Raw genomic sequence first — 144,179 nt, forward strand, 5'->3', positions numbered from 1 at the left:
TGTGGCGGAGGGATTGTTAATGGAGTACGAGAAGGAGGTGGCGGAGAAGGTGTGGAGAGGCAGGAGGTCTGGGCGGTGTCACCTGGCAGTGGTGGAGATGTTTATGCGAGAAGGAGCCAGAGTGGAAGGAGAGGTCACAATTGGAAAGAATCGCAAAAAAGAAAAACATAACCCGGAGATCTCAGTTCAAAAAATGCTAATATCGATGGAGGGGTGATTTCCTTCAATAGGTGGAAAACATAGGAAATATTGGTTGTTATCGAGGAAAGGTAAAAAATTAGGAAAGTTAGGATTTTTGAACTGATTTCTATGCAAATGAGGTTTTATTGTTTGGTAACGTGATATCAGTACCTGCCCATTTGTGACGTGTCTGATTAGAAAAGTTTGCAAATGTTAAGAAACTATTTATTGGGAGGAAAGTTGTGACGTGTCTGTTATTTGTTTTCTAAAACAAATTTCACTAATAAGAGAAATCGATTGATTTAGATAAGTTAGGAAAGTTAGATTAAAATGTATTATTTGTTTCTTGAAAATTTGTTATTTGTTTCCTAAGACAAATTGAACCAATAAAAGGAATCGATTGATTTGCATAATTTAAGAAAGTTAGATTAAAATGTATTATTTGTTTCCTGAAAATCTGTTATTTGTTTCCTAAGACAAATTGAACCAATAAAAAGAATTGATTGATTTGCATAAATTAAGGAAGTTAGATTAAAATGTATTATTTGTTTCCTGAGAATCTGTTATTTGTTTCTTAAGACAAATTGAACTAATAAAAGAAATCGATTGATTTGCATAATTTAAGAAAGTTAGATCCGTGATTTGTTATACGTTAGGAAAGTTCTGGTTGTAATAAAGAGTGAAGAGAAAAATAAACCGATGGACCAGGGTGGGAGGGGGTGGTAGGAGGAGAGACAAAAAAACCAGCGAAAATAAACCGCGGCCCAATGTGGGAGGGGGTGGTGGGAGGAGAGACGAAAAAAAACCAACGAAAATAAACCGCGGAGACGATTCACCAACTCGTCCATTAGGAGTAGAGATTAATGCCGACGACAATAGACGGTTGTGATGTCGTTTGAACGCGGAGCAGCCGCGTGCACCGAGAAATGGTGTGGGTGACGCTCTCTCGGCTGGCGTGCCACTTCAATGTCGGTGCCAGTGAGAGGACTTGTCTGGACATGAATACGGCACTGGCGCTCTGCAATGGCGCTGACAGTTCCAGGCAGGAAGCACTCGCGGGCGAGGGAGGGGGTTTGAGTGTGCCAGGGTGATCAGAAGAGGGTGTGGCAGCTGTCCGGACACCAGTAAAATCCCCTAATTTTTCTCATATTTGTGAGAGAATGTGCGTTTGAATCGTTTGGTGAATCCATACAAACTCGTGTTGAATAGCACAAACGTCTGAAACATACGGTCCGGATGTATACAAACAGTTTGAGGGTAGAGATGCCCTTGGACACCTGCAGCATCAAAGGGGTAGACTGTATCTGCATTAATTATACTTGCACAATTCTGAACTGAACAGGAAAACGACTCGTATGTACGTGTGGCTCTCTATTGCCGTCGCGTCCGCATCGAAAAATTAAAATTTGAACGGGCAGTCCGCATCAATAGTGGAGTGATTAGGTTATGTAGCCCACTTTTCGTTTTATCCCAGCCAGGTCCAATCGTTCTCCGTCTAGCGGATCGACACAGAGCCATGTACCAATGGCATAACATATGACATAACTGTTTGGATCGCGCGGTTCGAACTTATGCGGGTGGTTCAAGGATCGGTGTTGAAGGTGTCCGTACACAACTGCAGAGTTTGTATCTGCATTGGTTATGCTTACACAAATCTGAACTGAAGGGGGAAAACGACTCGTATGTATATGCGGCACTCATTGTGGCCGTCCCGATCAATAGTGGAGGAATTGGGTAAGACCTATCCTCTTCCTCTCTTTTTTTTGCCCAGCCAGGTCCAATGGCGCTCCACTATTGAGATGCTGAGACGATTCCGCAACAGGCACGTCTGGACCGGCTCTACCGCATATGCAAAAGCACAAAGCAGCAGGAGGATAGGATAGAGAGAATAATGGAAAGACGTCCGGGAAGTGCCGCCTTTAGAAAAAAGAGAGAGGGCGAGGTAGTACGCAGAACAGATCCGAGTATCTGGGATGGGATGGATGGATGGATGCGTAGAGCAGAGCAGAAACTTACTCGGTTGTGGACCGACCGGGACGAGGAGGCCGGTGCCTGCCTGCCTGCCTCCCACGATGTATTTGTTGGAGACGTGGTTGGTGTGGGGAAGGCGATGGGGCTACTCCACCTGGTTGCCGCGACGTGTCCCAGAGAAAAGAAATGAAAGGGGTGTGCGGTGCGCTCTCCGGCCCGTCCGTAGTAACAACACGATGATGATGGCCCGGTTGATGATAACATCCGTCTCGTTTTCCATCACGATCCCCGCTGCGCACTGTGTCCGTGTGTGCCACGTTTTTCTGCCCTGTGCCATGTTTTTGAAATAGCTCAGAAAAACTGCTGGAATTTAGTCTATTTTGGGCAGCCCAATAACTATTTCAGAAATTCCTAATAAATCCTAGAGGCCCACTTAGCCCATTTGTGCAAGGCAAGAAATATTACTAAAATTTAGTCCCACATTGCTAGTTTAGTCGGAGTTGGACCTCCTTATAAGGGAGGTTCTTTCCCCACTTGTACGAGCATGAGAACAAGAGGGATATCCACGCGCGCTCCTCCGCCGCCCGCCTCGCCGCGGGTTGCGGGAATGAGCCAATATCTAAATTTTTGCCACGCACTACGGGTATACGAAAGGTCACTCGGGAGCTGGAAAGTTTTGTCCCGGCGCAGCCTCTCGCCTCCTTCTCTTCGCCTAAAAGGGAGGTCGCTCCTCTCAGAGAGACGCACCAGAATCTCTTCCTCCTCTCGCCACAAGTTCCTGAGCATTGCGCTGCTGCTACGTTCTTCCCCATCCCGTCTTGCGGCGTGCACCGCAGGTCGGGACAGTAGGCCTCCGAAACCGCACCTTTTGAGTCCTGTACGGGAGAAGGGTGATAAGATTTTTGGGGAGCGCTCAGCGCGACTACTGGCTGCTTCATCACGGACAATCCGGTCGCCGACGACTACTTCCCCGACGAAGACTTCTTCCCCGACGTCCACGACCTCCTCGACGACATGGCAGGCGAGGACGCTGACCCCAAGTCCAGCGCTTCTGCTGCTGCTGTCCCGTACGTGTTCTTGTACGCATGACTTGTTTTATCTCTACTATATTAGTCATGTGTTATCTAGTATTTCTGTTAATAAAATTATTTGATAAATTGCTCATATTTCCAACAATCCAAAAACCTTATTATAGGCAATTTACCCCAAGTGGTTTTGCTGCTTCCATGAGACCTCCTATGTTTGAGGGTATCCACTATAAGAGGTGGCGCGTGAGAGCAGTCTTATGGTTTCAAACCATGAGTTGCTATGACGCCACTCTCGGCAAACCTGAAGGAGAGCTTGATGCTCAACAGGCACAAGCTTTTCAGAAAATGGATACTCTGTTTAAGGCTGCTCTCTTGAGTGTTCTTGGTGAGAACATAGTTGATGCTTATGCGTCAATTGATAATGGAAAAGATATGTGGGATGCACTCGAGGCCAAGTTTGGGGTCTCGGATGCTGGCACTGAGCTGTACATCATGGAGCAATTCTATGATTACAGGATGACTGAAGAGCGCTCCGTGGTTGAGCAAGCTCATGAGATACAGTCATTTGCTAGAGAACTTGAACACTTTAGTTGTATGCTACCGGACAAGTTTGTTGTCGGAGGTATCGTCACTAAGCTTCCTCCTTCATGGAGGAACTTTGCTACCTTGCTGAAGCATAAAAGGCAGGAGTTTTCCGTCCCGGATCTCATTGGCACTCTTGATGTGGAAGAAAAGGCGAGAGCAAAGGACACACATGCTCGAGGTATTGAGGGAGGATCTAGTGCCAATGTGGTACAGAAGCAGAACTTTCAGCCCCACAAGTTCAAGAATAAGGGCAAGTTTGATGGAAAAGCAAGTTTGATGGGAAGAACAAGGCTGTGCAACACACAAACTTCAAGAAGAAGAATGGCAAGAAGAAAGGTGCTTGTCATGTGTGTGGGGTGGCCGAAAGAAAGAACCATACTCTAACTGATTTGGTTAATGCCATGTTAGATACATCGGGTCTCTCCAAGGCATGGTGGGGGGAGACGATATTGACAGCATGTCATGTCCTGAACCGAGTCCCCACTAAGAACAAAGAGATAACTCCATTCGAGGAATGGGAGAAGAAAAGATTAAAACTCTCTTATCTACGAACATGGGGTTGTTTGGCGAAAGTCAATGTTCCAATTCCAAAGAAGCGGAAACTTGGACCAAAGACTGTGGATTGTGTTTTCCTGGGATATGCTTTTCATAGCATTGGCTATAGATTCTTGGTTGTAAAATCTGAGGTACCTGACATACATGTCGGTACGATCATGAAGTCGAATGATGCGACTTTCTTTAAAGATATCTTTCCCATGAAGGATATGTCTACCTTATCTAATCAGGAGATGCCTAGTTCATCGAATCAGGAACCAGTTACAATTACCGAACCTACAATTTCGATGGAACACTTTGAAAGTCCTGTGGAGTAGAACAATGAAGTTCCTATTAGGAGCAAGAGACAGAGGACTGCAAAGTCCTTTGGTGATGATTTTCTTGTGTACCTCATAGATGACACTCCCAGTTCTATTTCAGAGGCATATGCATCTGAAGATGCTGACTACTGGAAGGAAGCGGTTCGTAGCGAGATGGATTCCATCTTGACAAATGAAACTTGGGAGATAACTGATTGTCCTTATGGGTGCAAACCTATAGGATGCAAATGGGTATTCAAGAAGAAGCTTAGGCCTGATGGTACTATTGAAAAGTACAAGGCTCGGCTCGTGGCTAAGGGTTATACCCAAAAGGAAGGTTAAGACTTCTTTGATACTTACTCACCCGTGGCTCGACTGACCACTATTCGAGTTCTACTTTCACTAGCTGCCTCACATGGTCTTCTCGTTCATCAAATGGATGTTAAGACTGCTTTCCTAAATGAAGAGTTGGACGAGGAAATTTATATGGAACAACCAGATGGGTTTGTACTAGATGGTCAGGAAGGGAAAGTGTGCAAGTTGCTGAAGTCTTTGTACGGACTTAAGCAAGCACCCAAACAGTGGCATGAGAAGTTTGAAAGAACTTTAACAGCTGCAGGCTTTGTTGTGAACGAAGCTGACAAATGTGTGTACTATCGCCATGGTGGGGGCGAGGGAGTTATCCTGTGCTTGTATGTTGATGACATACTGATTTTCGGAACCAATCTGAATGTTATTAAGGAGGTCAAGGATTTTCTATCTCGTTGTTTTGAGATGAAGGATTTAGGAGTGGCTGATGTCATTCTGAACATCAAGTTGTTGAGAGACGATGATGGTGGGATTACATTGCTTCAATCTCACTATGTGGAAAAGATCTTGAGTCTCTTTGGCTATAGTGACTGCAAGCCCTCTCCAACACCATATGATGCTAGTGTGTTGCTTCGAAAGAATCGAAGAATTGCTAGAGACCAATTGAAGTATTCTCAGATTATTGGCTCGCTTATGTACTTAACCAGTGCTACAAGACCTGACATCTATTTTGCTGTTAGCAAACTGAGTCGGTTTGTTTCAAAACCAGGAGATGTGCATTGGAAAGTTCTAGAAAGAGTTTTGCGTTATTTGAAAGGCACTTAAAATTATGGAATTCACTACACCGGGCATCCAAAGATGCTTGAAGGGTATAGTGACTCAAACTGGATCTCAGATGCTGATGAGATAAAGGCCACGAACGGTTATGTATTCATTCATGAAGGTGGCGCTGTTTCTTGGAAGTCTTGCAAGCAGACCATCTTAACGAGGTCAACAATGGAAGCAGAACTCACAGCACTAGATACAGCTACGGTTGAAGCAGATTGGCTTCGCCGGCTCTTGAATGACTTGCCGATTGTTGAGAAACCTGTACCGGGTGTCCTTATGAACTGCGACAATCAAACTGTGATCACGAAAGTGAGCAGTTCAAAGGATAACATGAAGTCATCAAGACACGTTCAGAGAAGGTTAAAGTCTGTTAGGAAAATGAAAAACTCCGGAGTTATTGCGTTGGATTATATCCAAACGTCTAAAAATCTGACAGATCCTTTTACTAAGGGTCTATTACGTAATGTAATAGATAATGCATCGAGGGAGATGGGTATGAGACCCACAATATGAGTTGTTCACAGTGGTAACCTATTCTTTGTGATCGGAGATCCCATGAATTAGATGTGGAAGACAAGCTGTTGGTCAACTGAGAGGAGAGTATCCTTACTATTTATAATACCACTCCATGAAGATGCAATACTCTCCTAATCTGCATGGCAGGTTGATGTATATCTTAATGTGTTCTAAGTGTCTTATTTAAGCAGAGATGTTATCCTGCATAACATCTTTTGAAGAACACACCTATATGAGTCTGATTGTCAAACGTCGCAATCTATGAGAGTAGGGTTCTCTCTAGTAAACTCATGAAAGGTCACGAGTATGACGCATAAGCTCCACCCGCGGGGAAGATCCACGGTAGCCACGTATCAGTCAAGGCTTTATGTGAAGCTAGATTCGCAAAAAACTTGCAGTTCAAGGCCCAGTCCACTGTTCAAGTTGCTTACTAGTGTAGCATAGAGTTCTAGGTGGAAGTTCAACTTAACAGTCTCCACTGCAGTACCGGTATATAAAACAGTGTTTTGGAACTAAAGGCAAATTTCTGTGTGCCTCTGGGATCTGGTGGGGGATTGCTGGAATTTAGTCTATTTTGGGCAGCCCAATAACTATTTCAGAAAATTCTAATAAATCCTAGAGGCCCACTTAGCCCATTTGTGCAAGGCAAGGGATATTACTAAAATTTAGTCCCACATTGCTAGTTTAGTGGGAGTTGGACCTCCTTATAAGGGAGGTTCTTTCCCCACTTGTACGAGCATGAGAACAAGAGGGATATCCACGCGCGCTCCTCCTCCGCCGCCCGCCTCGCCACGCCACGCCTCGCCTCGTCACGACGCGCCTCGCCTCGCCTCGCCTCGTCTCGTCTCGTCTCGTCTTGTCACGACGCGCCGGGGGTTGCGGGTTGCGGGAATGAGCCGAGCCGATATCTAAATTTTTGCCACGCACTACGGGTATACGAAAGGTCACTCGGGAGCTGGAAGTTTTGCTGTAGTGGATATTGAATACGAACGCTGCACCCTTCGGTTGCTGTCTGTTCGTTTTAATTCCCGCGTTCCCTTCAGCTCCCGGCGCAGCCTCTCGCCTCCTTCTCTTCGCCTATAAAAGGGAGGTCGCTCCTCTCAGAGAGACGCACCAGAATCTCTTCCTCATCTCGCCACAAGTTCCTGAGCACTGCGCTGCTGCTACGTTCTTCCCCATCCCGTCTTGCGGCGTGCACCGTAGGTCGGGACAGTAGGCCTTCGAAACCGCACCTTTTGAGTCCTGTACGGGCTACTGACTGCTTCACCACAGACGATCCAGTCGCCGACGACTACTTCCCCGACGACGACTTCTTCCCCGACGTCCACGACCTCCTCGACGACATGGCAGGCGAGGACACCGACCCCAAGTCCACCGCTTCTGCTGCTGCTGTCCCGTACATGTTCTTGTCTTTCCTGTTAAAGGTTCTGCCGCAGTTCCTTGTTCTAGTCCTTGTCCTACACATGATAGGTTCTACTTCATATATGCTACTTGCTATACTGTCTGGTTTAGATATGATAGGCTACGGTTCATATATGCAGAAGCTATTTACCTTCTCTCTGTCAGAACGCATGACTTGTTTTATCTCTACTATATTAGTCATGTTTTATCTAGTATTTCTGTTAATAAAATCATTTGGTAAATTGCTCATATTTCCAACAAAAACTTGGTACAAGGCAAAAAAGCTACTACTTTTTTCTTTCTGCCTTGTACTAAGATTCCTTTTGAAATAGCTTCCCTAGAAAAGGGTTTTTCACACAGCTCATCATTCATGTCGAATGGTTGCCATGTGGTTCTGTAGTTTGTTGGAGGGGTGGTTCCGTGATGTCAAAGTGATCGTCATACCTCAGTTTTTTAAACTCAATGTGAAACAATTTCATGCCAAGACTATTCGCATTCACTTATATCACCTAGAATTCAAAATGTGAGCACAGTCGAGGCCTCCTTTGGTTCAATGGAAAAGCGGAGGAAACAATAGGAATAGGAAAATTTCCTACGGTGACATTATTCAGGCATTTGCCTTTGGTTCAAAGGAATGTAAGACCCTTTATATCGGACTTAGTATACTTTCTTCGTTTCTTTTTAGTCCGCATATAAGGTTTGACCAAAGTCAAACTTTATAAAGTTTGGTCAATTTTGTAGGAAAACATATCAACATCTATAATACTAAACCTATATGGTATGAAAATTAATTTCATGATGGGTCTAACAATATCGATTTCATATTGTGAATCTTGATATTTTTTCTATATAAACCTGGTCAAAGTTAACCAAGTTTGACTTTGACCAAATCTTATACGCAGACTAAAAAGAAACAGAGGGAGTACGTCCGAAAGGATGGCCCGATCAGTGACCGATCAAGAAATTGTGATCCAGCCAGTACCCTCATACCGGTGATATACATCTGGGCTAACCGGCACCATGTCGGACCTGACAGACCAGACCCACCCCAAATTCTACCAAATCACCCTCGTCGTAGCCGGACTTGCCCTTTCCCCTCCCCTCTCCCCCTCGCCAGCATCGTACCGGCCCCACAGCGCCGCCACCAACACCATGAAACTCCTCACCATTCTTGCCGCCGTAGTATGCCACACTACTTCGATCATACACATGTCCTCTCTGTGTTCGACAAAATGTCTAAGATTTTTCTTTAAAAAATTCTTTAGTAGGCAAAACAATGGATTCGCCAGGTTCGTCGGATGAGGAGTACAAAAACAAGGAGCTTGATGAATTCATTCAAAAACAGTTCCACCAATTTATTGGATTCGAATGACAAAGATGATGAGTTCTTGATGATGATCAACATCCATGAGGAAATGGAGAGGGAAGTGAAGAACATTCTGATCTAAAAAGGTTTGATCAAAGGGAGGACAGTTCTAAATCGGGACATGATCGTTGGCGCACACCTGCTCTAAAGGACTACTTCCAACCCGGACTAACATTCCGTGATATGTTTTTCCGTCGACGCATCCATATGCGCAAACCCTTGTTCTTGCATGTGGTGGAGGGAGTGTAGCCACATGATCCTTACTTCGGTCTCGGGAAGGATGTTGCAGACAACTGTCATTCTCTACTTTGTAGAAATACATGGCTACTTTGAGGTCACACCAAACAGGCCACTACCATACTCGAAGAAGTGGCATCAAGGGACATGTGGATTTGACATGCTTTATTTGGCAATGCCAAGTTCTCACAACGACATCAATATGCTCCAGCGATCTTGGCTGTTCAGGAGACTTTGTGATGAGGATGCTCCATCGTGCAATTACACAATCAACGGGCACAACTACAACATGGGGTACTACCTTATCGATGGTATCTATCCTCAGTGAGCGGCGTTTATGAAGACCATATCTAGTCCCCATGGCAACAAAGCAATGCCACTTTGCAACAATGCAAGAAGTAGATAGAAAAGGATGTGGAAAGGGCATTTCAGAGTGCTCCAAGCTCAATGGGGTATTGTTTGTGGATCTGCAATGATATGGGGATCAGAGACTTCATAGCAGCTGATGACAATGTTGTGTCATTTTTCACAATATGGTTGTCGAGGACGAGGGTGAAGGGACATTCTGAACGCATCATTTTGAGAAGCCCGGAGTACAAGCTTGCCTCGCGGAACAAGAAGCAGAGCATGTTATGAACTTTTTTAGATGCACCAGAATCTCCGAGGTCAAAGCATGCACGTGCAACTACTCAATTATCTCGTGGAGCATATGTGGACTCACAATGAAAGGGGGAGTTTAACATTTTAATTGTGCACTTGGAATTAATTTTATGTTTGAACTATGTATAGTTTTTTGCATGAACAAATGTTATTTCCGTGTGATATTCAAGTGTATAATTGACGTGCGTCGATTTGAGGTTTTAATATGAGTAGTGTCTTTGTCTAGAAATTTGAGGGGACGTCCGGTGCTATCTAGGGTCATATCCGGACACGTTCATGGACGTTTAGTGAAGGAATTTGCCCAGTACGACTGTAGATGCTCTAACAATGGAAAATTTCCCTTAGTCTCAATTTGTAGCAATTCTATAGGACAGGCCTAATTTTTTCTCTCTTTAGAGCCCTTTGATCTGTAGTAATGGATTCCTATCTTTCACATTTCAAAGGGGAAAAACATGAGCTTAGACCTAATGGACAATTTCTATCCCATGAAACCAACGATATCTCTTTTCCAACATGAAGTGAGATACATGCCACCTTATTCTTATGATTTTTCTTTTCCTGTTATATTACTATCCTATGAACCAAAAAAGGCCTCAAAGGAATAACATGGAAACTTTAGAATCTCGCTTGGAATTTAGGTGCGATTTAGCGGGTGCTTTAGCACTAGGCATTGGTTGAGCATGCGCTACACGCCTATATGCACTTAGACAAGGGACAATCACTGGATGCGGAAGGGGTGTAAAGTCATTGGCTGAAATTGGTTGTTCGGCTAGGGTTATTGCAGCAGCGAGCTCCTCTTCTTTGATTCCAGTGACGATAGGCATGTGGCAATCCTCATCCTCCTCGACAGTCGGCGAGTGAGGATTGATTCCTTCTCTCTTCTCCTTCTCATATTCTCCACTGTGATTTGCTTCCTCCTCTGTTACTCTGTCTTCACATATCCAGCGGTCCTCTTCCCGTTTGCAAATGAGGAGTCTGGATGAAGGAGTTCATATCCAATCTAGGTGTCATACCTAGTGCATCGGGTCCAATGAAAATCTTTTGTGACAATACGGGTGCAATTGCCTTGGCGAAGGAATCCAGATTTCACAAGAGAACCAAGCACATCAAGAGACGCTTTAATTCCATTCGGGATTTAGTCTAGGTGGGAGACATAGAAATTTGCAAGATACATACGGATCTGAATGTTGCAGACCCGTTGACTAAGCCTCTTCCACGAGCAAAACATGATCAGCACCAAGGTTCCATGGGTGTTAGAATCATTACTGTGTAATCTAGATTATTGACTCTAGTGCAAGTGGGAGACTGAAGAAAATATGCCCTAGAGGCAATAATAAAATTACTATTTATTTCCTTATTTCATGATAAATGTTTATTATTCATGCTAGAATTGTATTAAACGGAAACATAATACATGTGTGAATACATAGACAAACAGAGTGTCACTAGTATGCCTCTACTTGACTAGCTCGTTGATCAAAGATGGTTAAGTTTCCTAACCATAGACATGAGTTGTCATTTGATTAACGGGATCACATCATTAGGAGAATGATGTGATTGACTTGACCCATTCCGTTAGCTTAGCACTTGATCGTTTAGTTTGTTGCTATTGCTTTCTTCATGACTTATACATGTTCCTATGACTATGAGATTATGCAACTCCCGTTTACCGGAGGAACACTTTGTGTGCCACCAAATGTCACAACATAACTGGGTGATTATAAAGGTGCTCTACAGGTGTCTCCAAAGGTACTTGTTGGGTTGGCGTATTTCGAGATTAGGATTTGTCACTCCGATTGTCGGAGAGGTATCTCTGGGCCCACTCAGTAATGCACATCACTATAAGCCTTGCAAGCATTGCAACTAATGAGTTAGTTGCGGGATGATGTATTACGGAACGAGTAAAGAGACTTGTCGGTAACAAGATTGAACTAGGTATTGAGATACCGGCGATCGAATCTCGGGCAAGTAACATACCGATGACAAAGGGAACAACGTATGTTGTTATGCGGCCTGACCGATAAAGATCTTCGTAGAATATGTAGGAGCCAATATGGGCATCCAGGTCCCGCTATTGGTTATTGACCAGAGAGGTGTCTCGGTCATGTCTACATAGTTCTCGAACCCGTAGGGTCCGCACGCTTAATGTTCGTTGACAATATTGTACTATATGAGTTATGTATGTTGGTGACCGAATGTTGTTCGGATTTCGGGATGAGATCACGGACATGACGAGGAACTCCGAAATGGTCCAGAGATAAAGTTTGATATATGGGATAATAGTGTTTGGTCATCGGAAGGGTTCCGGAATTCACCGGAAGGGGTTCCGGATGTTTCCCGAAATGTTTGGGTACGAGAACACTTTATTTGGGCCAAAAGGGAAAGCCCACAAGGTTTTTGGAAAGCGCAAAAGAAGTTTTGCGGAGTCCAGGGGCCAGACGCCAGGGTCCCTGGCGTCTGGGTCCAGACGCCGGGAACCCTGGCGTCTGGCCCTGGAGTCCGAGAAGGACTCTTGCCTTTCGGGTGAAACCGACTTTGTGGAGGCTTTTACTCCAAGTTTCGACCCCAAGGCTCAACATATAAATAGAGCGATAGGGCTAGCACCAAGACACATCAAGAAACACCAAGCCGTGTGCCGGCAACCCCGTCCCCTCTAGTTTATCCTCCGTCCTAGTTTTCGTAGTGCTTAGGCGAAGCCCTGCGGAAATTGTTCTTCACCAATGATACGTCTCCAACGTATCTATAATTTTTGATTGCTCCATACTATATTATATACTGTTTTGAATGTTTATGGGCTTTATTATACACTTTTATATCATTTTTGGGACTGGGACTAACCTATTAACCCAGAGCCCAGTGCCAGTTTCTGTTTTTACCCTGTTTTAGGGTTTCGAAGAAAAGGAAAATCAAACGGAGTCCAATTGACCTGAAACTTCACGGAACTCTTTTTTGGAAGGAAAGAAGCCTAGAAAACTTGGAGTGCACATCGGGGGATCTGCGAGGAGGTCACGAGGCAGGGGGGCGCGCCCACCCCCTGGGCGCGCCCTCCACCCTTGTGAGCCCCTCGTGGCCCCCCTGACGTACTTCTTCCGCCTATATATCTCCATGTACCCTAAAAACATCCGAGGACACAATAGATCAGGAGTTCCGCCGCCAGAAGCCTTCGTAGCCACCGAAAACCAATCTAGACCCGTTCCGACACCCTGCCGGAGGGGGAATCCTTCTCCGGTGGCCATCTTCATCATCCCGGTGCTCTCCATGACGAGGAGGGAGTAGTTCTCCCTCGGGGCTGAGGGTATGTACCAGTAGCTATGTGTTTGATCCCTCTCTCTCTCGTGTTCTTGATTTGGCATGATCTTGATGTATCGCGAGCTTTGCTATTATAGTTGGATCCTATGATGTTTTCTCCCCCCTCTACTCTCTTGTAATGAATTGAGTTTCCCCTTTGAAGTAATCTTATCGGATTGAGTCTTTAAAGATTTGAAAACACTTGATGTATGTCTTGCCGTGCGTATCTGTGGTGACAATGGGATACCACGTGATTCACTTGATGTATGTTTTGGTGATCAACTTGCGGGTTCCACCCATGAACCTATGCATAGGGGTTGGCACACGTTTTCGTCGTGATTCTCCGGTAGAAACTTTGGGGCACTCTTTGAGGTTCTATGTGTTGGTTGAATAGATGAATCTGAGATTGTGTGATGCATATCGTATAATCATACCCACAGATACTTGAGGTGACATTGGAGTATCTAGGTGACATTAGGGTTTTGGTTAATTTGTGTCTTAAGGTGTTATTCTAGTACGAACTCTGGGGCTATTTGTGACACTTATAGGAATAGCCCAACGGATTGATTGGAAAGAATAACTTTGAGGTGGTTTCGTACCCTACCATAATCTCTTCGTTTGTTCTCTGCTATTAGTGACTTTGGAGTGACTCTTTGTTGCATGTTGAGGGATAGTTATGTGATCCAATTATGCTATTATTGTTGAGGGGACTTGCACTAGTGAAAGTATGAACCCTAGGCCTTGTTTCAACGCATTGCAATACCGTTTACGCTCACTTTTATCATTAGTTACCTTGCTGTTTTTATATTTTCAGATTACAAAAACTATTATCTACTATCCATATACCACTTGTATCACCATCTCTTCGCCGAACTAGTGCACCTATACAATTTACCATTGTATTGGGTGTGTTGGGGACACAAGAGACTCTTTGTTATTTGGTTGCAGGGTTGCTTGAGAGAGACCATCTTCATTTTACGCCTCCTACGGATTGATAAACCTTAGGTCATTCACTTGAGGGAAATTTCCTACTGTCCTACAAAACTCTGCACTTGGAGGCCCGACAACGTCTACAAGAAGAAGGTTGTGTAGTAGACTTCAACCAACACCGTCACTACGCCGTCGTGCTGCCGGAACTCATCTACTACTTCGCCCCTCTTGCTGGATCGAGAAGGCGAGGACGTAACCGAGCCGAACGTGTGTAGAACTCGGAGGTACCGTGCTTTCGGTACTTGGATCGGTCGGATCGTGAAGACGTACGACTACATCAACCGCGTTGATATAACGCTTCCGCGAACGGTCTACGAGGGTACATAGAAAACACTCTCCCCTCTCGTTGCTATGCATCACCATGATCTTGCGTGTGCGTAGGAAAATTTTGAATTACTACGTTCCCCTTCACTCACCATGTCGGTTGCTGGCCTGGTGGCACTAGTAGAAAAAGGGCCTTTTATCCCGGAACCGGGACTAAAGGGTCGTCACTAAAGGTCCCCCCTTTAGTCCCGGTTCTTATACGAACCGGGACTAAAAGCCCTTCACATGGCTGCTGCCTGGAGGTCCACCTTTAGTCCCGGTTGGTAACACCAACCGGTACTAAAGGATTTTTTTGATTTTTTTGAAATCTTTTTTTGAAACCTTTTTTTGAAACCTTTTTTTGAAAAAAGTTTTTTGAATTTTTTCTGGATTTTCCAATTTCTGAATTATTTTAACCTCTAATCTCTAATCACCCCTCATCACTGCTCAATTTAATTTCTAATCACCCCTCATCATTTCAAATAATCTAACTTCCCGAACGGTCACCCATCCTCCCACTCCCCCAGCCTGAGCACGATTAACTTCCGGATTCTATTCTCCCTCGTTTCCAAGTCTGCACTTGTTATTTTCCTGACAATAGTAAGATGTCAATCCTATTAACCCTCAGGAGTTTAGCTTGAGCATGAAGTCACACATTTCACTGTTTGAGTTTGAAACTATTGTTCTAAAAAATAATAATTATTTAGTAACACTACTATTTCTTGAATAAGTAATTTGACCATTGTTTGACCACAGTTTGACCAGATTTGACCAAAATTCAAAAAAACTGAAATAATTATTTAGTAACACTAATATTCTTGAATAATTATTTAGTAACACTAATACTTCTTGAATAAGTAGTTTGACCATAGTTTGACCAGATTTAACGAAAATTTAAAAAAAACTAAAATTTGAGCATAACTTTTTTTCCTTTTGGAATTTGAGGATTCTAAAAATTTGCAAACAGGCCGTAGGCGGTCAAAATTGAATGCGGATTTTCATGCTGAACATTTTGATATATTATACCTTTTTTCTGACATCGTATGCAAAAGTTATAGCCGTTTCACATTTTCCCTACACTTTTTGCAAAACATGTCCAAATTTAAGTTTCAAAATTTTCCTAACTAATAGATGTGGTAACATAACTACATCTCGAAGGATTTTAACTTTTAAAGTTTTTTTTATTTTCTTTTGCTTTTTACAAAACTGAAAAGGCGATACACCGGGGGGGGGGGGGTAGGATTTGAAAATTGCACCATTAGTATCGGTTCGTGGCACGAACCGGTACTAAAGGTCTCAACCCCATTAGTACCAGTTCGTGGCACGAACCGGTACTAAAGGGACCTTTATTACCGGTTCGTGCCACGAACCGGTACTAATGGGCATCGCACCCTTTAGTACCGGTTCGTGGCACGAACCAGGACTAAAGGTCCCATTTGAACCGGGAGTAATGCCTGTACCGTGCCCTCGCTGCTTGAACCGGGACTAATGCTCACATTAGTCCCGGTTCGTAATGTAACCGGTATTAGTGCTCTTTTCTAGCCGAACCAAAACCCCCTTTTCTACTAGTGTGGGCCGAACTGAGGACCCCGAAGTCGGTTTCGTCCTGAGCCACCATGTCGGCCGACGACTAACTACGAAGAAGACTGTGTAAGCCTTGCCAAGACAATGAGGCTAGATCCATGGAGGACTCCCCTCCACCGACGTAGCCGAGTAGAACTCTTGTAAACCTAGGGCCTCAGTGTCTTATATAAGCAGGGGCCTGGCTAGTCCATACAACTTAACAACAACACAATCCTTTGGTTCATACCTGTAATTTGTACACCCCAAACGCAATATACACAAGCAGAAGTAGGGTATTACATCAATCGTGAGGGCTCGAACTTGGGTAAACTTTGTGTCATGTTTCCTCGTCATATGGTAGTCCTAGAAGCAGTGGCATAGCCACATTTGGGCCACGCCCCAGGCTAACATTCTTAGCTACAATAATTATGGTTGCTGCAGTGGCAAATTTATCTACGGTATACAAAGGACTTCCTAAGCCACGCCCCAGGCCATGGCCCTTCTAGCCTGGAGCCTGGCTACACTCCTGCCCATAAGCAAAAGGTGGTGGCCACTTGGTCATGTGAGGCGGAGTAAATTGCTGCCGCTACTACTCTACATCGACAACAAGTCAACAATCTCGCTCTACAAGAACCAAGTTCTCCGTGATCGCAACAATCACATTGATATCCACTATCACTTCAACAGGGATTGTGTTGATGAATGGTACTGTGATCGTGGATTTCATGGGCAAGAGCAAGCAGAAGGCCCTTATCCTGACGAAGTCACTTGGGTGTGTGCGATTCCACGAGTTTCGAGCCTCGATCAACATCGTCATCCTCTCGCGACAGGGTTGAAGGGGGAGATTGTAGCATGTTAAGACCCGACGCTCACATTGCAGGCAAATAAGCCTGCCATGGCAGCGTTTTTGACCCAGCCCAAAAACCGCTGCCAGGGCCGCCCTTTTCCGGTTCTGTTTTTTCAGGTAGTGTTCTTTCCCATTTTGTAAGGTCACGGCTGGAGTGCAGCGACTTTGTAGGCGTCTAGCCCTAGGTGTTTGTTGGGGTGGCATTGCCGTTTTTGGCGTCCTTGTATCCAGCCTTGGGTGTGTGTGCGGTGTGTGTGTGTGTGTTTGTATCGGCCGGTTTCAACTTGTTCGGTGATGGTGCTTTATATATAAAGCGGGGGGGGGGGGGGGGAGCTTTTTTCTTAAGAAACTAGTAATAATGTACGTGCAATGCACGTTTATATTAGATAGGATATTAGTTGCACGTTATATTAGGTAAGATATATTTGTTGCACGTTGGTATTTGGTAAGATATCAATTTCTTTTTTCGCGGGAATGGTAGGATATTAATTACATGCCAGATTTCATGGGATAGCGTTGAGTCAAAACGTGTTTATAACCAATGGCAGTGATGGGTAATTAGAGCGCTAAACGTGTTTGGTGCTCAACAATGGAGCGATTTGAACCGCTAGATGACATGATTTGACGGTCGAGATGGTTTGGATCTGCCGATTTGAATCTTTTTATATTGGTATCTATATTTATACCAATATAAAAAGACCCAAAGGGGCAGATCCAACTGATATCGGCCATCGAACTAAGTTAATCCAACGATCTAGACCGCTCCAATGGCGAGCGTTAAACGTGCTTAACGTGCAATTAATATCATACCAAATATTACACTAATCACATAATTAACACACAAATAATAGTATACCTAATATCCGTGTGTAATTAATATATTGCCTAAATATAACGTGCGTTGCACGTGCATATTTATTAGTAGATATAGATATAGATAGAAGATGAAACAGGAAAAGTTACAAAGGGTTACATAGCGCAAAATTTGATTCAGACAAAATGAGCAGACCACCGGCTAAATGGTGTACTCCGCAGGAAAACTGGGCAAAGCTGAATGTGGATGGATCCTATATGGAGGCCGACGGCACTGCTGGGACAGGTATGGTGCTCCGCGATGCACATGGTGAGATTATCTTCACTGCATGTCGAGCTTTGAACACATGTGCTGAAGCACTAGAGGCAGAACTGGAGGCATGTAGGGAGGGCCTGCACCTTGCGTTCCAATGGACAGACTTGTCCATCATTCTTGAAACTGATAGCCTTGAAGCCAAATCCATGATCACAGGGAGTAGTGTGGATCGTTCAAAGCATGCTATGCTAGTAGCTGAAATCAAGCGTAGGCTCCAGGAAGATAGGGAGGTTGAAGTAACGCATGTGATCCGAGATCAAAATGTAGTTAGTCACTACATGGCTGCTTTTGGTAGGAAGGAAAATTGTACTGCAGTTCGGTTACGGTCGGGGCCGGACGATATACCCCGCCTTTGTAATATGGACAATCCCTTTTCTCTACTACCTAAAAGATTTGTAAGGTTCCCTCTCCCCTCTTACGTCGAATTTCTTGTCCGCCCTCGCACGTTCATTGTCCCGCCTCCCGTCCTTCCTTTTTCTGCCGACCTGCCACATGCATGGTTCATTTTTGTTTCCAAAAATCCTCTCCCACAGTCCCACTAATCCCACAATTCACGGCCCTGAAAAATCTACATTAACCACCGTCAAATCCCACCTTCCTACCTCATGCCCACATGCATGGTTCGTTTTTGTTTCCAAAAATCCTCTCCCACAGTTCCCACTAATCCCACAATTCACGGCCCTGAAAAATCACCATTAACCTTCCTACCTCTTGGCGACATAGATTCTCTCAACCAACAATTATGTTATTGTTTCGTCCGGCCCTAGTATCGCTGGAGGCGGCCGGCTTTCCTTCGTGACACCAGTGCCCTGCGAGGACTCCCTACGCGACGCCGCTTTCCCACATGCTCTGCCGCCGCGACGCACTCTCCATCGCCGGCTTCCATCATCAGCGTTGAGGACGCTGCAGAAGCGGCGGGATGGAGGCGCTGAGCCGCGGACTGCCCTGCCCCCACACCGACCTTCGGCATGCCGATACCCCGGCGCCCAACCGTCGCGTCCACGAACTTCAGTGGCCTTGATTCAAGGTTAAAAAAATTGATTCTCATGTTGTTTGCGCCAACTGAATCCTTCACTCTTCTACTCTTAGTTTTCTTGTAATTTTCAGAGAATTGTCTGATCCTGATTGACAAGATGATATGTGGATTATGAAGATCACAAGTTCATATTAAAGGCTGACACCGGCGTCTCCAAGACATATATACATGCATGCATCTGACTGGCACCAACGTCAAGAACGATTACTTCATTTGTCATGAATCACACTTGTAAGGTATCCAATCAGTCGTTCACTTGCTTGGTTGATCTCTTAGGTTTGGAAGCTGATATGTACGTAGTTCTCATAGATCTGTGGGTTCGTTGCATTATCTCAGATTGTTGTTGCATGCATGCAGGCAATCTTTTTATTTTCCTGAGAGCTTCGGTGACATTCTTGGAGCGAAACGGCTGGGGGCCAGGAAACGGACAACCACTATTTTCCTCCTCAAATCTCTTTATTTTCTAGCTTCGATTAACTAGAAAAGGCTTGATTCTGGTATATATTTATCAGGGCAGAGACTAGAAGCACCGTGATATTTTTTTTCTTGCCACATACACAAAGGATTGTGCATACAACTTGCACTGTGAAATCAACATATGGTTTCTTCAGGGCCTTGTGAACATAACATCGGCATTTAGATATATATTTTAGCATTCTTCAGTGTCTTGATGAACAGTACCAATTAATAATACCAGGAAAGGAGAGCAGAAGTTTACTGCATGTTCAGCTCCATCCCACCGATGGATATGTTTGCAAGGAAAATATTACTTTTTTGGTGAGAAAGATTTAACAGCGACGAACTTTATATTTTTCTAAACTTGATCTGTTCTCTTAATATGGACCGTTAATCTTCTCTTCTATATTTTACAAGGTTCACATTATCCGGGGGATATGGATATGTAGAGCTTGGTAGAAAGAAGAATAAAATAAGAGTGATTTAACATTAATAGAGTGGATTTTCTACGAAACAACATCCAAAAAATCTGAAATTTTGCAACATCAATCTCTACGATATGTTTGAAGTTCTTGCAAAGTTTCATCCAAAAATAACATCTGAGAAGCTCCCACAAAAAAAATCGCTGCTCAAAAAGTGCACAAAACTGTGAGCAGCGATTTTGTTATTTTTTGTGAGAGCTCAAGGGATGTTATTTTTTGATGAAAGTTTGCAACAACATCAAACATTTTATATAGTTTGCTGTAGCAAATTTTCATATTTTGCAAGAATATCCATGTAAGAAAAAGGACTATGTTGGTTTAATTATTAATTTAACCCTGAATACTTAGATCCCGTTGCAACGCACGAGCAATTTAAATTCCTTTTTATCCCACAATTTTTTTTTGATTCAGCAGATGGAATTCTAGGATTACTAGTAGGATGCCCGTGCGTTGCTACGGGTTATAATGAAATGAAATGAAAAGAAACCTGGGCAACGAACGGGCCAAACGCGAAACAAAAAATAAATAGCAGGCCCAGCTAGGCCTAACCGCCGGCCCTGCGCATTTGAGTATGTATAACAATGGCAAAGCCTGCTAACTAACACAGCTGCGGCTCTGGCCAGGCGGCTAGCGCGCGCAGCCTTTGCCCAGCGTGTCGCAGGTTCGAATCCTGTGAGACATTTTTTTTCGTTTATATTTAATTTTAGTTACCAAGGAAACTTTCTAAAAAGTCCGATTCAATGTTGTAAAGTTGCGAACGAAAAAATCTCTTACCGGAGCCTGTTTTCCGGCAAAATAAATGGGCGTTTATGTGATTATACGTAAAGTAAGGGGATTTTCTGCAAAAAACATGCCACGTCAGCACGTGACAGGTGGCCCCTGTCATTCAAATACTGATGAAGCTATGTACTTAGGGTAGGGGCACGAACCTGTCCTAAGAGCCTTGCCTAAGGACGTCCTTAGAAGAAGTCATCTTTCAATCGACTTGAAGGTACCCACTCGACAGGTTCAAGACACTCGACCAAGAAGCTACCATTCGACCACGAAGTCAACCACTCGACTGCCAGAAGATCTAAAGCCACTCCGCAGGCAAAAGGTCGGTCATTAAATAGTCTTTATGGTCATCATAGCACTTTATTAGGGGCGTTACCAGTAACGCCCAACCTTAATGTACCTTAAACCCTGCATTACTGAGGGCAGGAGAGGGCTGGCGAACTCTATATAAGCCACCCCCTCCTCAGTATCAAGGGTTGGCACCCCCTGTTATTCACATGCCTATAATCCAATCGTCCGCCTCCAGGCACCAATACGTAGGGCTGTTACTTCCTCCGCGAAGGGCCTGAACTCGTACATCCTGGTGTGTTTACATCCTCTCCATAGCTGAGATCTAGCCTCTCCATACACACACCCCTGCATCACTGTCAGAGTTAGAACCACGACAGTTGGCGCCCACCGTGGGGCAGGAATCTTAGCGCCTAGTTGGAGAAGTTGCGATTTTTCCGATCCCTTTGATCATGGTTTCGTGCGAAGTTTTGGTGGAGGGCCGCGAGATCCGTCTCGGCGCGCTCACGTTCATCGCCGACGACTCCGCTTGGCTTCAGGAGGCTCCACTCGACGTCGACGCGCTCCCCGTCCGCGGTGCGACGCACTTCCGCGCATGCGTTCGTGGCGTCCTCCTGCGGCAGCCGTCGACCCAGTATCTGTCGGCCCCCGTGTCGTCTCCCCGCCCTGTCTCCCACCAGCGCAAGCGCTCCGGTTGGTCGAGACTTCAGAGGTGGGTGAGGCATGTCGTGGCTCGCCAGTCGGCCGCCCCACAAGTCACGGCAATCGAGCCCGATGAATCCCTCTACGGCCTGTTCGACCTGTCGACTGGCTCCGCGGAGACCGCATCCGAGTGCGACAGCAGCGACCCAGCGGCTGAGGTTCTGGCGGTCGATGGAACACATAGTCCTCCCGTTTTCCCTCGCGCTGATGGAGGCGCGGGTGGAGGCGACCCATCGCATCCCCATGATGAGTATCTCCCCGAACCTCTCACGTCATTGCAGCGAGAGGAGCTTCGCCGCCGGAACATGGACGCACTCCACACTCCTATCGTCGGAGAAACCCCCGAGGCCCGGGCCTTGGAGGACGCGCGCTTGGCTAACTTGGCCGAGCGCACTCGACTGGAGAATCTCTAGCGAATACTCGACGAGCAAGCGCGTCAGCGAGCTCCCGAGTCCAATCGACGTCAGCTCTTCCCGCCGACACAGGTATATCGAACCCCAGTTCAGAATTTGGCCGCCGCGGCCCGTATAGCAGAATCGATTCAGCCCTCCCAGTCAGAGGCTGGCAGGGGCTTGTTGCAGATCAGAGCATTGCTCCGGGCGGCGGGAAACCAGAATTCCGCTGTTTCTCAGTCACGGAATAGGATCCACAGTCGATCCGTTGCAACGGATACAGTCCAGTCGGCTCACAGCCCGAGATCGCCCCCGAGGCGTGAGGGACGTGGAGACCGGCACGATCAGTACAGAAGAAATGAGCAGTATGATCACCGATTCGATCGTGATGATCGACGTCGAGTGCCAACCCCTCCCCCGAGGAGTGGGTCGTATGCGCCTCGACAACGAGATGACAGACGCCCTCATAGTGTTGGGCGGAGGATTCCAGTCGACCCCAGGGACCCAGGCTTTGATGCGAGATCCATCCTCGTTCAAGGTTTGGTTGACAGAAACAGAGCTCATCGAGAAGGCCACGACAGAGATGCGCCTGCCAGCAGCAGAGTACATGCTTCGGGGCCAGAGTGTTTCAGTCGAGCCATCAGAGCCGCAGTGATTCCTCCCAACTTCAGGTTGGCGACGGGAGTTAGCAAGTTCACCGGTGAGTCTAAACCTGACACTTGGCTTGAAGATTACAGAGTGGCTGTACAGATTGGCGGTGGCAATGATGAGGTGGCTATGAAGCATTTGCCTCTCATGTTAGAGGGCTCAGCCAGAGCGTGGCTAAATCAGTTGGCACCCAGCAGCATCTACACTTGGGAGGACCTCTTCCGAGTGTTTGTCACAACCTTTGAGGGAACATGCAAGCGACCTGCAGGCCTTACAGAATTGCGGTCTTGCATGCATAAACCGAATGAAACTCTAAGGGATTACATCCAGAGATGGATCACATTGCATCACACAGTTGAGAATGTACCAGATCATCAAGCAATTTGTGCCTTTAAAGAAGACGTTAAGTACAGAGAATTGAATCTGAAGTTCGGTCGAACTGGAGAGATGTCTCTGAATCGGATGATGGAGATTGCCACCAAATACGCTAATGGTGAAGACGAAGATCGACTCTGGAGTGGCAAGCACAAGGCAGTCGCCCAAGAAACCGGAGAAAACTCCAGTCGGAAACAGAAGCGGAAGGCCGAGCCAGCCGCCCCTGGGGAGGCCCTGGCCGTAACCCAGGGAAAATTCAAGGAAAAACCCAAGGGGCCCTGGAAGCCCAAGAAAGTCAAAGATCAAGATGGAAATGATGTTTTGGATCTGCCATATCATATCCACACCAAGAAAGATGAAGAGGGTAATCTTATTTACCCAAAGCATACCACTCGACAGTGTCGGCTCCTGATCCAGCAGTTTTAGGGCAAGCAGTCCAAAGATAAGGAAAAAGAGTCGGACAGAGTTGAGGACAAGGAAGATAGTGACGATGGATACCCCCAAGTCAATTCCACCCTGATGATTTTTGCTGATGTCGAAAGCAAAAGTCGACTGAAAGTCATTAACCGTGAGGTGAATATGGTTGCTCCGGCAACACCCAGTTATCTGAAGTGGTCTCAGACTGCCATCACATTCGACCAGTCTGATCACCCTACGCACATTGCCACCCCTGGGAGGCAAGCTTTGGTGGTCGACCCAGTTGTCGAAGGCACTCGACTGACCAAAGTCCTGATGGATGGTGGCAGTGGACTGAACATACTATACGCAGAAACATTGAAAGGGATGGGCATTCCGATGTCCAGGCTCAGTACCAGTAACATGAGCTTCCACGGAGTCATTCCCGGGAAGAAAGCCGAATCACTCGGCCAGATTGCTCTTGATGTGGTTTTAGGTGATTCGAAGAATTACCGCAAGGAAAAGTTGACATTCGAGGTCGTGGACTTCCAAAGCGCTTATCATGCCATTTTGGGCAGGCCAGCTTATGCACGCTTCATGGCTCGACCGTGTTACGTGTACCTCAAACTGAAGATGCCTGGCCCCAGAGGTGTGATCACTGTTACAGGCAATCGAAAGAAAGCAGAAGAGTGTTTTCAGAAAGGCTCAAAGATTGCTGATGCTCAGATGGCAGTGGTCGAGTTGCAAGAGTACCAGAAGACCGCCGATCCGAGTGAATTGTTGCGAGCCAAGAAGCCTGCTTCAGAATCAGCTTTTCAGTCGTCCGGCGAAACAAAGCCAGCCCACATTCACCCGACTGACCCCAATGCTGCCCTGACTCACATCTCAACGACGCTCGACTCCAAATAGGAAGAAGCGCTCGTCCAGCTCCTCCGTGAGAACTGGGACATCTTCGCATGGAAACCCTCTGACATGCCTGGAGTTCCCAGAGAGCTGGCTGAGCACCGTCTACGAGTCGACCCAAAATTCAAGCCTGTGAAAGAACATCTTCGACGGTCCGCCGTCCAGAAGAAGAAAGCTATTGGCAAGGAGGTGGCTCGGCTCTTAGCAGCGGAGTTCATCCGAGAGATTTACCACTCCGAGTGGCTCGCCAATGTCGTCATGGTCCCCAAGAAGGTCAAGTCACTTCGCATGTGCATTGCTTTTAAACATATCAATCGGGCCTGCCCGAAAGATCATTTTCCTCTCCCTCGCATCGACCAAATAGTCGACTCCACCGCGGGGTGCGAGAGATCAAAACGGCTTTCATCACTCCATTCGGATGCTTCTGTTACGTCACAATGCCGTTCGGCCTCAAGAATGCCGGAGCCACGTTCATGAGGATGATTCAGAAGTGTTTACTCACTCAAATCAGTCGGAATGTGGAGGCATACATGGATGATATTGTGGTCAAGTCACGGAAAGGTTCCGACCTGCGGACTGACCTTGCTGAAACCTTTGCCAACCTCAGGAGGTATGATATCAAACTCAATCCATCAAAGTGCACATTCGGAGTTCCAGGTGGAAAGTTACTCAGTTTTCTCGTTTCCGAACGGGGGATCGACGCCAATCCTGAAAAAGTTGGTACCATACTCCGGATGAAGCGTCCTGTGCGTGTGCACGATGTCCAAAAGCTTACAGGCTGCTTGGCCGCTCTAAGTCGATTCATTTCTCGTCTCGGTGAAAAGGCGTTGCCTCTTTACCGACTGATGAAGAAGTCTGACAAGTTCGAGTGGACTCCAGAAGCTGATGCAGCATTTGCAGAGCTCAAAACTCTACTCTCCACCCAGCCGGTGCTTGCTGCCCCAATCAGCAAAGAGCCTCTACTGCTTTACATTGCAGCCACATGACAAGTTGTCAGTACAGTACTTACGGTCGAGCGGGAAGAAGAAGGAAATGCCTTCAGAGTCCAGCGCCCAGTATATTATGTGTCTGAAGTTTTGACCCCTTCAAAACAAAGATATCCTCATTACCAGAAGCTTGTATATGGGATTTATATGACCACGAAGAAGGTTGCACATCCCCCGACTGAAAAATCAGGCGACTGACGATTTGGCAAAGATAGGCTCCAAGAGAGAAGCCATTCCCAGCAACGTGTTCCTGGAGCACATCCACTCGCCGTCAGTCCAAGAAGATCATTTTACAGAAGAAGCCCCACAGCCGAAAAGTGCCACAGATCCGACTGAAGTCGAAGTCCCTGCTGTGGTCGACCTAATCATGGAAGTCTTGGCAATCACTCCCGACTGGACGATACCGTACATCGCGTATATCCTAAGGAAAGAACTCCCAGAGGACGAGGAAGAGGCTCGACAGATCGTCTGTTGATCCAAGGCCTTCACAGTCATAAAGGGACAGTTGTATAGAGAAAGCGCGACTGGAATCGGTCAGAAGTGCATAACACCAGAAGAAGGTCAGATAATCCTTGATGATATCCACTCGGGAACCTGTGGTCACCATGCGTCTTCTCGGACCATTGTGGCTAAAGCATACCAAGCGGGATTTTACTGGCCAAGAGCAAATGAAATGGCAAAGGAGATAGTCGACAAGTGTGGAGGGTGCCAGTTCTACTCCAACATGTCACACAAGCCTGCGTCAGCCCTGAAGACCATTCCACTCGTCTGGCCCTTTGCTGTTTGGGGACTGGACATGGTTGGTCCACTGAGAACAGGCAGGAGCGGTTTCACACATGTGCTTGTGGCAGTCGACAAGTTTACCAAATGGATTGAAGCTAAGCCTATCAAGAATCTTGATGCTTGCACTGCTATCAGTTTCGTCAGGGGGCTAACATTCAGATATGGAGTCCCGCATAGCATCATCACTGACAATGGGTCAAACTTTGATTCGGACAAGTTCAGAGCTTTTTGCGCCTCTCAAGGCACACGAGTCGACTACGCATCGGTCGCCCATCCCCAGTCGAACGGACAAGCTGAGAGGGCAAATGGTCTGATTCTCAAAGGGCTAAAGCCCCGGCTGATGCGTGATCTCAAGCACGCAGCGGGCGCATGGGTCGACGAGCTTCCATCAGTTCTGTGGGGATTGAGGACCACCCCAAATCGGTCGACTGGAAGAACTCCGTTCTTTCTGGTTTATGGAGCCGAAGCAGTTCTGCCAAGTGATCTTCTTCACAACGCACCCCGAGTCGAACTTTATACCGAAGATGAAGCAGAACAAGCCCGGCAAGACGCAGTCGACCTCCTAGAAGAAGAGAGGGAGATGGCCATGATCAGATCGACCATTTATCAGCAAGACTTGCGTCGATTCCACGCCAGAAATGTGAAGAGTCGAGCCTTCCAAGAAGGAGATTTGGTCCTCCGAGTGGATCAACAGAAACCACACAAGCTTGCTCCTACTTGGGAAGGCCCCTTCATCGTCACCAGAGTCCTCCACAATGGAGCGTATCACCTCTACAATGTTGATCGCCAGATCAACGAGCCGCGAGCTTGGAATGCGGAACTGCTCCGCCCCTTTTACACTTGAGTTCTCCCTCGGACGAGATGTAATAAGAAAAACTTCTGCAGTTCATTTTTATCAAAGACAAGAGTGTTTCAATAATTGTTGTCACTTTTGTTTGCATTTGAAATCCCCCAGTGGGTGACTTAGCTGCGAATCCGTTTCGCCTAAGTTTGAAAAATCCTACCGAGTGAGAGCAAACCTCCCACTCGGGGGCTTAGCTGCAGCCTAGTGCTCGCCTAAGTGTTTAAAAATCCTACCGAGTGAGAGCAAACCTCCCACTCGGGGGCTTAGCTGCAGCCCAGTGTTCACCTAAGTGTTTAAAAATCCTACCGAGTGAGAGCAAACCTCCCACTCGGGGGCTTAGCTGCAGCCCAGTGCTCGCCTAAGTGTTTAAAAATCCTACCGAGTGGCGAGCCAGACTCCCACTCGGGGGCTTAGCTGCAGCCCAGTGCTCGCCTAAGTGTTTAAAAATCCTACCGAGTGAGAGCAAACCTTCCACTCGGGGGCTTAGCTGCAGCCCAGTGCTCGCCTAAGTGTTTAAAAATCCTACCGAGTGAGAGCAAACCTCCCACTCGGGGGCTTAGCTGCAGCCCAGTGCTCGCCTAAGTGTTTAAAAATCCTACCGAGTGAGAGCAAACCTCCCACTCGGGGGCTTAGCTGCAGCCCAGTGCTTGCCTAAGTGTTTAAAAATCCTATCGAGTGAGAGCAAACCTCCCACTCGGGGCTTAGCTGCAGCCCAGTGCTCGCTTAAATGTTTAAAAATCCTACCGAGTGGCGAGCCAGACTCCCACTCGGGGGCTTAGCTGCAGCCCAGTGCTCGCCTAAGTGTTTAAAAATCCTACCGAGTGGCGAGCCAGACTCCCACTCGGGGGCTTAGCTGCAGCCCAGTGCTCGCCTAAGTGTTTAAAAATCCTACCGAGTGGCGAGCCAGACTCCCACTCGGGGGCTTAGCTGCAGCCCGGTGCTCGCCTAAGTGTTTTGAAATCCTACCGAGTGAGAGCAAACCTCCCATTCGGGGGCTTAGCTGCAGCCCAGCGCTCGCCTAAGTGTTTAAAAATCCTACCGAGTGAGAGCAAACCTCTCACTCGGGGGCTTAGCTACAGCCCAGTGCTCGCCTAAGCGTTCAAAAATCCCACCGAGTGAGAGCAAACCTCCCACTCGGGGGCTTAGCTGCAGCCCAGCGCTCACCTAAGTACAGGACACAACCCAATCCGCAAGGACGACGAGGCGCAAGTCGACTGCTACCTTCTCCTTCGGAGTTACGCCACGAATACAAGGTTATTCCGAGTGAAGATCAAGTTCCACTCGACGGATCAAACCATGAAGATATTCAACGAGAAAGCAAGTTCAGATAAGGCCTAAAGGTCCCAGACCTCAGATCAAAGTACTCGAGCCCTCGGCTCGGCAGAGTTTAACGGTTATAAATCCACTCGGCATTCCGAGGCAAATTTAAAGTGAAGCATAAAAGTTTTTCATTCCTCAAGCGGAGGGCTGGAAGGGGCGACGAACTCGTCCAAGTCGATCCCGTCTGCAATACGAGTAGAAGCAGCGATGAAAGTCTCCATGAAGTCTTGAAAGATGTGCTTCCTGGTATTGGCAACTTGAATGGTGGCCAGCTTTTCTTCTCGCGCCTCCTTGCAATGGACGCGGACCAGAGACAGAGCGACATCAGCACCACATCTAGCAGAAGATTTCTTCCATTCCGCCACTCGACCTGGGACTTCATTAAGTCGAGCCATCAGGGACTCGAGGTCGTTCTGAAGCGTCGTCCCAGGCCAGAGTGACGTGTCGATCCGCGACATCGCAACCTTCAGCCGGGCAAGATAGTCAACAACGCTGGTAACACGAGACTCCAGTCGGAGCATGTTCATAGCAGCCTCGTCCTTCATAGCAGCCTCGTCCTTCACGAGAGAATTGGCGGGATCCAAGCCCGGCTCCACTCGACTGGTTTCCTCTTCGAAGCTCTGGCAAAATTCTGCGAGCACAATTCAAGAATAAGACAGTGACCCTACACGGGCTTGGTAACTGGAAGACAGTCGGGTCGGAGTAACTACCTTCGAGCATGACGAACAACTTCTTGGCGAGTCCACCAAGATAAGCCTCCAGATCATTCACCTTCCCCGCCAGCTCACCCGCCTTGTCGTGCAGAACCATCTTGTCGTTCTTCAGTCGGCTGACCTCTTGATTAGCTATCTCGAGAGCAGCTTTCAGTCTGGAGTTCTCCTGCTCAAGAGTTCCGACCGAAGCCAGTTTCTCTTCTGCAAGCTTCATTTTGCTTGATGCCTCCTTCTGCGCTTCGGCAAGATCTCGATCATTCTTCTTCAGAGCTTCCTCCAGTTTATCTACAGAACGTCGAGTGAGCTCAACATCAAGAACGGGCAAGAAAGAAAAGTCACTTGTCAAGAATGAGAAACCTCACCAGCCATACCTTTTGCTTCTTCTTGCGCCTTCTGCAGGTTCTGTTGAGCAAGCTTCAAGTCAAGGTTGAGTTGGATCTGTTTGTTCTCCAACTCAGTATAGAGAGCCACAAGTCCACAGGATTTCTGCAAAAATCAGTCGACAGAGGTCCAAGATAAGTTGCTTCTGAGTAACCAAGAGACAATGATGACGCTTCTAAGACTACAGCTGAATAAAAAACATTCAACAGTAGTCTCGGGGACTACACCCAGTGGGTGCACTCAGCGTGCCCCCACTGGTTTTGCAAAACAAAAAAAATCGACTGCCCGCAGTCGACCGGATACAGTTTCACTCGACATGGCCTGACCAGACCGAGTGAAGAAGTACAACTACTGCAACACAATATAAAGACTACAGTCGAGTGCCAGCAGTCCACCGTAGTCTCGGGGACTACACCCAGTGGGTGCACTAAGCGTGCCCCCACTCGTCCAAGACTTAACAGACACACCCAGTGGGTGTACATATTTAAAGATCTTCAGAAAAGAGATTCTTCAGACAGCATACCCTAACAGAACAAGCAGTGAATCGACTGACCTGGACGTTACTCTGAAGAGCTGAACTCGTGTCATAAGCTGCTTGGCTGGCTTCTCGAACCACCTTGACCTGCTCCATCATGATCCCTGCCTGGCATACAGCTTCCTTAGCTGCATCCACTTGGTCCTCAGGGACGTGGTGTGTGGTGAAGAGCGAAGGCGGATCCGCAGTCGACGTCAAGGGCCGCACACTCGTCAGAGGAATGGCGAAAGTCACAGAAGCCCGAGTGGTTTCACCACCGTCTCGAGCTACGGCCTCAGGCGCCGGAGTGGATTGTGGGGTCCCGCCAGCCGACGCTCTCCTGTTCCGCCTCACTCTTGGTGGCTCTTCGTCGTCGTCGTCAGGGAGCTTAATGACATGAGAAGGAGCTACGAGAAAAATTCAGTCGACCGGAGTTATGAGAAATCATCAGTCGATTCAAGGCAGAACATCAGTAATCATACCGGGGTTGGAAGTAACAGCATCCTCCATCTCTTGATCATCGTCCTTGGCGGAGAGCTCAGAAGTAGCAGCACTGCAAATCTCGAAAGTCAGTCAGTTGGCTCAATGAATCGACCAAGGATCTGTCCACGGTTGACAAAGGAAAACAAGTTTTATTATTACCCAGAAATGGTGGGGACAGTCATCTTCATCTTGGGCAGAGCCTTGGGTGGCTTGGATGGCGTCGCGCGTGGGTGCATGGGAGCCTTTTCGGTCGGCGTAGGAGAAGAGGTCCGAGGGCGTTTCGACGACTGCCCAACAGGAGCAGTCGCCTTACCACGTTCCCGCGCCGGATCATGTGTAAGCTTGGATCGCCTCTCCGAGCGGGGGGGGGGGGGGGGTTCAACCTCCTCCTCCTCCTCTTCGCTGGAGCCGACGTCGTTGTCTCCCTCTCCTTCGCCATCGGATTCCCACTCGCCTTGTTCGTCTCCACTCTCATCTCCACTCGCCTCCCCTTCCTCAGTTGGCTCCTGTGCCCCGTTGGGTGTCGAGTACATCTCAGTAGTTGCCTGGAAAACAACAGACAAGACAAAAGTCAATCGACCAATTCAAAGAAGACCAATGAAGAAAACAAGATCTCAGTCAGGAGCATAAAGTCAGACCTGGCCCACTTCGTATGTGTTGTCGAGTGGAGGAACCCTCCTGGCTCCTCGGGGGTTGTCTTTGTTTCCTGTGATGCTCGACAGCCACCCCTCCAACATCTCATCAGTGACCTCCTCCGGGTGGATCCGAGTGGTGTCTTCGAGACCCGAGTACAGCCACATCGGGTGGTCACGAGCCTGGAGCGGTTGGATGCGCCTCCGAAGGAAGACCTCCAGCAAGTCCATGCCAGTCATGCCCTCGCGGACAAGCTGAACCACTCGACCAACCAGCACTTTGACTTGGGCCTTTTCTTCCGGCGTCACTTTCAGAGAAGCAGGTTTTTGAGCTCGGTCAAGAGAGAAAGGGGGAAGCCCAGTCGACTGTCCTGGGGTCGCCTGGTCTTTACAGTAAAACCAGGTCGCTTGCCAACCACGGACCGACTCTGGGAAAGTGATAGATGGAAAAGAACTTTTTCCCCTCGTCTGGATCGCCAGGCCCCCGCACAGCTGGATCACCTGCGTCCTTTTGTCACTCGACTTGGCCTTCTTGACCGATTGGGAACGGCAAGTGAAGATGTGCTTAAAGAGTCCCCAATGGGGGCGGCAACCCAAGAAACCCTCACACAAGGAAATGAAAGCGGCAAGATACACGATAGAATTGGGAGTGAAGTGGTGGAGCTGCGCTCCGAAGAAGTTCAGAAAGCTCCGGAAAAAAGGATGAGGAGGTAGAGAAAACCCGCGATCGATATGGGTGGCGAGGAGGACACACTCACCATCACGAGGTTGGGGCTCGACTTCTCTCCCCGGGAGACGCGCAGCTTTGTGAGGAATGACTCCTCCCTCAACCATATCATCAAGATCTTCCTGCCGAATCACCGTCGGCATCCAGTCGCCCTGGATCCAGCCTCTGGGCAGAGCACTCCTTGAGGAAGATCTGCCCCGAGCGGACTTCTTCCCTTTCCCCTGCGCCGCCGCCTTCTTCGCACGCTCTAGAGCGGACGTCTTGTCCTTCACCATCGTTGCCGGCAAATCTCGAACGGGACTGCGGCGCTAGGGTGAGAGCGGAGGTGGCGAAGGACCTTGCGAAGGGAGAAAGAAAGGAGAGAGCACACTGTTTGGAAACCCCGAGCCGGCGGCTTATAAGAGGCCGCTTCCGAGTGGCTGACTGGTAGGCCCAGGCTATCCCATCAAACCCCGCAGCAGACGCACGCGCAGTACGTGGCGAAAAAGGTGGCGCGGAAATCGAGGAGCTTCCGCCTTATCACATCCGATTACTGCGGCCGCTCCCGTCCCGCGCACTTCCCGAAATTCAAATCCCGCGAAATCCGCGGGTTGCGGAACAATTCGTCAGACAGAAGATCCCTTTCACACCATCATTCGGAGCTTCACGAGCAAGGTAATTTACTCGACGAAAGGCCTGGAATGGATCAAGGCGACTGAAAGAGGTTGATGACGTCATCCGTGACAATTGATCCAAAACGAGGCACTCATGTAGCCCAAAGAACCAGTCGGAAAGATCCCCAACTCTTTCCCCACTCTAACCTCGATCCATTCAGGGGCTAATGATGAAGCTATGTACCTAGGGTAGGGGCACGGACCTGTCCTAAGAGCCCCGCCCAAGGACGTCCTTAGAAGAAGTCATCTTTCAATCGACTTGAAGGTACCCACTCAGACGGGTTCAAGACACTCGACCAAGAAGCTACCACTCGACCACAAAGCCAACCACTCGACTGCCAGGAGATCTAAAGCCACTCCGCAGGCAAACGGTCGGTCATTAAATAGTCTTTATGGTCATCAGAGCACTTTATTAGGGGCGTTACCAGTAACGCCCAACCTTAATGTACCTTAAACCCTGCATTACTGAGGGCAGGAGAGGGCTGGCGAACTCTATATAAGCCACCCCCCTCCTCAGTATCAAGGGTTGGCACCCCTGTTATTCACACGCCTATAATCCAATCGACCGCCTCCGGGCACCGAGACGTAGGGCTGTTATTTCCTCCGCGAAGGGCCTGAATTCGTACATCCTGGTGTGTTTACAACCTCTCCATAGCTGAGATCTAGCCTCTCCATACACACCCTCTGCATCACTGTCAGAGTTAGAACCACGACAGATACACCGTCAATACGTGTTTATACGCGGTTTAGACCATTTTGCAACGGCCTGGCACAATCTTGGTACTGACATGCGAAAATTAGCAATTTTGGTACCAATCTGCATGTGATGACTTAATTGTGGTACTTCTATGCAATTAACTCCTTGCGCGATGATAGCTCTTGGCTTCAGGCTGACCGCTGACACTAGGTACCCACCAAACATATACATGATAGAAATTACTCTCTCCGGTCCTTTTTACTCGGCGTATTAGATTTGTATCAAGTTAAACTTTACAAACTTTGATCAAAATTATATTAAAAAATATTAACATCTACAATACCAAATATATATACTATGAAACTACATTTCATAACAAATCTAACAATACTGATTTGGCATTGTCTATAATTTTAGTCAAAGTAGAAAATTTGACTTCGGACAAAACTTATATGCAAACTAAAAAGGACCGAAGGAAGTTACGAGCCATTTAGCAGGATATGCCTCCACTTTCAAAGTTTACAAAATTTGGGGCAATCCATGGCAATGGGGTAGAGCACGGAACATTTCATCCACCCAAGTCATGTACCTGAGCATCCATACACGTTACTTCTACTACACAGAAGTGGCCGACACTGCAGGCTACACAAGCCACTACACAAAAGTGGCCGACACAGGCTACGATCGACGTCCAGCCTGACGATGATCCATCGTAACTGCTACGCACAAGAATAAGATCACCACTTACTCTAACGGAGCACTGCTTCCATCCCGAGGGGCGATCGTCAAGACGAGCCCAAAGTGGTCGCTGGGCAGCACAGGCAGCATCCACTCCCACGTCCCGCTGAATTTCTTTCCAGACTTTGACTTATGGCTGAATTCCTTCACCTTCTCGTACGAGACGCCGGGCATGGGCTCCTTATCTCGATGACTTGGACCTCGAAATCCGGCAGCTTGCACACGAACCGATCCAGCCTCAGCTGTAGTTTCTTGTACCCTTTAGACAGCATGGCGTTGGCCACCGTGTCGTACGTCCAGCCACCTTCACCTGGCTTCAGCTCAGCCCAGGCGTCAACCCAGCCGTCTGGCAGAGGGAAGGGCCCGTCTATCTTGTCGTCCCAGTTCATGTCCCCGCAGAATATCACGTTGCGGGATCCTCTTCCTCCCAACAACATGAGGGATTCCTTTGCCTGAGCGGCTCGCTTGTTTCTGCTCATGTTGTGATCCCACCAAGGAGCCTCACGGCGCGGGCTCTCTAGGTGGCTTGTGCCCTACACCAGGGTCACCCCGCCAATGCTGACATTTGCCATGCTCAGCTCCCTTCCCATTGCTGAATTGGAAAATGGAACACCGCGGAAAGAATCCACTGGCAATTTGCTCATCTGCATTTGTTGGCAATTGGATCAGGGGACACACAAGGCAGAAACATGGTTTTCTCGCTTTCAGTGTAATTTCGCCAAAATTTCGAAAATTTCATTAACTTCAGTACATACTGAAAAAATATTGCATTTCGGTCAGTATATTTCAGCAATTTCGGTAGTACACACAGATTCAAATTAATTTTAAATTTTCAAAGTATTTTCAAAGTCTTTGGTTGGATCTCAGTAAATTCAATTGGAAATTTCGGTCCTTGTCCAAATTGAAAAACGGCATGATTGTATCGGCAATAGCTGAAATATATCTGAAACTAAAGTTTAAAACCATCAGAAGATACACTTCTGAAATCTGAAAAGGAAAAATGGTAACAAGGCACCATCCATGGATTCAAATCAAACACCGATTGTTTTCGCAAAATCAAACACCTTGTTCATCATGATTATTTCCTTCTTATCTAATCCAAGGTGTGTTAGTGTATCCAAATCAAACACCCTTTGTTTTTGCGAAATCAAACACCTTGTTCATCCTTGTCTAATCCACAGGATAGTGACTTAGCTCACATCAGTGCAACCGCCTTAAAAAACACCATCCATCAGAAATATAAGATGTTCTAACTCTTTTGTAAATTGGATGTATATGGACACGTTTCAATGTGTTTTATTGAAATATCCAAAACATCTTATATTTGTGAACGAAGGGAGTACTATATAAAGTACCAACGGAAACGCTGACATACTAAATATATCAGCATCTTCTCATGAAAAACAAAATACTGCATCAGCATCAAAACCATGAAATGGCATGATTCCAACTATGATTCTGAAACTTAGAGAAAAGACTATACCTGCATGCAGAAATATGATCTCATATTTCTTTTCTTTTTCATGAATGGTCTCACCATATTGGAACGGACCTTTTCCGCTTCTATATAATATGCCATCTCACGTGGCATGAAGCATTTGTATTCTGCCCACCAGTCGGATTTTTCAAGAAGCCCATATATCTCTGGTGTAACCTCCTGCAGTCTCACATGAGGCCTGTTCAGAAGAAAAAAGAAAAGAAAAGAATGGATTGTTTTGGAAAACTCTGTACCTGGAGGCATATAAGATCTGGGCTGTGGTGCTGAATAATATCTCCAATAGCAGGAATTCTACTGTGCAGTTCCATGTTCTGCCCGAAATACACATTGTACGTCATGATTTTAATGGCCTTGCTACACACACTAGTCTCAGGATCTCCTGTGGAAAGATATTCACCATTACAGCAGAAACATACGAAAAATCAGTCACAGTTTAAAGATGAAATCAGATTCTAAGTTGCATAATTGTAAGTAGCTACAAGCTGGCCGTATTTGCTTTGTTAACCTGTCAAGTGGGTCGGTAGCCCTGAATGACTCCAGTTCAGGGAAATAAGCCCTACTATGTGCTAGCAATTAGTAAGAGGCTAGCGATAGCATCTCATTTTGTAGACAAAAATTGACTGAAGAAAGTGAATGCATACTGTGTGAAAGAGCACTGCATTTAGGCAGGAACTGCACACTTTTTGTTGTAATTTTGTTGGCAGCCTTTATGCTGTAATAATTAGCAACCAAGATGAAACCCTCAATAAATTTACAAGTATATCCATTTTCGTTGGTAGTTCGCCGTGTAATACATCTCTATCAGTGTAACCCTAAGGAAATTTCTAACCCTAAGTCCTCAACTGTTAACACGCGACAGATCCAAATGAAAAGATCGCATCCAAACAAGACAGATCCAAATAAAAAGACCGCATCCAACACAAGAGCAAAGATACTGAAATACAGTATAATGGAGAAGCAATCCCTGGCACATTCATCAATGCTAGAACGAATTTTGCCAAAAAAAAAAGATTAAATCCAAGGATGAACCTTTCTCGGCGGCCGTCTGGTGCGCTCCGTTGGCGCCCACGCCGGACACCTGGGCGACGTCGGGCGATGCGCCTGCAGCAGCGGCCAGGCCAGCGTCGCAGGTGCCGGAGCTCCGAGGGTCGGAGTGTGTGCACAGGGCGCGCTGCCACAGCTGCCACTGCGGCGGCGCACTCCATCCCGACTCTCTGAATCTCAGCGGCAGGATGCTCGCCGGGAGATCGTGGGGAGGGGAAGGCGGGGTCAATGCCGGGTAGAGGAGGGTTTGGGGCTTGGGGAAGCGGATGAGGCGCCGAGGCGGACGGGAGAGGAGCGCGGCCATTGGCAGTGTTTTCTGCTCACTACGAAATGAGGACGTGGTTCGGTCGGGCTGTTGGTCTTCTCAAAATCCACCTATACGACTGGGCGGACTGCTCAGTTATGGAACGGACAGGCGGACTTTAGACTAGCCGCAATGAAGAGTAACATACATTAGTAATACTAGCTGAATGCCCGTACGTTGTCACGGGTCAAAAAACGCATTGTGATCAAATAACTTTTCAAATTAAAAAATGCGTGTCGGATATGATAGGACTGGTTTTAATTCCTGGACAAATTGATTCTCTCCCTCTTATTTCTTCCTAGGCAATCGTCATATGTCTTTAAAAACTTCCCCTTGCATCATTTTATTCTCCTCATCCTTCTTTTCCCTTCACTTTTTTCCACAGTGTCGTGTGGGCAAGCCCTATTCAAAATCTTCTATTTTCATCTATTATGTCATCATTCAAAATATTTTTTGATCTCCTTTTTGAATGGAAACTTACGAAGTCCTCTCACAACTAACTGGAAAGAAACATGAACTTCGATAAGTATAGAAACAAAGAACAAAATCATATTTTCTAAAAAGATAGACCCTCTCAAACAACATATAATACTCCCAAACCCAAAGTTAAATAGACCTACAAGAGATGTATGCTTAATGTAAAACATCTGACTTTTAGGTCACTTTCATAAAAGGTTATTTTTGCATCGATCAAATGACTGGGAGGAGCATCTTGAGTTCAAGCAGTTCTCTTTGAAGGCGTAGGTTGAGTTAAAGGCTGTCCTCTTTCTTCTCAAGAGGAACTCCTGACCTCCTTGAGAATATAAAGAAGCTTAACAAACCAAGCTCTATGTGCCCCCTATCTTGACCATGAAAAAATACAAACTTTTGCAAAAAAAATACAAACTAAAAATTCAAAGCCAGGATATTAGCGATAGTTAGTTCAAACTCGTACAACCCAAAAAGCAATAGTTAGTTTAAACTCTTACAGCCCAAAAAGCATATGGTTTGATCGCCTCCAAGTTTCAACATTACCTTGAGCTTTAGACATGCTTTCTGATTTTGTAGAGTTAGAGATAAAAGCTCCAAGCATGACTGAAAATTGGGAGTGATGTGATGAGTTAGGACTGACAGGAACATTCAGTAGGACAACCAACACAAAAACTACGACGACATACTACCATCACATGAAATATGTAAATGCGTGTGCATTATTTAGGTTCTCAACATCTATCTCTCATGCTCTTCCGATTCACTTTTCTCTTATCCGAGCATCTCACTGCCAATCTATCAAAAAATAGCAGCCTCCCACGTAGATGGGGCCTCGGTCAGCAACACGGCGGGAGCAGAAATCAGCCTTCAGGAAGTACTCGTCAAGCTTGATATAGACCAATGACCACCTTGATTGATGACAGTAGCCCGTGAGAAGACGTCACACTCCGGCTCACCGCAGAAGTAATTCTACACACATGAAGACTTAGAAAAAAAAGAATGAATGTCTTAAAAAAAATTAAAAGCTACACATATAAAACTGTAAAAAGGCATAAGTGGGGACAAAATTGTGGAATAGCTCTGATGAATGCACATAAGACTATGCGGCGCTTTGATTATCAGAGAAGATTAAATGCTCGTAAATCATAATGTACCCTTCACGATCATAATCAAATCCTGAGAAAAATAAAAATTGTTATCACCACAAGTCACATACAAGATGTCTAGAAAGCAAATAGCAATTGTCATTTTGACAGCAATCAAATATGACACATTATTCAGAAAAAGAATTACAAGTTCAACGTGTAGGCAACATGATACTAATTTATACACCCACAGTTGTCATGCGTACACCATGCACCTTTTGGAAACAGAGTACTCCCCCAGTCCCAAAGTAAGTATCTTTGATTTAGTATCTTTGATATAGTATAAACTGTACTAAAAAAATGAACTTATTTTGGGACGGATGGAGTAATCATTATCGGTATACATAGACAGTTCTTGGACAAACCGAAACCTACATGCAGCTGCAATCATGCATCAAAACTGCCAGTACAAAATACATCTTTTGAATGTTGAAATTTTACGGTTTGGTAGCCATCTGCAATCATGCATCCATTCTCATAATCATATCATGATTGAAAATCTTCCAATTTGGTAGTATGCAGATTAATATAACAAGCAACAATTTGAGAGTTGGGAGACATTACTAACATGATTCACTTTTTACAGTGTAGTTTCACCATGATAAAAAAATTCCCAATTTGGTAGTCTGCACATCAACATTACGAGCAACAATTTTCCACTTTTTACAAAGCAGTTCATGTAGAAGATGGCAGAGAGGATGTGAGTTTGACACTACTGATCATCTGCAGATTTTGAGTGATACCTTTTAGACCTTGTGATTAAAAAAAGATATTGAACTATTAGCAGAGATTCAAAATCAGTCAAGGATTAGTTGATCAGCACTGTGATTCTACAACAAAGTGATCAAATTTTGAGTACCTCCCAATAAGTGTTTGCTTCACCCCCTGCTGTTGGAGACCCGGAGCAGGGGCAGGTTGGGGAGGCCACGGAGGAATGGGAGGAGGTAGGCGGGGCTGGGGTTGTCGAGGCGCGTGGGGCTCGGGAAGCTGGATGACGTCGGGCTGGGGTGGTAGGAAGGCACCGGGCTCGGGAACGACGATGACGACGCACTGAGCAGCTGCGAGGATGAGCAGGAGCTCATGCCCACCGACGAGACCCCACCAAACGGCCCGGACGACGGCGGCTTGTATCCCTGCTATGAATCGAACCAAACAATCAGATCTACACATCCAAGCAAGGCTGGCTAGATCCAGGAAACAGAAGGAGAGAAGAAACATGGGATGAGGGGGCGATCTCGATCCCGAGACCAAGAAGCGAGGCTTCACCTTGCGGTAGGTGGTGCCATCGTCCTCCACGACCCATTCGGCCTCGCGACAGAGCTCCTTGAGCACCTCGTTGTTGTCGCAGTGCTTGGGGAGCTTGTAGCTGCCGAGAGCGCGGAGGTCGGTGAAGATCTTGGCGGCGATGGCCCGGCGCCGGCGCTCGCACCGCTTGTTGTTCTCCCGCTCCTTCCACGTGGGCGTCTGACCCAGCCCGGCGTCCGCCTCCGTCGCTGTAGGCGGGAGGAGGCCGGCGGCGGTGATTCCTCTCTGGAGAGAATAGGGAATTGAGAGCGAGGGATTTGGGGAAGGGAGTGGGAGGTGGGATACGGAGACGTGGGGACGTGCGTTGTTTTTCTTTTTTCTTTTTCTCGTGAGCGGAGGGACGGGAAGGCAGTCTGATTTTTCAGGAATCGTAGGAGGATGGGGTGGAGGGGAGCGAGGCGATTGTGAAGGTCGAACCATCATAGGAGGTCGAACCATCACGACGTTCGATTCTCCTTTAATAGTAGAGATACACGTATTTCTAGACTATATTACTACCTTCATAATGGATAATAACATAAGTGTGGTAACATGCATAGCTTCATTTAACTAGCTAAGTTACTACTACTACCTCTCTCCTCATTAACTCATTGCCACGTAAGCAAATTTGCTGAGTTGGACTCGATGTTACTGCTGAAGTTACTCCCACTGTGGCTAGTCTTACGCACGATACTTGTGCACGACCTTCGCCCGACGGGTGAATCCAGTAGTCGATGTTTTTTTTAAGAAAAAGCCATCATGACTAGTTTTATTAAAGAGACTGTCTATTTAACATCCGGATGAAAACGGATTCGCTTTCAGCCAGATTTTTCCACCAAGTAAAGGTGGACAACTGTCCTACTGTCTCTCTGTCCTGTCCGGTGTCCCCGCTCTAAACACAGCAGCAAACAGGAGCTTAATGGGTCCACGCCCCAACTCTTAAACACACTAGTGTCATGATCTTAACGGGTGAAAAATTCCAAAGTTACAGCCAAGCTTTCTTCCCATGTCCACCAAGCTAAAGCTAACAAAAAGAGAAGAAAAGGACGCCATCTACCCACACACACACCTAAAAATACACTCTGGAGCACTAAAAACTAATTAAATTACACTAATAATTACATTGAAAAATGCACTGTAAAATCTTTATGTCTACCAAGAATTACAATGCAAAATCACTAAAAATACACTGTAAATACACTAAGAATTACACTGAAAAAATCCATGTAAAACACCGAGTTTAACACTATGAATTCAATATCAAGAAAAGAGAATAGAATACACACAATAAAGGTGTGGAGAATAAACTAAATTACGCTGACTTGAACTTAGAATTACAATGATCTTTCAAATGTAATTACTATGAAGATCACGCTGAAACTAAAAAGAGCTATGCACTGATACTACATGGCAGTGGCACACACAACTAACCAAAAATCATTATCAGGCAAGTATCCATAAACACCCTGCAAAAAATACCAAAAAGTAAGATTAGCAACACGCATGACAACAAACAGTACCTAAGAAAACAAAAAAAAATGACCAAAAAATAATTAACTACATGCTCCTTCACTCGGATTACATGCTACTGAAAAAGTAAATTCAGTTGCTGCACACTACAGTGTAATCAAATAAAGATTAGGTATAAATACAATAAGGATTACGGTGTAACTCCACTAGGATTACAGTGTAAAACCTACTAAGGATTATAAATCCACCAAAAATTATACCATAATCAGTGTAAATCCACTAAGATCACTAAAAATTACAGTGTAACTCCATTAAGAATTACACTGTAATCCAATAAAGATTACAGTGTAAATCCACTAAGATCACTAAAAATTACAGTGTAACTCCACTAAGAATTACACTGTAATCCAATAAAGATTACAGTGTAAATCCACTAAGATCACTAAGGATTACAATGTTCCTTCAATAAGAATTACACTCTAAAAATCAAAGAGTTACAGTGCATAACCAATAAGAATTACACTATAAAATCAACTTAAACTACAGTGTAAATCCATCAAGAATTACAGTGTAAAAAACCACTACAAATTACAGTGTAAATCCACTGAAAAATGCAGTGAAAATCCACTAAGCAGACAACACTTTGTGAACAAGGCCATACAAAAGTACAATTCAAAAGCGGCAGTACAAGAATGTAAATCTCTTTGCTACTAGAAGAACTTAACCAAAGCAAGAGAAAGGGTTGTTTATGTTACAACAGTATTGTGCATACAGATTGGGCCAAGTTCATGGTCAGTGAAAATTACATCATGCAAAGAAAAAAAAAGGCCCACCACGGGCTGCAAACACAAAATGAACCGGGGCTGATGCTGCCTAAGAATTGTGTAAAAAAAACTATATGATGACAGCTGAATCTAAAAAAAAACACAGGTAGATGCTATCATAATACCACGGGAAAAAAAAGAGGATTTGACATTATGCATCTGAATGCATGACAGACAGAATCACCCATGAACTGGAACACTTGCTAAGAATTACAGTGTGACTCCACTAAAAATTACATTGTAATCCAATAAAGATTACAATGCAAATCCGCTTAGATCACAAAGGATTACAATGTAACTCCAAATAAGAATTACACTGTAAAAATCAAGAGTAACAATGCAAAAACCAATAAGAATTACACCGTAAATTCAACTAAAACTACAGTGTAAATCCACCAAGAATTCCAGTGTAAAAACCGACTGAAAATACAGTGTAAGTCCACTGCAAATTACAGTGTAAATCCACTAAAAACCCACTAAAAGTTCTAAATCAAGTGAAAACCCTAGCAAGCAGGAAAAAATCCAATTGAGCCCTTACACGAGTAGCTAAAATAACTCATGTGCAAAATACTGTAGTTGCCCTACCAATCTTCCTGAGCAACAGGGACAAACTCAAATGACCATTTTAATCTCCTCGTACACAAAACACCACCTAGCCCATAGATTCAGGGGAATTGATTGCAGCGACAACCACAGAGCAGTCAAATGTATACTTGGTACAAATTTCAGCGGGAATGGTAGAGGCAAAGTGATTCAGGGGAAGTGATTCTGCGCATGACAACCAGACGAATTCAAACAACTAAACGAACACAGAGCAATCGATCCTACAAAGACAAACCCTAAACTAGCTCATAAGACATATGAGATTTGATGCTAGTAACAACTCATCCACAAATCTACACCACCAAAAATCACTGTGGGGATTACCAGATGGAAGATCCCAAAGGGACTAAGCAGCAGATCTAATGGACATAACCGGGGAAATAGGCCGGGGCGGGATCGGGGGCCAGCAAATGTTGCAGACCTCCTGTCGTGGTTTTGTCACGACAGATGTCCTCATAAAAGGACTTAGTCGTGGGGCCATCGCAACGGGTTAGCTTGAAGGGGTTAAAGCGGACACAAGGACGCAAGAGAGTTTATACTAGTTCGGCCCCTTCGATGAAGGTAAAAGCCTACGTCTAGTTGTGATGGAATTGATTGGGTCTCGATGACTTGGGAGCAAACAAGCTTCGCCTAAGTCTCGAGTTGTGGTTGTCTGTCCTTGAACTGCCGCCGGGTTGTCCCCTTATATACACGGGTGACGCCCGTCGGTCTCCAGAGTCCCAAACACCGGTTAAAACTCATATTCGGGTTGGTCTCTCCCTATTCCTAACTTACAATACAAGTTTACATACCAAGCCGGTTTACGGCTACAGGTCTTAAACCGATTACAGGCCTTGGGCCCCTATCTTCCTCCTTGGGCTTTAACACCCTTGAACTACTGATGACGTTAACCCGACCGAGATAGGCCGGTTTACGCCTAGTAGTAATATCCCCAACATTAGGTCCCAGATTGATTTGAATTGGTTCATGTCAATCCTTAGCAAAAAATCTTTGTTTTCCTCATCTTCTTGTATTTGTTGAACCGCCATGATGTCACCTTCTCTGGTTGCTGTAAACCGGCATGACGTCATCACAAAGACTACCTTCATGATATCTTCTTTGTTAAATAGATCCGCAATAATCGAGGCGACTGCTCTGCTTCCAAGATTTGTGGTTCCTTGATTTACGCGCCTGTCACATGTTGAAGGAAATATGCCCTAGAGGCAATAATAAAGTTATTATTTATTTCCTTATTTCATGATAAATGTTTATTATTCATGCTAGAATTGTATTAACCGGAAACATAATACATGTTGAATACATAGACAAACAGAGTGTCACTAGTATGCCTCTACTTGACTAGCTCATTAATCAAAGATGGTTATGTTTCCTAACCATATACAAAGAGTTGTTATTTGATTAATGGGATCACATCATTAGATGAATGATCTGATTGACTTGACCCATTCTGTTAGCTTAGCACTTGATCGTTTAGTTTGTTGCTATTGCTTTCTTCATGACTTATACATGTAACTATGACTATGAGATTATGCAACTCCCGTTTACCGGAGGAACACTTTGTGTGCTACCAAACGTCACAACGTAACTGGGTGATTATAAAGGTGCTCTACAGGTGTCTCCAAAGGTACTTGTTGGGTTGGCGTATTTCGAGATTAGGATTTGTCACTCCGAATGTCGGAGAGGTATCTCTGGGCCCTCTCGGTAATGCACATCACTTAAGCCTTGCAAGCATTGCAACTAATGAGTTAGTTGCGGGATGATGTATTACAGAACGAGTAAAGATACTTGCCGGTGACGAGATTGAACTAGGTATTGGATACCGACGATCGAATCTCGGGCAAGTAACATACCGATGACAAAGGGAACAACGTATGTTGTTATGCGGTCTGACCGATAAAGATCTTCGTAGAATATGTAGGAGCCAATATGAGCATCCAGGTTCCGCTATTGGTTATTGACCGGAGACGTGTCTTGGTCATGTCTACATTGTTCTCGAATTGTAGGGTCCGCACGCTTAAGGTTTCGATGACAGTTATATTATGAGTTTATGAGTTTTGATGTACCGAAGGAGTTTGAAGTCCCGGATGAGATCGGGGACATGACGAGGAGTCTCGAAATGGTCGAGACGTAAAGATCGATATATTGGACGACTATATTCAGACTTCGGAAAGGTTTCGAGTGATTCGGGTATTTTTCGGAGTACCGGAGGGCTACGGGAATTTGCCGGGAGAAGTATTGGGCCTTATTGGGCCATACGGGAAAGAGAGAGGGGCTGCCCAGGGCAGGCCGCGCCCCCCCCCCAAGGCCTAGTCCGAGTTGGACTAGGGGGAGGGGCTGCGCCCCCTCCTTCCTTCCCTTCTCCCTTCCCCTTCCTTGTCTCCTACTCCTAATACATGGAAGGACTCCTAGTTGGACTAGGAAAGGGGGAATCCTACTCCCGGTGGGAGTAGGACTCCCCTAGGGTGCGCCATAGATAGGGCCGGCCCTCCCCTCCTCCACTCCTTTGTATACGGGGGAAGGGGGCACCCCATAGACACACAAGTTGATCTTCGTGATCGTTCCTTAGCCGTGTGCGGTGCCCCCCTCTACGATATTACACCTCGGTCATATTGTAGCGGTGCTTAGGCGAGGCCCTGCGACGGTTGAACATCAAGATCGTCACCACGCCGTCGTGCTGACGGAACTCCTCCCCGAAGCTTTGCTGGATCGGAGCCCGGGGAGCGTCATCGAGCTGAACGTGTGCCAAGAACTCGGAGGTGCCGGAGTAACGGTGCTTGGATCGGTTGGACTGGGAAGACGTATGACTACTTCCTCTATGTTGCGTCAACGCTTCCGCTTCGGTCTACGAGGGTACATAGACAACACTCTCCCCTCTCGTTGCTATGCATCACCATGATCTTGCGTGTGCGTAGGATTTTTTTTGAAATTACTACGTTCCCCAACAGTGGTATCAGAGCCTAGGTTTTATGGTTTGATGTTATATGCACGAGTAGAACACAAGTGAGTTGTGGGCGATATAAGTCATACTGCTTACCAGCATGTCATACTTTGGTTCAGTGGTATTGTTGGATGAAGCGGCCCGGACCGACATTACGCGTACGCTTACGCGAGACTGGTTCTACCGTCGTGCTTTGCACACAGGTGACTGGCGGATGTCAGTTTCTCCAACTTTAGTTGAACCGAGTGTGGCTACGCCCGGTCCTTGCGAAGATTAAAACAACACCAACTTGACAAACTATCGTTGTGGTTTTTGATGCGTAGGTAAGAACGGTTCTTGCTAAGCCCATAGCAGCCACGTAAAACTTGCAACAACAAAGTAGAGGACGTCTAACTTGTTTTTGCAGGGCATGTTGTGAGGTGATATGGTCAAGACGTGATGAAATATAAGTTGTTGTATGACATGATCATGTTTTGTTGAAGTTATCGGCAACTGGCAAAATCCTTATGGTTGTCTCTCTATTGCATAAGATGCAAGCGCCCAATAATTGCTTTACTTTATCGCTATGCGATAGCAATAGTTGCAAGAGCAATTGTTGGCGAGTCGACCACGTGATGACACATTGATATAGATCAAGATGATGGAGATCATGGTGTCATGCCGGTGACGATAGAGATCATGACAGTACTTTGGAGATGGAAATCAAAGGCGCAAGATGATGATGGCCATATCATGTCACATATTTTGATTGCATATGATGTTTATCTTTTATACATCTTATTTTGCTTAGTTTGACGGTAGCATTTTAAGATGATCTCTCACTAATTATCAAGAAGTGTTCTCCCTGAGTATGCACCGTTGTGAAAGTTCTTCGTGCTGAGACACCACGTGATGATCGGGTGTGATAGGCTCTACGTTCAAATACAACCGGTGCAAAACAGTTGCACACGCGGAATACTCAGGTTAAAGTTGACGAGCCTAGCATATACAAATATGGCCTCGGAACACGGAGACCGAAAGGTCGAACGTGAATCATATAGTAGATATGATCAACATAGTGATGTTCACCATTGAAAACTACTCCATCTCACGTGATGATCGGACATGGTTTAGTTGATTTGGATCACGTGATCACTTAGATGACTAGAGAGATGTCTGTCTAAGTGGGAGTTCTTAAGTAATATGATCAATTGAACTTAAATTTATCATGAACTTAGTCCTGGTAGTATTTTGCAAATCATGTTGTAGATCAATAGCTCGCATTGTTGCTTCCCTGTGTTTATTTTGATATGTTCCTAGAGAAAATTGTGTTGAAAGATGTTAGTAGCAATGATGCGGATTGGATCCGTGATCTGAGGTTTATCCTCATTGCTGCACAAAGGAATTATGTCCTTGATGCACCGCTAGGTGACAAACCTATTGCAGGAGCAGATGCAGACGTTATGAACGTTTGGCTAGCTAAATATGATGACTACTTGATAGTTTAGTGCACCATGCTTAACGGCTTAGAATCGGGACTTCAAAGACGTTTTGAACGTCATGAACCATATGAGATGTTCCAGGAGTTGAAGTTAATATTTCAAGCAAATACCCGAGTTGAGAGATATGAAGTCTCCAACAAGTTCTATAGCTAAAAGATGGAGGAGAATCGCTCAACTAGTGAGCATGTGCTCAGATTGTCTGGGTACTACAATCACTTGAATCAAGTGGGAGTTAATCTTCCAGATAAGATAGTGATTGACAGAATTCTCTAGTCACCATCACCAAGTCAGTAGAACTTCGTGATGAACTATAGTATGCAAGGGATGATGAAAACGAATCCCGAGCTTTTCATGACGATGAAATCGATGAAGGTAGAAATCAAAAAAGAGCATCAAGTGTTGATGGTTGACAAGATCACTAGTTTCAAGAAAAGGGCAAAGAGAAAAAGGGGAATTTCATGAAAAACAGCAAGCAAGTTGCTGCTCAAGTGAAGAAGCCCAAGTCTGGTCCTATGCCTGAGACTAAGTGCTTCTACTGCAAATGGACTGGTCACTGGAAGCGGAACTACCCAAGTGATTGGCAGATAAGAAGGATGGCAAAGTGAACATAAGTGTATTTGATATACATGTTATTGATGTGTACTTTACTAGTGTTTATAGCAACCCCTCAGTATTTGATACTAGTTCAGTTGCTAAGATTAGTAACTCAAAACAGGAGTTGCAGAATGAACAGAGACTAGTTAAGGGTGAAGTGACGATGTGTGTTGGAAGTGGTTCCAAAATTGATATGATCATCATCGCACACTCCCTATACTTTCGGGATTAGTGTTGAACCTAAATAAGTGTTATTTGGAGTTTGCGTTGAAGCATGAATATGATTTGATCATGTTTATTGCAATACGGTCATTCATTTAAGTAAGGGAATAAATTGTTGTTCTGTTTACATGAATAAAACTTTATATGGTTACACACCCAATGAAAATGGTTCGTTGGATCTCGATCATAGTGATAAACATGTTCATAATATTGAAACCAAAAGATGCAAAGTTAATAATGATAGTGCAACTTATTTGTGGCACTGCCGTTTAGGTCATATAGGTGTAAAGCGCATGAAGAAACTCCATGCTGATGGGCTTTTGGAATCACTTGATTATGAATCACTTGATGCTTGCGAACCATGCCGCATGGGCAAGATGACTAAGACTCCGTTCTCCGGAACAGTGGAGCGAGCAATTGACTTATTGGAAATAATACATACTGATGTATGCGATCCGATGAGTGTTAAGGCTCGCGGCGGGTATCGTTATTTTCTGACCTTCACAGATGATTTGAGCAGATATGGGTATATCTACTTGATGAAACATAAGTCTGAAACATTTGAAAAGTTCAAAGAATTTCTGAGTGAAGTGGAAAATCATCGTGACAAGAAAATAAGGTTTCTACGATCTGATCGCGGAGACAAATATTTGAGTTACGAGTTTGGTCTACATTTGAAACAATGCGGAATAGTTTCGCAACTCACGCCACCTGGAACACCACAGCATAATGGTGTGTCCGAACATCATAACCGTACTTTATTGGATATAGTACAATCTATGATGTTTCTTACCGATTTACCAATATCGTTTCGGGATCATGCATTAGAGACAGCTGCATTCACATTAAAAAGGGGCATCATCTAAGTCCGTTGAGACGACACAATATGAACTATGGTTTGGCAAGAAACCAAAGTTGTCGTTTCTTAAAGTTTGGGGTTGCAATGCTTATAAGAAAAAGTTTCATCATGATAAGCTCAAACCCAAATCAGAGAAATGTGTCTTCATAGGATATCCAAAGGAGACATTTGGGTACACCTTCTATCACAGATCCGAAGGCAAGACATTCGTTGCTGAGAATGGATACTTTCTAGAGAAGAAGTTTCTCTCGAAAGAAGTGAGTGGGAGGAAAGTAGAACTTGATAAGGTAATTGTACCTTCTCCCGAATTGGAAAGTAGTTCATCACAGAAATCAGTTCCAGTGATGCCTACACCGATTAGTGAGGAAGTTAATGATGATGATCATGAAACTTTGGATCAAGTTACTACCGAACCTCGTAGGTCAACCATAATAAGATCTGCACCAGAGTGGTACGGTAATCCTATTTTGGAGGTTATGTTACTAGACCATGATGAACCTACGAACTATGAAGAAGCGATGGTGAGCCCAGATTCCGCGAAATGGCTTGAGGCCATGAAATCTGAGATGAGATCCATGTATGAGAACAAAGTATGGACTTTGATTGACTTGCCCGATGATCGGCAAGTAAATGGATCTTCAAGAGGAAGACGGACGTTGATAGTAGTGTTACTATCCATAAAGCTAGACTTGTCGAAAAAGGTTTTTGACAAAGTTCAAGGTGTTGACTACGATGAGAGTTTCTCACTCGTATCTATGCTTGAGTCTGTCCGAATCATGTTAGCAATTGCCGCATTTTATGAAATCCGGCAAATGGATAAACAAAACCGCATTCCTTAATGGATTTATTAAAGAAGAGTTGTATATGATGCAACTAGAAGGTTTTGTCAATCCTAAAGGTGTTAACAAAATATGCAAGCTCCAGCGATCCATCAATGGACTGGTGCAAGCATCTCGGAGTTGGAATATACGCTTTGATAGGTTGATCGAAGCATATAGTTTTATACAGACTAGCGGTGAAGCCTGTATTTACAAGAAAGTGAGTGGGAGCACTACAACATTTCTAATAAGTATATGTGAATGACATATTGTTGATCGGAAATAATGTAGAATTATTCTGCAAAGTATAAAGGAGTGTTTGAAAGGAGTTTTTCAAAGAAAGACCTCGATGAAGCTGCTTACATATTAAGCATCAAGGTCTATAGAGATAGATCAAGACGCTTGATAAGATTTTTCAATAAATACATACCTTGACAAGATTTTAAAATAGTTTAAAATGGAACAGTCAAAGAAAGAGTTCTTGCTTGTGTTACAAGGTGTGAAGTTGAGTAAGGCTCAAAACCCGACCACGGCAGAAGATAGAAAGAGAATGAAAGTCATTCCCTATGCCTTGGCCATAGGTTCTATAAAGTATGCCATGCTGTGTACCAGATCTATTGTATACCCTACACTGATTTTGGCAAGGGAATACAATAGTGATCTAGGAGTAGATCACTGGACAACGGTCAAAATTATCCTTAGTGGAATAAGGATATGTTTCTCGATTATGGAGGTGACAAAAGGTTCATCGTAAAAGGTTACGTCGATGCAAGTTTTGACACTAATCTAGATGACTCTAAGTCTCAATCTAGATACATATTGAAAGTGGGAGCAATTAGTTAGAGTAGCTCCGTGTAGAGCATTGTAGACATAGAACTTGCAAAATACTTATGGATCTGAATGTGACAGACCCGTTGACTAAAATTATCTCACAAGCAAAACATGATCACACCTTAGTACTCTTTGGGTGTTAATCACATAGATATGTGAACTAGATTACTGACTCGAGTAAACCCTTTGAGTGTTGGTCACATGACGATGTGAACTATGGGTGTTAATCACATGGTGATGTGAACTATTGCTGTTAAATCACATGGCGATGTGAACTAGATTATTGACTCTAGTGCAAGTGGGAGACTGAAGGAAATATGCCCTAGAGGCAATAATAAAGTTATTATTTATTTCCTTATTTCATGATAAATGTTTATTATTCATGCTAGAATTGTATTAACCGGAAACATAATACATGTGTGAATACATAGACAAACAGAGTGTCACTACTATGCCTCTACTTGACTAGCTCATTAATCAAAGATGGTTATGTTTCCTAACCATATACAAAGAGTTGTTATTTGATTAATGGGATCACATCATTAGATGTATGATCTGATTGACTTGACCCATTATGTTAGCTTAGCACTTGATCGTTTAGTTTGTTGCTATTGCTTTCTTCATGACTTATACATGTTCCTATGACTATGAGATTATGCAACTCCCGTTTACCGGAGGAACACTTTGTGTGCTACCAAACGTCACAACGTAACTGAGTAATTATAAAGGTGCTCTACAGGTGTCTCCAAAGGTACTTGTTGGGTTGGCGTATTTCGAGATTAGGATTTGTCACTCCGAATGTCGGAGAGGTATCTCTGGGCCCTCTCGGTAATGCACATCACTTAAGCCTTGCAAGCATTGCAACTAATGAGTTAGTTGCGGGATGATGTATTACGGAACGAGTAAAGAGACTTGCCGATGACGAGATTGAACTAGGTATTGTATACCGACGATCGAATCTCGGGCAAGTAACATATAGATGACAAAGGGAACAACGTATGTTGTTATGCGGTCTGACCGATAAAGATCTTCGTAGAATATGTAGGAGCCAATATGAGCATCCAGGTTCCGCTATTGGTTATTGACCGGAGACGTGTCTCGGTCATGTCTACATTGTTCTCGAACCGTAAGGTCCGCACGCTTAAGGTTTCGATGACAGTTATATTATGAGTTTATGAGTTTTGATGTACCGAAAGAGTTCGGAGTCCCGGATGAGATCGGGGACATGACGAGGAGTCTCGAAATGGTCGAGACGTAAAGATCGATATATTGGACGACTATATTCGGACTTCGGAAAGGTTCCGAGTGATTCGGGTATTTTTCGGAGTACCGGAGAGTTACGGGAATTCGCCGGGAGAAGTATTGGGCCTTATTGGGCCATACGGGAAAGAGAGAGGGGCTGCCCAGGGCAGGCCGCGCGCCCCCCAAGGCCTAGTCCAAATTGGACTAGGGGGAGGGGCTGCGCCCCCTCCTTCCTTCCCTTCTCCCTTCCCCCTCCTTGTCTCCTACTCCTAATACATGGAAGGACTCCTAGTTGGACTAGGAAAGGGGGAATCCTACTCCCGGTGGGAGTAGGACTCCCCTAGGGCGCGCCATAGAGAGGGCCGGCCCTCCCCTCCTCCACTCCTTTATATACGGGGGCAGGGGGCACCCCATAGACACACAAGTTGATCTTCGTGATCGTTCCTTAGCCGTGTGTGGTGCCCCCCTCCACGATATTACACCTCGGTCATATTGTAGCGGTGCTTAGGCGAAGTCCTGCGACGGTTGAACATCAAGATCGTTACCACGCCGTCGTGCTGACGGAACTCCTCCCCGAAGCTTTGCTGGATCGGAGCCCGGGGAGCGTCATCAAGCTGAACATGTGCCAAGAACTCGGAGGTGCCGGAGTAACGGTGCTTGGATCAGTTGGACCGGGAAGACGTACGACTACTTCCTCTATGTTGCGTCAACGCTTCCGCTTCGGTCTACAAGGGTACGTAGACAACACTCTCCCCTCTCTTTGCTATGGATCACCATGATCTTGCGTGTGCGTAGGAATTTTTTTGAAATTACTACGTTCCCCAACACATGTCTCTTGCCTTATAAATAGGACCGAAGGGTCATTTCTTTTCTCCCCTTCGTCCCCTTTCTCTTCGTCTTCCTTGCGTCGCCAGCCTCGGAGCTCTGCCGCCGCCGTTGACCTTTGCACCGTCTTGGGCCGCTGCATCAACCTGAACGCACCAGAGCACTGCGGTAGCTTTCCGCATCCTCCTCGATTCTGGTAAGCCTTCTGTTCTTCTTAACATAGATCTATTCTAGGGTTTCGTGTTCCTGGCGTGTTCATCACTTGTTCATGCTTGCACCCGGACTCCTGGATAGATCTGTGAAACCTTGCTCCGAGTAGCAGCAGCCTTTAGCATCTGTCTGTAGTTTCATGCTCAAGTCCATAGATCTCATCTATATATCTGCCCATTGATTCACTTCCGCTCTGCTTTAAGTCTTTGAATATTTTTCTTATTTTCTGAACTTGCTTCAGATCCAACGCCATAACAAGATCTTGTGAAATCTGTTTTTGCATACTTAACCATCTGCAATCTCAATTGCTTCGATGTTTAGATCAGGCGGTTTAACCTTAATTTTTTTTCCAAACCGGTATATGCCATTAGTCCCCTTGGTGAACCACCAGATGTTGGTTGCTTCATGAAAACTCCGGTTTAGATAGAGCTATCTCCAGTTTAACATTGTACATACCAGTGCACTTTAATCAATGTAACTTTGAACCGGGGATCTTTTACCTTGTAGATTCCATCATGGCCAAGCAAGTGTATGAGTGCAATTGGGTTCCTTCTCGCTTCACAGAGGCTGAACTGGATGATTTAGTCCTGATTGGTGCTTTAAGCAGCAAAGATATCGTCTATTGGAGGGCTCCTGGCAAAGAATGCCCTCCCACCCCTCGAGAAGGAGAGGTTGTTGTTTTCGTAGATCACTTAGCCCGGGGCTTTAAGCCGCCCGATTCTAAATTTTACCGGGACGTTTTAGCCGATTTCCAGCTCCATCCACAAGATACTGGCCCCAACTCTGTTACAAATATGTGTCACTTCCAAGTGCTCTGCGAAGCATTCTTTCAAGAGGAGCCCACAGTGGAACTGTTCAGAGACCTATTCCATCTAAATCGTCGTACTGAATTTACTAACGGCTCCAATACAGAGTTGGGTGGCGTGGCGATTCAGAAAAGGAAAGAGGTCACATACCCTCACGCCAAACTGCATAGCCACCCCAAAGAATGGAATCAGACATGATTCTACTGCAAAGACACCTCCCCTGCTGGTGAGAATCCCTTGCCTGGCTTTCGAACGGAGCGGCTCAGCAATACATACCCTTCTCCACAAAGATTGACTGCACAGGAGAGAAGCAAATATGCTCCTCAGCTATCAAAGCTCAGAGCTTTTATGGCCAATGGTTTAACAGGGGTTGACCTTGCTCGCTGTTGGATATCATGGAGCGACAGTATCAGGGCGATGATCCGTTTTGGAGCAAAAAACTGCCGCATGAGAAACCAGAAAAACCAGACAAACCGGAAAGAGCAACCCGGCAAAAGACTAAAGCTGTAAAAAAGACTGCCCATAGGAAAAGAACCACTGCATCTTCTAATCCGGCCCCTGACAATGAGGTGGATAATCCGGACTTTGAGGTAGAGCTTGACTCACTTGGTTTATTTTTCATGCGTCTTATTGATGATGATATTTGTCAGGATGATGCCGAAGCTAGCCACGCGGATGTTGCAGAGGTAATTATTCTCACTTCCGATTCAGAAACTTTGCCTTCACAAAAAATCCGCCAGGCAAACCGGAAAGTTAAATTTTCTCATCCTCTTGTTTATTTGGATCCTAAACTTCTTATGAAGACCCAACAACATGAAGCTCGCCGCACCACCCGGCACAGCGGCCAGGTAGTTACCTCCGCCGGTTTACCGAACAGTCCGGTTCGGAAACGCCATTCCGAGGTCTCTAATTTGCTTGTCAGTGCTTGTCCTGAAGCGGGCTGCTTTCGTCAACCTCTTAATCCGTCTGACTCCGATTATCAGGTTACTTCCCACTCATCTTCCGGCGAGTCATCGGCTACTCAGCTCCCACCGCTCAAAACGGTGCTTGGGTAAGCTATACTTATTGTGATGTTTGCAGTACATTGCCTTATAACATATTCTGTATTTTGATTTTGTTGTTTTTCTCAGGGCCAAACCTAGGCCAAGTAAGAAGGCCTGCCTGGACAAAGCGGTCGAAGAAGATGTCGTTCTTGAAGCGGACAAGACACCCAATGCTGAAGCGGCTATTCCTGAGGACATTCCCAACGATCCACCGCAGCAAGATGATGATCTTATTGCAGAAGAGAGACCTACTGATACCTCAGGTCCTACCCATCAGCCTACAGGTTCCATCCGGATTGAAAGCTCCACCGGTCCAGCAAAGCCTACTGATAAGCCAACAGCTCCAGTGCAAACTGGCGGTACCAAAGATGATGATGTGCAGGGGAAAAGGCTCGGAGCAGGAGGGCGCGGGGAAGCCAGACTCCTGACCACCACCCTAGTGAATCGAGCGAAGAGGGAAGCTCCAAATCGCCATGGACCGAGAGAGCTCGCAAACGGGCAGGGGAAAGGCAGCTACAGAGCAATGACCGGCGCGGGCCGCGGTACCCGAAAAATGAGCGGACCCGATAAGAACACATCAGCTGAGAGGACGAAAAAAAAGAAACACGAATCTCCAGACAGAGAACGAATGGCTCACAAAACGGATGAAAGCCAAGATTTCATCTGGATGAAAAATAGCATTTTCGTCATTAAAAGTCAAACAAGGTTACATCGTTTGCCGATCTGGAGCGCGCGCAAGCGCCACCTCCCTCAGGCCCGGCCCAAGTATCATGGTGGCCCTAGCGCGACTGAGGCACGATGAACATTAACATAGTAATATATATCCTTTTTAACAATATATATCGTATATCATGCAAATATAAAGCATTAACATAAAAATATAATTTTAGTTACAAAACAAGTCGTAATACACCATCAATATGTGATTATATGATGTAAATGATTACAATGTATTCAACTATAAATAACTACTTGAATAAATACAAACTGGTGAGGGGGAGGGCATATGTCCCCTGTCCATGTTGATTTTTGTTCATGGCCTCCTCCCTCTCCGTCAACAAAGAACGGCTAGGGTACATCATCGGCGCATGCGTCTTAGTTGTGGTTCTCTTCATCGCCGCCTGGACAATCTACCTGTGCGTGCAGCACAGACGCGTCGCGCACGCAATCGCCGCCGACCTGCAACGCCTGGAACCGCCGATGACCTCTCTGGCACGCCGCGGCGGTGAGCGCGTGCAGGCGCCGCCTGCTCCGTAGCTGCCTGGGCCGGCATGCCATGGTGGCGGCACAGGAGGGCGCCGCTGCGATCCACCAAGGCCGAGCTGTGACCCGGTATACGCCGTGGACGACGATCGCACTCCATGCCCTTGCATGGCTAATCTGCCCGACGCTACTACCCCGCTTCAGTTCTATAAGACGGCGTTGGCTCCGTCATGATGCCCCCGGTCAGTCGTCCTTCCCTCAATGCTTTCCTTTGCCGACGAAATCGTCGCCCCGGCCGGGCTACTTCTCGCCTCCCCTCCGGCTTCCTCGTCGCGTCTCATCCGTCCTACGTGACTCCGCGCGCAGCCACTGGTGAGTGCTTCCGCTGCTCTGCTATGTTTTCAGACCAACCGCCCTCATCGTGTCCCTCCATCCTGCATGACTACGCGCACAGCTGCAGGCGAACGCTTGCTCTGCTGTCGAGATCGTCGGACCAACCGCCCTGGTCGCGTCCTCTCAGTCCTGCATGACTCCGCGCGCAGCCGCTGGCGAGCGCTTGCTCTCCTCCCCGAGGATCCCAGGAGGAAATCCGATGTTCACTGTCGGACTCGCTCCGGCGGGAATCGATTGCCTCTGCACAAGTGGGGCTTGGATCCAGCGGCATCGACGACATGAGAATAGGACCATTTTTATGTATATGGCTTAGAAATGAAGTGTTTGATTATTATATTAAATTAATGTTATGAACTTTTTTTAATCATTTGATCATGGTATATTAATTTATCTAATTTTGATTTTATGTTTTAATTTGCTTTACGACTTGTTGCCACGAGGGACATGCCTGCGAGACCTTGTTCTAAAGAGAACCTAAGCTGAACATTACCTCCGAAATTGAGTTAAAAGGGAAGTGTTACTCCCTCCAATCCAAAATAAGATGACACTTATCTTGGATCGGAGGGAGTACTACGTAACATATAATGCCAAGCAAGCAGATGACGAGCACGATAGAACATGTCCATGTCTCCAGATGTTGATATGTTTAGACGACAGGTCATACACTCAAACGTGTTTAAAAAAAAGATCACCAGTGTGCACCTCTTCGGCATGAGTAACCTTGGGATTCTCCGATACTAGGATTGCAGGGCGTACCGGTGCACGACAAAAAGGAGATACGACCTCGACGCGAGGAAGAGCACCTTCGGGATCCCCTTCTTCCTTGGTGGCAACCCAATCGGTTGGTAGTCCCAGAAGCAAAAGTGGTGGCCACTTCATCCTGTGAAGCAGAGTACATCGCCGCCGCCATTGTAGCATGCCAGGGGATTTGGCTCTCAGGCCTCCTCGGAGAAATCCGGAACCAGGAGGCTGCCCTGTCATTGCTCTTCATCAACAAGTCGGCAATCTCGCTATGCAAGAACCTAATTCGCCGTAATCACAACAAACATATAAATCTCCGCTATCGCTTAATTAGGGATTGTGTTGAGAACAGTACTGTGAGCATGGAGTCTATCAGCACGAGCAAGCAGAAGCCCAATATCTGACAGAGTTTTTGACCCAGCCCAAAAACTGATGTCGTGCCAGCCCTTTTCGGGGTTCTGTTTGACTTTGTAGGGGCCTAGCTCGAATCGCAGGATGACATGGTCGGTAGTGGAGTGAGAACTACGCCATGATTATCTTTTCTGGAGAACTAAAACGAGGTAATATTTTCTGAAAAAATAAAAGGAGCTCGAGCATGTCTCAGCAATTTTAGCATGCTTTTCACATGAGAGGTAAGAAAGTAAGAGCTACTCAGACCTACCATAAGTTACGCGACATTTAATTAGCAAGGTATAAGCATCATTTATCTTGCCACCCAATGCCTCCTCTTTCAAAGTTTCAGAAAAATCGGGGCAATCCGTGGCAATGGGGTGGAGCACAGAGCATCCAGTCCTCATCCACCTAATTCATAGTATCTGACCATCCATAGACGTTACGATTCTTAAATTTCTACTACACAAAAGTGGGCGACACTGCAGGCTAAGACGTCCAGCCTGACGATACATTGTAAGTTGTAACTGCTACACACACGATCAGCACTTACTCTGACGGAGCACATCTTCCAGGCTGAGGGGTGATCGTCAAGACGAGCCCGAAGTGGTTGCTGGGCAGCACAGGCTTCGTCCGCTCGCGACGCATCCAGTAGGCTTTCTTCTTAGACTTCCAGCGGATTACATCCACCTTCACGCATGAGCCGCCGGGTATAGGCTCCCTCCCAACCATCTCGATGCCTTGGACCTTGAAATCCGGCATCTTGCACAAGAACCGATCCAGCCTCAGCTGTAGTTTCTTGGACGTTTTAGACAGCATGGCGTTGGCCTCCGTGTCGTATGTCCAGCCATCTTCACCCGGCTTCAGCTCAGCCCAGGCATCAACCCAGCCCTCCGAGAGAGGGAAGGCCCCGTCTATCTTGTCGTCCCAGTTCATGTCCCCGCAGAATATCGCGTTGCGTGATCCTCTTCCTCCCAACAACATGAGGGACTCCTTTGCCTGAGCGATTCGCTCGTTGATGCGCAACCGAGGAGGCCGGCTCGGGCTCTCTAGGTGGCTTGTACCCAACACCAAGGTCACGCCACCAATGCAGATATTTGCCATGCAAAGCTCCCTTCCCATTACTGAATTGGAAAATGGAACACCGTCGAAAGAATTCACGGGCAACTTGCTCATCTGCATTTGTTGGCAATTGGATCAGGGAACACATAAGACAGGAATATGGTTTACTTTTGGTACATACTGAAATAATTACAGTTCGGTAATGTTTCAGCAATTTTGGTAGTGCACACAATTTCAAATTAATTTTAAATTGTTTTTGAATTTCAAAATATTTGGTTGGATCTCAGTCAAATTCAATTGCAAAATTCGGTCATTTGCCAAAGTTGAAAACCGAAATGACTGAATCGGCAACAGCTGAAATATTTCTTGATCTAAAGTTTAAAACCATCATGACATACACTTCCGAAATCTGAAAAGGAAAAATGCACTGGTAGAAAAAGGGCCTTTTGTCCCGGTTCGTAAGGGCCTTTTGTCCCGGTTCCTGAACCGGGACTAAAGGGTCGGTACTAATGCCCTGTCCTTTTAGTCCCGGTTCAATTCAGAACCGGGACAGATGGGCCTCCACGTGGCCTGTGCGCGGAGCCCAGTCAGGAGGACCTTTGGTCCCGGTTGGTGGCACCAACCGGGACCAATAGGCATCCACGCGTCAGCATTTCTGTGACTTTTTGTTTTGAAAGGGGGGGGGGGGTGGTGGGGGTTTTGGGGGTTTAATTTAGGTGTTTCATATATTGTGTTAGCTAGCTATAATTAATAGAGAGAAGTGTCCTCTCTTATATCCGTGCTTGATCGACGCTACGTACTATACATACGTATAGAGAGGACTAGACACACTAACTAGCTAGTAAGCAAACGAAGGAAATAGAAGATCGTCATGAACATATATGCATACAGAGAGAAGTGATATCGACCACCTCTCCTTCTCCGAGAAATTGGTCGAACAACAAGTTCTCGTATATCTATCCGACACTACCGGCTACATATATACAATAATTATCTCTTACAAATATAATCATACGGACTCATGGTCCACATAGTATTCTCCGTCTTCAGCGATCACGTGGTCAAGAAAGAATGCCGCCAATTCCTCTTGAATTGCTCGCATGCGAGCTGGTGCTAGGAGTTCATCCCGCTTCCGAAACATCTAATTTGAAGAAGGGGGTCAATACATATATGTATGAATGAATGAAACTCAACACAAATGATGGTAATAAAATAAAATTGTGAATGTTGTTATTTACGTACTTCATATTGTTCGTCAGTGTAGCCCCGCTCACAGGTCGTGTGGCGGATGGACTCGCGAACGTAGTATCCACAGAAATCATTCCCTTGTTCCTGCCACAATCACTTTACAAGAAATAGAGGTCAATCAAACTGATAAGCAAGAATGCCAAATGGTATTGATGAAACTAGCGCTTGAATCAATAGGAGATGCGCGGAACATGCTACTATAGTACTTACTTTCGGGTGTCTAAATTGCAGCTTCTTCGGGAGTCCTGGAGCTTTTTTGGTGAATTTTTTCCAAATCCTGCCAGACAAAGAAAACAATTACTTGATATATCAGGAAATGAACAAAGTTGCTGATATGGTGGATAATGATCGATTTAACTTACTTCTCGGGCATTTGAGTCATGTCCGCATAGTCCTGGGGATCTTTTCGTCTTGAGTCTAAGACGGTTACTAGTCCATGCTCAAGCTTAATCTCTAGGAGAATATAGTAGAAACTGCACACGCATGCATAACTCATCAATTACATTACTATAACCTTGACTAATATATAAGGGAAACCGAATGCGCACAAGATAGTAACACTCACTTGAAGTTGTAAGGAAAGAGTATTATATCTTTGTTTTCATTTATTACTAACGACCGTAGCAAGTTGGCCTCGGTATCTGCGGCATGAAATTTAACCTGAGTTGCATCTATGAGATATGTGTTAATGAACCCAATATCACCGACTTGTCTTTTCTTCAATTCGGCGATCTTCAATCTGCATAATATAGTGAGGATGATTATAAATACATGCAATGAAAGAGCTGAGCTATATAGAGAAACTTAATGATAGAAGTAGTACTACTTACAGACAGTAGCAGGTGACCGTTGTTTTATCGAGGGCCAATTGATTCAAAAACTAAAAGAACTCCTCAAATGGAACAGGCAACAGTTCAATTCCAACGAGGTCATGCTCCTTTTTAACTCTCACATACAAAGTACTCCTCCCCCCAGACTCTCTACAGATTTTCAAGTACCAATCATGCAATCTTCGCATCATCGTTGATAGAGATCTTTCATCTTTGACGAGAGGCTTCCCGTACTCGTATCTTTGTATCTGCACCTCCATGAAATCATAATATACATCGTCGGGCAGGTAATCGCCAAGATTGCTATAACCGGGCACCATCCTCGGATCATTAGCGACGATGTCGCTAGGCACCTTGAGCAGGGGGCACGATTGCTTCGCTTGTTCGCTGAGCTGGGCAATTTGTTTCCCAGCTCGTCGTTCTTTCAACCTTTGATCACTGACAGTACTTCCCGACCACTCCGCTTCGGCAATTTCCTTTCCAATAATGCGCTCATAGTTTCCTTTCGGCGGAGACTTGGGTGGTTTTGTCAGGGTAGCCAGAGTGCGCTTCACTTTCACCGGATCTACCTTCTCCTCCTGAGGTGGATGTTTCTTTGCTTTCACCCCTTCAAAGTAGTTCCTCACTTCTTCTCGTGCGATCTCGGTGTTCTCCTCCGGGGTCCTCTCGTATGGTAACTTCTCTGGAGTCTTCAGAGAAGGACCGAATCTGTATTTCCTCCCGCCTCTGGCTGTACTGCTAGACGCCGGCAGAGCAGACGGAGCGGTTGTCTTCTTTACTTGCTTACGAGGTGGAGGAGAAGGACTATGACGCGCCGGAGCAGCCGGAGCAGCGGCAGGTCTCTTCCGCCCTTGCTGACGAGGCGGAGAAGGAGGAGGCTGGCTGCTTGGGCGCGTCGGCGCAGGCGGAGAAGGAGGCGGAGTGCCGCCACGCGCCGTAGAAGGAGCCGGTCGAGTGCCCTGATCGTCACTTGCCGGAGGAGGAGGCGGTGGAGGAGGCGGAGTGCCCTGACTCGCCGGAGAAGGAGGCGGTGGAGGAGGCGGAGTGCCCTGACTTGCCGAAGGAGGAGGAGGAGGCGGAGGCGTCCAGTTCGGAAGGTTGATGAGCTCCTTCCGCCATAGGCATGGAGTCTTCAGAGCAGAACCCACTCTAGTCTCCCCTTCACCGGTAGGGTGGTCAAGCTGGAGGTTCTCAAATCCCTCCGTTATTTCATCCACCATCACCCTAGCATATCCTTCTGGAATCGGCCGGCAGTGAAAAGTTGCGCCGGGTTTAGTAGGATAAACAGAGCCAACAGTCGCCTTGACCTTCAAATTCATCCATTGCGTCATAAGGTGACAATTTTGAGACTCCGTGATAGCATCCATGGGATAGCTGGCAGGAGCCGTCAAGGCATGCTTCGGCTGAAGCAGCTCGGTGGAAGCCACGCCGCTTCTCTGCTGAGATGGCGGGGTAGCTTCGGGGGAAGCTTCGGCAGTACGTTTGCTGCGATTTGCTTCTCGTTCCTCTATCGCTTGTACCCTTGCTTGCAGCGCCTGCATTTGGGTGTGTAGCAATTTTTTCCTCCTCTCCTGGGATTTGTAACTGCCTGCGTCCGGAAACCCAACCTTCCACGGAATGGAGCCTGGCGTGTCTCGTGTCCGTCCAGGGTGCTCAGGATTCCCGAGGGCCATTGTGAGCTCGTCGTTTTCTCTGTCTGGAAAGAACGTCCCTTGCTGCGCTGCTTCGATATACTGCTGAAGCTTCCTGACTGGTATGTCCATTTGATCATTTGTCCAAATGCACTTCCCTGTTACAGGGTCCAAGGTTCCGCCAGCCCCGAAGAACCAAGTCCGGCAACGGTCTGGCCAGTTAATTGTCTCTGGTTCGATCCCTTTATCAACCAGATCATTCTCAGTCTTGGCCCACTTAGGCCGGGTTACGAGGTAGCCACCTGACCCCGTGCGATGGTGATGCTTCTTTTTCGCAGCATTTTGCTTGTTTGTCGCCGACATCTTCTTACTCTTTTCCGATGTCTTCTGGGCCCCAAATGCGGGCCAGTGATCTCTGATCTTCTCATATCTGCCCTTGAATTCTGGTGTCTTTTTATTTTCGACAAACTTATTCAGCTCTTTTTTCCACCTCCTAAATAGTTCTGCCATCCTCTTAAGAGCAAAAGACTTGATTAATTGCTCTTTAACTGTCTTCTCTGGATCATCCTCTGGCGGTAGGGTGAAATTTGACTTCAGCTCAGTCCAAAGATCATTTTTCTGCATATCATTGACATAAGACACCTCAGGGTCTTCTGTAGTCGGCTTTAACCATTGCTGGATGCTGATCGGGATCTTGTCCCTAACCAAAACCCCGCACTGAGCAACAAACACGCTCTTTGTCCGGAGGGGTTCAATCGGTTGGCCGTCGGGCGCGATTGCTATGATCTCAAACTTTTCATCCGAGCTCAACTTTTTCTTTGGGCCTCGTCTCTTTACCAAAGTTGTGGTCGATCCGGAGGGCTAGAAAAAAGAACAAAGATTTAATTAATATGTGTACATACCAAAACAATGAATGCATCAATTAGCTAGTCAGCAGAAGCTTAACTAATATATATACCTGGCCGGACTCGGTTCGGTCACCGGAGACGTCATCACGGTCTCCTTCTTGCACCGGCATTAGGTCACCGGAGCCATCATAATCATAGCCAGCTGCTTCCAGACCATCGGTGTCGTTGAGAAACAACGAGCAGACGACATCACTTCCTCGTGCGATTATGTCCCCCAACAACTCTTCTTGTACTTCGTCTCGGGCGGTGTCCATATTTTCTACAAATATTAACAACATGGCAATTATTATTCAAACATGACAGATGGATATATTATTCAAATATTGACAACAAATATTGACGCTGCTTCTCTAGGGTTTGGGGTGGCCTCGATGCTACTTCTGTAGGGTTTGGGGTGGCCTCGACAACGCTTCAAGGATAAACAAAGAAGAGGAAGAAGAAAAAAAAGAGGAGAAGAAAGAATAGAGGAGTAAGAACTCCTCTATTCTTTCTTCTCCTCTTTTTTTCTTCTTCTTCCTCTTTTTTTTATCAGGAACGAGGGTCGTCGAGGGTCACCGAGCGGTAGAGGAAACCCTAAATAGCAAGTATCGTGGGTGTGAGATACATGTGACCGTCGGTGTCGGACACTACATCCACGTCCCACAAGTGACGTGGGCGTCGAAGCCCGCGTCACTTGTGGGATGTGGATGTACTGTCCGACACCGACGGCCACATGTATCTCACACCGACGATACTTGCTATTTAGGGTTTCCTCTACCGCTCGGCGACCCTCGACGACCCTCGTTCCCGATAAAAAAAGAGGAAGAAGAAGAAAAAAAGAGGAGAAGAAAGAATAGAGGAGGGATCTCCTCTATTCTTTCTTCTCCTCTTTTTTTTCTTCTTCTTCCTCTTTTTTCTCCTCTATTCTTTCTTCTCCTCTTTTTTTTCTTCTTCTTCCTCTTTTTTATCCTCTTCTTCCTCTCATGTTCGACGACCCTCGACCCCTCGGTGACCCTAGACCCCCTCTCGACCCCCTCATGTCGAAGTTATCGGGGAGGGTTATATCGACCCCCCCTCCTGTCAAAGTTAACGGGGAGGGGGTATATCAACAATGACATGCATACATGGAAAAAAATGCTATCCATCTATACATACATAGCCACATACATATATACATGGAAATAATGCTATGAAAAAAAAGGAAAAAAAGAGGAGAAAAAGAAAGGAATAGAGGAGAAGATCGAAGAAAAAAAGAAAAAAAAGAGGAGAAGAAGAAAAAATATAAAAATTTCTTCTTCTCCTCTATTCCTTTCTTCTTCTCCTCTTCTTTTTCTTCTTTTTTTCTCTTCTTATTTATTTCTTCTCTTCTTCCTCTCCTCTTCTTTCTTTCTTCCTCTTCTTATTTTCTTCTTTCATATCCTTCTTTTTCTTCTAAATTTTAGCATATTCTAAATTTTCTTCTAACTTTCTATATATGAACAAAAAACTTTCTATATATATATGAACAAAATTTTCTTCTTTCTTCCTCTTCTTTCTATGAACCAGAAAAATTACATATATGGAAAAAGATTAATACACATATGAACAAAAAAATACATATATGAACAAAAACATGCTCTGAACAATTTTTTATACATACACATAGCCACATACATACACATATACATTATATATATATGAACAAAAACTAATAAAAATGAAGGGCGCGCAGGGGCGGCGGCACGACAGGGCAGGGGAGGCGTGCGGCGGGGCGGCGTGCGGCGACAGCGAAGGGCAGGGGCGGCGCGCGGCGGCCGCGCAGGGCAGGGGCGACGCAGGGCGGCAGCACGCGAAGGGCAGGGGCGGCGGTGACGGCGGCCAGTACAAGAGGAGGAGCAGGGGAATGGGCGGCGCTCACAGCGAGGTGGCGTCGGCGACGAGGAAGGCTCGGGGACGGCGGACGGTGAAGGCGCGCTCGGGGGCGAGGGCAGGGGCGCGCGGGCTCGGGGACGGCGGACGGCGTCGATCTGGGCAGCCTTGCAGCGTCGATGAGCTCGGCGTCGTCGGGCGGGCCGGGGGGCAACTGCCGATGAGTTCGTCAAATTTTCCTAAGTCCTGCTTATATACATAGAGTATTGGTCCCGGTTTGTGGCACCAACCGGGACCAATGCCCCCCTTTAGTCCCGGTTGGTGCCACCAACCGGGACCAAATGCCAATTTTCAGCAGCCCAAAGGGCGGGAAGCGGCGGCCTTTGGTCCCGGTTGGTGGCACCAACCGGGACCAAAGGCCTTGTGCTGCTGCGGCGTCGAAAGTTTAGTCCCACCTCGCTAGTTGAGAGGGGTGCGCAGTGATTTATAAGCCCCACTGCCGTACCCCTCTCGAGCTTCTCTCCATTGCAGGCTTACGGGCCTAATTGTCACTGCTATGCCTGTGGGCCTACCGGGCCTCCTACGGGCCTAAATCCCAGCCCTTGGATGGGTTTCTAGTCGTATTCAGGCCGTGGGGGCCCAGTAGGTGGCATTTTTTGTTTTTTTGTTGCTTTATTTATTTTATTTTCTTTTGTTTTTTATTTTATTATTTAATTCTTTATGCTTTTAGTTTTAGAAAAATTATAAACTTTTTGTTAATGCCATTAGTTTTCAAATTTGAAAACATTTTTTTTTGTTTTTTTGTTTTCTTTGTTGCTTTATTTATTTTATTTTGTTTCTACTTACAACAAAATACTTATTGTTGCTATTTTTTCCAGTTTTTTTTGTTTTCTGCATTATTTATTTTCTTTTGTTTTTTGCTTTATTTTTTTTATTCTTTTTGCTTTTAGTTTTAGAAAAATTATAAACTTTCTGTTAGTGCCATTAGTTTTCAAATTTGAAAACACTTTTTTAGTTTTTTAGTTTTCTTTGTTGCTTTATTTATTTTATTTTGTTTCTACTTACAACAAAATACTTATTGTTGCTATTTTTTCCAGTTTTTTTGTTTTGTTTTCTGCATTATTTATTTCTTTTGTTTTTTGCTTTATTTTTTATTCCTTTTGCTTTTAGTTTTAGAAAAATTATAAACTTTCTGTTAGTGCCATTAGTTTTCAAATTTGAAAACACTTTTTTTAGTTTTTTTGTTTTCTTTGTTGCTTTATTTATTTTATTTTGTGATTAACTTTACTATAAAAATAGTTTTTTTTCTTGTTTTTTTGATTTGTTTTTTGCATTATTTATTTTCTTTTGTTTTTTGCTTTAATTTTTAATTCTGTTTGCTTTTAGGTTAGGAAAATTATAAACTTTCTGGTAGTGCCATTAGTTTTAGAAAATTATAAACTTTTTGTTAGTGCCATTAGTTTTGAAATTTGAATAATTGAAATTTGAATTCTTTGACATTTGTGTGAATCACAAGTTTGTGATTAACTTACTAAAAAAATGAGAATAGATGCGCTTATAGAGAAAATTCAACCTAAATTCATAGTAAATTTCTATGAATTTCAGAGAAATTCACTACGAATTTATGTTAAACTTTTCTCTATTAGGGCATCTATTTTCACTTTAAGAGGAGTTCAACAAGGCACAGAGGGAAGGGCTTATAAACCGGTGTGAGCCCCCTTCGGTTGGCGAGGTGGGACTAAACTCTGCCCGCAACGAGGACCAACCCTTTAGTCCCGGTTTGTGACACAAACCGGGACTAATGGTCATGGGCCAGGGGCGAGGAGCAAAATTATAAACTTTCTGTTAGTGCCATTAGTTTTAGAAAAATTATAAACTTTCTGTTAGTGCCATCAGTTTTAGAAAAAATTATAAACTTTCTGTTAGTGCCATTAGTTTTCAAATTTGAATAGTTAAAATTTGAATAATGGTATTACGAGGGCCGAACCATAAGACATTAAAGCATTTCAAATGAACTTTGAAAAAGTTGAAAGTTGGCATGGTATCATAATTTCACCCACATAGAATGTGCATGTACAAAATGGACAATGGTAGCATGTTCGTGTGTTACAAAGTTGGCATGGTATCATCGTAATAGTTGCAGGAGAAAGTCTTCACTTTTTCTTCGCTTGTGTCATTTTCTTATTGCGCCGTAACCATGGATAATCTTCATCGTTTATCAGGATGCTTGGGTCAGCCTTGACATTGAAGGGAGGAATTTCATGAAACTTTTCATAATCTTCAGACATGTCTGTCTTGCCGTCCACTACCAGGATGTCCCTTTTTCCTGAAAGAACTATGTGGCGCTTTGGCTCATCGTATGATGTATTCGCTTTCTTATCTTTTCTTTTTCTCGGTTTGGTAGACATCTCCTTCACATAGATAACCTGTGCCACATCATTGGCTAGGACGAACGGTTCATCAGTGTACCCAAGATTTTTCAGATCCACTTTTGTCATTCCGTACTGTGGGTCTACCTTTACCCCGCCGCCTGACAGATTGACCCATTTGCACTTAAACAAAGGGACCTTAAAATCAGGTCCGTAGTCAAGTTCCCATATGTCCACTATGTAACCATAATATGTGTCCTTTCCGTTGCTGCATCAAAGCGGACACCGCTATTTTGGTTGGTGCGCTTTTGATCTTGGGCGATCGTGTAAAATGTATTCCCATTTATCTCGTATCCTTTGTAAGTCAATGCAGTCAAAGATGGTCCCCTGGACAACAAGTACAACTCATCACAAACAGTGTTGTCACCTCTGAGACGTGTTTCCAACCAACTGCTGAAAGTCCTGATGTGTTCACATGTAATCCAGTCGTCGCACTGCTCCGGGTGTTTGGAGCGCAGACTGTTCTTGTGTTCATCGACATACGGGGTCACCAAGGTAGAGTTCTGTAGAACTGTGTAGTATGCTTGAGACCAAGAATATCCGTCCCTGCATATTATTGAGTCTCTTCCAAGAGTGCTTTTTCCAGTCAGTCTCCCCTCATACCGCAATTTAGGGAGACCTATCTTCTTAAGGCCAGGAATGAAGTCAACACAAAACCCGATAACATCCTCTGTTTGATGGCCCATGGAGATGCTTCCTTCTGGCCTAGCGCGGTTACGGACATATTTCTTTAGGACTCCCATGAACCTCTCAAAGGGGAACATATTGTGTAGAAATACGGGCCCCAGGATGACAATCTCGTCGACTAGATGAACTAGGACGTGCGTCATGATATTGAAGAAGGATGGTGGGAACACCAGCTCGAACTGACAAGACATTGCGCCACATCACTCCTTAGCCTTGGTACGATTTCTGAATTGATCACCTTCTGAGAGATTGCATTGAGGAATGCACATAGCTTCACAATGGCTAATCGGACGTTTTCTGGTAGAAGCCCCCTCAATGCAATCGGAAGCAGTTGCGTCATGATCACGTGGCAGTCATGAGACTTTAGGTTCTGAAACTTTTTTCTCTGGCATATTTATTATTCCCTTTATATTCGACAAGAAGCCAGTCGTGACCTTCATACTGAGCAGGCATTCAAAGAAGATTTCTTTCTCTTCTTTCGTAAGAGCGTAGCTGGCAGGACCTTTATACTGCTTCAGAGGCATGCCATCTTTTTCGTGCAAACATTGCAGGTCCTCCCGTGCCTCAGGTGTATCTTTTGTCTTCCCATACACGCCCAAGAGGCCTAGCAGGTTCACGCAAAGGTTCTTCGTCACGTGCATCACGTCAATTGAAGAGCGGACCTCTAGGTCTTTCCAGTAGGGTAGGTCCCAAAATATAGATTTCTTCTTCCACATGGGTGCGTGTCCCTCAGCGTCATTCGGAACAACTAGTCCACCGGGACCCTTTCCAAAGATTATGTGTAAATCATTGACCATAGCAAGTATGTGATCACCGGTACGCATGGCAGGCTTCTTCCGGTGATCTGCCTCGCCTTTGAAATGCTTGCCTTTCTTTCGACATTGATGGTTGGTCGGAAGAAATCGACGATGGCCCAGGTACACATTCTTCCTGCATTTGTCCAGGTATATACTTTCAGTGTCATCTAAACAGTGCGTGCATGCGTGGTATCCTTTGTTTGTCTGTCCTGAAAGGTTACTGAGAGCGGGCCAATCGTTGATGGTCACGAACAGCAACGCCTTAAGGTTAAATTCCTCCTGTCTGTGCTCATCCCACGTACGTACACCGTTTCCATTCCCCACCTGTAAAAGTTCTTCAACTAATGGCCTTAGGTACACATCAATGTCATTGCCGGGTTGCTTAGGGCCTTGGATGAGAACTGGCATCATAATGAACTTCCGCTTCATGCACATCCAAGGAGGAAGGTTATACATACATAGAGTCATGGGCCAGGTGCTGTGATTGCTGCTCTGCTCCCCGAAAGAATTAATGCCATCCACGCTTAAAGCAAACCATATATTCCTTGGGTCCTTTGCAAACTCATCCCAGTACTTTCTCTCGATTTTTCTCCACTGCAACCCGTCAGCGGGTGCTCTCAACTTCCCATCTTTCTTTCGGTTCTCACTGTGCCATCGCATCAACTTGGCATGCTCTTCGTTTCTGAACAGACGTTTCAACCGTGGTATTATAGGAGCATACCACATCACCTTCGCAGGAACCCTCTTCCTGGGGGGCTCGCCGTCAACATCAAAGGGTCATCTCGTCTGATCTTATACCGCAATGCACCGCATATTGGGCATGCGTTCAGATCCTTGTATGCACCACGGTAGAGGATGCAGTCATTAGGGCATGCATGTATCTTCTCCACCTCCAATCCTAGAGGGCATACGACCTTCTTTGCTGCATATGTACTGTCGGGCAATTCGTTATCCTTTGGAAGCTTCTTCTTCAATATTTTCAGTAGCTTCTCACATCCTTTGTCAGCCACAGCATTCTCTGCCTTCCACTGCAGCAATTCCAATACGGTACCGAGCTTTGTGTTGCCATCTTCGCAATTGGGGTACAACCCTTTTTTGTGATCCTCTAACATGCGATCAAACCTCAGCTTCTCCTTTTGACTTTCGCATTGCGTCCTTGCATCGACAATGACCCAGCGGAGATCATCATCATCGGGCACATCGTCTGGTTCCTCTTGATCTTCAGCAGCTTCACCCGTTGCAGCATCATTGGGCGCATCGTATGGTTCCTCTTGATCTTCACCAGCTCCCCCCATTGCAGCATCACCGTATTCAGGGGGCACATAGTTGTCATCGTACTCTTCTTCTTCGCCGTCTTCCATCATAACCCCTATTTCTCCGTGCCTCGTCCAAACATTATAGTGTGGCATGAAACCCTTGTAAAGCAGGTGGGAGTGAAGGATTTTCCGGTTAGAGTAAGACCTCGTATTCCCACATTCAGTGCATGGACAACATATAAAACCATTCTGCTTGTTTGCCTCAGCCGCATCGAGAAACTCATGCACGCCCTTAATGTACTCGCAGGTGTGTCTGTCACCGTACATCCATTGCCGGTTCATCTGCATGCATTATATATAATTAAGTGTCCAAATTAATAGAAGTTCATCATCACATTAAAACCAAAGTGCATACATAGTTCTCATCTAACAACATATAGCTCTCCAGAGCATCTAATTAATTAAACCATACATTGAAACTATGTAAAACATTTCAATGCGAAAACAAATGCGATCATAATCGCAACCAAGGTAACAATTGATCCAACGGCATTATGATACCAAGCCTCGGTATGAATGGTATATTTTCTAATCTTTCTAATCTTCAAGCGCATTACATCCATCTTGATCTTGTGATCATCGACGACATCCACAACATGCAACTCCAATATCATCTTCTCCTCCTCAATTTTTTTTATTTTTTCCTTCAACAAATTGTTTTATTCTTCAACTAAATTTAACCTCTCGACAATAGGGTCGGTTGGCATTTCCGATTCACATACATCCTGCATAAATAAAATCTATGTCACGTTGGTCGGCATAATTTTCATAAACAATAAATGAACCAATAGTTATAAAGATAATATATATACCACATCCGAATCATAGACAGGACGAGGGCCGACGGGGGCGGATACCAAAACCATCGCACTATTTAAGGTGCAATAATAAAAGTAAGAAAATAATACAAGTATCTATGTAAACATACAAGTAAGAATATTTTTCCTTTCAGAAAGAAGATAAGAATAAGAGGCTCACCACGGTGGTGCCAGCGATGAGCTCGGTGCGGGTGATCAACGATGGTGAAGAAGGTGGGTGTCCTGAAGCTATCCACTGCCACACTAACTGCGGAGGTGGGTGTCCTGAAGCAGGACCTCGAGCGGACCGAGCAAGAGCTCGGCCTTGCCAAGCGGCGGCTCGAGGAGGAAGAAGGTAAGAAATACCTTACAGGAAAAGTGCCTATAAAAAGGCTTGATTGCAAAAAGAGTAACATGATTGTACTGCTTATTGTAGGGGCCACGACTGAGGTGGAGACCCTTAAGCAGGCACTGTCTGAGGCTGAAAAAAAACCCGGCCGCGGAGCGAACCGAGCGAGACAGACTTGGGACTTAGGTCGGCGAGGTGCAGCAAGAGCTTCAGGCTCTCATGAAAAAACATGAGAGTTTGGAGCTGGAGTCGAAGGTGCAAGCATCCGAGCTTGCAACAGCCCTAGAGGCTGCCAAGTCTGCCAAGGCCGAAGCCCAAAAGGCCCTCCAAGAGTTGGAGGAGATGAGGAAGATAGCAGCGGGTAAGGCATTCTTTATGCAAAGAAGAAATATAAAAGTGAACTACCTGTTACTTACCTGAATCCGGAGCTCTCCAGGGGCATTCTCAGATCTTCCCCGCAGCGTATCCGCCGCCGCCGCATTCTACCGAGCTGAAGAGGGTAGCTCGACGGAGAAGGTGTTCTGGTCTCAGTATTCTAAGCCCGGACACCCCGTGCCCTTGAGCGACCAGCTGAAACAGCTGGTCGAGCTCCGCAAGGCGGCCGAGCAGGCCATGAAGGGCTTCATAGTTCGGCTGTGGCCCAGAGAGGCCCTGCCTGGGAGTTATTTCAGGCTGGTGCGGCGGCTGGTGGAGGCCTGTCCGAGGCTTGAGTTCATCAAGCGCTCCGTCTGCATCGAAGGTGCCCGTCGGGCCCTTGCCCGTGCAAAGGTGCACTGGGGTAAGCTGGACGGTGAGAAGCTTGTGAAGGACGGGCCGCCGCCGGGGAAGGAGCATCGCAAGCCCGAGAACTACTACAAGGATGTTCTTGCAAGTGCCCGCCTTGTGGCGGATAAATGTACCAAGGATGTGACATTTGAATGAACTCTCTCGTGTTTATCCTGTGCGCTGAAAACTTGTTCATATGCGCTAAGAAATGCTTATTGAATTTAAAATATTACTTTTTGTGCGGCCGTTTATCAAAAATTGAGAGATGGCCAGTCGTCGGCTTCTGCCCCCGTGCCACTAGTGCTGGGGTGTTCGGGATAAACCTGAGCGCTCTTTTTCCCATAGTTGGGTCCTTCGAGGGAGGCGCTCAGCACAACGAACCAGGCAATAGGACTATAATGCTTGAACACTCTCACTTAGCCATAGAACTCTATAATTTTAAATTTCGGCGAAGCCCCTAGTTCGGAAGACCGAGTTCGGGGCGCTATCCACGCCTTGGCCGGACAAAGCCAGCTCCTCGCTCGAAGCGGCATAAGCCTTTAGGGACTCGAAAAACCTCTCGAACAACGACCGGTCTCTCGCCACATCATGACAGTCAGTTTTAGCTTTCTCCACTGAGGTGCTTAACCCAGCTGAACCGGGGCACAATCGCAGTGGTTCTCCTAGTGCTACCTTAGCCGATAGAGCGGAACGTAAGGCACCAAAACATAGGAGCCGGGCAAACCCAACTATTGACCCAAATCATGATTCGGAGCTGATGCATATAGTGCTATAAGTTCGGGGTGCCGCACTTGTGAAAGTGTACGGACTTCTCACACCATCATGAGGGGTACTGAAGCCCCTGGCGTGTTTGCCGTACCATGGTGTACGGGTGTAATCATGTCATTTAATAAACATAAATGTGAAAAGAAGATAATGCAAAAAATAGACAAGAAGCTAAGCATTGTTTATAGAGAGGCTATTTATCAAAGCCGAACGATACAAATAATGCGGTAAGCAAAAGATATTGGACTATTCAGTATGTCCTGACCAGGGGCAGGCCGCGGAATTGTATTTAAAACAGGTATACCGCTCGTAACAGAGACCACCTGGGAGTTCCATAATGCGGCATGGCTTGTCTGCCTCCCTGGATCTTGCATCGTTTGTGCGGCAGTCGAATTGCCGAACAGGTTGTCCGAAGTATGGAGTCCTGAAAGTAAGAAAAAATTAAAAAAAGAATCCGGCAGCCCCTAGTACGTTTTAAGCCGTATTTTGGGCGTGCCGTTATTGTGCCCCTTCCCCTGTGCCCATGGTATTTCAAGGGCGTAGTTATGTACGCGAGGTACTGGTTTCGCTATGTCGCGAAAGCTGGGGTTGGGGCCGCATTGCTACGCTTGCTCAGAGTGTGCCAGGCGGTCCTGCTGCGGGTTACTTCGGGCGCGCTTGGCAGTGTCTGGCTTTTTAATGGCCGGACTGGAGAATTGCCTGAGAAGGCTACTTTGTACCTCCGCTGCGAGAGCCGCTGTATGCTCCTCCGTACGGAGGGAGCGTTCGGTGTTTCTGTTGACCGTAATTACTCCTCGAGGGCCTGGCATCTTGAGCTTGAGATATGCGTAGTGCGGCACCGCATTGAACTTTGCGAATGTGGTTCGTCCGAGCAGGGCGTGATAGCCACTGCGAAACGGGACTATATCGAAGATTAACTCTTCGCTTCGGAAATTTTCCGGGGATCCGAAGACCATGTCAAGTGTTACTGAGCCTGTACAGTTGGCTTTTACACCTGGTATAACGCCTTTAAAGGTCGTTCTTGTGGGCTTAATCCTTGAGGGATCTATGCCCATTTTCCGCACTGTATCCTGATAAAGCAGGTTCAGGCTACTGCCGCCGTCCATGAGGACTCTTGTGAGATGAAATCCGTCGATGATTGGGTCGAGAACCAATGCGGCGAAGCCGCCATGACGGATGCTAGTGGGATGGTCCCTTCGATCAAAAGTGATCGGGCAGGAGGACCATGGGTTGAACTTTGGGGCGACTGGCTCCATCGCATATACGTCCCGTAGCGCACGCTTCCGCTCCCGCTTGGGAATGTGGGTTGCGTATATCATGTTCACCGTCCGCACTTGTGGGGGAAAGCCCTTCTGTCCATTGTTGTTCGGCGGCTTGGGCTCCTCGTCATCGCTGTGCAGCCCCTTGTCTCTGTTTTCGGCCCTTAACTTGCCTGCCTGCTTGAACACCCAACAATCCCTGTTAGTGTGATTGGTTGGCCTTTCGGGGGTGCCATGTATCTGGCATAAGCGATCGAGTACTCGGTCCAAACTGGACGGGCCCTGAGTATTCTTTTTGAATGCCTTTTTTCGCTGACCGGATTTATAGCCTTTGAATCCGGCATTGACTGCCATGTCTTCATTACTGTCGCTGCTAACGCGGCGTTTTTGCTTATTCCGACATGTCCTGCCACTTTTGTCCTTGGTATCCGAATTACCAGGGTTCTTTGATAAGTTGTTACTGCGAGCTAGCCAGTTGTCTTCTCTCGCGCAAAAGCGGGTCATGAGTGTCGTGAGGGCTGCCATGGATTTCGGCTTTTCCTGTCCTAGGTGCCGGGCAAGCCACTCGTCGCGGATGTTATGCTTGAAGGCTGCTAGGGCCTCTGCGTCCGGCAGTCGACTATCTGGTTTTCTTTGTTAGGAATCGTGTCCAGAATTGTCTGGCCGATTCCTCTGGCTGCTGAATTATGTGGCTTAAGTCGTCGGCATCCGGTGGTCGCACGTAAGTGCCCTGGAAGTTGTCGAGGAATGCGGCTTCCAGGTCCTCCCAAGAACCGATTGAGTCTGCTGGCAAGCTGTTAAGCCAATGCCGGGCCGGTCCTTTAAGTTTGAGCGGGAGGTATTTGATGGCGTGTAGATCATCGCCGCGTGCCATGTGGATGTGAAGGAGATAATGCTCGATCCATACCGCCCGATCTGTTGTGCCATCGTATGATTCGATGTTTACGGGTTTGAAACCCTCTGGGATTTTATGATCCATTACTTCATTCGTGAAGCATAGCGGGTGTGCGGTGCCTCTGTACTGGGCTATATCACGACGCAGCTCGGAAGAGCTATGTCTGTTGTGTTCGGCCCGGCCGGATTTGTTGTATCCGGAGTGAAGATCATTGTCACATGCCGTAGGGCGCCTGCGCGATCCGTAGATCGATCTTGTTTGTCTTGCCTTATCCTCCAGTATGTCTCGCAGGTCGGACGCATTTTCTCGTGCCTTAGTTGAGCGACGTCAGGGCATGGCTTGGGTGGAGGGCCGAGAGGCCTCTCTGTCGCGGCCGCGAGGTGGCCGGTCTGCCATGTCATGCGCTGGTGATGTAGGTGCTTGCTCCTCTGATCGGGGTAGCGGCCTGCGCTTCGGGTAACTCTTGGAGGGGCGTTCGAGTTCATACTCTTCGGCCGCAAGGACTTCAGTCCATCTGTCAGCTAGCAAATCTTGGGCAGCTCTAAGCTGTTGCTGTTTTTTCTTGAGGCTGCTTGCCATGGCTAAAAGCCTGTGTTTAAAACTCTCTTGTTCGGCGGGGTCTGATGGTATGACGAATTCGTCGTCATCGAGGCTTGCCTCGTCTTCGGAGGGAGGCGTATAGTTATCATCCTCGACCTCTCGGTCTGCCGTTCTCTCATGAGGGCTGGCTTCTCCATCTTCCTGTGCCGAATCTTGCTGAGGTGGGTGTTCTTCGGCGCTATCCGGGGTAGTATTATCTCCCGTGCCGGAATCACCGTTTTTGCTTTGGCGGGATTTAGAGCGGCGCCGCTGACGCCGGCGCTTTGGCTGTTTCTTGGGGGCGTCATCCCCCACTGTTCCATCTCCATCTCCATCTTTTGGAGTATCCACCATATATATGTCATATGACGAGGTGGCCTTCCAGCTCCCTACAGGTGCTGGTTCCTGTTCGTCTCCTACATCGTCGTCCATGACGTCGATGTCTTCGGAGCCGAAGTCAAGCATGTCGGTTAGATCGTCGACAGTGGCTACAAAGTGGGTGGTGGGTGGGTTTTGAATTTCCTCATCGTCCGTATCCCACCCTCGCTGACCGTAGTCCGGCCAGGGCTCTCCTGATGAAGAGAGAGACTTAAGAGAATTCAGGATGTCGCCAAAAGGCGAATGCTGAAAGATGTCTGCGGCGGTGAACTCCATTATCGGCCCCCAATCGGATTCGATTGGCAGGGGCGCGGGGGGTTCGGAGTCCGGATCCTCGGAGTCACGGGTCGTGCAGAGTGCGGGGCTAGCGTTCGGCTCGATCGCTTTCGGGATCGCAGCCCCCGAGGTGACGTCCAACCGCTCATCCTCGATTGGCGCAATAGGCTCCGAGTTAGGGGTCGGAACCGATGCGGGTGCGGCCTCCAGGACACTGTCCGGGGGCAGAGCTAGATCATGCCCCTCGAGGTAGTGCGGCGCGCTTGGCCGTGGCTCGAACCCGTCGAAGATCAAGTCTCCGCGGATGTCAGCCGTGTAGTTTAAGCTTCCAAACCTGACTTGATGGCCAGGGGCGTAGCTTTCGATCTGCTCCAGGTGGCCGAGCGAATTGGCCCGCAGAGCGAAGCCGCCGAAGACGAAGATCTATCCGGGGAGAAAAATCTCACCCTGGACCGCATCGTTGTTGATGATCAAAGGAGCCATCGGGCCTAAAGGCGACGACACAGAGGAACTCTCAACCGGCGGATCTCGGGTAGTGGGTCCCGAACTGTGCGTCTAGGCCGGATGGTAACAGGAGGCAGGGAACACGATGTTTTACCCAGGTTCGGGCCTTCTTGATGAAGGTAAAACCCTACGTCCTGCTTGATTAATATTGATGATATGGGTAGTACAAGAGTAGATCTACCACGAGATCAAGGAGGCTAAACCCTAGAAGCTAGCCTATGGTATGATTGTTGTATATGGAGTTGATTGCCTACGGACTACAACCCTCCGGTTTATATAGACACCGGATAGGGTTAGGGTTACATAGAGTCGGTTACAATGGTAGGAGATCTTGAATATCCGCATCGCCAAGCTTGCCTTCCACGTCAAGGAAAGTTCCATCCGGACACGGGATGAAGTCTTCAATCTTGTATCTTCATAGTCCAGGAGTCCGGCTGAAGGTATAGTCCGGCTACCCGAACACCCCCTAATCCAGAACTCCCTCAGACTCCTTTGCCTGAGCGGCTCGCTCGTTGCTGCGCAATCGAGGAGGCGGGCTCGGGCTCTCTAGATGGCTTGTCCCCAACACCAAGCTCGTGCCACCAATGTTGACATTTGCCATGCACAACTCTCTTCCCATCACTGAATTGGAAAATGGAACGCCGTCGAAAGAATCCACATGCAATTTGCTCATCTGCATTTGTTGGCAATTGGATCAGGGAACACATAAGACGGGAATATGGTTTACAGTCTCAGTGTAGTTTCGTCAAAATTTCAGAAATGTCATTACTTTTGGTACATACTGAAATTATTGCATTTTGGTCAGAATATTCCAGCAATTTCGGTAGTGCACACAAATTAAAGTAAATTTTAAATTATTTTTTAATTTTCAAAATATATGGTCGGATCTTAGTTAAATTCAATTGAAATTTCGGTCCTTTGGCCAAATTAGAGTGAATGACTGAATCAGCAATAGTGAAACTAAAGTTTAAAACCATCACAAGATACACTTCTGGATCTGAAAAGGAAAAATGGTAACAATCCACCATTCATGGATTCAAATCAAACACCTTTTTCTTAGCGAAATCAAACACCATGCTTCATCATGATTCTCTCCTCGTCTAATCCAAGGTTTGTTAGTGTTAGCAATCTCCACAGGATAGTGACTTAGCTCACGTCAGTGCAACAGTCTTAAAAAAAATACTAAACAAAGTACCAACGGCACGCTGAGATACTAAATATATCAGCATCTTCTCATAAAAAAACACTGTGTCAGGATCAAAACCGTGAAATGGGATGAATTCCAAACATGATTTTGAAACTTAGAGAAGATTATACCTGCATGCAGAAATATGATTTCTCCATATATTATTTTCGTTTCGACAATGGTTTCCCCATATTGGAACCGGCGATGTCCTCCTCCATGTAATATTCCATCTCACGTGACATGAAGCATTTGTATTCTGGCCACCAGGCGGATTTTTCCAGAAGCCCATCTATCTCTGGTGTAACCTCCTGCAGACTCACATGAGGCCTGTTCAGAAGAAAAAACAAAAGAAGTAATGGATTGTTTTGACAAATTCTGTACCTGGAGGCATATAAGGTCTGGGCTGTGGTGCTGAATAATATTTCCAAGAGCAAGAATCCTGCTGTGCAGTTCATAATCCTTCCCGAAACACACATTGTACGTCATGATTTTAATGGCCTTGCTACACAAACTTGTCTCAGGATCTCCTGTGGGAAGATATTCACCATTACACCAGAAGCATACGGAAAATCAGTCACAGTTGAAAGATGAAATCAGATTCTAAGTTGCATAGTTGTAAGTGGCTAAACAGCTGCCGCATTTGCTTTGTTAGCCAGTCAAGTGGGTTGGTCCCACCTTAGTGAATGTCTCCGGTTCAGGGAAATAACCCCTGCTAACAATTAAGAGGCTAGCATATTATCTCGACAAAAATTGACCGAACAAAGTGAAGAGGCTAGCGATAGCATCTCGTTTTGTAGACAAAAATTGACTGAAGAAAGTGAATGCATACTGTGTGAACGAGCACTGCATTTAGGCAGGAACTGCAAACTTTGTGTTGTAATTTTCTTTAGCATCCTTTATGCCATAATAATTAGCAACCAAGATGAAAACATCAATAAATTTACAAGTATATGTTGGAAATATGAGCAATTTACCAAATAATTTTATTAACAGAAATACTAGATAACGCATGACTAATATAGTAGAGATAAAACAAGTCATGCGTTCTGACAAAGAGAAGGTAAATAGCTTTTGCATATATGAACCGTAGCCTATCATATCTAAAGCAGACAGTATAACAAGTAGCATATATAAAGTAGAACCTATCATGTGTAGGACAAGGACTAGAACAAGAAACTGCAGCAGAACCTTTAACAGGAAAAAGAAGAACACGTACGGGACAGCAGCAGTAGAAGCGCTGGACTTGGGGTCGGTGTCCTCGTCTGCCATGTTGTCGAGGAGGTCGTGGACGTCGGGGAAGAAGTCGTCGGCGACCAGATCGTCCGTGATGAAGCAGCCAGTAGTCGCGCTGAGCGCTCCCCAAAAACCTTATCACCCTTCTCCCGTACAGGACTCAAAAGGTGCGGTTTCGGAGGCCTACTGTCCCGACCTGCGGTGCACGCTGCAAGACGGGATGGGGAAGAACGTAGCAGCAGCGCAGTGGTCGGAACTTTGTGGCGAGAGGAAGAGGAGATTCTGTTGTGTCTCTCTGGAGAGGAGCGACCTCTCTTATATAGGCACAGGAGAAGGACGCGAAGAGGCTGCGGCAGAAGGTGAAGCAACGAAGGGAGACGAAGCGAACAGGCAGCGGTCGAGGAGGCGCGCCGTTCGAATTCAGTGTCCACTATAGAAAACGTTTCAACTCCCATGTGACCTTTCGTATACCCGTCGTGCGTGGCAAAAATTTAGATATCGGCTCAGCTCATTCCCGCAACCCGCGACGCGGCGCGTCGTGACGAGGTGAGGCCTGGCGGGCGGCGGAGGAGGAGCGCGCGTGGATATCCCTCTTGTTCTCATGCTCGTACAAGTGGGGAAAGAACCTCCCTTATAAGGAGGTCCAACTCCCACTAAACTAGCAATGTGGGACTAAACTTTAGTACTATCCCTTGCCTTGCACAAATGGGCTAAGTGGGCCTCTAGGATTTATTAGGAATTTCTGAAATAGTTATTGGGCTGCCCAAAATAGACTAAATTCCAGCAATCCCCCACCAGATCCCAGAGGCACACAGAAATTTGCCTTTGGTTCCAAAACACTATTTTATATACCGGTACTGCAGTGGAGACTGTTAAGTTGAACTTCCACCTAAAACTCTATGCTACACTAGTAAGTAACTTGAACAGTAACTGGGCCTTGAACTGCAAGTTTTCTGCGAATCTAGCTTCACATAAAGCCTTGACCGATACGTGGCTACCGTGGATCTTCCCCGCGGGTGGAGCTTATGCGTCATACTCCGTGACCTTTCATGAGTTTACTAGAGAGAACCATACTCTCATAGATTGCGACGTTTGACAATCAGACTCATATAGATGTGTTCTTCAAAAGATGTTCTGCAGGATAACATCTCTGCTTAAATAAGCCACTTAGAACACATTAAGATATACATCAACCTGCCATGCAGATTAGGAGAGTATTGCATCTTCATGGAGTGGTATTGTGAATAGTAAGGATACTCTCCTCTCAGTTGACCAACAGCTTGTCTTCCACATCTAATTCACGGGATCTCCGATCACAAAGAATAGGTTACCACTGTGAACAACTCATATTGTGGGTCTCATACCCATCTCCCTCGATGCATTATCTATCACATTACGTGATAGACCCTTGGTAAAAGGATCTGCCAGATTTTTAGACGTTTGGATATAATCCAACGCAATAACTCCGGAGTTTTTCATTTTCCTGACAGACTTTAACCTTCTCTGAACGTGTCTTGATGACTTCATGTTATCCTTTGAACTGCTCACTTTCGTGATCACAGTTTGATTGTCGCAGTTCATAAGGACACCCGGTACAGGTTTCTCAACAACCGGCAAGTCATTCAAGAGCCGGCGAAGCCAATCTGCTTCAACCGTAGCTGTATCTAGTGCTGTGAGTTCTGCTTCCATTGTTGACCTCGTTAAGATGGTCTGCTTGCAAGACTTCCAAGAAACAGCGCCACCTCCATGAGTGAATACATAACCGCTCGTGGCCTTTATCTCATCAGCATCTGAGATCCAGTTTGAGTCACTATACCCTTCAAGCACCTTTGGATGCCCGGTGTAGTGAATTCCATAATTTGCAGTGCCTTTCAAATAACGCAAAACTCTTCTAGAGCTTTCCAATGCACATCTCCTGGTTTTGAAACAAACCGACTCAGTTTGCTAACAGCAAAAGAGATGTCAGGTCTTGTAGCACTGGCTAAGTACATAAGCGAGCCAATAATCTGAGAATACTTCAATTGGTCTCTAGCAATTCTTCGATTCTTTCGAAGCAACACACTAGCATCATACAGTGTTGGAGAGGGCTTGCAGTCACTATAGCCAAAGCGACTCAAGATCTTTTCCACATAGTGAGATTGAAGCAATGTAATCCCACCATCATCGTCTCTCAACAACTTGATGTTCAGAATGACATCAGCCACTCCTAAATCCTTCATCTCAAAACAACGAGATAGGAAATCCTTGACCTCCTTAATAACATTTAGATTGGTTCCGAAAATCAGTATGTCATCAACATACAAGCTCAGGATAACTCCCTCGCCCCCACCATGACGATAGCACACACATTTGTCAGCTACGTTCACAACAAAGCCTGCAGCTGTTAAAGTTCTTTCAAACTTCTCATGCCACTGTTTGGGTGCTTGCTTAAGTCCGTACAAAGACTTCAACAACTTGCACACTTTCCCTTCCTGACCATCTAGTACAAACCCATCTGGTTGTTCCATATAAATTTCCTCGTCCAACTCTCCATTTAGGAAAGCAGTCTTAACATTCATTTGATGAACGAGAAGACCATGCGAGGCAGCTAGTGAAAGTAGAACTCGAATAGTGGTCAGTCGAGCCACGGGTGAGTAAGTATCAAAGAAGTCTTCACCTTCCTTTTGGGTATAACCCTTAGCCACGAGCCGAGCCTTGTACTTTTCAATAGTACCATCAGGCCTAAGCTTCTTCTTAAATACCCATTTGCATCCTATAGGTTTGCACCCGTAAGGACGATCAGTTATCTCCCAAGTTTCATTTGCCAAGATGAAATCCATCTCACTACGAACCGCTTCCTTCCAGTAGTCAGCATCTTCAGATGCATAGGCCTCTAAAATAGAACTGGGAGTGTCATCTATGAGGTAAACAAGAAAATCATCACCAAAGGACTTTGCAGTCCTCTGTCTCTTGCTCCTAATAGGAACTTCATTGTTCTCCTCCACAGGACTTTCAAAGTGTTCCATCAAAATTGTAGGTTCGGTAATTGTAACTGGTTCCTGATTCGATGAACTAGGCATCTCCTGATTAGATGAGGTAGCCATATCCTTCATGGGAAAGATATCTTCAAAGAAAGTTGCATCATTCGACTCCATGATCGTACCGATATGCATGTCAGGTACCTCAGATTTTACAACCAAGAATCTATAGCCAATGCTATGAAAAGCATATGCCAGGAAAACACAATCCACAGTCTTTGGTCCAAGCTTCCACTTCTTTGAAATTGGAGCATTGACTTTCGCCAAACAACCCCATGTTCGCAGATAAGAGAGTGTTAACCTTTTTTCTCCCATTCCTCGAATGGAGTTATCTCTTTGTTCTTTGTGGGGACTCGGTTCAGGACATGACATGTTGTCAATATCGCCTCCCGCCACCATGCCTTGGAGAGACCCGATGTATCTAACATGGCGTTAACCAAATCAGTTAGAGTACGGTTCTCTCTTTCGGCCACCCCATTTGACTGAGGCATCAAACTCATTGGAAAAATACTCTTCACCATGGTCGGACCTAAGCCTCTTGATTTTTCGATCAAGTTGGTTTTCCACTTCAGCGTTATAGATCTTGAAAAAGTTCAAAGCCTCATCCTTAGATTTCAGAAGATACACACGACAGTATCTAGTGGAGTCATCAATTAACGTCATGAAATATTTCTTTCCACCTTTTGTCAACACACCATTCATTTCACATAGATCTGAATGTATGAGCTCTAGTGGTGCAAGATTTCTTATTTCTGCAGTCGTGTGAGACTTACGAGGTTGCTTAGCTTGCACACCCACTTGACACTTAGATCCCTTGACGGTGGTGAAACTAGGGATTAAGTTCAACTTCGCTAGTCGCGACATGCAACCAAAGTTAACATGACAAAGACGTGAATGCCACACATTGGATTCACTATTGTTGCAAATATGATTAACAACTTTATTGCAAACGTCTGATAAGGATAAACGAAACAAGCCTCCTGACTCATAGCCTTTACCAACAAAGGTTCCATACTTGGATATTACAAATTTATTCGACTCAAAGACAAGCTTGTAGCCATCTCTACACAGAAGAGATCCGCTAACAAGATTTTTATTGACGGAGGGGACATAATGCACGTTCTTCAATCGCACGATCTTCCCCGAAGTAAACTTCAGATCGACCGTGCCAACACCACAAACAGAAGCACTTGAACCGTTGCCCATCAGCACGGTTGAAGTCCCTGCAGTCTGATAAGACAAAAACATGGAAAATCACCGCATACATGCACATTAGCATCCGTGTCAATCAACCAGTCAAGAGAATGACATACTGAAAGAATAGTGAGAAATATACCATACCCAGCATCCTTCATGTCAGTGTCTCCAATGACAACATTAGCGGTCTTTCCGCCTTTCCCAGGATGACGCTTGTCATAGCGATTAGGGCAACTAGGAGCCCAATGATCAGGATCCCCACACACATGACAAGCACCTTTCTTCTTGCCATTCTTCTTCTTGAAGTTTGTGTGTTGCACAGCCTTGTTCTTCCCATCAAACTTTGCTTTTCCATCAAACTTGCCCTTGTTCTTGAACTTGTGGGGCTGCAAGTTCTGCTTCTGTACCACATTGGCACTAGATCCTCCCTCAATACCTCGAGCACGTGTGTCCTTTGCTCTCGTCTTTTCTTCCACATCAAGAGTGCCAATGAGATTCGGGACGAAAAACTCCTGCCTCTTATGCTTCAGCAAGGTAGCAAAGTTCCTCCATGAAGGAGGAAGCTTAGTGACGATACCTCCGGCAACAAACTTGTCCGGTAGCATACAACTGAAGTGCTCAAGTTCTCTAGCAAATGACTGTATCTCATCAGCTTGCTCAATCACGAAGCGCTCTTCAGTCATCCTGTAATCATAGAATTGCTCCATGATGTACAGCTCAGTGCCAGCATCCGAGACCCCAAACTTGGCCTCGAGTGCATCCCATATATCTTTTCCATTATCAATTGACGCATAAGCACCAACTATGTTCTCACCAAGAACACTCAAGAGAGCAGTCTTAAACAGAGTATCCATTTTCTGAAAAGCTTGTGCCTGTTGAGCATCAAGCTCTCCTTCAGGTTTGCCGTGAGTGGCGTCATAGCAACTCATGGTTTGAAATCATAAGACTGCTCTCACGCACCACCTCTTATAGTGGATACCCTCGAACATAGGAGGTCTCATGGAAGTAGCAAAACCACTTGGGGTAAATTGCCTATAATAAGGTTTTTGGATTGTTGGAAATATGAGCAATTTACCAAATAATTTTATTAACAGAAATACTAGATAACACATGACTAATATAGTAGAGATAAAACAAGTCATGCGTTCTGACAGAGAGAAGGTAAATAGCTTATGCATATATGAACCGTAGCCTATCATATCTAAAGCAGACAGTATAGCAAGTAGCATATATGAAGTAGAACCTATCATGTGTAGGACAAGGACTAGAACAAGGAACTGCGGCAGAACCTTTAACAGGAAAGACAAAAACACGTACGGGACAGCAGCAGCAGAAGCGCTGGACTTGGGGTCGGTGTCCTCGCCTGCCATGTCGTCGGGGAGGTCGTGGACGTCGAGGAAGTAGTCGTCGGCGACCGGATTGTCCGTGATGAAGCAGCCAGTAGTCGCGCTGAGCGCTCCCCAAAAACCTTATCACCCTTCTGTTGTGTCTCTCTGGAGAGGAGCGACCTCTCTTATATAGGCACAAGAGAAGGACGCGAAGAGGCTGCGGCAGGAGGTGAAGCAACGAAGGGAGATGCGCCGCGCCGCGCCGCGGGCGGCGCGTCGTGCCGAGGCGGGCGGCGGAGGAGGAGCGCGCGTGGATATCCCTCTTGTTCTCATGCTCGTACAAGTGGGGAAAGAACCTCCCTTATAAGGAGGTCCAACTCCCACTAAACTAGCAATGTGGGAGTAAACTTTAGTAGTATTCCTTTGATATGGCCAATGCTAAAGTTGTTTGTATCGACGACCACCATGATGTACAAGACGCTGGTCTGGGTCAAGTTATGGCAGCTCGGCTTGATAATATGATGTATCCTAGTGAGGAGAATATTAAGGTTGAATCAGAGTCATCACTTGGTATTGTGCAAAATACAAGGCGTGAGAGTCAAACCAGGCTAGAGACATTTATTTTAGCAGATAAACAAACAAGTACTGATCCTTGTGAGGAAGTTAGATTTTTCACGTACATGCATGGTGGATGGAGATACTATTGCTCTGGGGACCAATTAATTAAAGTGGATGATGTGTTTGCTGCACGTATATGGTTCAGACGACGGGGGCTGGTCACAATATTTTTGGTCATATTTTTACCTCTCAAGAAACGTACGAGCAAAGGAAGTTGTGCATGTCGTCAACTCTCCTTGAAGGCTGTTGGCTGGGGGCCACCGGCAGCGTATACGGCCATGTGGTTACTAAGGTAGAGTCCAAGTAGATTATTCAGGCAAGTTTAAGTCGGTTTGTTAAATTTGGTATATCTGCTGAGATGTAAAAGGCAGAAGTTGTTTAAATTAGTAGAGGTCAAGATAGATGGGTTGAGTTTGCCACGCAAGTTAGATTGGTCGACCACTATATAAGGTTATATATGTGCACCATGTAAAGCAGGTTATTTGATAAAATAGACACGATGTGTTTTTAAGGGTAGACACCCGTATCAAGTTTTAGAGGGATCTTTAGAAAACCTCTGTGTTGCCATTTTTTTGTAGAAATTGTTTTTGCGCGTGAGTATCATCGTCGAGATTGATTTTCTCGTGCTGGGCCGTAAGGTTCAAACCCTCTATTTCGTGCATATCGCGTGCGCGAATGAGAGGCTACTGCTGCTGAAGGTGGAGTGTCGTGAAATGTCGGGCCGCAACAACGGATTGGATCTCGCCATCGAGGTTCGGTCTACATCACCCTTGCCTTGCACAAATGGGCTAAGTGGCCCTCTAGGATTTATTAGGAATTTTTGAAATAGTTATTGGGCTGTCCAAAATAAACTAAATTCCATTAGTATATCCATTTTCCTTGGTAGTTCACTGTGTAATGCATCTCTGTCAGTGTAACCCTCACCCGTTAAGTGTTAACACGCGACAGATCCAAATGAAAAGACCGCATCCAACACACGAGCGAAGATACTGAAATACAGTATAATGGAGAAGCAATCCTTGGCACATTCATCAACGCTAGAACGAAATTTGGAGAGAAAGAGAGAGAGATTAAATCTGAGGATGAACCTTCCTTGGCGGCCGCCTGGTGTGCCCCGTTGGCGCCCACGCCCTTGTCGGCGGGCACCTCGGCGACGTCGGTCGACGCCGCGCGACCCCTTCTCATGCGCAACGGGAGAGACGATGCGCCTGGAGCAGCGGCCAGGCCAGCGTCGCAGGTCCCGGAGTTCTGAGGGTTGGAGTGTGTCCATAGGGCGCGGTGCCGGTGCCACTGCCACTGCGGCGGCGCACTCCATCCTGGCGGCGGAATCCTCGCCGGGAGATCGTGGGGAGGGGAAGACGAGGTCAATGCCGGGGAGAGTAGGGTTTGGGGTTTGAGGAAGCAGAGGAGGCGCCGAGGCGAACGGGAAAGGAGCGTGGCCATTGGCAATGTTTTCTTCTTTCTACGGAAATGTTTGACATCTGGTTCGGTCGGGCTGTAGGTCTTCCATAAATACAACCGGACTCATCCAAACCCTTCTAAACAGCTAGGCAGACTTGCGGTCGTTTACCTAGGCACACTGCTCAGTCACAAAATTATCATCCAACCGGACCTTCTAAATTCACCCCAAATGTCTGGGCTGTCTAACACTTTTTAACTTCAGCTTATATGTGGAGTGAATATGAGACGCACGGACACATTGTCATCTTAGACCGGCCCACTCCGACCTCAAAATATTCCGTTCCTATCCACAATCTGAACCCCCCTCGAAAGAAAATCCCATCTCGGACCAACCCTAGCCATTTGCCACCTCATTCCATTTTCAGTCCGCTCCGCCTCCCAGTAGCTCTCCGATGATTTCCGGCCTTCTCCAACATAGCAGGCACCAGATCCGAGTCCAACAGCTCCAGATTCATCGACTGGGACCTCACCCCCTGTGGAGATGAGGAGGAGTTAGTCGTCTGAGTGGCTCTCCGTCGGTCCTGGGAGGTAACCCGAGCTCCATTGTTGTAGTTACTCCAGTAGGAATCCACTGCCTCCGTGCAACTGGGCTTGGAAGGCTTGGATCCAACTGCGCCAGTAACACGAGGCGTGTGACCGCGGCGGATCCACAAATGGCGAGCGACTCGAGGTACATGCACGCCCAACCGGACGGGCCCGGACTGGCCGCACAACCCCTGCCATGGCTCCTCGCCCCCATAACGTCAAACTCCAATTGAAGGTGACGATGTACATGAGGCTGAAGATGAAGAGTTTGATCATCTTTCCCTTGATGATCCAATTGGGCAAGCTAGAGTACATACAAGAGCATGAGCATAACCCGTATGTTCGTGCTCAAGACCCCGATGTTGATCGTTGCTTCCGGAATCAGTTTCAACATAGGAAATATGAAGAGATTCTCAAAGTAAAGAAGTTCAAGGTGGCTGCTCATCGCAATTTGTACCTTGATTATGTGTGTTTCCACACTGAGCTGTATCCTGATGTGCACTCACCAAGACGGGGTTGACTCCATTTTTGCAGTTCAACAATACCTATAATGAAGACCTTGTTCTCTAGTTATTTCCCATAGTGTTCTTGAAGACCGACGAGGCTCGCTCATTTTGTTGCATGTTTGGCACTACCCGTATGAGTGCATCTATGGTTGATTTTGTTTGATCAAGACGAGGCTCATGATCTTGATCCCCATCAAGTTGTATGGGCCACCAACGACGGATTCAAATACGACAGATCTCGGGGAGAGGGGTCCAAGCTAAGTGTCTTGACACGATGGTGACATTTTTTCAATGCACATTTAACATTTTTTTGAATGCTTTATTAATATTTTTAAATGCAATATAAACATTTTTCGAACACATGGTCAACATTTTTTCCATAAACATTTAACATTTTTCCAAAATGCTTGATTATCATTTTTCAAATACTTGTTCAACATTTTTTTAAATGCTTGATTTACATTTTTTATATACATAAAAAATTCATCATTTTTAAAACATGGTCAACATTTTTTGTATACACATTTAACATTTTTGAAATGCTTGATCAACATTTTTTAGGTACTTGTATATTTTTTCAAAATCTTTATTAATATTTTTATATACATGATAAAAATTCATCATTTTTTAATACATGGTCAACATTTTCTATACACATTTAACATTTTTTAAAATGCTTGATCAGCATTTTTCATATACTCCTTAAAATTTCAAATGGTTGATTAACATTTAAAAATACATTGTAAAAATTTTGTTGGTATACGTGATAAACATTTTCTCTATGCACATTTAACATGTTTTAAATGCTTGGTCAACATTTTTAAATGTTTTTATAGATTTTTTTTGTAATATAGGAGTATATATTTAGAATATGTTAAAGTACAAACAAAAGTAAAAATAAAGAAAAAACGAAAACAGAAAACATAAAGAAAGCAGAAAAAAGAGGCTGTGGCGGCCTGGACACCAAAATAAAGAAAAAATAAAGAAAAAAAGAGGCTCCGAGCTCATCGTCCTCGTCTCCGCCCTTTGGCGCAGGTGTGCTCAGCCCGAGCCCCAGATCGGAGCCACGCCACCGGCGGCTGGCCGGCAACCCCCTCCGTAAGGTTCTTCTACATCCATCCGGGATCTCCCTTCTTCGCGCCACCGCGGAGTGGCCGGGCAGGGAGCAGCCTGTCCTGGCGCCCGAGACGGGAGGGGAATTGCCGGCGACCGGAGAGGAGAATGGAGGCGCTCATCGGAGACGGGCCTCTCCGGTAAGTGCGCGCGCGACTGTACGCTACCGTTCCAGATTTTTAGTCCCATTGCCACTTTAGCTGCGATTCCACCGTTTTATAGGGTTATCACCAAGTAGTAGAAGTACTGTAGAAGACAAGTAGAGAGTATAGAGTAGAGGTAGTGTGTATGCGGTAGAGCTACAGTATAATGATGTTCGTCCATAAGGGAGAATGTATTATTGATAATATTGTTCTTTTTCTACTCCGATTATACTTTTTATTTGCTTTTAGAAGTCTGTCAGACAGTTATGCAAAACAGAAAAACATCATTGCAGTAAAGCATTACTCGGAGACCATTATCAGATAACTCAAGTGAAACAGTTATGCAAATAAACAACTAAGATTCGTCACCTTTTTCAGAAAATATCTTACAATTGGATTCTCTAGGCTGTGATCAAGTCCCACAGCTTAAAGCCGTAAAATCACTTCGAATGAAGATGCGTATATGACTTAAGTCTTAGATAGCCTACTGAAATCAGATGGAAGAGCAAACTTAGGTAGCGTAAAGTCGCTCTCCCTGGTGCGGCACCATGTTGCTCAGCTCATGGATGGTTGATTTCGCATTATGAAGAGCCTCAGCTCTCTGCGTGTAACTACCCTGCTCCACTACCAACTGCTGCTGCTACTAAAGATGATTTCAGACATAAGTGGTGATACGACAATGTTCTCCTCCAAGTAACTACAGATGCATCACCTACATAGTCTAGCGGCTCAGTGCGTATGTTAGTGTTGTGCAGTTTAGCTATCAATCTGATACTCGCTCCTCATATATACAAGAATGAAAAATCCTGTCAATCAGTAGTTTATAGTCAAGTGCAGAGAGGTCTAGAACGATCTAAGACAAGTGATGTATTTCCTGATTCTGTTGCAGGTCACCATTCTTCAGTATGCTCCTCAAGATGGCGATGGTGGATGTCAGGGGCGACGATGTTAGCTCATGGCTGCAAGCAAGAGCATCTCTGTCTGGGATCAAGTATGGCAGCCCAGGCAGCAGTGGTCGTCACTTTCATGCCCGTCAGAGCTCGTGCGGTGTGCGGAAGGCGATGGCCCCGCTGACGCCGACGACACACACAGTGAGGTCGTTGCCACTTGCCAAGTTCGCCGGGCAGGAGTGCTCTGTTTGCTTCGAGCTGCTTGCAGACACTCAGTATGATCGTCTTGCTGCTTCTCTTCCCAGTTGAATAATCTGAACCTATGTAGTTGATTGTTCGTTTTTGTTCGCCTTACAAGCATTTGACTTAAAATTATATTTACATGTACAATAAAATTTTGTGCAATTAATTGATCCTACATGCAAATGCATACATAATTACTTTGTTTGCTAAGTAGTTGTGCTTACTTTTGATCACATGGAAAACGAAACCATTAATAGTATCATATGACATGCACTCCAATGCTAATATGTGCATGACCAACATGCTGCAGTGGATGGGGTGTGTCCCACGTTTGGGAGTAATGCATGCTTTATTACTAGTTCTCTTGCATGCAGTAATCTATTTATGATAGTAAATGTTTCATTAACGATGCCAATTTATAAAGCTATAAAACTAGAGATTTTTTACGGTGCATCATACTACCCAAAATAGTGGGTAGTATTTAGTTGATCCAACGGTTAGTATGGAGGATATATTGGTAATTCTCTGTCAGGATAGATTTTTTCCTTAATTTTAATCATAATGATTAATCTAATTAACTAAATTAATCTCATCGCATCTAACGCCGCCTGCGTATGTTCTCGAGATCGGATCAGTGTATGTTCTCGACGCGGCCTTGCGATTTGCTTGCATCTCCGGCCGGCGGAATCAGTACGTACATATATGTGTATCAATCAACCTGCTTGTCCTCACTTCGTGTACATGCGTTCTTTGGCAGAAAGAATTTGCCTCGATGAGTAGGGCCTGCGCCAACGCTCAGTTCTTCCCCGGCAACATCGTAAGCTACAGCCAGACGCCGAGCCCATGGAGTTCGCCGCTGACATGCATGCAGACCCTTCTTGGTCGGCCAGGCATGGACGACGGCAACGAGGGCGATCTGTTTTGTATCGAGTTGGGCCTCATCCAGCCGATGAACGTAGACGGCACGGCAGGTCGAGCTTGAGATCGACGCCATGCTATTGTGCGGCCTCCACAGAAGGAGTCCAGCGTGTCCGGCCGGCGACATGCGTGACGTTGACTTCGACTTCAGCTCACCTCAGTCCACATCGTACTAGAACGCGGTAAGCAGTAAGCAGCGGTGCTAATGCCGAGTGTCGATGTTCAGTTCCTCCCAAGGAGCCTCGCCGTGGCCGACGACGTGATGTCGCACGTCAAGGTTGATGACTGTTGGCCATAGAACTGCTACTCGTTGAGGATTGATGAATAGAGTGAACTACCTAAAATGCCCTTAATTGATCAATATACTGCTGAAAATCTGTTGTAGTATTGGCTGATCTGGACCCTCCAATCACAAAAATGAACGGCTCCAATAGACTTGATGCATCGTAAAAGGTCTCTAAAACTAACTTAACTTGTGGTCTTTAAGGGTCATATGTTCTTGTTTAGATATAATGTGACATGCTGCGCCAATGTCTCCTCCTCAGGGAGATGCAGGTAAAGAGGAAGCATCATCCAATCTCTCGCTCCCCCTAGTTAGCTTCTGAAACACCCTCCCATGGGTTTCAGTTGCTTCCAGCTCCATTCAGGGAGCTGTGATGACGTGCCAATTGATTTCCATGTGCAGCAAAATGGCCACTGTAAGCTCCATTCTGTTGATCGTTCATTTGAACCTGCCACTGGATCGATAGTTCCGTTTGCAACCTTCTATCATGAGTCCTATCCACAAGGCATAACCAAGAAAGACGTCGCTGACGGTGCTTCATCGATCATTCATAATCCTGGACCGCACTTGCCTCTCTTGTCGCCAAAACCTGAGATTTCACATCTCATAGGAGGTGGAATGGGATCATACAAGACGTATGATATGAGCGGCAGGTTTATTCCAAGAAGGAAGGCCTCGAGTAAGGCTGTCAAGAAGGCTAATGTTGTCAAAGGGCAATGGACACCGGAAGAAGACAGGTAAATTGGAACAGTTTATGCATGCTTTGTTAAATATTGCCTCCACCAAAAGTTAAAAAATCGTTGCATTACTGTAAGTTATGCTATTAGTTGCTTTCTGCATGTTATCAATCAGTTTGTTCTTGCGAATTTTAACAGGAAGTTAGTAAAGTTAGTGGAGCAGTTTGGACTGAGGAAGTGGTCTCAGATGGCGCAAATGCTGCCTGCAAGAGTAGGAAAGCAATGCAGAGAAAGATGGCACAACCATTTGAGACCTAACATCAAGGTTTGTTCCTCTAAATTCTGTTTGAACTGAGGGGTCCAATGCTTCATTAATTTGTAGGACCAAATGGTTCCGTAAATAGTTAAATAGAGATAACAATCAACTTTTGAAGAAGCAAAAGGGGTAAAAGTAAGTTATACTAGTCCTGTATCTGCTGTACGCCTGTATCTGTTGATTGGTACGAAGAGGCTCTTTGAGGTCCCTGTCTGAAGTTCCATCTCTTCAGAGTCATTAGTTGCTGCCAATTTGAGCTGCTCCAGTGGTGCCAAAACCTGCTCCCACCGGTTTGGATTCACTCTTCTCTGGACAATACTGTACCATTGCAAGCAATGCCCTTAAAACATGATTGTTAAAACCAGCTTGTGAAGAATTGTTTTGTACACGTAGTACATGGCCAAGGCAGCACTAACTTATGGAAAAGATCCTCATAATTTCTTGTTTAGGTTGTTCATGATTTAAATTGGGTAGATATTTCTTAGCTTAGGCCTTTGCCCATAAGCAAATTAGACAGAAGATATATGATTTGTTATTTTGTTTGGACAGTCAGGTGTCTATGAGAAATTAACTGAGTGAGTACTCTCTGCCCCTATTAACTTAAAAAGTCCACACAAAGTTTAATGGTAAATAACCATAATGGGGAAATTTCATGGCAGAACACAAAAATTGGGCATCAATATTGTCCAAATTCTGAAATAAGTTTTTGTGAAGTCCTTTGTTTTCCTGAAAACACATCATATTGTCTGTGTAGTATTCATGCTTCCACTGAACTTTTTGTGCATGCAACCAAAAATGCAGAAAGATACTTGGAGTGAGGAGGAAGACATGGTTCTGATACAAACACACAAGGAGGTCGGCAACAAATGGGCGGAGATAGCTAAGCGCCTCCCTGGAAGAACAGAAAACTCCATAAAAAATCATTGGAATGCAACAAAGAGAAAGCAATCTGCGCGGAGGCGGGCCCGCAGTAGAGTCAAGAATCCCAAATCAGGGACCCTTTGTTGGAGGTCCTAGCTTAGGAAAATAGAACTGTGTAGGGGCTAATATGTAATTTGTGCATTGTATATATAGAGGTGAAGGAAGAGCACCTGAGGTGATTGAAGCTTCAGGAAATTTCCCCACTGTGAGTCCTCCAACCAACATGGCATCGGAGCTAGGTTCATTGGAGGCGGCGGCGCCGGTGGTGTAGTTGCCGGTGAGGTGGCGGAGTTCGGCGAGGAGAGCGCAGCACATCTGGGCGTGTGCGAGCGCGCGCGTGCGCGGAGCTTGGTGGGTAGCGTGTGACGCGGAGAGCGGCCCGGCGGGGCTGCGCGGGGGGCGGCTGCTGCTGCTTCTTGGACCGGAGGCAGAGCCCCTGCTCGAGCTCTTCCTCATCCTCGGGCGGCTGCAGAGGAGGGGGAGCTGCTCGGGGTGGTTGCTGGCGCGCGTGTGCTGCGCGGGAGGAGGCAAGGTCGAGGCAGAGGAGGAGCGGTGGTGGAGAGCTGAAGTGCTGTGCTGGCTGTCTTGTGTTGTTCCTTGGGCTTGTTCCTTGGGCTTGTTGCTGCTGCGGATCTGCTGCTGCTACTGGGTGAGCACGCGGGAGTTGCTGTGCGTGGTGCTGAGTTGACTTGCTGCTGGTTTTGCTGATTGAAGGAGGAAGTCTGCCGATTGCTGTTGTGTGCAGCTGGTTTGGTCTGTGACTGCTACTGCTGAGTTTGCTGGAGCTGCTTGTTGTTCTGGTGCTGCTGCTAGAGAAGAAGGGTGGCTGTGGTGTTTCTCTGCTGCCTGCACTTGCTGACCGTTGCTGCTTGCTGTTGGTTGTGAGGTATAGAAATTGCAAGAGAACAGAGTGCCGCAGAGGAGGTAATTGGTGAGGCAGTTGGGCAGTGAGTCGAAGCTGCTGTGGAGACCTGAAGTGAAGAGGAACAATATGTTATTTGGTGCAAATTGCAAGCAGGAGGAGAATTCAAGGTTTGGAATGAACCTAAGAAATAAGAATTGCTTTGGATACAATCAGCCCGGGCAATGGCAGAATTGGTATAGCAGAAGACGTGTTGTTGGTACTGAGAAGTCTTGGCGACGAGATGGAGATTGGCTGTGTCCAAATACAAGATGTGAGAATGTAAATTTTGCATTCCGAGGTGTCTGTAATCGCTGCCAGGCAGCACGTTCTACTAATGTTAGTGCAAAGGGGACAACTAAAAATGGTGGAAAATCTCAGACTCTTACTGTCCAAATGACTACTGATGAGTTGAAGAAGTGGCTTCGGTTCAAGGAAGGAATCATTGATGAAAGGTCAACAACCAAGATATTTGCTACATCTGCTAACCCCTGTGGTAATACTTCGAAATTTGTGAAAGGAAGTTATTTTGAGGCTGGTACACAGTGGTTAATAGACTCTGGTGCGTCTAAACATATGGCCGGTTCGTATAAGGATTTCTGCAGTTATACTCCTGATTTTACAGGGCAAAATGTGACTTGCTGATGGTTCTGGCCAGAGTATTAGGGGGGTAGGAACAGTTAAATGTTGCCCAAATATGACTCTATCATCTGTTTTACATGTTCCCTCATTCCCAATCAATTTGCTATCCATCAGCTGCATTACAAGAGAACTTAATTGTGCTGTAATCTTCTTCCCAACATGGTGTTTATTTCTGGAACTTGGGACTTGGAAAATCCTTGGGACAGGAATTATGCGAGGTGGTCTATACTACTTGGATGATGATATGGCACCTATGGTTGCTGCTGTGCTGTCTCAGTCACCATTGGAAGAATTTCTTCTTCATCATCGCAGGCTGGGACACATGTCCTTTGACACCCTGGGTCAGTTATATCCTAATCTCTATAATAAAATTTGCAATGAAAGCCTAGTATGTGATGCCTGTCAGTATGGGAAGCTAACCCGTAGTATATATACTCCATCCGATCACAGAAGTACAGTGCCATTTCAAACTATCCACTCAGGTGTGTGGGGTCCTAGTGGGGTGTGGTCACTGTATGGATACAAATCTTTTGTTACATTTATTGACTGTTGCACTAGGACCACTTGGGTTTATGTACTGAGAAATAAAAGTGACGTGTTTGAATGTTTTAAGGATTTCCACAACTTAATCAAAAATCAATATGATGCACGAGTGAAAATATTTCGAACTGACAATGGTACAGAATATGTAAATAACCAATTTGATGAGTATTTGTCAAGCTTTGGAATTATCCATCAAACTAGTTGCCCAGGTACTTCCCAGCAGAATGGGTTGGCTGAAAGGAAAAACAGACATCTCTTAGAAATCACCCGGTGTATCATGTTAGCTATGAATGTTCCTAAATATTTGTGGGCTGAAGCTGTGATGACAGCGGCTTATTTGATGAATAGAATGCCATCTCGGGTGCTCAATAACAAGACACCGATTGAGTGTCTAACTGGTGAAACTACATATGTTGTGCCACCAAAGGTATTTCGATGTGTATGTTTTGTGAGGGATCATAAACCATCGGTTGGCAAGCTTGACCCTAGAGCAGTGAAATGTGTATTTGTGGGATACTCTGGAAAACAAAAGGGTTATAAATGTTGGTGCCCATCAGAAAAACGGATGTTTGTGAGCATGGATGTAGTGTTCAGGGAACATGAACCATATTATGGGGAACCGGTAGATTTAACTGATGTCTTCCCTGATGATGTTACAGGCCTGGACAACGAGACAGGGGGAGATGACAGCAGAGAAGGCAATGATGTAGCACCAGAGAAGATGATAGTTGGGGTTATACCTATTGAAGATGTGCAAGACTATGCAGGGCAAGAAAATGAACAGAGAGAACAACAAAGTGACTCTAATGGAGCATTACAATGGCCAAAACCGAATGAGGAACGAGAAGTTCAAGTGTTTACACGGAGGCATAGAATTGAGAAGGAGCAAGTGCAGAGACAAGAACCTAACCCACCGGAGTGTGGTACAGAAACTCAAGAGCTTACTGATACATATGATTTAGATGATGGTACGCTTCCTCATTCTCTTTCACATGAGGACTTAGATGCTCCTATTGCTCTTAGGAAGCAACCCCGCACTACTGCTGGGAAATTACCATCAAAGCTATCTCCATATGATGTCTCAAATTATGTGTCATATGCATCCTTGGGTTCCAAGTATAAGTCATTCGTTGCAGCTTTAGATTCTATAGATCCTATACCACATGACTGGCAAGTAGCAATAAAGGACCCAAGATGGAGAACAACAATGTTTGAAGAGATGGAAGCACTTGACAAAAACAATACTTGGATCCTCACCACTCTTCCTGCAGGGAAAAAGACTGTGGGTTGTAAATGGGTATTCACTGTAAAACAGACTCCAGAAGGTAAAGTGGAGAGGTACAAGGCCAGGTTAGTAGCAAAGGGGTATAGCCAAACCTATGGAGTAGATTATGATGAAACTTTTGCCCCAGTAGCGAAAATGAACACCGTCAGAACAATAATCTCAATTGCAGCAAACCGTAATTGGAAGTTGTTTCAAATGGATGTTAAAAATGCATTTCTCCATGGAGACTTGCAGGAAGAGGTGTATATGGAGATTCCTCTAGGATTCAATAGCCGTGAGACTGAAGGCAAGGTTTGTAAACTAAAAAAATCCCTCTATGGTCTGAAACAATCACCTCGAGCATGGTTTGAAAGGTTTAGAAAAGGAATTTGCTCCTTGGGGTATCGACAAAGCAATGCTGATCACACTCTCTTCTTTAAACATCATCATGATAAGATTACTATACTGACTGTATATGTTGATCATATAGTAATCACAGGGGATGATGTTGAGGAGATATCATACTTGAAGAAGATGATGGCTAAAATATTTGAAGTTAAAGACTTGGGCTATCTTCATTATTTTCTGGGGATTGAAGTTGCTTATGGGACACAAGGTATTTACCTTTCTCAAAGGAAGTATGTACTTGATCTTCTTAATGAAACATGTATGTTAGGATGCAAACCAGCGGCTACACCTATTGAGCAAAATCATCGTACCTTGGCAGACTCAGGTGACCCTGTAGAGAAATACCAATATCAGAGGTTAGTTGGCCGTTTAATCTATTTATCGCACACAAGGCCAGATATTGCATATGCAGTTAGTGTTGTAAGCCGTTATATGCATGATCCTCGTTCAGGCCATCTAGAGGTGGTAAATCGAATTTTGAGATATCTAAAAGGTTGTCCAGGGAAGGGAATCCTATTTTCTAATCATGGACATTTGAAGGTAGAGGGATATACTGATGCAGATTGGGCTGGATGTCTAGATGATAGACGATCTACATCAGGTTATTGTGTGTTTGTTGGCGATAATCTAGTTTGCTGGAGAAGTAAAAAGCAAAGTGTGGTGGCACGATCTACTGCTGAGGCAGAATTCAGGTCTATGGCTTCTGGTTTATTCGATGGAGGACCACTACAACTCTATTGTGATAACCAAGCTGCAATCAATATAGTGCATAATCCAGTTCAGCATGATAGAACTAAGCATGTTGAAATTGATAGACATTTCATTAGAGAGAAGTTAGATGAGGGGAGCCTTCGTGTTACTTTTGTTAGATCTGATAGTCAATTGGCAGATGTACTTACAAAAGGTGTTAGTGTTGTGTCTTTTGTAAACTTATGTAGCAAGATGGGACTCATGGATATATTCGCCCCATCTTGAGGGGGAGTGTTGGAGGTCCTAGCTTAGGAAAATAGAACTGTGTAGGGGCTAATATGTAATTTGTACATTGTATATATAGAGGTGAAGGAAGAGCACCTGAGGTGATTGAAGCTTCAGGAAATTTCCCCACTGTGAGTCCTCCAACCAACACCCTTCTACAAAACTACATCAAAAGCCTTGGGATTGCCTGTAGCAAGGGCATTGCTCCTCAAGATCCGAAGGAATCTCCATTGTCAGCATCTTCACCAGCACCCCCAACACAAAATCGGGCACATATGAATGATAATTGGCCAGAATCCAACCCATCCAACATAATGGTCACCCAAGGAATATTCAGCACAGATGACAGACAGATTCACTCATGTGAATAAATTCTAGTTCCCACATCTAATGACTTTTCTGTCGACATGTTTGATGGTTTATTTAACGCAGAGGAGGTGCAATACCAGGCTTACAACATAGATGATGATGTTGACATGGACTATATCATCAACCATATTGATTATGCTATTAAGATTGACAATCATATTGATTATGCTATTAAGATTGACCATGAGATAGATATGAATATGACATGGGATGACGATGCGCTCGTAAACATTGAATCTGGATGATCGCCATTGGTGATGCCGACAGGCCCACCAGAAATCAAAACCGTGCATATGAAGGAGGAGGAGATGGATCTAGTTGAGTTGGTCACACATCCACAAACTTGCAGCTAGTGGACAAGAAAATAACCAGTGATATTATTACATATGTGTGCTATTCATACGGAATATGACGAACTTCTGGATGTACTATGGGACATCCTATTTATAGATGATATGACGACCTTCTGAATGCTTTCTACAGGCAATAGAATGACCTATGAATGTATTATGAGAATCCATATTGAGAACAGACGGTGGTAAATAAGACCATGTGTATGTACATGGGCTAAAAATGAAGTGTTTGATTACATATTGAGTCAGTGTTCTAAACTTGTTTCTCATTTTATTATGGTACATTTGTCTATGTAATCTTGATTTTCTATTTCAATTTCGTGCTTGTAAGCAAAACAATTTCTAAACATCAAAAGACAAGAGAACCTAAGCAGAATATTACCGTAAAATTGAGTTAAAAGGAAAACATTGCCACTCAATTATAATGTCAAGCAAGCAGAGGATATGCCCAAAAGAACATGCCTATGTTTTCAGACATCTCGACATATTCAGACGACAGGCCACATGTACACTCAGGTTTTCTGCTATTTCATACTCCCTTCGTTTCAAAATAGATGACCCAACTTTGTACTAACTTTGGAACGGAGGGAGTAGAAGCGAGCTCACGGTACAGGGAGCTAGCAGCTGCTACCAGTTATCACTCAAAAAAAGAGTTGCTACCATTTTATTTTTGAGGAAACACCGGGGAGCGAGCAGCCCCACCTGAATATATATTTTTCAAAGCTGCAAAATACAGCGAGCCCACGGTGCAGGGAGACCATAAAGAGATTGGAGGACCTGATTACAGGAGAATCACGGGGAAAGAGCCATCAAATACGGGGCCCAGGCTAGCAAGGCAAGGCGTGTCTATCTTCAGGTTTGAGCTTGTACGCTCACAACTTCAGATTGTCAGCCGCTGCACGCACGGCCCGGCTGATGGCTGGACGCTTTTCAGCGAAACACGACGCCGTGGCGGTGGTTCCAGACACACCAGAGAAGCAGGAGCCTGACTCTGTTCCAGTGCTTGTCCGGGGCCGGCGCTGGGGGCTTGAAGTTCGAGATTGGGCGGCAGTCTTCGCTACCAGTTACAGTACTAAAAAGTACTCTCTTCAGTGTTAAAAATGCTTTCATAGTACAACTTCAATTTATCTTCGCAAGTTTGAGCGGCAGGATGCATGTCAGATTGTTTTTTAGACAAGGAGAATGTACCCTGGCCTTGCATCTGAACGATGCATGCAGCCATATTATTAATTATTCAAAAAGATCATATAAGATGATACATCAATAAGTCTAAAGCCACCATCTTGAAAACACAGTTGTATTCCTATCCCTTTGATAAAGACGTGCCGAATGTCCGTGCCTAATACCAAACAGAGATCGCACTAAAGCTTAACATCTAAAGCCGGGTGTCCTCTCCAAGCCACTACCTCAATTGGATCCCACACCGGTCAGGCACACTCCCAGTGAGCACCGCATGCTGCAAGGGCTGTCACCTCCATCATCCCTCGGTCCATCGTCAGAGAAAAATGGTTGCACCAACCTTGCCAGGCCTCTCTGCCATCAATGCCACCATGACGCCAGACAATTTCCTCCTCTTGCGCGAGTCCATCTCCAAACGCGCCCTTCACCGAACCTCCGCGGCGCCATGCCGCGAGGATCCACTGTCGGCCTCGCGGTAGAAGTAACACCGCTCCTTCTCTTGTCCCTTCCAACCAGCGCGTGCTCCAAAACGATGCCCCCAGTAGGGACAACGACATCGAAGGTGCCATCATTGTCCGATCCGGTAGACCCAAATCTAGGGTTTCCCTCGGAGCTCACACCATCGCCGCTGCTGGATCCACGCGGCGCCCACCACCCATAGCATCTCTCGCTTGACCATCTGAGCCTTCCAAGACGGTGCCTCCATGGAGGTTACGACGCGTGGGGCGTTGCCGCCGCCCAATCCAGATTGAATTTCTGACTTTCGTCCAGAGGGATTCTGATGTGGATAGGAGGGACCTCGGCTTCGCCTTCAGGGATGGTAACGGCGTCGACGGACGCCGCCGATGCCGGGCCAGATCAGCCGGCCAAAGTTTCCTCCGGTCCCCAACCTATACCACCAAACCTCTGACAGTTCCAAATCCGACAGCGAGACGAACGGAGACCAGCAGAGATACAAGCGCCATGGGGATGAACCCACTAGGAAGGAGGATCAAGGAGGACAGCCGCCGCGATCCGGCGAGGACAGCGGCGTAGACCACCACCCTGCGCCGGCCGACAACATCCAAGCGCCAGATCCAGATGGATCCGGCCTGAACATGGCGGCGCCCGCGACCAGCCGATCCGAACCACGCAACCACCACCTCACTGTGGAGTTGCATCCAAGCCGCAGCTGTCGCGCCGCGTCGCTGGCGCCGCAACGCGCTGCCGCCAAGATGCTCGCCTGCCGCGCCGCTAGACCCCGCGCTAGCCCGACACCTCTTCGCGATCTGATCGTTCCACGCCGCCCAAGACGCTCCAAGGGGGAGAGATGCCCCGCCGCCGCCCAGCCGGCCAAGCTTTGCCGAGCGGCGCTGCGGACGGCGACGAGGAGAGGTGGAGGCGGAGGAGGACAGAGAGGACGACAGCTAGGGTTCCCCCTGGGTCGCCCGCGGGGGCGACACGAGGGGGACGAGACGGGCAAATCATTCATGTACTATACGTCCGCATGTCAAATTGTTGAGGAAGGGTTTCACTGAAAGTCCTTATTTGAAGCAAAGAACACACTTACAAAAAAAAATTGCCGTACTCAAAAGATCGAGTCACCAGGAGAACAAACAGCCCCAATATGTTCATCCATATGTAAAAGCGTGAATCTCTAGCTCGGTGTACGTGGAGGGTAGCCGCTTGTCAGATGATCCGTTCCCTCTGTTTTTGACCCATAGGTCGATTGTAAGCCGGTTTTCTTCGATTCTTCCTCTCTCTCTCCCCCAACCCACCGACTATAAGCAATTCCCATGGAGGCAAGCACACTCCCTTCTCGTGCCGGCCTATGGAGGCAGCCAAGAATTCCACGACGGTATCAATGGTGGCAACACCCGTATGCATCGTACTGATGCAGAGGCCGAGGTATCCCCCTTTTCGAAAGAAAAAAAAATCAATGGTGGCAACACTACAATGCCACTTGCAGATGTGTCAAACACCGCCCGTGCACACTCCATCCCAAGATGGTACGCCTGAACCGTAGGTTTGGAGACATTCCATTCCCAGGCCAGAGGGTTATTCTGTTCAGGGAGTAAATGCGCCCCTCTCCTCCATTGCTCGATGTCACGTCCCTCTTCGCCTTGGCGTCCTGTGATTCAAGAGGAGGCCGGACACGCGGTGGTTTCCTTGGAAGGGAACTCCTAGTGTATAGCTAGTCTCCAAAAGTGACTCTAGCGTTTCCCAGGGCAGCTCTAGCTCTTTGCTAGTTTTCGGAGGCAACTCTATAGCGTGGAGAGTACACCTCCACAGTACGATTGCATGCTAATAAGGTTCAAAGAAGTGTTCAACCAAAATATTTCAAATACGACAAGTGTTCAAATATATTGTTAGGTCCAAAGAAGGGTTTAAGGAAATGTTGCAAGTTTTCTCTTTTGTTTACCACCATTCGGCAAGAGATCAACGGAGGGAGATCCACACTCCACTTTAATTGCTTCACCTCATGGCGTCAGCACGAACAAAGCCACAACGAATGTGTCAGTGACCACATATGCAAAGCCGAGCCTAGAGAAATAGGGAACGACATAGTGCCTTTTAGCCCATATCTCTATCTCTACTACTATAATGTGTCAGTTTAAAATTTGGATTTACCACGTTTGTCTTGGCTTTCCCGCCAAAACAGCACTCGAGTGATTGCAGCCGTTGATTTGCCAAGATGGACTAACAGCGACCGTTCATCCATCATCAAAGCTAAGAATCCAACGGCTAGCGTGCGCTGGATTCGCCAGTCCTGTCACACACATCTGCCCCCGCAACACGTTGCGTGCCTGGGAGCTACGCGACATTTCTAGAGCCCTGTCCGTTTGAGGACTTGTCACTTGTGGGCCGAGTGAATTTTTTGCCTGGCCCAGCCGGAGTGGATGTATCACTGCAACCAAGATTACATAGCAATATACCTCTAAAAAAGATTACGTACCAATATACCCAACCAAACCCCAAGCAACGTAGAAGAAAACTAAATCTGAAGCTTCACATTCTATTGCACACCATCTTTGCATTTTATATGATGAACGTTTCTTTAGTCCACTAAAGCATTTATTTTTAACTGGAGTTTACAAGTAAAACCAACTAATAGGAAAGTGCAATAACAAAAAACGTCAATAGTTGAGAGGTTAATTTGTCTAAACTGCACCATCAATGAACATTTCCATTCTTAAAGATAACTGTACCATTCCATCAATGAATATCTTAGTTCTTAAACACATGTTGAGACATCAAAAAGAAAATAACTTGTGTCTATATCAAACTCATTTAGCTTGACCTAGAACATGTTTTCCAGAAAAATCAATAGAGTAGATTCTGTTATCACAATTTCAGATTTCTTATGTACATATAATTTTATTGGTATTGGACATTTGGCAATTGGAATAGTCTGGAACTATTCAAGCTGTTTTTATTTGCATTTTCCAAAATTTATACAACAGTCATATTAATACCAAAATTTCACAAGAATATGCCAATTGTAAAGTTTATGAAAAAAACTTATGCCTGATTTGAAAATAACATTACTTCAGAATAAATTATTTGCTTGACCGTCTTATCTTTATATCTTACTATATAAGCATATTCAATTTCTGATAACAGTCGTATTACCCCCTCCCTTCTGGTTTAAAAGGTCCAATTCAAAAAACTCTCAAACCAAGGTAGATGGTGGGTGATGTAATAAACTTCATATTTTGTGAAAGTACTCAATTAGCGTACTCATTTTCCTCAAGAATGGAGTTCATCGACACGTTAATTTGAATTAACTGCAATGCATGCATGTGTGACCACTAAATGGCCAGAGACTTCTACATACATTTGTGAGTTTTCTTTTAATTCTTGCATACAACGATTTAACGTGACTCGAAATCTAAAAAGGTGACCGAGAACAATAAAAACAAGACTTACAAAGCAAAAAAGGAAAAAAGTGAGATAGACTTTTGAAACCAAATGAATGGAATATGTTTTTATATGCCTCTCAACGTGCAGAGCACGGGCTACTTACTAGTCTAACATAATACCCTGGAATAACCCCCTCAACTCTGTTCATGCCCCTTTAGGCAAATCTATAATCCTATTGAAGCACGGCCGTCATAGAGAAACTAGGTAGGGGTAGAGAGACTCACTAATCTCAGTATCTCTATCATTGTTGTTTACGAATGCAAACATATCTATGTGGTAAATTATCTTAGTGGCTAAAATTGCATGAATGGCAAAAAAGTAAAATGAACATGAGGTATTTATATGAAACCCTATATATCTAATAGATTGATCCCCACTATTTCTACCTATCTTAACATGTGTGTTTTCACATCATCGGAATTGTTGTAGTTGTTAAATTTACTAGTTTGATCTACTAGCATCCGCAGATCTACACATGAGAATATTTGTGATGCAACATGCCTTTGCATGCTAAAAGGGTTTTAAATCACATTTGCATTTATTTGTGATATACACAACCTTTCATATTAAGATATTCCGCTAACATCCGTGTGATCTATGCATGAGAATCATCTACCATGCAACATGCATTAGTGCATTCTAAATGGGTTTATTTTATTTAACTGTGACATGCACAACTTTTCATATTAAGATTTGCTTATGTAGAAATTTTTCACATAGTGAAAAGTGCAAGGACAGATATTCTATAGAATATTTAAAAACTATATATCCAATTATGTTCAATGGCCGAGACATCCCTTGCTTGGCCGACAATTAGGAGAAAAATAGATCCCTACAAATATATAAATACAGACTAGTTAGGCATATTTTATAATCTTGTCTAGCTTGTTCAGTTATATTTTTCTTTCTAACATAGTTTTGATCTCAGGTTTAGATCAAAACTAACTTCACATTTTTTGCAGGGTTTTATTAAACTTCACATATTTTATTGTAACTTTTAGATCAAAACAAGGCCCAAAACTAAGTTAAGAAAATGCTAGGAGTGCTCATGTGATTCATCTAGATCTATATAGCCACACGAACACACGAGCGTGAGTACACCTTCAAGTTTCTTCTCCCATGTTTAAATGCATCCTTTTTTGCGTGTTTAAATGCATCCTTGTGATAGTAAAATTAAAAAATAGCTATTTTAAAAAAAATTCTGAACTGTTTACGTATGTCTAAATTTCTGTGAAGAATAACAGGTAGATGCTCCAAAAAGATTTTCTGAAAAGCATTTTTAATGGCAATTTTTAAAAGTGTTTATTTTGTTAGTTTTGCCCATACCTCCACAAACGTCATTTCTTTACTAAAATTTGTACGCTGACAAAAACTAAGCAACATTTTTTGTAAAAAAAAAGAATCTGATTTTGTATTTTATTTCTATTTCCCCCTAGTTTAATATTGAGCATTTGAGGTCGAAATTGGAAGAACCATTTCGCTAAAAAATAGACGCACTGTTCGTGCTGCCATATCCGCATGGCCACCGACCTAGGTTGTCCTTGGGTTCGGCCACGTACCCTGATCCGTGGCAGAGCGCTCGGGTGCCTTAGCCATGGCGGCTTGGCACGTGGACTCGATCTCACGTGAGCCGCCCTCGTGTCCTCTCGCCGCTCAGTGCCTTCGCCCCCGATGAGACCCCGCCGCTCCGCGCAGTTCTCTATATCCTCTCTGCTCCGCACGTGTCGCCCTGTCATGCTCCGTACGCCTCGTCGACCTCGACCGACCCCCGACAAGCCGCCGCTCAGCTGCACCATTTTAAGCGGACCTCGCCACGGTCGTCTGCCGATCATCAGGAAAGAACTGACAAAGCCACTCACTCACCAGACAGCAGTCACCACGTCCAGCTCCACACACCAGCGTCCGAGCTAGCACGCACTCGATCGCGTCTGTCTCGCTGAGCCACTGACAATGGAGTCGCAGCAGCAGAGCAGGAAGGAGGCCGCCTGGAAGCGGGAGGAAGGCGGCCAGGGCGGCGTCAGCCTGGAGGAGATCGGCAAGTTCCGCGCGGAGGCGCAGCAGAACTCGGCGGACGCCATCCGCGCCGCCCAGGAGCGGTACAACCAGAACCTGCAGCACGGCGGCGGCGGCGCCGCTAGGGGGGCGGTGACCGTCACCCAGGCGCCCGGCGCCACGGTCGTCTCCTACCAGGAGCACAAGGCCCTTCCCGAGGGCGCCCAGCAGGGCCGCGCCCCTGCCGCGGCGCAGGGTCACGGCACCAACGCGCCGGCAGGGGGCACGATGGCTTCGTCTCGGGGCACCGAGAAGCAGCACGCCACGAAGCAGGAGGAGGGCCGTGGCCATGGCACGGCCCACAAGGAGCACAAGGGCTCGGCGGCGGTCAGCCGTGCCGCCGAGGACGGCCACGACAAGCAGGGCAGAGAGAGCGCCGCGCGCGGCACCAACGCGCCGGCAGGCGCTACGGTGGCGTCATCTCGGGGCGCTGAGAAGCAGCACCACACGAAGCAGGAGGAGGGCCGTGGGCATGGCGCGGGCCACAAGGAGCAGAAGGGCTCGGCGGCGGTCACCCACGCCACCGAGGACAGGGGCAAAGAGGGCGACTCCGCGCGCAGCGCCAAGGACGCGGCCATGCAAGCGCTCGGAATCACGGGAGACCAAACTGTGGCCAAGGGCGCCGGAACCAAGGACGCCGGTGCGCATGGCGCGCAGGTCCGTGGGCATGACACGGGCCACAAGGATCAGAAGGGCTCAGACACGGCCGCGCGCAAGCTCGTCTCCACTGGAGACTACGCTGCGCCCAAGGGAGCCCAGGCCAAGGACGCCGGCGCGCATGGCGCGCAGGTCACCGCGGAAGGCACGGAGGAGGCCACGGCTACCGCCGCCGAGTACGCCAAACAGGCTGCAGCAAAGGCGAAGGAGGTCACGCTCACCACGGGCGAGATGACGGCGGAGTACGCGAAGCAGGCCGCCGTGAAGGCCAAGGACGTCACGGTGAGCACCGGCGGGACGGCAGCGGAGTACGCTAAGACTGCCGCCGAGAAGGCGAGGGAGGCGGCGCTGGCGGCTGGCAAGACGACGGCCGAGTACACGCAGCAGGCGGCGGTGAAGGGCAAGGACGTCACGGTCTCCACCGGCGGGACGGCCGCGGAGTACGCCAAGACAGCCGCCGAGAAGGCCAAGGACACCGCGCTGGCGGCCGGCAAGACGACGGCAGATTACACTCAGCAGGCGGCGGTGAAAACCAAGGACGTGACGCTGTCGACCGCCGCGCAAGCGGCGCAGAAGGCCAAGGAGGTGACCGCGGTCACGGCGCAGAAGGTGGCGGAGTACACGAAGGAGATGGCGGAGCAAGGGAAGAACGCTGCTGCCCAGGCCGAGGAGAAGGCGAAGGAGGCCGCAGCCCGCGCCGCCCACAAGGCGGAGGAGCCGAGCTTCGACACGAGCACGCAGACCAAGCGCTCGGCCGCAGGGGCAGCGGACAAGACCCGCGACATGACCGAACAAACCATGAACAAGGCCAAGGACACGACCGGAGCCATGGCGCAGAAGGCCACTGACACGGCTGCGTACGTCAAGGACTCGGTGATTGGCGCAGCAGGAGGCACGGCGGACAAGACCCGCGACACCACTGAACAAACAATGGGCAGGGCCAAGGAGGCTACCGGAGACGCAGGGAATAGGACCGGGAGCATGGCCGCCCAGGTGAAGGACGCGACCGGAGCCATGGCGAAGAAGGCCGGCCACACGGCCGCGTACATCAAGGACTCGGTGATGGGCGCGGCCGGAGGCGCCGTGGACAAGACCCGGGACGCCACGTCGCAGGTCGCGCAGAAGACAGGGGAGGCGACGAACAGAGTGGTGGAGACCGGCAAAAGCGCCACCGGCGGCGGCATGACCGGGACGGCCAAGGCGAAGGTACGTGCACCGTCGTGTCCCTCCACGAGTATCTGATTCTACGGTAAGTGTGATGTATCCATAGTTGATGGCTCAGCTATGACGTGTGCATGCAGGGTGAAGGCACAGAAGACACCAAGATCGTGGAAGACGTGCTGGAGGTGGTGGGCGCGGGCATGGAGGCGGTGGGCGCGACGGTGTACGGGATAGCGCAGCACACCAAGGGGATCGTCGCCGGCGAAGAGGAGCTCATCCCGGTCGAAGGGGAGGCCGGGAAGGTCGCCGGAGCCGGCGAGGGCAGGAAGAAATCCGAGTGAGCAGACCCACACGTACGTCGCACCAAAAATGTTAAGAGAATGTTGGTTGTGCAGTCACTTTGATCAGACACGTTTAAAGCGGTGTTGTATATAGTTGTAGTAATAATAAGTAGTGCACTATATGGAGTGCTCAGGTGAGCTGAATAATGGTCGTTTATAGTTAAGAGGGACTATATGTCCAGATGTCTGCTGCTACTAGTACGTTTGGAAGCGCTCAGCTAGTAGAATGCTCAAATCTTATGGAATGAAATGGCTATGTAGTGTGATACATCGTGTACTTAGCCAAGTGAACTAGGTAAATGTTCGTGTAAATCTGAAGTGATACTTGTCCACTTCAATATTAGAATCATCAAGCTCTATAGGGGGAAACATATCACCTTGGGCTTAAGAGCATCTCTAGCTCTAAAACAGTAACAGTTCCGAGCAGTTTTACGCCTCCTTTGGTTCTAACTAGGAAATATGCCGTGCGTTGCAAAAAAAAGTATCACACACCTGGGTCTACAGCTGCCTCTTTGGTTCTAACTAGGAAATATGCCCGGTGGCACCCGAATAAATAGCCCACTTGTTTCGGGCAAGAATGAATGGGACTGATCCCCACTTGTTTCGGGCAAGAATGAATGGGACTGATCGACTCGAGTTACCGAGTGACCTTCACTCTTCGACTCGAAAAGTTACCGAGTGACCTCCACTCTTCGACTCGAGCTTTCGCTTCTGCTTTTCTCTTGTTCTGATTTATTAGCTTGCAAAAAAAAGTATCACACACCTTCCCACGGGTCTACAGCTGCCTCTATTTCAAAGTGACATCTTTTTTTAAAATAGTAGCTAATCTAAAGTAATTTATTCAGATACTAACTCATTAGTTCCTCTGAAAAAATTAGGATATTAGTTCTATTTCTATCTTCTTCTGCCTAACTTCTACCCATTCGCTAGTATCGTGATACTAAAATAATGACAAAACTATCAAGCTACTGGATGAGTTGAATTATCAGAAAATCTAGGAAGAACTATTCCAATGAAGCTATTCTCGTTGTTTATTCTCAACTCAGATACCAAAACAGCAAAACTCTACAGAAGAATGTAAGACTATGTCTTCTTTTGATTACAGATATCCTACTAAATAGCAGATTAAATTATCTCGACCGACCTCGGCCCGCTGTTGCGCCCCGCTTCACCGTCCATGCATCCGAGCAAGTTTTCTTCCGTTCTCTTGTAGAAATCATCTTGCAGCCAGCTTCTGATATGTGCAAGTTTTGCACGTATATTAACTGGTGTGGTTTGATAGAAGAAGTCGAGGTGGGACTATTTGAAGATTAGGAAACCCTCTGTCAAAGCATGAATAAATCCTAGCTGCACGTATATTAACTGGTGTGGTTTGATAGAAGAAGTCGAGATGGGACTATTCAAGATTAGGAAACCCTCTTTCAAAGCACGAACAAATCCTAGCTCTGCTGGTTGCAGCGAATTAGGTTCGTGCCAGAGGTTGTGAGTTGGATCCTGCTTTCTGCCATCTATTTTTTGCGTTCTTTCATATAGTAGATGGACCGGCAAAGTTGAGCCACAGTGACGACGGACGAAAATCTGGCCCACAGCGGATAGCCTGGCTCAGACAACGGATGAAAATCATCGTAAATATGGGCAGGGATATATAGATAGATTATAGTACCACCTCACCTATATGTTTTAAATTTAAACTGAAATTGTAAATTCACGGGAAGAAGCGTGTTGTGACGGTGAACCCGACAAAGTTAATCCGTACTTTATTATTAGGGATAGATTCATAGGAATTACTAGCCTATTTGCGCGCGGCGGCACGCCACGCCTGTGAGAGTGAAAGCGCGTTTAAAGATGCATTAGTTTCTCTTTTTGAAATTTGAGAGAAAGTATGGTTAATTTTGGTACATCTTGTCGTGTGTTGATTTCAGCAGCGACGTAGAAAAAACAGAACTTGCATTTGCCTCATAAAGTACACAAAGGTTACAATGTCAAGGAGGTATTTATTCCTCATAGTGCTAGCATGAAAATGTGTTGCCAACACCTCATTAAGATGCACTCAAAGTACCAACTCGGAAACGGTGGATTCTTTGGTATACAACTTTTTAGTACATGCCAAAATAGTTACATCATACAACTACCCACTAAGAAAGCAAAAGGTGATATGCATACTGAAACAAAAGAGTAAGACGTCCTACAGACGACAAATTATTTCTTTGTAAACTACATTCCTGGTTTCAGAAGTGGAACAACCATTACCATCCTCTATAAGAAACTTAAGTCCATTCCGAGAGGTAACACGGGACCATGACAAAAAACGGGCTCTCGAAGATAGACACAAACTTTCGATGGTGTTTGACCTTGGCTCTTGTTGATTGTCATCGCATAACACAATCGAACTGGAAATTGACACCTTCTCAATGTGAATGGCCATTTGCACCCTGCCGAATTAAGAACTATCCGCGGAATGCACACACGTTGACCCTTGTTTATACCAGTAATAATTTCTCCTTCCAATACTTTGTCACCTAATCGGGTGATAATCAACCGCGTACCATTACACATGCCCGATGACTGGTTAATATTCCGAAGAAGCATGACAGGAGCACCAACTTTAAGTCCAATTTTGTGTCGTGGAAAATTGTTGATAACTATAGAATTCAATAATTCAGGCGGATAAAATAACTCCATTTCATCGATAGGATCTGTAGATTTTGATATTGAATCACAACTTAAATAATCAGTGCAATCTCCTGAAACACGGCCGAAAACTACATCGTTTAGTTCATCCACAACATTATTGGTGGGACATACAATAGCACGTTGTGATAAATAATCACCATTATCATAATTCAAGTGGAAATCATCATATATATTGTTAACAACAGCATGCATATGATCTCCCATGGGGTTTAACACCAAATCCTCAGGAATGGAAATCCAAGACGGTGTAGTCTCATCATTCTTACAATGCATAGCAATGGAGCCATTACCAATATTTTGCACCCAATCAGAAAAACCTGCTAACTCAGCATGTTCATCTCAGCACAAATTAGGATTTGATAGCCGCATATTGATATGCAACTTGAAAACTTCCATATGAGCCCATAACGGCGAGCTCATCAATGAGGCACCTATAATGTCGTCTCTTGTTCCACCTTAAACGACTTGGTAAAATTTGTCTAAAATCACCGCCGAATAAAAATGTCTTTCCTTCGAATGGTAACAACCAATTTTCTTCATTCTCAGCTGAAAGAACATCCCTCAATGTTCTATCCAAAGCTTCAAAACAACAACGATGAGTCATTGGAGCTTCTTCCCATGGAATAAGACATGCCCTCTGGCATAACCTGGCCAACATAGAACTTCTTGATATACCACATTGACTCTGTTCATGAACGTCAAGTGGAATTTTAAACCTTGAGTGTCCAGTTCGGCCACCTGGTAATAGAAGAGATGCCACTCCAGATGAGGCAACGGCGAGCACTATTTGCTTTTCAGACCTAAGGGCAGCAATAATTGAATTCCAAAGGAAAGTTTTCCCAGTGCCACCATGTCCAGAAACAAAAAATACTCCTCCTTTTTTGCATGAACAACACCTAGTATTTCAAAGTATATATTTCTTTGTTCATCATTCAATTTTTGATACAGTGATTCTAATTCGATAGCCAACTTAGCTGCATCATAGCTTAACTCTTCAAGAATCAACCTGTTTAAGCATTCATTCTTGATAGGTATCTTGCGCGAGGTTAAGTTGAAAGAAGCAAGGTACGATCCATTTTTAATAAACATAGAAGATAACTCACAAAGGAGTTGATCTTGTAGAAAATCTTCCGGCACTTTATACCTAGGATTATCCAAAGTTCTGGACAACCTAAATGATATATCTTCGGCTATACTTGGCCAAAACCAATCGAAAAGAGCATGACCATTTCCAACTTCACAGTGAAGAAGAATGGTCATAAAAAGATGCGTCAACTGAAATGCACTTGCCCATACGATAGCTTCATCAAATAACTTAAACCATTCGTTGTCGTCACCTACTAATCCTCTGGATTGACATGCTTCCTTAAAAGTATCATAAAGTCGACCATTGTGTGTTCTCAAATCCTCATAGCAAGTAGCACCAGGAACAACCATGAGCAACGTCCAAAGAAAGAACAATTCGCCAATACCAGGATGTACATGATAAATACCACCTATCTTGCTGCCAAGCTTTTTGTTGTTGTTTTCTCTTTGTCCATAGCTTGTCGCTAGCATTCCAAACCCATTGAGTTGGAAATTCCAAATACGTAAGCGATCTAGCAGACCTGTGCTTATGATTTGCAACAAACCATTCAGTCAGCATTGTCTTCAAAGCAGATGGATTATTTAATACTCCATCAAGATTGGCTTCCTCACTGAAAATAACTCTGTTCATATTAGGAAGATGAACAACTAATCTCTCAACTGAAGGTTGTCGTCCATGAATATCATAGGCAAACATTCTCCAAAGAGCTTCACATGCAGATAGGTACCTTGGCACAAGAGTAACAAAAACAATTTTAACAACTCAATATACATAAAATAAAAACACAAATAAAAGAAAATATAACAAAAGTTAATTGCACAAAAAAGTAAAATATAATACGAACCTGCATTTGATGTAATCGTCAATCTCATTTCTACCAGTAGGAAATGGAACAGTAAAAACACCTCTTCGTTCATTGATGGTTTCAATACGCATTCGTACAACATCATGCCCCTTTGTAAGATACTTGAACAAATATTTTAAAAGATTTGTTTTGTTGCACCATTCAACATTTATATGAGCTTCAAAATGTTTAAGCAGCTTCATATTATAGGGAACAACCCACTCATTTCCAAGCTGTAGAGTGCCCTTCTTTCTGAGCACATAACGACCATCGTGGCGACGACGGTAAACAGGAAATCCGACGTCATCAACCATTGTTTCATCACTAAAAGGTTATGGAAACCTTTTGGAACAACTATTATTCTTCATGCATGCACATTTATCATTGTGCACTCCACATGGACCATGTACCATAAATTCGTCCACAAGAGCATATCCAAGAGGATCCACCAAAGGGTCTGGTAATTCAGCACAAATCAGCTCATTGATAAAAGATGGAGAAGGATCCTTGGTACTGGCCTTCAACCAAACTAATGTATGAGTATGAGGAAGACCTCTCTTCTGAAATTCTACAACATACAAATCTACATGAAACAAAATAAATGTATCAAATATTTTGCTGAAAAAACAGAGTCCAAGTCATGAAGCTAGACTGGATGGCATAATATCAAAATAAATAAGTAAAAAAGTAAGATTTTAAAAATTAGCATGGAAATGTATCTTACATGCTTGAATAGGACCGAAAAGCGAACCATTTTTCACATCAGTTAGAAATTCAGCAAACTTCATGTTGAAAACACATGTAAAAATATCAAGTCGATCAGCAGGAACCTGTCCAGGCTCGGAAGAAAGAGCGTCAACAATTTCTTGCCACTTTGGATTACATGCATATTCACGACAAATAGCCATTCCATCATGATAATTTAAAACCATATACCGGCGCTCACCAGTAAAACTTCCATGCAGTATAAATTGCATACCAACATTCTTTCCAGTAGAACTACCTTCTCCAATTGCATCAGATATTCCCTGATAAGTCTCAGATCGTAAATTGTCCTGATTCCAAAAATGATACTCCAAACGGTCCGACTCAACACAAGAATAAGCATTGACAGCCACCTGTTGACTGAGTCGCCCACAACTGGTATAAGGATTTGGTTCCCCCTCACGATAATGAAGATAATAACCATAATATTCCAACATAGAAACTTGGCTCCGTGGCACTTTAGAACGCAGAGGCACAATAGCACCAGTATCAGGTGTCTCTTCAAACAGAACACCACGTGCATTCACATTGGAAGAATCATCATCATTGTTGACATATTTAATACCCAAATGATAACTTTTGTCCCCATATGGGAAAAGCAAGGGGTACTGTAGAGCCATAAGGTTAGAATTGAGAGAAGACAAATTTTGGCGAGCAATTCTATATTTGTGTACCAAACGATGATGCCTATTCAACATATATATCAATGAGGCTCGCTACTATCTCTTGATCAGGCTCAAGAGAACTATCGCCTTCACGATCGAACACATTAATTCTACTTTTGACTTCATCAGCTGAATCAACAATATATAGCTGTGCAAACTTAGGGCTTTCATCTTCAGAAGGAAGAAGAGGACCGATCCTGTGATAAACGACCCCGTTCATTTTAAATACATATGGACCACCCCCAACGTTAACACTGTGATTAATTTGAGCATCAAGAGATGTGAAACAAAACATAGAATTATAATGTCTAATCAAGTGCATGAAACAGGCACAAACAGGGCCACCATTGAAACGAAGTAAATCCTTCAACGGATAGGGCCAATCAGCAAACTTTGGCAAAGAAATCTTGCCATCTCGGCAGCAACCGGTATAAATAGGCTGTCGAGGATTATCATCCTTATGACGTGTGGACCCTTCATGAAACCAATAAAATGCCCCACATTTCCGACAGGTAAAACCTGGCGCACCATAATAAGACCTCCCCCGTGAAACAGCTGGCAAAAGTTATAAATTAGTACATTTAATAAATCAGAACAACCGAAGAGACCCATATAAAAAAAGTGAAGCAAACACAAAATATTACCTTTAAGTAAACAAATATACTCCTTAGGAAAAGGCGGCTGCATCGGTCGAACAGTAATAAAAAACATAAGCATGCTAAAACCATAAAGTAATTAAACATCGTTTACAGATCAATAGTAGAGAACATTGTAGCAGTAAATGGATACCTTTTTTTCTTCCTGATCGAAAATCACAAATCAACTTGCGTTTGCACCGATTGTACAAAGTATCCAAGCGATCCAAAATAGGTGTGCCTAGGACTAAATATAACAAAAGTATCACTAATGAATCACATGAACAGATAGCAAAAATATTAAAAAAACACAAACACCAGTATATAATGAAACAAACCTAAAGGGGTTGGCCTGTCATGAGGACCCATGCTCAACAATGGGACAACACGTGGAGGAACAACTATCAACTACCAACTCACAGAACTGGCGCACATGCATGAATCCCACACATGCACGTATGCACATCATGAATGGAAAACACAAAACCCACCCAAAGAAGCTACACCTTCATATCCCCAGATTTACATGTGTCGTCCATTGATTTATCAGTTGATATCTGCCCAAATATCCCCAAAAAACATGAAAAAAGATCTTGGCTGACAAATAGACAAGTTAGTATATAGGAGGATCTTCAAAGACATTTTTTCTTTGAAGCCCTTTGGTTTATAACAGGAACCAATCTTTTGAAGGAATGGATTTCTACTGTGTAGGATAGGAACCGATCTTTTAAAGGAACAACATTAGCTAAGACTCAATTAGGAACCAATCTTTTGAAGGAAAAACATTAGCTAAGACTCAATGGAAAAATTTCTATCCTATACATCAAAGGAATTGAAATGCAGGTCATCTCACTTCTTACAATTTTCTTATTCCTATACCATTTCTATCCTATAAAACCAAGGGAGGCTAACATGCTCCCTCTTACCTTATCTTTTCACATGAAGATAAGAGTATATAATAGATCTGAGTCATTTATCTCATTAATTAGTGGTCTTCCTCTAATGCAATGTCGCAATGTTGGTGGGGTGACGAGGAGAACCAAAAGAGGATGCACTGGTTTGCTTGATGGAAAATGTGTGTGCCAAAAGAGAGAGGTGGAATGGGATTCCGAGATGTTCATAGTTTTAACTTGGCAATGCTAGCGAAGCAATGTTCGAGGTTGATTGAGAACTACGAATCACTTTGTGCACGTGTGTTGAGAGCGAGGTATTATCCCAGCGGAGACTTATTGAATTGTGAGTTGAAAAAGGGTCCTCTTATGTGTGGTAAAGTATTTGGGCTGGTATCCAAACCTTCAAGAAAGGATGTATCTGGAGAGTGGGAAATGGTTCAAAGAGTGGGAAATGGAACTCGGAGGTGCCGTAGTTTCGGTGCTTGATCGATCGGGCCGTGAAGACGTACGACTATATCAACTGCGTTGTCATAACGCTTCCGCTGTCAGTCTACGAGGGTACGTAGACAACACTCTCCCCTCTTGTTGCTATACATCACCATGATCTTGCGTGTGCGTAGAATTTTTTTTGAAATTACTACGTTCCCCAATAGTGGTATCAGAGCCTAGGTTTTATGTGTTGATGTTATATACACGAGTAGAACACAAGTGAGTTGTGGGTGATATAAGCCATACTGCTTACCAGCATGTCATACTTTGGTTCGGCGGTATTGTTGGATGAAGCGACCCGGACCGACATTACGCGTACGCTTACGCGAGACTGGTTCTACTGACGTGCTTTGCACACAGGTGGCTGGTGGGTGTCAGTTTCTCCAACTTTAGTTGAACCAAGTGTGTCTACGCCCGGTCCTTGCGAAGGTTAAAACAGCACCAACTTGACAAACTATCATTGTGGTTTTGATGCGTAGGTAAGATTGGTTCTTGCTTAAGCCCGTAGCAGCCACGTAAAACTTGCAACAAACAAAGTAGAGGACGTCTAACTTGTTTTTGTAGGGCATGTTGTGATGTGATATGGTCAAGACATGATGCTAAATTTTATTATATGAGATGATCATGTTTTGTAACCGAGTTATCGGCAACTGGCAGGAGCCATATGGTTGTCGCTTTATTGTATGCAATGCAATCGCGCTGTAATGCTCTACTTTATCACTAAACGGTAGCGATAGTCGTGGAAGCATAAGATTGGCGATACGACAACGATGCAACAATGGAGATCAAGGTGTCGCGCCAGTGACGATGATGATCATGACGGTACTTCGGAGATGGAGATCACAAGTACAAGATGATGATGGCCATATCATATCACTTATATTGATTGCATATGATGTTTATCTTTTATGCATCTTATCTTGCTTTGATTGACGGTAGCATTATAAGATGACCTCTCACTAAATTTCAAGATAAAAGTGTTCTTCCTGAGTATGCACCGTTGCCAAAGTTCGTCGTGCCCAGACACCACGTGATGATCGGGTGTGATAAGCTCTACGTCCATCTACAATGGATGCAAGCCAGTTTTTGCACACGCAGAATACTCAGGTTAAACTTGACGAGCCTAGCATATGCAGATATGGCCTCGGAACACTGAGACCGAAAGGTCGAGCGTGAATCATATAGTAGATATGATCAACATAGCAATGTTCACCATTGAAAACTACTCCATTTCACGTGATGATCGGTTATGGTTTAGTTGATATGGATCACGTGATCACTTAGAAGATTAGAGGGATGTCTATCTAAGTGGGAGTTCTTAAGTAATATGATAATTGAACTTAAATTTATTATGAACTTAGTCCTGGTAGTATTTTGCAAATTATGTTGTAGATCAATAGCTCGCGTTGTTGCTTTCATATGTTTATTTTGATATGTTCCTAGAGAAAATTGTGTTGAAAGATGTTAGTAGCAATGATGCGGATTGGATCCGTGATCTGAGGTTTATCCTCATTGCTGCACAGAAGAATTATGTTCTTGATGCACTGCTAGGTGACAGACCTATTGCAGGAGCAGATGCAGACGTCACTACTAGAAATCCCCACATTTCCGACGGTGAAATATAATAGCCGACGGGTCGTCGGCCTTTACAATAATAACCGACGGTGGTGGTAGTGGCCGACGGTTTTTGTCAACTCACATACATGGCTGCTAATAACCGACGGTGCACTATATTTCCCAACGAGGAAAATCCAACCCTCGGATATCCAATATAATGCCCGACAGTTTATTGTAATATTCGACAGTTATGGCTATACCCTCAGGGATTACATGTGATACCCGACGGTGAAATTTAATAGCCTAAGGTCGAATCAAAACTCTCGGCTATGAGGAGAAATGGCCGACGGGTAATACTAATAACCGATGGTGTATTTTCACCCTCGGTGATATGTTTCAATAGACGACAACAATAAACATGTAGAATGGCCGATTGTTATATTGCAGATAATTTATGTACAAGTAAATTTCCAACAATTAGGTTCTAGCACTGCTATTTGTAAGTGCATTACTGTTTTTCATTAATTGGATGGTTAAACACTGAGCTGAAACAATACAAATATGATGGTTTTTCAAAATGACATGTGTGAAAATATGCACTTACAAAGTATCATTAGGTAGAGCCCATTGAGAGTTGAGAAGTTGTCGTCCCTAACCCGATCCCTGGTTTTCTCTGAACAACAGAGAAGTGAAAGATACACTCATCGAAGTCTTGTATGCACAATGTTTATGTTTAGGTTTCATTGTCACCCTGTGGTACATGGCGTCGGAGTGTATTGTCGTCGTGATGACACATGGCATCTCGACAAAGTGGAGTGTGTTGCTGTCGTATCCGAGGAGTGGCTAGTGGCTCACGGATGCTCGTCGTACTAGTTGCTAGTTGCTGGCCAGCTACTTCAAACTATATCATCCATGGAATCTCCTTAGCCACCAAGGGATAGGGAGGGCGAGAGAAACCCTAGATGTGTATTAAACTGTGATGATTCGCCGTCGCTCTCGCTACATGACTAGGTTGTAAGACTAGATATTGACCAAGTTGATGATGAAAGCTAGTCAACCTTGACCCAAATTAGTGGTGCTTGTAGAACAACAAATATATTCTTAATGCACTAATGGAATCTAATAGGGGTAATTAATATATTTTTAATATTGTTTTGAATTAATGTATGAATTAAAGAAAATATAAGTATAGAATAAGCATTAGAAAAGTGAGAATTTCAGATCCACGGTAGCGGAAGTCCAAGATCCGATCGGCCTGAATGTTTTGCTTTCACAACGGTTATACTCCATGTTTGATGGGGTCCTTCACGCAGTCGCCTCCTCCCCAAACAAATTTAGGGTTTCTCCGCCTTCCGCTGACGCTGCCATCATTCCACATCGTCTCCGGTGGCCTTATTGCCATGGCAACATGGTGGATCCCGACACTTGCCGATGTAGGGCTTCATTTTTATATGTTTCTTCGAATTTTGTTAGGGTTTGTGCACGACTCAAGAAGACGAGATGGTGACGGCTCTCTGAAGATTGAATAAGGTTCTCGCCGTCTAGCCCCCGTCCCGGTTGTGCATCTAGTATGGTCGGTGGGCCTATGGAGGTGTGTCTCCAGCGGATCTGTCATTGGTGGATTTGCTCGGATCTGTTCATAGTTCGTATACGTTCGTGTCTTCAGGTTGGATCCTTACGGTCAACCCTACTCTTCAACGGTGGCGGTTGCTGTTGTGGCGCATTGGTCCTCTGGGGTCTTAGCACGACGACTTCCCAAACAAGCTTTGCCTGGCTCCGGTGAGGGAGGGGCGATGACGAGGGCGCACCTTCGGCTCGCTTCAGTGCTCGTAGTCGTCGCTAGATGGTCTATGGATTTAGACATAGTTTTTTTGGTGTTCGTTATACCACCATGATTGAAAAGGAACAAATCAGAAGTTTTCCCGCAGACGAAAATATAAGCCTTAAAAGAGGTATGTTTCTCACTGGATTGCATTATTTTCTTTTTCTGTTAATTTCACACAAAGAAAAAAGTGGATAACTCATCCGTATAAATGTTTTGAATATTTTCCCCCTAAAAAAGGACTTCACCACAACGGAAGTCAAAATGTTAGGAAAGCGCGCGGGCATTCCAGATTTTCCCGCGAAAAAGAAAAATAAAATTTCGGAGTCCAGCGGGTTCTTCCTTTTGGCCAACCGCACCCTGCACCTTGTCCGGTCACTCCCCACCACCTCGTCCTCTCTTGTCAAAGGAAGAAAAAGAACTCCTCCTCAACCCTCCCGGCCGGCACGGCGGCACCGGCTCTCCTAGATCCACCTCCGCCTTGACCTGCCATCCCCTCGAAACAGCACCGCCGCTCCTCTCGCCTATCTTCGTTGCCTTCCTCCTCTCTCCTCCAGCCGCTCTAGAACCACCTCTCCTAGATCCCTGCACCACCTTCCCTGATTCAAGTCTCTGAATCCCACCTCCGAGCGCCTCCACTACCCTCTACCCTCGACTCCTCCGACGTGCGTCTCACTCTCAGCTTCATCGATCGATATGTATTGTAGCTCATCTAGTTATTGTCGGCAATGCATAATTTCTATTTTTGTTCTTGCATGTATAATTGTCATGACGACATTCGTTGATCTCTGTATTTATTCTCAAATCATCTAGCTTTATGAATTTTCTAAAATTTGGGCCTAATTTTGAGTATCGTCCCGGGGCCCCAAATGTCTGAAGACGGCCCTGCTCGTTGCGCAGAGCGGGTTCTTCACCGCCAAGCACTCAGACCGCTGGTCCAATCAGCTGTGGACATTGTCTCACATCAACCAGATATCTGACTGCAACAACGTGGAGGTATACGTCGATACTATGTGCCTCATACGCTGCAAGGATCTCACAGGAGGCTGATGAGGAATGTACGACCCATTCATTTTCCTTTAGCAGATAGACACGGCGGCGGCTCCGTCCCCTGCTCGACACCTTGCTGGTGCTGACAGGCGCACTCTGTGTCGCTGCAGCAGAGCGGTGCCATACACAATTCCCCACCTTGGCCGCCCTCACTCTGCTTAACGCCCCCCTGCTTTTGCAATGTACAGCAACAACAGGTGGACTAAATTGCTTGACATTTAATGTAGCGAGTTGATACCATCCACGTTTGATACAGGTAGATGTATATCAGCTATAACTTCTCTTGCCAATTTAGTAAACAAATCTATTATTTTGTATACTCTCTTGAGCACTGCATTGCAGAATCGTGGGAGAGTTTAGGTTTGAAGCATCCCCTCAATCGTACTGTATCTATATCATGAAGATCACGGGTGTGTTCTCTCTAATATACTTCCGTGTATATGCAAGTTTGTGAATTTCTAAGAGATACACTTGGTCTACAATATTACCAGATGTAGTAGGAGACCATTTTAAAGTGTCAATGTCATGATGCACTAATTAGTGACAGAATGGTTGCATTTTCCACCAATTTCCTGATAATAGTTTATTTGATTATTCTTTTTTCAGCAGAACTAATGTAGATGTGTTGAAGTAATCTTACGTTGCCTGTTATAGATTATCCATTTTGGTTATCTTGACTACGAAGCATCGAGTACTGTTACATGATTCCAAAATTCATACTTTATGCAAAGAGGAAATGTTCCAATTCCTTGTGGAACAAAGGCAGTTGTGGAGAAAGTAGCTTTTCCAATTTGTCTTGAAACCTCATAATAATTACTAGATTATTAGTATTCACTTATAGTATTCATGCAGGTAAGGGTGCCATTGCCTGAGATTAACTGATGGTTGTGCCACTTAACTATTCTTCAGGTTATTGATATATCTACGGTTCACGACTCCTGTATGCCCAGTGAAGGACATGATAAGTGCAGTGCTTAGTGTTTGCTTTCATTTTGTCTTTGGATTTGTGGAGTTTATTCGCCGTGTTGAACATTTCAATATGCGGCTTGATGTCTTGGTTTTATGTAACAGACCATTGTCTTGGTCCTTTCTACTACTTCACAACGTCAACGTCATTGTCCAAATAATGAAAACCACGACTGAAATTAGCAAGCAATTGACTTCAGACATGCACTAAGACACACCTTTAAGACTAGTACCATGAGAACTGGCACTGCTGTTTTGTGTGAATAGTGTGCTCCAATTTAGTCGTTAAACATTTATTTAGTACTCCTTAAGAATAACATGAAACTGTGTACTCTTATATGTTCAATATTGTGTCAGGACAAGCCTCTGTCTGCTGAGGTAATGGCATACACTTGTTTGTTTGTTTTTTTCGAAAGAACATACACTTGTTAACAGTATGTGTTCAACCTGAACTTGTGTACAGGTGATGACACAACAATTACTTTATTTTTGTTCCAGTGACCAGAAAAGATGGCTTAAAAATGAGATATCATTACGTGCACAGGTATGCATCTTTTGCTTATCTAGGTATGCCCTTTTCTAAATAGATTTTCTTAATCGTGGTAACTAAACAGTGTGCTATTCTATGTTTAGGATTCTTGTTTCCTTAAGATATGTTGCCACTTTTTATGCCTTAGCATTCTTCTGTGTGTACTGCAGATTGTCTGTTAAGTAAAACCAGTGGTTTAGAACAAAAAGAGAACATTAACATTTAACTAAGCAATGCTATCTCTTTTTAGTTTCATGCGTCCCTTCAAATGATGTCCAGTCATTATATACATAAAAAGATCACTGTACTTTCTTCTTTCCATGTCACAAATTTCATATGTAATTTTTGCCTGTCCCAGTTTCTTATCAGATTAGGAGACATCTGATATAATTAAAGACATCTATATCCTATTTTGCCTCGAGAAGTTGCACTTGTTGAATACTTAAGTGCATCTCATTCATATTATAATCTGCTGGTGTTGTGGTGTACTCCTAACTTCTGTGCTGTGTGAATCTCTGTCAAAATCAAAGTCGAGTGGCAGTGGTACTTCTATCTGTTGTCATTATTACAATGATATATTTTCATTTGCATACTTGTCTGACTTGTGTTGTCATCACCTTCTGATTATTTTCATTGGTCGTACCTTGTGATCCCTGTTTTCATGTATCTCACAACTAGTTTGATGACTTGTATAGAGTGACACAATGCTGGAGGTAGCCACAATGGTGGGAGGTATATCTATGGTGATCAGCATAATATGAGTGACACAAACGAGTGAAGGTGTCAAGCCAAGATGTTGATGGTGTTTGATGTTTTTGGACCATTAATCTTTAGAAAAAATGTTAAGAACATTCTGTTCTAGTTACTATTTCCTATTTTTTGAAGGATCATCAAAGTTAAAATGTGATTTGGATGCAACTCTTGTTGTGCTTGTGATATATTACGAGTTTGTGCAAAATATAATTCATCTTTTGTCATTTGGGTTGAATGCAAGCAATTCTGAAGTAATCTTGTGATTGTGAGATTTGCAGCTTGTGAAATAATTTTGAAATGCAAGTTTTATAATCTGGACTTGTAAGTCCAGCATGACTAAATTAGATAACCGGCGATTGTCAAACTATCAGTAATTATACTAATTGACGGTCTTGGTTGATCACATAGCTATAACAATGTCCGACGGTGTATGCACACGGTAACCCATTATTAATTGTGATGGTGATAGGCACCCTCTCAACTATAACTCTATCCGATGGGGGAGGTCGACTGTCGGGCATTGTCAAAGCCGACGGGCGTGAAAAGCCGTCGAGAAATGCATAGATGACGGTGAACAGTCGGCTATAAGTGTCGTCGAGTAATGGTAAGGCATCCCTTGACCAAGAAATGGCCGACAGGTCACCGTCGGCTTCGCACCGTTGGCGAAATTGATAACCGAGAGTAACGTCGGCTATGGTAGTAATGGCCGACCAAGCATCACCGACGGGAGATTGCTGACGGTCTACCGTCGGCTATAGTCTTAGCCGAGGGTGAACTTCAATATCCGACGGGGATTCAACCCTCGGCTATATTGGGATATCTAGTAGTGCGTTATGAACGTTTGACTAGCTCAATATGATGACTACTTGATAGTTTAGTGCACCATGCTTAACGACTTAGAATCGGGACATCAAAGACGTTTTGAACGTCATGGACCATATGAGATGTTTCAGGAGTTCACATGAAAACCATGAAAGCCAGTTGCTAAGAAAAAGGTAGAACCATAAATACTATCCGAAATAGTGGAGGGTGCTTGGTAATATTCCATTCCTTGAAAGCCAGTGGATACTAGAGCCAGTGAAACGGTTGCTACTAAAGCGTAAACTGCTCGTTTTTCCTTCCCCGCGAGTATAGCATGATGAGCCCAAGTTACGGCAGCTCCGGATGAAGGGAGAATAGGGGTATTAAGAAGAGGGATTTCCCAAGGATCTAAAACCCCAATCCCTTTTGGGGGCCAAATATTTCAAGCAAATACCCGAGTTGAGAGATATGAATTCTCCAACAAGTTCTATAGCTAAAGATGGAGGAGAATCGCTCAAGTAGTGAGCATGTGCTCAGATTGTCTGGGTACTACAATCGCTTGAATTAAGTGGGAGTTAATCTTCCAGATAAAATAGTGATTGACAGAATTCTCTAGTCACCATCACCAAGTTAGTAGAACTTCGTGATGAACTATAATATGCAAGGGATAATGGAAACGATTCCCAAGCTCTTCGTGATGCTAAAATCGACGAAGGTAGAAATCAAGAAAAACATCAAGTGTTGATGGTAGACAAGACCACTAGTTTCAAGAAAAGGGCAAAAGGAAGAAGGGGAACTTCAAGAAGAACGGCAAGCAAGTTGCTGCTCAAGTGAAGAAGCCCAAGTCTGGTCCTAAGCCTGAGACTAAGTGCTTCTACTGCAAAAGGACTGGTCACTGGAAGCGGAACTACCCCAAGTGATTGGCGGATAAGGATGGCAAAGTGAACATAAGTATATTTGATATACATGTTATTGATGTGTGCTTTACTAGTGTTTATAGCAACCCCTCGGTATTTTATACTAGTTCAGTTGCTAAGATTAGTAACTCAAAACGGGAGTTGCAGAATAAACAAAGACTAGTTAAGGATGAAGTGACGATGTGTGTTGGAAGTGGTTCCAAGATTGATATGATCATCATCGCACACTCCCTATACTTTCGGGATTAGTGTTGAACCTAAATAAGTGTTATTTGGTGTTTGCGTTGAGCATGAATATGATTTGATCATGTTTATTGTAATACAGTGTCAGGACCCCGATCCTAAGTCACACTGATCTAGCATGTAACACATCATATCACTTTGCGGTCTCACGCACGGTATTCCCACGGGTGCCACCTTACCTGGCCCGGGACCGTTTGCGCCTTTTGGCTCACGTATATGATAGTGTCGCTAGCATCCATATGACAAAGAACCCAGGCCGACATGGCTAGTCGTGAACCCAAAGCGGCACTAACCCATGGGGACAGGCATACATGAATCAACCTCGAGCATGTCGGTCAACAACGTGTGAATCCAGGCTGTATCACTGGGCTAACAGGACTTCGGTAACCCGGGCTGTAGCAGGCTAGGCAGGACTCCGGATGTCACCGCGTGACATTTCCCTGAAGGGACAGACACATGAACGAAGTGAAACACATGCCGGCCAGTCAAGTGTCCTGAGCAGTAGTGCTGGGCTAGCAGGACTCTGGTGAACCGGGCTGTAGCGGACTACTATGGCTCATGGAAGCACAAGACTACATTTCCCCATAAGAGAGGCTACCAAGGATAAACAACTAGGTTGTTGGATCCCACACATACCAAGCATTTCAATCATACACACAATATGCTCGATATGTGTAATTACAACATCGCATCACAACATAACTCTACAACTCAAGTATTTATTCATTAGGCTCCGAGGAGTGAGATATTACAAACATGGGTCTCATGACCCAACATACAGAGCATACAAGCAACAAGCACATGCGGAAGCTTAACTTGTCTGAGTACAGACAACTACAAATGAAGAAGGCTGAGAAGCCTGACTATCTACAAGATCCTGCTGAGGGCACAAGATCGTAGCTGAGGTAATAGGCTAAACGTCGAAGTCCACGTGGAACTACTAGCGAGACTGAAATCTCTCTGCAAAACATAAAATAAGCAAACGTGAGTACAAATGTACCCAGCAAGACTTACATCAGAACTAGCTACATATGCATCGCTCTCAATAAAGGGGGTGGTGGAGTTTAACTGCAGCAAGCCAGCTTTGACTCGGTGGCTATCCTGAACTACGACTGCTAGTAACTCTTTTGAGGTGGCGCACACGAGTCCACATATTCACCATATCAATACACCACTATGGATCCGCTCCCGTCTTCCTACGAGAACGCCATCCATAGCACTCACGCTTATCTTGCACATTTTAGAGTATCCACTTTCACTTGTCTATGAACTATGCAAGGGGTCCAAGTTTCCATATCCGAGGAATCCGGCTATTCGAATAGATAATGATAACCCTGCAGGGGTGTACTTCTTCACACACGCTCTCGCCACTTACCACCATGTACACGTTGTGTATCTCGGCAACCTTCAAGCGGAAGCCTGGCGAGGGAGTCGGCCACGACCTGACTAACCAACAAGTCTCTAGTCCAGGTTTATCGCCTATTCGGGTTCCATCTGCAAGGAGATCCGGCCGGGGTGTCGCTCACGGCCCCAAACTATGTGTGCAGGGTTCCCAAGACCACCATCTGGGTGCCACTTGGTACATCGTGCCACTGTGCCTAGTCTGTCCCAAGCCCACCTATACCGGGTGCCACTTGGTAGACTACTAACACTACCTACCAACACCAGAAACTAGTTGCAACTCCTGGACAGAGGTCAAGTTGATTAATAAGTCGAGAGGGATCGAGTTACCGGAACCCAATGTGTGGTAGTAACTGTTCATGGATCACAAACACAGAACTCAGTTCCTGAGGACGGCTGCAATGAGACAACCCACCATGTACTCCTACATGGCCTCTCACCGCTACCTTTACCAAATCGTGTTCACACACTTAGCTCACACATAGTAGGACATGTTCACCACGTTCCAATTCATTCCCGATGAATCAGATCGGACTCAACTCTAAGCAGTAGCAGGCATGACAAACAAGCATGAATGAGTAGGCACATTAGGGCTCAAACAATTCCTACTCATGCTAGTGGGTTTCATCTATTTACTGTGGCAATGACAGGTCATGCAGAGGAAAGGGGTTCAACTACCGCAGCATGTAACAGTTGAAACGTTGTTGTCCTAATGCAGTAAAAAAGAGCAGGAGCGAGAGAGTGGGATCATATCAGAATGAACAAGGGGGGTTTTGCTTGCCTGGCACTTCTGAAGATAGTATAGCTCTTCATCGGTGTCATCGATCATGTCGTCGGAAACAACGTCTACTGAGGGGGAACAACACCGACAGACAGAGAAAAACACAATCAATGCAATGCACATTCACATGAATGACATGTCATGTTAAGGTACTGAATTCACCTAATGCAATATCTAGCCAAGTTATTGAAGTGGAATTCAAACAAGGTTAAACTCCAACTCCAAATGCTAGTTCATAAATTGCCCTAATCATGATTTATCCTATTCAGTGAGGTTAACTTGTTCAAACATGCATGAAAATGCCATAAACAGATTCTTCATATTTTTCGAATGATTTTTCATATATAATTTATTTCATTTGGAGTTACGGTTGATTTACTATGAATTTTAGAAGTTTATACTATTTTCTGGAATTTCCTGAGTAAGAATAAATCCAGAAAAACCTATTACTGCGTCAGCATTGCGTCATGCTGACCTCAGCAAGTCAACAGACCCGGTCCAGGTCAAACCTGACCAGTGGGACCTGCATGTCAATGACTCACACTGGTTAGTCCCACAGACAGGTGGGTCCAGTCAACGCCGACTAGGTCAAAGTCAACGCCGACACGTGGCCACAGGGTTATCACTAATCTAAACAGAAAATTGATCTAACCTAAACATGCACTGGGGCCCACATGGCAGTGGCCCTGGGGGTATTTAGCGGGGTTATTAGTGCTAAATAAATCGGCGCCACGTCAGCAGGTGACGCCGGCGACCACAGCAGCGGCGGGATCTCGCTGGAGTTGGTCGGGGCGACGCTACAGGCCGCGACTGGTCGCGCTGAGGGCACCAGGAGGGAGCCCGTGCTCCCGCGCATCTAGGGGCGCACGCAGCTAGGCACAGGGAGGCTGGGGTCGACGACGGGGACCACTTGGGTGGCGGCCGAAGCTACGGGTTTGGGCGGAGCGAGGCTACAGAGCGCTAGCGGCTGGCTGAGGGGCTATGCGGACTCCTGGGGCATCTAGGAGCTCGCTAGGCTCGTCGGACTGAGCGCAGCAACACAGCAGTGCCATGCCCGGCGTCCATGGCAGACGGCGGCGCTCGGTACGGTGGCTAGCACGGCTACAGCGCGGGAGAAACCACGGGAAGAGAGGGGAAACCTAGGAGAGCTCACGAGGGGGGGGGCTAGCGGGGAAGACGGCGAAGTCGGGGGAGCTCTGGACGCGTCAAATCGGAGCCGGCGATCTTCGGTGCCCGTCGGTGAAGATGACGACGCTGGCGACGAAGCAGGGCCTTCGGGCGTCACGTATCTCGGTGGAGAGGGCTAGGCAGACGCGACGGAGCTCCTAGGCTCAGCGGCAGGGTGAGGGGTGGTCCGTGGCCTTGGGTACGGCGAACGGCGGCGATGGTGGCGTTCGGTGGTGATGCGGGGAACAACAGAGAAGGGGGAAAAGGGGTCCAGGGAGAGTGGGAGCGGGAGAGGAGGCTCGAGGGCGTCTCCGTGGCGTCGCCTGGAGGCATCCAGGCCGTCGAGGGGGCACGCAGGCAAGGTGGAGGTGGCACGGGCACGTGCCTGCGCGCGGCGACCACGCGTGCGCGTCCTCCTGGCAGGAGCTTGAGGACGGTGGTGCTGGTGGGCTGGGCCTGTTGGCTGGGCTGCCAGCTGGGCCGGCTTCAGGTAAGGCCAGGTAAGCTCTGTCTCTCTCTTTTTATTTCTGTTTTCTATTTATTTTGTTTTGTTTTGATTTAGCAAAAGTACTAAACCATTTGGTAAATTTCTGAAAATAATTGTGGGCACTTGTGAAATTATTTCCAACATCCCTCATTTAGTTTTAGAATTATTTGAGCATTTAAAATATTTATAGCATTTAAATGCTCAAATTCAAATACTTTATGATTTAATTCAAAAATCCAGGAATGACCTATAAATATGTTCATCATTTTTGGCAGAGGTTTTCACCTTTATCATAAATCACGAACATTTCCAAAGGGCATTCCGGGTCATTGAAAAATATTTTATTTAAACCTATTTGAATTTCATTTGGTGCTAGGGTTTACCAATCCCCATTTCAAATTTCTTGAATTTAACATGATGACATGAATGCTTTCATGCAACTAGTTACAAGCAGATCTAGGGTCGTGACAACTCACCCCCACTAAACAAGAATCTCGTCCCGAGATTCAAGACGTGGGGTAAGAAGACAAAGGGAACACTAATTAATCTCACAAACTTCATGATCCAATTGCCCTTCTCGAAGATGTTGATTCATTGCTTCATATTGATCTTGACGTCTTTGCTTTCGAGATCTTCATCCAACATGACAACGAGAAGAAAGGGAGAATTTTAGAGGAATCGATCTTCTTGAGGTTCGAGCAACTTAGGATCATCTTAATGATCACAAGATCAACTCACGGAATGAGATGTTGAAACATCTCGAGTTGAGACACAAAACACATCAAGAGGGATGGAAGAACAAACGACGAGGTTTGATTTGGTGGGCAACAATTCCACGCTTAGAGAGATGGTGGATGGTGTCAAGGTGGCGAGGAAATAATTGCCATGATCCCATAACGGGGCACCTTGGGGGAGGTGACTCGTAGAGTTATTCCCTTAAATGGCAAAAATAATTACTTTTGATACAAGGATCATTGAAACTCTTTATACCAGCCTAAGGCAATTTACGAACGATCGTTTGACGGAGTACGGAAGAATGACACGCTCGGGCTAGAATGGATGATGTGGACTACCTTGTTGAAGACAACGCAATGGATGACTTTTGCTTATCACCGGAAATGGATGGGACCCATGGTAGGACCACTTCTGAAGATGATCCTAAACAACAATTGCTGAGAAGAGCAGTCGAAGGGAGATTGGCACAAGGCGGGGCAAGCTGGGAACAAAATGCAAATGTTGGGAATGTTCCAACCATCATATCTGCCTGAGATTCAGATCTGGTTGGTGTCAGGACATTCCGGACTCATCAAGTACAGAAAGAGAAATGAAAGTTTGCAACACAAATCAACGAGATGACATTGCGAGATTCTCGGGAGATGAACTATGATAGCAAGCTCCAAAGCATGAGCTGGTTCTGCTACATACATGTGAGCATGTTGTCCAAGACAAGAATGACCACATAGTAGTCTTATAATAAAACACTATCGAGTTCTGGTCAGGAACCATCATCAAGGATTTCGAAGTCTTTACACAACTCCATGGATTAGATCCCAAGCATAGACTTCTTTTCCTTGAACAAATCAATCAGTGGCTTGGTGTGCTAGGGATTACACACGGAGTGGAGGTAGCGAGCCTATCAAACCATGGAATACTTCGCACATGCATGACTAACTTGGGATGATTCTGGAGAAAGCAAAAACAATCTTTCTCAATTCACGGCGGCAACTTGCACCTAATGCACGCGAACTTGGAGAAAGTCACTTCTTACACCAAACATGTATTTCATGAACGGGACATCAACATAATGCTTGCATAAGTTTCCAATACTAGCTTGATGTTCAACATGAATCATGGAGGAGACAAGATGCTGCTGATGGGCTCAATAGCAGCTCATCGGAATTTCCATATCACTGGACTTCCACCATCATGTGAACACGGTGATAGCATTGGTTAGACCAAAAGATATAATGAAGTATGCTCGAGGGATCAACCACGAGTAAGACAACATTACAAACATCGTTGGTTCTAGTTTGATTTGACGATAGCCCATACTCAAATCAAAGATTGGGTAAAACAATAGGCCCAACAACTGCTCACGAGGACCAATTGATGAAGATATCATCTTTCTTCAACACACACACACACACAAAGATATCCCTTAACATGAACTAAGTCAGACAAGCTTTTATCTTCCAACTCTCCAAGTTGTTGTTCGGCTTAACCAACTAGCTCAGGGTATTCAACACAGATTCTTGGAGAAGGGGTGGTTGCAAGAAACCAACTTGATCACGAACTCAACATAACGGTCGGGTGACCACCAGGTAATACTTCCGAGAAGATCTTCGGAAAATCACGAACCACCGATATGTTATTAAGCTCGGGAACAATCCTGCTTCTCAAGGCAAGACGACATGATCATAAGAGCAAGGGATTCAATCCTAACACAAAGAACGAAGAGTGCACCGGAAATAAGGACTAGGTAGCACGACCAATCTTAGGATGATGATTCAATAACCAACACGCTAAGAATGAGAGTATTGTCCATTAACTACCAAGCAACGAGTTGCTCGGGGTATTGTTTTCACACATCACAATTCACTTGTTGGTATTCCGGTGGCAAAAACACAGAACTGAGGAGCGAATGATGATGGCGAGAAGTATCACTGTGTCAAGGTTTCATAAGAGGTGGTGCAATTCTCATGACAATCCCGACATAAGGAGGCAACACTCCAAGGTAGAACAGAACAAAAGCTGGATTGGCATTTTGATCTGCGGAATACAACTGCTTTGACCCAATCCTAGATATGGATAAGGTGCTGGAGTTTGTTTCTCCTAGTCATTCTGAATAGGATGGCTTGACGGACCACAATAATAGTAGGCATCGATGAACACGAATGCACAACTAGTCCTGACTATCAATTGATAGACGGGGGTCAGAATACAACTAAAGAGAGACAACTCAAAGGGGCATATATCTTTCTGAGTTGTGGATGCATAGATTTAGTATGTCAAACAAGTTCAACATATTTCTTCCAGATAATCCATGCAGAAATGTAGGACTGGCAGATTCACAATGCAGAGTGGAGAACTCATCAAGAGCACTCTGGTTGTGATCTTTTGGTTCAAAAGAACTTCTGCCATAAGTAGTTCATGGTATTTGGAAGAAGGAAATACCACGGGCCTCGAGGACTATCGCAAAGGTTACTAATGTTCTAAAGGAACTAGCAAACACTATCAACAGAAGGTAAGTGGAGTGAATCTTGGGTCAGGAACCCAAGAGTAGAATACCTACTACTAAATGGCATCACACGATGCTTTCGAGAACGATGGACAGAATCATCACACTGGGAACACAAGACATGGCTAGATTACTAGGTGATCCTCTAAGACACCTAGGGTCATAATACTAGCTCCAACCTATGTGCCGAGGCAACAGAGTGCCTCAACTCACCGATTAGTGTGGTTAATCTGGCCCAAAAGGATATCAGAAATGGAAAAAAAGGATTTGCAAATGCATCAGACTATTTAGAGACCTGGGATGACTCAGACAGCATAACGGCTGTAATTGCTCAAAAATAGTTGAGACATCTTGCAAAGTAGTGGCATAACCACTCAACGTCACAATATCAAGGTTCTGAGACCAATTATGAACACACGGAAGTAGTAGAAACTGAACTAAGGCTTGAATCCACCAATCCTATAAGTCTCTATCATAGTAACTCGTCATCCTGATAGATAGATGAGAAGGCCTAGTTCTTAAACCCCGTAGAAAGGAATAGGATGACTCAGATCAGAAGGTCATGAGGATAAGGAGTAAAAAGAGCCTTACGTTCCCTTCCACAATCAATTCCCTTATATAACTAAAGCATTTCTAGACACGACTTCGACCAGCTTGGCTTGGTAAACCTACAGGCAGTCAGGCTCTGATACCAAAACTGTCAGGACCCCGATCCTAAGTCACACCGATCTAGCATGTAACACGTCATATCACCTTGCGGCCTCACGCACGGTATTCCCACGGGTGCCACCTTACCTGGCCCGGGACCGTTTGCGCCTTTTGGCTCACGTATATGATAGTGTTGCTAGCATCCATATGATAAAGAACTCGGGCCGACATGGCTAGTCATGAACCCAAAGCGGCACTAACCCATGGGGACAGGCATACATGAATCAACCTCGAGCATGTCGGTCAACAGCGTGTGAATCCAGGCTGTAGCACTGGGCTAACAGGACTCCGGTAACCCGGGCTGTAGCAGGCTAGGCAGGACTCCGGATGTCACCGTGTGACATTTCCCCGAAGGGACAGACACAGGAACGAAGTGAAACACATGCAGGCCAGTCAAGTGTCCTGAGCAGTAGTGCTGGGCTAGTAGGACTCCGGTGAACCGGGCTGTAGCGGACTACTATGGCTCATGGAAGCACAAGACTACATTTCCCCATAAGAGAGGCTACCAAGGATAAACAACTAGGTTGTCGGATCCCACACATACCAAGCATTTCAATCATATACACAATATGCTCGATATGTGTAATTACAACAGGGCATCACAACATAACTCTACGACTCAAGTATTTATTCATTAGGCTCCGAGGAGCGAGATATTACAAACATGGGTCTCATGACCCAACATACAAAGCATACAAGCAACAAGCACATGCGGAAGCTTAACTTGTCTGAGTACAGACAACTACAAATGAAGAAGGCTGAGAAGCCTGACTATCTACAAGATCCTGCTGAGGGCACAAGATCGTAGCTGAGGTAACAGGCTAAACATCGAAGTCCACGTGGAACTACTAGCGAGACTGAAATCTCTCTACAAAACATAAAATAAGCAAACGTGAGTACAAATGTACCCAGCAAGACTTACATCAGAACTAGCTACATATGCATCGCTCTCAATAAAGGGGGTGGTGGAGTTTAACTGCAGCAAGCCAGCTTTGACTCGGTGGCTATCCTGAACTACGACTGCTAGTAACTCTTTTGAGGTGGCGCACACGAGTCCACATATTCACCATATCAATACACCACTATGGATCCGCTCCCGTCTTCCTACGAGAACGCCATCCATAGCACTCACGCTTATCTTGCGCATTTTAGAGTATCCACTTTCACTTGTCTATGAACTATGCAAGGGGTCCAAGTTTCCATATCCGAGGAATCCGGCTATTCGAATAGATAATGATAACCCTGCAGGGGTGTACTTCTTCACACACGCTCTCGCCACTTACCACCATGTACACGTTGTGTATCTCGGCAACCTTCAAGCGGAAGCCTGGCGAGGGAGTCGGCCACGACCTGACTAACCAACAAGTCTCTAGTCCAGGTTTATCGCCTATTCGGGTTCCATCCGCAAGGAGATCTGGCTGGGGTGTCGCTCACGGCCCCAAACGATGTGTGCAGGGTTCCCAAGCCCACCATCCGGGTGCCACTTGGTACATCGTGCCACTGTGCCTAGTCTGTCCCAAGCCCACCTGTACCGGGTGCCACTTGGTAGACTACTAACACTACCTACCAACACCAGAAACTAGTTGCAACTCCTGGACAGAGGTCGAGTTGATTAATAAGTCGAGAGGGGTCGAGTTACCGGAACCCAATGTGTGGTAGTAACTGTTCATGGATCACAAACACATAACTCAGTTCCTGAGGACGGCTGCAATGAGACAACCCACCATGTACTCCTACATGGCCTCTCACCGCTACCTTTACCAAATCGTGTTCACACACTTAGCTCACACACAGTAGGACATGTTCACCACGTTCCAATTCATTCCCGATGAATCAAACCAGACACAACTCTAAGCAATAGCAGGCATGACAAACAAGCATGAATGAGTAGGCACATCAGGGCTCAAACAATTCCTACTCATGCTAGTGGGTTTCATCTATTTACTGTGGCAATGACAGGTCATGCAGAGGAAAGGGGTTCAGCTACCGCAGCATGTAACAGTTGAAACGTTGTTGTCCTAATGCAGTAAAAGAGAGCAGGAGCGAGAGAGTGGGATCATATCGGAATGAACAAGGGGGGTTTTGCTTGCCTGGCACTTCTGAAGATAGTATAGCTCTTCATCGGTGTCATCGATTACGTCGTCGGAAACAACGTCTACTGAGGGGGAACAACACCGGCAGATAGAGAAAGAACACAATCAATGCAATGCACATTCACATGAATGACATGTCATGTTAAGGTACTGAATTCACCTAATGCAATATCTAGCCAAGTTAATTGAAGTGGAATTCAAACAAGGTTAAACTCCAACTCCAAATGCTAGTTCATAAATTGCTCTAATCATGATTTATCCTATTCAGTGAGGTTAACTTGTTCAAACATGCATGAAAATGCCATAAACAGATTCTTCATATTTTTCTGATGATTTTTCATATATAATTTATTTCATTTGGAGTTACGGTTGATTTACTATGAATTTTAGAAGTTTATACTATTTTCTGGAATTTCCTGAGTAAGAATAAATCCAGAAAAACCTTTTACTGCGTCATGCTGACCTCAGCAGGTCAACAGACCCGGTCCAGGTCAAACCTGACCAGTGGGACCTGCATGTCAGTGACTCACACTGGTTAGTCCCACAGACAGGTGGGTCCAGTCAACGCCGACTAGGTCAAAGTCAACGCCGACACGTGGCCACAGGGTTATCACTAATCTAAACAGAAAATTTATCTAACCTAAACATGCACTGGGGCCCACATGGCAGTGGCCCTGGGGGTATTTAGCGGGGTTATTAGTGCTAAATAAACCGGCGCCACATCAACAGGTGACGCCGGCGACCACAGCAGCGGCGGGATCTCGCCGGAGTTGGTCGGGGCGGCGCTACAGGCCGCGACTGGTCGCGCTGAGGGCACTAGGAGGGAGCCCGTGCTCCCGCGCATCTAGGGGCGCATGCAGCTAGGCACAGGGAGGCTGGGGTCGACGGCGGCGACCACTTGGGCGGTGGCCGGAGCTATGGGTTTGGGCGGAGCGAGGCTACGGAGCGCTAGGGGCTGGCTGAGGGGCTATGCGGACTCCTGGGGCATCTAAGAGCTCGCTAGGCTCGTCGGACTGAGCGCAGCAACACGGCAGCGCCATGCCCGGTGTCCATGGCAGACGGCGGCGCTCGGTACGGTGGCTAGCACGGCTACAACGCGGGAGAAACCACGGGAAGAGAGGGGAAACGTAGGAGAGCTCACGGGGGGGCTAGCGGGGAAGACGACGAAGTCGGGGAAGCTCTGGACACGTCGAATCGGAGTCGGCGATCTTCGGTGCCCGTCGGTGAAGACGATGACGGTGGCGACGAAGCAGGGCCTCCAGGCGTCACGTATCTCGGTGAAGAGGGCTAGGCAGACGCGGCGGAGCTCCTAGGCTCAGCGGCAGGGCGAGGGGTGGTCGGTGGCCTTGGGTACGGCGAACGGCGGCGACGGTGGCGTTCGGTGGTGCTGCGGGGAAGAACAGAGGAGGGGGAAAAGGGGTCCAGGGAGAGTGGGGAGCGGGAGAGGAGGCTCGAGGGCGTCTCCGTGGCGTCGCCTGGAGGCATCCAGGCCGTCGAGGGGGCACGCAGGCAAGGTGGAGGTGGCACGGGCGCGTGCCTGCGCGCGGCGACCACGCGCGCGCGTCCTCCTGGCAGGAGCTTGAGGACGGTGGTGCTGGTGGGCTGGGCCTGTTGGCTGGGCTGCCAGCTGGGCCGGCTTCAGGTAAGGCCAGGTAAACTCTGTCTCTCTCTTTTTATTTCTGTTTTCTATTTATTTTGTTTTGTTTTGATTTAGCAAAAGTACTAAACCATTTGGTAAATTTCTGAAAATAATTGCGGGCACTTGTGAAATTATTTCCAACAGCCCTCATTTAGTTTCAGAATTATTTGAGCATTTAAAATATTTATAGCATTTAAATGCTCAAATTCAAATACTTTATGATCTAATTCAAAAATCGAGGAATGACCTATAAATATGTTCATCATTTTTGGCAGAGGTTTTCACCTTTATCATAAATCACGAACATTTCCAAAGGGCATTCCGGGTCATTGAAAATATTTTATTTGAACCTATTTGAATTTCATTTGGTGCTAGGGTTACCAATCCCCATTTCAAATTTCTTGAATTTAACATGATGACATGAATGCTTTCATGCAACTAGTTACAAGCAGATCTAGGGTCGTGACATACGGTTATTCATTTAAGTAAGAGAATAAATTGTTGTTCTGTTTACATGAATAAAACCTTATATGGTTACACACCCAATGAAAATAGTTCGTTGGATCTCGATCGTAGTGATACACATAATCATAATATTAAAACCAAAAGATGCAAAGTTAATAATGATAGTGCAACTTATTTGTGGCACTGCTGTTTAGGTCATATTGGTGTAAAGCGCATGAAGAAACTCCATGCTGATGGGTTTTTGGAATCACTTGATTATGAATCACTTGATGCTTGCGAACCATGCCTCATAGGCAAGATGACTAAAACGCCGTTCTCCGGAACAATGGAGCGAGCAACTGACTTATTGGAAATAATACATACTGATGTATGCGATCCGATGAGTGTTGAGGCTCGCAGCGGGTATCGTTATTTTCTGACCTTCACAGATGATTTGAGCAGATATGAGTATATCTACTTGATGAAACATAAGTCAGAAACATTTGAAAAGTTTAAAGAATTTCAGAGTGAAGTGGAAAATCATCGTGACAAGAAAATAAAGTTTCTATGATCTAATCGCAGAGACGAATATTTGAGTTACGAGTTTGGTCTTCAATTAAAACAATATGGAATAGTTTCACAAACTCATGCCACCTGGAACACCACAGTATAATGGTGTGTCCGAACGTCATAACCGTACTTTATTGGATATAGTGCAATCTATGATGTTTCTTACCGATTTACCACTATCGTTTTGGGGTTATGCATTAGAGACAGCTGCATTCACGTTAAATAGGGCACCATCTAAATCCGTTGAGACGACACTATATGAACTTTGGTTTAACAAGAAACCAAAGTTGTCATTTCTTAAAGTTTGGGGTTGTGATGCTTATGTGAAAAAGTTTCATCCTGATAAGCTCAAACCCAAGTCGGAGAAATATGTCTTCATAGGATACCCAAAGGAGACTGTTGGGTACACCTTCTATCACAGATCCGAAGGCAAGTTATTCATTGCTGAGAATGGATCCTTTCTAGAGAAGGAGTTTCTCTCGAAAGAAGTGAGTGGGAGGAAAGTAGAACTTGATGAGGTAACTGTACCTGCTCCCTTATTGGAAAGTAGTTCATCACAGAAATCTGTTCCTGTGACTACTAGACCGATTAGTGAGGAAGCTAATGATGATGATCATGTAACTTCAGATCAAGTTACTACCGAACCTCGTAGGTAAACCAGAGTGAGATCTGCACCAGAGTGGTACGGTAATCCAGTTCTGGAGGTCATGTTACTTGACCATGACGAATCTACGAACTATGAGGAAGCGATGATGAGCCCAAATTCCGCAAAATGGCTTGAGGCCATGAAATCTGAGATGAGATCCATGTATGAGAACAAAGTATGGACTTTGATTGACTTTCCCAATGATTGGCGAGCCACTGAGATTAAATGGATCTTCAAGAGGAAGATGGACGTTGATAGTAGTGTTACTATCTACAAAGCTAGAATTGTCGCAAAAAGGTTTTCGACAAGTTCAAGGTGTTAACTACGATGAGAGTTTCTCACTCATATCTATGCTTAAGTCTGTCCGAATCATGTTAGCAATTGCCGCATTTTATGAAATCCGGCAAATGGATGTCAAAACTGCATTCCTGAATGGATTTCTGGAAGAAGAGTTGTATATGATGCAGCCGGAAGGTTTTGTCGATCCAAAAGGAGCTAACAAAATGTGCAAGCTCCATCTATCCATCTATGGACTGGTGCAAGCATCTCGGAGTTGGAATATGCGCTTTGATGAGATAATCAAAGCATATAGTTTTATACAGACTTGCGGTGAAGCCTGTATTTACAAGAAAGTGAGTGGGAGCACTACAGCATTTCTGATAAATATATGTGAATGACATATTGTTGATCAGAAATAATGTGAATTATTCTGCAAAGCATAAAGGAGTGTTTTGAAAGAAGCTTTTCAAAGAAAGACCTCGGTGAAGCTGCTTACATATTAAGCATCAAGATCTATAGAGATAGATCAAGACGCTTGATAAGTTTTTTCAATGAGTACATACCTTGACAATATTTTGAAGTAGTTCAAAATGGAAAAGTCAAAGAAAGAGTTCTTGGCTGTGTTACAAGGTGTGAAATTGAGTAAGACTCAAATCCCGACCATGTCAGAAGATAGAAAGAGAATGAACGCCATTCCCTATGCCTCAGCCATAGGTTCTATAAAGTATGCCATGCTGTGTACCAGATCTATTGTATACCCTACACTGTGTTAAGCAAGGGAGTACAATAGTGATCTAAGAGTAGATCACTGAACAGTGGTCAAAATTATCCTTATTGGAATAAGGAAATATTTCTCAATTATGGAGGTGACAAAAGGTTCGTCGTAAAAAGTTACGTCGATGCAAGTTTTGACACAGATCTGGATGACTCTAAGTCTCGATCTAGATACATATTGAAAGTGGGAGAAATTAGCTAGAGTAGCTCCGTGCAGAGCATTGTAGACATAGAATTCGCAAAATACTTACGGATCTGTATGTGACAGACCCGTTGACTAAAATAATCTCACAAGCAAAACATGATCACACCTTAGTACTCTTTGGGTGTTAATCACATAAATGATGTGAACTAGATTACTGACTCTAGTAAACCCTTTGGGTATAGGTCACATGACGATGTGAACTATGGGAGTTAATCACATGGTGATGTGAACTATTAGTGTTGAATCACATGGCGATGCGAACTAGATTATTGACTCTAGTGCAAGTGGGAGACTGAAGGAAATATGCCCTAGAGGCAATAATAAAGTTATTATTTATTTCCTTATATCATGATAAATGTTTATTATTCATGCTAGAATTGTATTAACCGGAAACATAATACATGTGTGAATACATAGACAAACAGAGTGTCACTAGTATGTCTCTACTTGACTAGCTCGTTAATCGAAGATGGTTATGTTTCCTAACCATGAACAAAAGAGTTGTTATTTGATTAACGGGATCACATCATTAGAAGAATAATGTGATTGACATGACCCATTCCATTAGCTTAGCACCCGATCGTTTAGTATGTTGCTATTGCTTTCTTCATGACTTATACATGTTTCTATGACTATGAGATTATGCAACTCCCGTTTGCCGGAGGAACACTTTGTGTGCTACCAAACGTCACAACATAACTGGGTGATTATAAAGGAGCTCTACAGGTGTCTCCAAAGGTACATGTTGGGTTGGCGTATTTCGAGATTAGGATTTGTCACTCCGATTGTCGGAGAGGTATCTCTGGGCCCTCTCGGTAATGCACATCACATAAGCCTTGCAAGCATTGCAACTAATGAGTTAGTTGTGAGATGATGTATTACAAAACGAGTAAAGAGACTTGCCGGTAACGAGATTGAACTAGGTATTAAGATACCGACGATCGAATCTCGGGCAAGTAACATACCGATGACAAAGGGAACACCGTATGTTGTTATGCGGTCTAACCGATAAAGTGTTGGGGAACGTTGCAGAAAACAAAAAAAATTCCTACGGTTTCACCAATATCCATCTATGAGTTCATCTAGCAACGAGTGATCGGATTGCATCTACATACCTTTGTAGATCACGCGCGGAAGCGTTCAAGGACGGGGATGAGGAAGTCGTACTCGACGTGATCCAAATCACCGGAGATCCTAGCGCCGAACGGATGGCACCTCCGTGTTCAACACACGTATGGTTAGCGTGACGTCTCCTCCTTGATCCAGCAAGGGGGGAGGAGAGGTTGATGAAGATCCAGCAGCACGACGGCGTGGTGGTGGATGCAGGGCGTCACTTCAGCAGGGCTTCGACGTTATACTGCGAGAGGGAGAGGTGTAGCAGGGGAGAGGGAGGCGCCAAGACACAAGGGTGCGGCTGCCCCCTCCCTCCCCCTTTATATAGGCCCCCTAGGGGGGTGCACCGGCCCTAGCAGATCGGAACTCCTAGGGGGGCGGCGGCCAAGGGGTGGAGTGCCCCCCAAGCCAGGTGGGGCGCCCCCCACCCTAGGGTTCCCAACCCTAGGCGCATGGGGTGGGCCTAGGGGGGCGCACCAGCCCACTATGGGCTGGCTCCCCTCCCTACTGTGGACCCCCGGGTACCTTCCGGTGGTCCCGGTACAATACCGGTGACCCCGAAACTCTCCCCATGGCCGAAACTGCACTTCCTATATATAATTTTTCACCTCCGGACCATTCCGGAATTCCTCGTGATGTCCAGGATCTCATCCGGGACTCCTAACAACTTTCGGGTTACTGCATATTCATATCTCTGCAACCCTAGCGTCACCGAACCTTAACTGTGTAGACCCTACGGGTTCGGGAGACATGTAGACATGACCGAGACGGCTCTCCGGTCAATAACCAACAGCGGGATCTGGATACCCATGTTGGCTCCCACATGCTCCTCGATGATCTCATCGGATGAACCACGATGTTGAGGATTCAAGCAACCCCGTATACAATTCCCTTTGTCAATTGGTATGTTACTTGCCCGAGATTCGATCATCGGTATCCCAATACCTTGTTCAATCTCGTTACCGGCAAGTCACTTTACTCATACCGTAATGCATAATCCCGTGACCAGACACTTGGTCACTTTGAGCTCATAATGATGATGCATTACCGAGTGGGCCCAGTGATACCTCTCCGTCATACGGAGTGACAAATCCCAGTCTTGATCCGTGTCAACCCAACAGACACTTTCGGAGATACCTGTAGTATACCTTTATTGTCACCCAGTTACGTTGTGACGTTTGGTACACCCAAAGCACTCCTACGGTATCCGGGAGTTACATGATCTCATGGTCTAAGGAAAGGATACTTGACATTGGAAAACTCCAGCAAACGAACTATATGATCTTGTGCTAGGTTTAGGATTGGGTCTTGTCCATCACATCATTCTCCTAATGATGCGATCTCATTATCAATGACATCCAATGTCCATAGTCAGGAAACCATGACTATCTGTTGATCAACGAGCTAGTCAACTAGAGGCTTACTAGGGACATGTTGATGTCTATTATTCACACATGTATTATGATTTCCGGATAACACAATTGTAGCATGAATAAAGACAATTATCATGAACAAGGAAATATAATAATAATGCTTTTATTATTGCCTCTAGGGCATATTTCCAACAGTCTCCCACTTGCACTAGAGTCAATAATCTAGTTACATTGTGATGAATCGAACACCCATGGAGTTCTGGTGTTGATCATGTTTTGCTCTAGGGAGAGGTTTAGTCAACGGATCTGCTACATTCAGGTCCGTATGTACTTTACAAATATCTATGTCTCCATCTTGAACATTTTCACGAATGGAGTTGAAGCGACGCTTGATGTGCCTTATCTTCTTGTGAAACCTGGGCTCCTTGGCAAGTGCAATAGCTCCAGTGTTGTCACAGAAGAGCTTAATCGGCCCCACGCATTGGGTATGACTCCTAGGTCGGTGATGAACTCCTTCACCCAAATTGCTTTATGTGCTGCCTCCGAGGCTGCCATGTACTCCGCTTCACATGTAGATCCCGCCACGACGCTCTGTTTGCAACTGCACCAGCTTACTGCCCCACCATTCAAAATATACACGTATACGGTTTGTGACTTAGAGTCATCCAGATCTATGTCGAAGCTAGCATCGACGTAACCCTTTACGATGAGCTCTTCGTCACCTCCATAAACGAGAAACATTTCCTTAGTACTTTTCAGGTACTTCAGGATATTGTTGACCGCTGTCCAGTGTTCCTTGCCGGGATTACTTTGGTACCTACCTACCAAACTTACGGCAAGGTTTACATCAGGTCTGGTACACAGCATGGCATACATAATAGAACCTATGGCTGAGGCATAGGGGATGACACTCATCTCTTCTATTTCTTCTGCCGTGGTCGGACATTGAGCTGAGCTCAATTTCACACCTTGCAACACAGGCAAGAACCCCTTCTTAGACTGATCCATATTGAACTTCTTCAATATCTTATCAAGGTATGTGCTTTGTGAAAGACCTATGAGGCGTCTTGATCTATCTCTATAGATCTTGATGCCTAATATATAAGCAGCTTCTCCAAGGTCCTTCATTGAAAAACTCTTATTCAAGTAGGCCTTAATGCTGTCCAAAAGCTCTATATCATTTCCCATCAAAAGTATGTCATCTACATATAAATGAGAAATGCTACAGAGTTCCCACTCACTTTCTTGTAAACGCAGGCTTCTCCATAAGTCTGCATAAACCCAAACGCTTTGATCATCTCATCAAAGCGAATGTTCCAACTCCGAGATGCTTGCACCAGCCCATAAATCGAGCGTTGGAGCTTGCACACCTTGTCAGCATTCTTAGGATCGACAAAACCTTCCGGCTGCATCATATACAGTTCTTCCTTAAGATGACCGTTAAGGAATGCCGTTTTGACGTCCATTTGCCATATCTCATAATCATAGTATGCGGCAATAGCTAACATGATTCGGACGGACTTCAGCTTTGCTACGGGAGAGAATGTCTCATCGTAGTCAACCCCTTGAACTTGTCGATAACCCTTAGCGACAAGCCTAGCTTTATAGATGGTCACATTACCATCCGCGTCTGTCTTCTTCTTAAAGATCCATTTATTTTCTATGGCTCGCCGATCATCGGGCAAGTCAGTCAAAGTCCATACTTCATTTTCATACATGGATCCTATCTCGGATTTCATGGCTTCTAGCCATTTGTCAGAATCCGGGCCCGCCATCGCTTCTTCATAGTTCGAAGGTTCACCGTTGTCTAACAACATGATTTCCAAGACAGGGTTGCCGTACCACTCTGGTGCTGAACGTGTCCTTGTGGACCTTCGAATTTCAGTAGCAACTTGATCTGAAGTATCTTGATCATCATCATTAACTTCCTCTCTAGTCGATGCAGGCACCTCAGGAACATTTTCTTGAGTTGCGCCTTTTTCCGGTTCAAGAGGTAATACTTCATCAAGTTCTATTTTCCTCCCACTTACTTCTTTCGAGAGAAACTCTTTCTCTAGAAAGGATCCATTCTTGGCAACAAAGATCTTGCCTTCGGATCTGAGGTAGAAGGTATACCCAATAGTTTCTTTAGGTTATCCTATGAAGACGCATTTTTCCGACTTGGGTTCGAGCTTTTCAGGTTGAAGTTTCTTGACATAAGCATCGCATCCCCAAACTTTTAGAAACGACAGCTTAGGTCTCTTCCCAAACCATAATTCATACGGTGTCGTCTCAACGGATTTCGACGGAGCCCTATTTAAAGTGAATGCGGCAGTCTCTAAAGCATAGCCCCAAAAAGATAGCGGTAAATCAATAAGAGACATCATAGATCACACCATATCTAATAGAGTGCGATTACGACGTTCGGACACACCATTACGCTGAGGTGTTCCAGGCGGCGTGAGTTGTGAAACTATTCCACATTTTCTTAAGTCTATGCCAAATTCGTGACTCAAGTATTCTCCTCCATGATCTGATCGCAAAAACTTGATTTTTCTGTCACGTTGATTCTCAACCTCACTCTGAAATTCCTTGAACTTTTCAAAGGTTTCATACTTGTGTTTCATTAAGTAGACATACCCATATCTACTCAAGTCATTAGTGAGGGTGAGAAAATAACAATAGCCATCGCGAGCCTCAACGCTCATTGGACTGCACACATCAGTATGT

The 144,179-nt window shown here is 45.5% G+C and overlaps 3 protein-coding genes and 3 pseudogenes across 3 annotated transcripts; 3 read left to right on the forward strand and 3 right to left on the reverse strand.

Moving 5' to 3' along the window:
* Positions 1–33,806: 33,806 nt before the first annotated feature.
* LOC123047033 (tyrosyl-DNA phosphodiesterase 2-like) lies at positions 33,807–36,824 on the reverse strand (annotated as a pseudogene).
* Positions 36,825–39,318: 2,494 nt separating this feature from the next.
* On the reverse strand, positions 39,319–55,768 carry LOC123047105 (protein BZR1 homolog 1-like). The gene is made up of 10 exons (XM_044470624.1): positions 55,625–55,768; positions 41,787–41,798; positions 41,648–41,673; positions 41,571–41,594; positions 41,455–41,482; positions 41,314–41,340; positions 41,156–41,190; positions 40,924–40,936; positions 39,707–39,970; positions 39,319–39,573 (listed from the first exon to the last, which is right to left on the reverse strand). The coding sequence occupies exons 1-10, from the start codon at positions 55,766–55,768 to the stop codon at positions 39,319–39,321; spliced, it is 828 nt and encodes a 275-aa protein (XP_044326559.1).
* Positions 55,769–57,766: 1,998 nt separating this feature from the next.
* LOC123047195 (tyrosyl-DNA phosphodiesterase 2-like) lies at positions 57,767–86,541 on the reverse strand (annotated as a pseudogene).
* Positions 86,542–88,580: 2,039 nt separating this feature from the next.
* On the forward strand, positions 88,581–90,170 carry LOC123180575 (uncharacterized). The gene is made up of 2 exons (XM_044592652.1): positions 88,581–88,843; positions 89,736–90,170. The coding sequence occupies exons 1-2, from the start codon at positions 88,812–88,814 to the stop codon at positions 90,043–90,045; spliced, it is 342 nt and encodes a 113-aa protein (XP_044448587.1). The 5' UTR covers positions 88,581–88,811; the 3' UTR covers positions 90,046–90,170.
* A 1,258-nt stretch (positions 90,171–91,428) lies between these two features.
* On the forward strand, positions 91,429–98,880 carry LOC123066238 (transcription factor MYB3R-4-like; annotated as a pseudogene).
* A 6,569-nt stretch (positions 98,881–105,449) lies between these two features.
* Positions 105,450–108,160, forward strand: LOC123066247 (embryonic protein DC-8). The gene is made up of 2 exons (XM_044489371.1): positions 105,450–107,546; positions 107,642–108,160. Exons 1-2 carry the CDS (start codon positions 105,582–105,584, stop codon positions 107,840–107,842), a joined length of 2,166 nt encoding a protein of 721 aa, XP_044345306.1. The 5' UTR covers positions 105,450–105,581; the 3' UTR covers positions 107,843–108,160.
* The last annotated feature ends 36,019 nt before the right edge of the window (positions 108,161–144,179 follow it).

The sequence above is a fragment of the Triticum aestivum genome, chromosome 1A (assembly GCF_018294505.1).
Source record: "Triticum aestivum cultivar Chinese Spring chromosome 1A, IWGSC CS RefSeq v2.1, whole genome shotgun sequence".
Taxonomy (NCBI): domain Eukaryota; kingdom Viridiplantae; phylum Streptophyta; class Magnoliopsida; order Poales; family Poaceae; genus Triticum; species Triticum aestivum.

Bases quoted from the DNA above. Each gene is read 5' to 3' on its own strand.
- LOC123180575 (XM_044592652.1), top strand. From the start codon at position 88,812: ATGGAGGCGCTCATCGGAGACGGGCCTCTCCG. The intron at 88,844-89,735 runs GTAAGTGCGCGC...ATTCTGTTGCAG, and splicing joins ATCGGAGACGGGCCTCTCCG to GTCACCATTCTTCAGTATGC.
- LOC123066247 (XM_044489371.1), top strand. From the start codon at position 105,582: ATGGAGTCGCAGCAGCAGAGCAGGAAGGAGGCCGCCTGGAAGCGGGAG. The intron at 107,547-107,641 runs GTACGTGCACCG...GTGTGCATGCAG, and splicing joins CCGGGACGGCCAAGGCGAAG to GGTGAAGGCACAGAAGACAC.
- LOC123047105 (XM_044470624.1), bottom strand. From the start codon at position 55,768: ATGGCATGCCGGCCCAGGCAGCTACGGAGCAGGCGGCGCCTGCACGCG. The intron at 41,483-41,570 runs GTAATTTTTAGT...TGTAATTTTTAG, and splicing joins ATTCTTAGTGGAGTTACACT to TGATCTTAGTGGATTTACAC. The intron at 41,341-41,454 runs GTATAATTTTTG...ATTACACTGTAG, and splicing joins GTGGATTTACACTGATTATG to TGTGCAGCAACTGAATTTAC.